At 40.0% G+C, this 107030-nt stretch overlaps 3 protein-coding genes and 1 non-coding gene across 5 annotated transcripts in view; 2 read left to right on the top strand and 2 right to left on the bottom strand.

Moving 5' to 3' along the window:
• Nucleotides 1–735: 735 nt before the first annotated feature.
• Nucleotides 736–78083, bottom strand: MGAM (maltase-glucoamylase). The gene is made up of 48 exons (XM_059712021.1): nt 77943–78083; nt 66433–66559; nt 64518–64603; nt 55832–55952; nt 54834–54943; nt 54129–54280; nt 53183–53354; nt 51438–51537; nt 49267–49379; nt 48847–48972; nt 47243–47374; nt 46977–47093; nt 45961–46074; nt 44190–44274; nt 42723–42840; nt 40802–40973; nt 39450–39566; nt 38745–38899; nt 37533–37617; nt 35888–35944; nt 35296–35420; nt 31975–32063; nt 31271–31320; nt 30701–30868; nt 27768–27920; nt 27229–27429; nt 24775–24929; nt 23500–23668; nt 23167–23263; nt 22205–22317; nt 21150–21275; nt 19759–19887; nt 19412–19522; nt 19046–19108; nt 17142–17276; nt 16091–16178; nt 15155–15293; nt 14202–14335; nt 14058–14092; nt 13848–13964; nt 9493–9641; nt 8828–8912; nt 7900–7956; nt 6809–6933; nt 5748–5836; nt 4478–4527; nt 3716–3886; nt 736–1700 (listed from the first exon to the last, which is right to left on the bottom strand). Exons 2-48 carry the CDS (start codon nt 66557–66559, stop codon nt 1623–1625), a joined length of 5460 nt encoding a protein of 1819 aa, XP_059568004.1. The 5' UTR covers nt 77943–78083; the 3' UTR covers nt 736–1622.
• On the bottom strand, nt 58108–58214 carry LOC132211663 (U6 spliceosomal RNA). Its single transcript, XR_009447548.1, has one exon. It is a non-coding gene; the product is annotated as a U6 spliceosomal RNA (small nuclear RNA).
• Nucleotides 78084–92418: 14335 nt separating the features above from the next.
• Nucleotides 92419–93426, top strand: TAS2R38 (taste 2 receptor member 38). Its single transcript, XM_059656124.1, has one exon. The coding sequence runs from the start codon at nt 92419–92421 to the stop codon at nt 93424–93426; it is 1008 nt and encodes a 335-aa protein (XP_059512107.1).
• An 11951-nt stretch (nt 93427–105377) lies between these two features.
• Nucleotides 105378–107030, top strand: part of CLEC5A (C-type lectin domain containing 5A) — a 10869-nt gene continuing 9216 nt past the window's right edge. The window contains exons 1-3 of one of the 2 annotated variants that reach the window (XM_059712019.1): nt 105378–105549; nt 106053–106153; nt 106926–106985. In XM_059712019.1, the coding sequence (XP_059568002.1) occupies nt 106072–106153; nt 106926–106985 (142 nt within the window). In that variant the 5' untranslated portion in view covers nt 105378–105549; nt 106053–106071. The remainder of the gene's footprint in view (nt 105550–106052; nt 106154–106925; nt 106986–107030) is intronic. The other variant, XM_059712020.1, reaches the window with a different exon arrangement.

Below are 107030 nucleotides of genomic sequence, written 5' to 3'. Positions count from 1 at the left end.
ACGAATTCATGCATGGGTGGTGTCCCTCGGCCTGGCTTGGGGGAAGGGACCCCGGGAGGTTGGCCGGCTGGGAGAGGTTGGCTGTGGGAGCACACTGACCACCAGGGGAAAGCTCCTGCATTGAGTGTCTGCGCCCTGGTGGTCAATGCACATTATAGCAAGTGGTTGACTGTTCATTTCAGCCATTCCGGTCATTCGGTCGCAATGGTCACTTAGGCTTTTATATATATATATATATATACATAGACTTATGCAGGCACTGACATAAGAATATACAAGCAGAATGTGGCTTCTTGGTGTTAAAAAATCATAGGGATATAAACACATTCATTTATAACACACTCATTTTCAAGTCACACTAAAAGTAAATATCCCTTTTGAACATTAATATATAATTTTTTCATTCCAAATTTGAACCATCTAATGTTTTAACCAATAGTGTTGCAACTTCTGTTTCGTCAGAATTGATATTTTACCACATATAGCAGCTGCTATGATGATTAAAACAACAATAATCCAAGTACCCTCTTCCACAGCCTAAATCTTATAAAAAGATATGCCACAGGTGTAAGGAAAAGGGTGGATACTCCTAAAGCTAATCATTCTGTTGGTGGATAGGACTATAGGGACTGCTGCCAAAGAGAACAAGACCAGTTTACAAAGGTATGCTGAACAAGACATAGCCTTAATCTGAACTGATATCACCATGATCAAAATATCACAAAATTCAAAATCTCTTGTAAATATGCTTGTTTTATTTGGCTCTGGCATGGAAGTTGCATGCACATGTGTAAATTGTGGTTATATACATTAGGCACAGAATAGAGAAGAAAGATTTACATTTTAAAGTACACCACTGCAAAAATAAGTTATTTTTTACATTCAAACTCCTTCCTTAAGTTTTGCCTGCTTAAATTCCATCTTCACCCCTACTCCCATATGTTAAGTGTTTCCCTTAACCCTTCTTCTTGCTTTCAAATGAGTTGGTTCTTCCTTTCTCCTCCCATTGAGACTACTTTCCTGATATTTTAATATTGTCTTCTCATTTGTCATGATCACTTTTATCACAATCTGTTTCCACTCATCTTTCCTGTTTACCTTTCCTTGTGTTTGCCTTTTCTTCCCCTTCTATCCTGCTGTCAACATAATGCTCCCTTTTCCCTGTAACCAACCAACAGATGTCCTTTATGAGTTCTGGCTTTCTGGATATTTTCTTGGAGTGTTAGCTCCAGGGCCTGAAACTGTCCTGGCAAGCTTTTTCTTGTCTACTTGGCAGGAGAGTGGGATCTATTTCCTGGTTACACACATATACACATACACACACACACACACACACACACACACACACACACTTCACCATGGACCCAGTTCAGCTTCAGTAAATGTTAAATGATGAATAATAGATACCATACTAATCACATAGAGACATTCAGATAATCCATTGATTTTCAACACCTCCCTACTGCCTTTCCCACAGGGTTAAGGCACAGACAAAACATATAACAAAATTAATAAAAGATTTTACCCATAGTGGGCATGAACCAATTAGCAACACACAATAATTTTATAAGCATGAAGTATAAGTAGTTTCAAAGGGATTCTCAGGTTCTTGCTCTTAAAATTCACAGAGAGCTTTTCCATGTCAATGAAGTGAAATTATGTAGGCTGATGCTTCTGCTGGTCACATCAATTTTTAACACCTGTTGGGAACCAAGGAAAAGTATTGGGCATTAGATGATTGAAACATCCTGCAAACAAATCAGAGATGAGCCAATGGTCTACACAACACACTGAAACTTTCACAATTCATTGCCTAGTTTGCAGACTGATCTCAAATTTTCAGATGACGAGGGTCTTTCATAATTCCTTATAAGACAAAGATCATTCAGTGATAGTGACAAGACAACAAGCCTCAAAATAATGCAGTATGCAGCCATTGTAGAGACACAATCCCACAGACAAATTGGAGAAAATGTCCTCATATCTATTCATTTGGAGTATTGATTTCCTCAGAGCACCCCTTTTATTTCCTCCTTCTGCTAGTCCCTCACAGTGCCTGGATGACTATCAGTGAGAGTCCAATATTCCAACTTTTTTTCTAGGCAAATATTGTCCATAAAGTTTCACCATATGTGCAGTCCATGAGTTGGTCAGCAACAAAAACGGGTAAAGTCCTTTATGAGCTCTTGGTAAAGTTTGGGGAAATTGGTTGATAAGAAAACCACAAATATGAGGAAATAAAAAAAAATACAAAACTGAAGGAAAACTTTTGTTGCAGGTCTTGTAATCAGAGAGGATTATGGAAGAAAAATAGTTCAGGAGAAAGCAAAGAGTAAGCACACAAGGAAAGATTCTATTTGCCATGAAGAGAGATGTTAGAACCACTTCATCAATCCCAAGGCACAGTGTTTTCACATATTTAATATTCATGAAATCATAATGTGTCTTGCAATCAACAGCCTTAGCATCACTGTGAGCCAACCAGCACTCATGACAATTGTTATTATCTGTGAAAACATGAACGTCTTTGCTATTACTGGCATTATGAATGGATAAACTGCAAACCACTTAAGGATCATTTTAGGAAGGAATATGAATCCTGGCTGACAGTAAGATCAAGAAAGTGCTAAGATAAACACTTGTATAAACATGTTAGTGGCTTGGAAGGAAATCTCATAGACAATAGTGGAAGAGTTTTATGATATTCTATATCACCAGCACCTGGGATAGTAGCTGGGAAATGTCTTAACCCATTAGTGTCATGTAATTATTTTTTAAATAATAAATAAAATACTAAGAGATTTAAATATTTAAATAACAAAAGGAAAATTATATGATATACATTGGTTAAGGCATTTCTAATATTTCTGCAAGTTCAGGATCTACCTCCTTCTAAGTCACTTTGATGGCAGAATAATCAATGTCCATGTATCACTACCCAACACTTCCCCATTATTATCACTTAACATATTTAAATGATAAAAACCTATGTCTAAAAGAGTTTTACAAAACTATAAGTTCAAAATAGGATTTTCAGTATCATATTTTTGTCCCTTATTTTTGTCTTAATGGCACATGAAATAATGGGGTAACTTGTAACTAATGGTATCTTACAACTGATAAAATATGGTAGTTGAGGCTATCAAGTAGATCTCTGAGGCAGAAATGAGGAATAAAACACAGGGTTTTACATAGCTTTGCAGACAAGGAGACATGCATGGAAAGTAAGGACTACTCAGAGGGAAGGTGGGTGGGTGGGAAGAGATCAACCAAATAACTTGTATGCATATATGCCTAACCCATGGACACAGACAATAGAATGGTGAAGGCCTGGTGGGTGGGGCAGGTGGGGGAAGGGGCAGACTAGAAGAGGTCAATGGGGGAAAAAGGGAACATATGTAATACTTTCAACAATAAAGATTTTTAAAATAATAAATAAATAAACAAACAAATAAATAAATAAATTCCTTGAAAAAGGTGAAGGGATTAAGCAAAAATAAAATAAAAAATAAAAGTAAGGACACAGACCCTCAATCCCAAATAATAAAGGTTGATTTCCCCTCCATCACTATACTGTCCATGTTGACACACTTAAAACAGAGGGATTGGTGCAAAGCTTTGCAGGAGAGGGTGTCATTAGCAAGAAAGAGGCAGGCAGTTCACAATGCATCTCAGGGTTGGGAAATACCATTCAGACCTTTCACTGGTCACACACCTCTAATGTAGGGTTGTAGGTGAAGGTGGGTGTTATATCCATGCCATTCACAGAGATGCTGACACTGGAAATGGAGGTACTGCCCACTCCCCAGATTTCAATGTAGCCCAGATTCAAAGGGTTTGTATCCGTGATGTATTTGTTGAAAATTACATGACTCTTCATTGTATTCTGTCAAATTAGAGATTAAAAAAATAAATAAATAAAGCAAAATTTGTTCAAAATTTTCCCCACCTCTTTTTAGGCACAAATGCAGGTCATGAGGTAAGACAACTTCATAGTTACCACCTTGTGTCCTTGTAGTGGAGACCATGATTTCAGGACTTTATCACCTGTTTCAACTATCATCTAAATTTTCTTTGACTAAAAAGCACCTGCAGGGTCTCCAGAATTGCCCTGAAGTCCAAGGAGATAAAGGGTCTCAGCTATCAGGAACCTTACTTTCTATATGTAGAGAAGTCAGAAAATGTGCAGAACATTCCAAGACAATATAAGGACAAGGACTAGATAACATCGAAATAGCTTGTCCATCTCTGCCTCACTAAACTGGAATAAGTTACTAACAAAACATAAATGGGTCTAGTCACAGAAAACTTCCGGTAGCATACTAAATCTATCTGAAGTCTGGAGAAAGGAAAGGATGCAAATTAGCAAGGTAGGCAGTGAAGGAATTCTAGGTGGTACTTTATGCCCTTATGATCTCCAGCATCTTACGAAGCCAGTAGAATGCTAGTGCCCCTTCATAGTATCAGTCACACTCACCTGACTGGCAGAAAAGCGGGCCAGGTAATAGAGTCCCTTTTCATAGGTGTCTGCAAGCAAACAAGGTAAACATGATCTGGAGTTATGCTTAGAATTCTCATTGCCTACTTGTCTTTTTTTTTTCTTTACTGATTTCCATTTTGTGATTTAAGACGTATGTATAGAGATTAGTCAGACTCTTGCCCCCACCCTCAATTTGCACAGGATGTTTGAGATGGGTGTGTGTAGACACGGCTGTCTGGCAGACGCACTTCATGTGATGTGGATTCCCTTTAATCCACTTGTCTCCCTTGTTATCTACCACTCCCAACATCTTCCTGGTCACCTCAGAACTTCCCGATTCTTTCTGCTAGAAGCACACATATGTGAACATACATGATGTAGACACCTATCACAATCACCAAGAATGGTTTCTTGGTCAATTTGTCTTAAGAGATATCAGGCAATTTTTTAACCGTAAACTCCAGAGAACAAAGAAACCCAAAGAAAAGCCTCCAGTGAAGGTGGCCTTATCAGAGCCTTGTTACAGGTATTCCCATCCTACTTCCTACCCTGTGGCTTTCTCACTTGTCCCATGTACCCGTCTCTTTCCAATTTGCTTACTGCTCACTCGATCAGAGGGCCTTGGCTAGCCTCTAGAATTGTGCTGTCCAAGGTAGCCTCTGACAAAATGTAGCTCTTTAAATTACAATTAATTAAAATTAAATAAAATTAAAAGTTTAGTTCCTCAAATATAGTTGTCACATTTCAAATTCTTAGTAGCCACCTATGCCTAATGGCTATCACTGTGGGCAACAGAGTTATAGAACATTTCCATCACTGCAAAAAGTTAGATTAGACAGCACTGGCCTAGAAATAGCTAATGGTAATTAAACCATCCTCCTGAAAGTTCACCAATTCCTGTAACTCCTAATGAAAAATTCCCTCAAATAAATAGCACAGCTGATAGAGGTATTGTCACTCTTACTGGGACAATAAACCATGCAATTAGGGAATGTGCTTTTGGACATACACCATACAGAAGTATATTTCAATTGGTTCAAAGAAATTTTCGCTTTGGCTCGGACAGTGGATAATGGTGAGAGATTCCCAGCTAAACTTCATTTACATGCAGCATAAGGATCAAGCACACTATGTACTACTTCAAACAGCCACATATATAAAAAAAAATGAAAAATTGCTTTAACATGAAAAATGAAAAGCAGGCCTATAATATATCCAGGAGCCCAGTCAATGGTACAGACATGAATCTGAGGCAACCCTTACTCACCAATGCTTTGCCCATCATCCCAGAAGAGCCAACCTTCAGCAGCTCCCTGATCGTCCAAGGCAACTTTGAAGCCTAGAAATTTCTGGCGGCTGTAGTGAAGTGGGAGGGAGGCATTAGTTAAAAACCAAGCCACAGTCTCAAACCAAGAGTATTCAAGAAACAAAGGAAGTCCTTCATGCTATAAAGACTGAGAGTTAGATTTCAAGATGCTCGTGACCTACTTCTAGTTTTGTCTCCATTTGCTCTATGACTTCATACCAGGAATGAATGAATTAATGAATGAAGCAAGGGGAGTTTTCCTTTAAGGTTCTATAAGCGCCACCAGACACTACAAGCAAACTCATTAGATTCCTTCCCTCCCCCATTGTGAGGAGGGATCTGATGTTGTGATCTTTCTTCTTTTATGACCTAACTTCCTAAATATGTATATAGTGAGTTTTGTCTTTAGTTCATTCCATTTTTAACTAAACTTTTGGACTTAAATTCATAGGGCTCTAAGAATTTTAGCTTGACATCAGACAGACATAGATTTTAGTCCATCTTCAACTACTTACTAACACTGTGACTCTGAATTAATCAATGCCTGCCCCCCAGGTCTCAATGAAGCCTCTTTGCTTTTCTATAAAATGAGGATAATAACAGTACTTACACGATAAGTGTTTATTTTTAACTTTTTTAAAGAAAAAAATTGAAATTTCCATACTATTTCAGTTCTAGGTACACAGCAAGTTTTCATTGCTGTTAGCTATTATTTATTATATAGGCTTAGGTCTAGAATTTTTAAATCCGTGTATGATGAGGAATCTCACCCTCAGGCATCAGCTGCATTATGGCTTACACAATTTTCCAGCAATAGTTTCTTCCATTTCAATTATCACTAATTAGACCTAGCATTTAACCCACTTAGATTTAAAATAGTTGTTGATAATTGTTCAAAGAGCAGAGAGTCTGAAAAAAACAAACCAACTAACAAAAATGTTTAGTACAATTGCTTTTGGACCCAAGAGTACTGCTTACAGTGGACTCCACCAAGATCTGAGCTAACTGGCCCCATCGCTCACCTTAAGCGGGTGTTCTGTGCAGGCTCTTGCCAGGGCAGGATATAGCCCCCACGGACATGAAGATTAATGTGGTCAAGAGGGGCTGGCAAAGTCTTCCACGCTCCCCTTGCTTTAATGTCCACACCCTGAGGGCCAGAAGAAGGTCGGAGATGACGAAGGAGACAACACACCTCTGAACAGTGCATTTACCAGACATCCACTCTTCCAAACTTGCTACCTATTCATAATCCTTCCACACATACCTGTTATACATTTTCCCACATTCACCCAGTATGGTGATTATGAAAGGGAAGGAGGTGAGGGGGGAATGAGAGGTAAAAGGGGTCAAATATATGGTGACAGAAGATTTGACTTTGTGTGGTGGGCATACAATTCAATATACAATTATGGAATTGCACACTTGAAACATATAATTTTTTACCTGGTGTCACCCTATACATTTAACAATAAAAATGTTGCCCTGAAGTGGCTCCAGAAGACCCTATTTTTCCAGATGAGTTTCTGGGCTCAGACGAGCCTAGAAACATTCTACAACAGAGAATGTGTTCACCCTGCATTTCCAAATGCAACTGCATTGCTCCAGTGCACAAGGGTAGGGCCCTTCCTTCTGGGTGCATTTTACACTCGCTTTCCTTGGGGAATTACATTTAACAACTCCTCTTTGAGCATCTATGCCGGAGAAGGAGACATGGAATAAACAGAGAGAAAAAGGCCCCTGCACTTATGAACTTTTCCACAGGCAGAAAATTAAACAAAAACTATAGTTGACAGAATAATTTCCTGTGTTTACTAGTGTGACCACCATTGTGAATAGTGGTGGTAAAAGGAAAGATAAAAACTAACACATTAAGAACACCCACAAAGGCCAGGGAATAAGTGAGATACTTCATGTGGTATTTCACAATTCTGTGAAGGAAGTGATTCTCCTGACTTGGAGGTGAGAAAACGGAGGCTACAAGGTTAAAGGTGACCTGTGCAAGATTAACATCAGGGGAGTTACAGAGCCACAATGTGAGCGGAGGTCTGTCAGATTCTAAAGCCTGTGCACACTCCCATTTTCCCGGGCTGTATAAACAATCAGAAAAACTTACCGTGTAGTAATCATACCAGCGGGCTCTAGGGAAGTATGCAGTGACATTTCTGGCATTCTAAAATCAAACACAAATAAGTCATGGGCAGTGGGCTCAGTTATCTAAGGCAGACTAACCAACTTGGTCAAAATAACAGTGATGGCCTTTGACCCACACCCTTCATCTCTCTAGAGGACAGGACTGTGGGGAAGCCTCCTTCTCTCCCTACTTCAAATGGGAGATTTGCCTGCCCTGTGCTTGTGGCTTCTGTAAAGTCCTTCGGGATCCAGGATTTTGGAGAAGAATTATTATCTGCTTACAGACTTAACCCACATACACCCTCTTGAAAGAAACAAAGTTGGGTCTGGGGCAGAAGAAAACTTTGTAGCTTTACATGCCAATACTTCAGAGATTCTGATTAGTGCACTAAGTTTTGAAGAAGATGCAATTAACTGATGCTTTGATCAGAAGCCTAATCATCAACAGTAAAGGTAAGGAAATGGCTTTTGCTACTTGAAGACCTCCTATAGAAGGAAGGGAAGGCATAGCCCTCAACGGTAAGATTATACACTTTTTTTCAAATGATCCTTATGAAAAGTTTTGCTTTAATGGTGACAGAGGACTGTAATGAATCTTTACAGTATTGCTCCCACCTGATCACACTCCTTACTTCAGTTAATGAAGAAATTAGTATATCTTCAAATATATCATAAGGTTTCCTCCTTCTCTATTTGTCCTATGAATCAGAATCTGTTAAGATGATTTTAAAGACGAGGGAGCTGAGGACCAGAACCCCTAAGTGATGGACTTCAACTCAGAGAAAGAGGAAGAGACAGGTAGAATAAGAAGCCACTGCTCAGGACCCCCACCAAATCAGGCCTCTTCTCCTCCCCCCATTCACCAGGCTTCGTAACTGGGACCTCTGCTCATCAGAGGCCTCCATACTTACAGGAACCAGGACGGGGCTGACCAGGAAGGCTGGGCCCAGCAGGAACTGTTCATCTATCTTCCAGGTCACCCGGTCTGACACAAACCTGGAAAGACAAACCAAGGTACCATAATCAGGGTGCCAATAGGGCTCCAGGCCAAGGCCTTGAAGAAACTCCTCAAGTTCAGACCCAGGTCAGAAATCCAGCTTCTCTACCTTAAATTACTTTTTCTACCTTAATCAGATATATATTCACTTTCTGCATATTATCTTCTTCAAACTCCAGACATGATTAGACTTAAACATGTTCTCACCTATAGATATCTCCATGTTTCTTAACCATGGCACATCCTAAATGCAAGAATGGCCTTCAACACTCAAATCTCCCCCTGGGATGCCTATGCTCTGAGCTTCTATAAAAGATAGGTAGGTCTACATATGCTTAATCTAGAAAGAAATTATTCTGTGTTGTATCATTTTGAAAAAATAAATTAAATTCAATAGTCTCTTATTAAAGATCCAGGGTATCAGTGACACCGTGCTAGATAACATATTCAGGTGCCTAGAAAGCTTATGGCAAAAGGCAATCATGTCTTTAATTTAATTTGGAAGAACTGTTTTCTTCAACTGACACCACAAAGAATAAAATTAGCCCTTAGTCATCGGGATTCCAGCTAAACACTCACTCATGGAGAAGAGGCCGCACGACAGTACTGCCCTCTGTGTGGGCCTGGTGCATCAGGGTGTAAAGATATGGCAAGAGGGTATATCTGGTCTGCAGGACACTTTTGGAGATTTTCACAAATGCATCATTCCAGGATACAGGGTCTTGTCTCTAAAGGACAAAAGGAGGAATTTTAGAGCTCACTGTAGGGGAGCTGGGGTACTTGAGGTCACTGAACGTTTATTACAGATGAAAATCACAATTAACTAAATCAAAGGTGATTATAGATAAGACACTCAGAATATTAGACTGAAAGAGGTCACTGAAGCTCTCCTAGGACAGCTGATAAAATTTTCCCATAAGACACTCTTTTTGGAGATATATTTGCTACAACACTGCCTAAACAAAAAGAATAATCTAAAGAACACTGGAGAAGATGGTTCATTGAACCATAAGGATCTTTTCATGTACCTATTGGCCATTTGATGTCTTCTTCGGAAAAATGTCTATTTAGTTCCCCTGCCCATTTTTAAAATCAGATTACTTGGTTGTTTTTTTTGTTGAGTTGTGTGAGTGCCTTACATAGTTTGGACATTAACCCCTTACCAGATATGTGATTTTCAAATATTTTCTCCAATTCTGTAGGTTGCCTTTTCTTTTTTTAAAATTGTTCCTTTGGCTGTGCAGCAGTTTTTAAGTTTTATGTTGACCCATTTATTTATTTGTGTTGATTGTTCTTTTGGAGTCCCATCAAAAAAAAACATTTCCAAGGCCAATGTCAAGAAACATTTTCCCCATGTTTTCTTTTAGGAGTTATATGGTTTCAAGTTTTATGACTAAGTCATTAAACCATTCTGAGTTAATTATGTGAATGATACAAGATAGGGAACCAATTTCTCAACACCATTTATTGATGACACTATCCTTTATTAGTGAGTATTCTTGGCTCCCTGGTAAAATATTAGCTGATAGCTTAAGCAAGGTTTTATTTCTGGGCTCTAGATTCTGTTGTATTGATCTGTGTTTCTATTTTTAAGCCAATACCATACTATTTTGATTACTACAGTTTTGTAATATAATTCGGTATCAGCAAGCATGATGCCTCCAAATTTATTCTTCTTTCTCAGATTGCTTTGGCTATTAGGGGTCTTTTTTGTTTGAAAAGTATTTTAAGTTCTTTTTTGATATCTGTGAAAAATTCCATTGGAATTTTGATAGGGATTGCACTAAATCTATAGATGGTTTTGGGTAGTACAGACATTTTAAGAATATTAATTATTCTGATCCATGAATGTGAGATCTTTCCATTTGTTTTTGTCTTCTTCAACTTCTTTAATAAATAACTTGTAGTTTTCAGTATACAAATCTTTCACCTCATTGGTTAAATGTATTCCTATGTATTGCTTATTGCTTCTTGATGCTCTTGTGAATGGGATGGTTTTATTTCTTTTCATGTGTTTTATTATTAGTGTATAGAAATGCAAAAGTCATTTCTGTATGTTGATTGTGTATTCTGCAACTTTACTGTATTGACAATTTAATAGTTTTTTGGTAACATCTTTCGTATGCTCTCTATATAAAAGATCATATAAGCTGTAAACAGAGACAATTTACTTCTTTTCTGATTTGAATGCCTTTTGTTTCTTTTTCTCATCTGATTGTTCTGGCTAGGACTTGCAGTATGATGTTGAATAGAAATAGTGAGAGTGGGAACCATTGTCTTGTTCATGATCTTATAGAAAAAGCTTTTAAACTTTCACTACTGAGTATGATGTAAACTGTGGGCTTGTCTTCATTATGTTGAAGTACATTCCTCTTATAACCAATTTTTTGAGAGTTTTTATCATGAAAGGATATTGTATTTTGTCAAATGGTGTTTTTTTTCTATAACTATTGAAATAATCATATGATTTTTATCTTCATCCTATTAATGTGGTATATCACATTTATTGATTTGTATATGTGGAACCATCTTTATGTCCATAGGTTAAACCCTACTTGAGCATGTTGTGTGAATCTTTCAATGTGCTGTGAAATTTGGTGTGCTAATTTCTGGATCTATATTCATCAGGGATATTGGTCTGTAGTTTTCTTGTAGTGCCCTTATCTGGCTTTAGTAACAAGGCAATTCTGATCCTCTACAATGTGTTTGGGAGTATGAAATCCTCTTCAGTTTTGGGAAAGAGTTTGAGAAAGATTGGCATTAATTCTTCTTTAAATGTTTGATAGAATTCTCCAGGGAAAACATCTGGCTTTTCTTTGTTGGGAGATTTTTATTGCTGATTCAATCTACTTACTCATTATTGGTCTGTTCAGGTTCTCTATTTCTTCATGATTCAGTCTTAGTAGGTTGTATTTTAATAATTTTTGCCCCACGCTGTGCGTTTCCAGGAATTTATACATTTCTTCTAAGTTGCCCAACTTGTTGGCATATAGTCTCTTATAATCCTTGGTATTTCTGTGACATCTGTTGTAATGTCCCTTTTTCATTTATAATTTTAGTTATTTGAGACTTCTTAATTTTTTTCATAGGAATTCCAGCTAATGGTTTGTCAATTTTATTTCTTTTCAAAGAAACAGCTCTTAGTTTTGCTGTTCTTTTCTATTACTTTTTTGGTGTCTATTTCATTTATTTCTGTCCTGATCTTTGCTATTTCCTTTCTTCTGCTAATTTTGTTCTTTTTCTACTCATTTGAGGTACAAAGTTAGGTTGTTTACTTGAGATCTTTCTTTTTTCTGAATGATTCTCTCTTAGAACTGCTTTTGTTACAGCTCATAAGTTTTAGTATGTGTTTTTCCATTTTCATTTGTTTCCAAATATTTTGTATTTATCTTATGATTTCTCTTTTCACCCATTGGTTGTCTAATTTGCACATATTTGTCAATTTTCCAGTATTTTTTCTGTTATTGATTTATAGTTTCCAAAGAAGACATTCAAATGGCCAACAGGTAAAAAAAAAAAAAAAAAAAAAATCTTCCTTTTCTCTACAAATAAACTTAAGCTCCTACTTATAAAAAAAAACAAAACAAACAAACAAAAAAAACACAAATGGCCAACAGGTAGGTGGATGAAAAGATGCCCAACATCACTAATCATCAGGAAAACACAAATCAAAATCATAATGAAATATCAACTCACACATGTTAGAATGGTTATTATCAAAAAGACAAAAGAAACCCAGTGTTGGTGAGGATGTGGAGAAAAGGAAACAGTTTGTGCACTGTTGGTGGGAATTTAAACTGGTACAGCTACTACGGAAAATAGCATGGCAGTTCCTCAGAAAATTAAAAAAAGACTACCACATAATCCAACTATATGAAATTTGTCTCTTGAAGAGATATCTGCACTCCCATGTTCATTGCTGTGCCATTCAAGATAGCCAAGACATGAAAATAACCTAGATGACCATTGATGGATGAGCGGATAAAGAAGATGTGATAGCCGAAACCGGTTTGGCTCAGTGGATAGAGCGTCGGCCTGCGGACTGAAAGGTCCCAGGTTCGATTCCGGTCAAGGGCATGTACCTGGGTTGCGGGCACATCCCCAGCGGGAGATGTGCAGGAGGCAGCTGATGGATGTTTCTCTCTCATCGATGTTTCTAACTTTCTATCTCTCTCCCTTCCTCTCTGTGAAAAATCAATAAAATATATTAAAAAAAAAGAAGATGTGATATGTACACAATGGAATATTATCCAGCCACAAGAAAAAAGGATATCCTGCCATTTGCAGCAACATGAATGGATCTTTATGGCATAATGCTAAGTGAAATAAGTCAGACACAGAAAGACAACTACTGTGTGATAACACTTATCTAAAATATAGGAATCTAAAAGGGAATCTTAATAAGTAGAACTCACAGAAACAGAGTAGAATGGTGGTAATCAGAGGCTGGGTGTTGGGGAAAATAGAGAGACATCAGTCAAAGGGTAAAAATTTCCAGTTATAAAATAAATACAGGGTGGGGCAAAAGGAGATTTATAGTTGTTCATATGGAAAATAATACAATAATTATTAAATCATAATACAAGAATAAACTTTGTGTTTTGCATACTCACAACTGTAAACCAACTTTTGCCCCCTGCTGCATTTTCTGGGGATTTAATGTACAGCATGATGAATACAGTTAAAAATACTGTCTTATATATTTGAAAGTTGCTAAGAGAGTAGATGTTAAATGTCATCATTACAAAAAAGAAATGGAAAGTATCTGAAGTGATGAAGGTGCTAACTAACCCAAGTGTACTAATCATTTCACAATATATACGTGTATTAAAAAAAGAAAAGAAACAAGAGGGTTTAACGGGTTTATAGATATCAGTGGGGAATATGACCAACTCAAAATTGGACCTGTGTTCCTAGTGATACCCTCATCCTACCCTTGTCCCGATGGTGTTGTGGTTCCTTGAAAAGGGGTAAAAGGCTCCCAGTTGCATCCAGCGAGCACACATCTCATATTCAGCATCTCGAAAGAACCCACAGATATCTGCTCCTGTCTGAGACAAGAGGGAATAAAATGCTCCTGTTGATGATTTCTGAACGACGTCATCACCTTCTTGGGGATTAGGGGTGACCCAAAGGGCACTTACATAGGATATGCCAAAGAGGCTGAACTCCATCATGCCTGCAAGGAGAACCACAGCTGTGTCAGACACACCATTCCCGAACCGCTTCCTACCCACTTCTCAGAGAATCCTTTAGCAAGGATCCCACCTCCCCTCCCCACCACACACCAATGATAGACTTCTTCAGCTGGTCCCATGCAGCCGTGTTGTCTCCCAGCCAGTGTCCTGCCCAGCGGCCAGAAGAGGGGAATGTGGAGCGGGTAATGACGATCCCTCTTTCTCCTGTCACCTCTTGCACAGCTCTGGTTGGAGAGGAACAAGGAGATGATTGAGATCAGAACAGGGGAAGAAAGGCCACAAACCTTCTCCTCCTAGAACTTCTGACCCAAGGCCATGGTGACAACATGTTTCCTGTTACTGGAGGAAATAGGGAAATCTGAGCTACAGTGAAGTTCCCATTGACCAATCCCAGGTGGATGGAGAGAATAACACATATACCTTTAGAGTATTTACACTGTTTTACAAAGGACTTCACTATGCAATAAACTCACTGGATCACCTAAAAACAATAAGTAATCACCGAATCTTACTATTTATTTACTCGGTACTTAGTTTTCTATATTTTGGGAAGAAGAAGGTGAATTCCTTTATAAAGCTTTCCTTAGAATAATTCTTATTATTCAGGGACTGAGCTCACAAAATTGGACAAGGCTAATTCAATAGAACACTAGTTGTCTATCCCAACATGAATGACCCCCCAAGAAAATCCCAAAAGAGGTAAGTGACTTTTGAAATAAAGGAACTATCCGATCCTCTACACTCTCTTTGCTTCTTATATCTCATGTTGTTACAGCATCAGCTGCACTGTGTGATAATGGCCTATGTCATCTCCACTAGGACTGTCATCTCTCACTGGCGGGACCAGCCCTTATTTAAAACTGTCCTGTTAACTATGATCACAGGGCCTGGCTCCATGCTCATGAATATTTGTCCAAAAAGTAAGAATGGCTACATAGTAGTAATTAAAATTGTTTTAACCCCATTGGAAGAGGAAATGAGAGGAAAAGTCACTGGCTGCCCCTGCGGGTTGTGCCAGTTAGAGAAGGAAGATGACGACTCACTCGTATGTGGGTCTGGTCTGGGACCACCCGTACAGGCTGTGCACATCGTAGTGCCGCACCCGGGAGCCGTCAGGCAGGATCTGCTCGCTGTCCATGCACAGGGTCTTGCTGCTGAGACCCCTGTCCCTGGACTCCAAATCTAAGGAGAAAGAGCTAGTGATGGAAAAGCCACCTCTGATCCTGTTTATCACTGACTTCTCTTCAAGGGACTGAGCTCTCCATCTGCATGGGGCCCTCTCCATCCCAGAGGCACAGGAACGTGCTCAGCTCTGGGACCTTCAATGGTGCCCACAGGCCATTCAACATCAAGTCTTCTGGAGGGGTCTCCAGGAGGAAGCCAAGGGCATGGGGAAGAACAGAGTTGTCAAACACTATGGGGCAGCCTCCAACCTAGGCTTTTAACACGGTAATTCTTTCATGTCATTCTTATCTTAATTCTATGAAAAGGATATCATTATCCTTCTTTTACAGTTTAAAAAACTGAGGCTGGGAAACATCAAGGAATCTGTTGAAGGTCATACAACTCACAGAGAGAATAATTTCTGGGGCCAAGATATGAACACAGGTGTAATACCAAAGTCCATCAACTCCATGATAAGGGGAAGCCACTATTTTCCACCCACCAGTAGCATAACAAATTCTCATGGAGGAATTAACTTGAGCCTGAAGAAGCTGTAGCTGTAGGATCCTTTGGAGACATAACTACTGTTAAGTGTTTTCTGAACAAACTCAAAAAGTTCATTCAGTGGGGTCAGTAACTTGCACACACCCAACTGGGTAAAGTGATTGAAGTGTGTCTGTTGCTGGCTCCCCCAAACCAAAGCACCACTGAGATATGCCCTGAGCAGTCAGGATAAGCCCCTGGCTGCTGAGTTCTTGCAGGGGTCACTCCTTGTGGCCATGGCTCTGCCAGTAGAGGAGGCCCAGGGTCCTTACGTGGCATATAGGGAGGGCGGTTCAGAGAGGCATTCTTGCAACCTGGAGGAACTGCCCCATTCACAAAGCTTGATGGTTCATTCATATCCTAGAAAAGTCAAACAGATATATTTTACTTTACAAAACAGTTACTTTCTGGCCCTGCCAGTGTGGCTCAGTGGTTGAACGTCAACCCATGAACCAGGAGGTTGCAGTTCAATTCACGATCAAGGCACATGCCCAGGTTGCAAGCTCAATCCCCAGTACAGTGGGTGGGGGAGGGGAGGCGGGGGGAACGGGGTGTCTGTGCAGGAGGCAGCTGATTGATGATTCTCTTTCATTATTGATGTTTTATATCTCTCTCCCTCTCCCTTCCTTTCTGAAATCAATAAAAACATATTTAAAAAAAAAAATAAATAAATAAATAAAAACATATTTTTAAAAATAGTTACATGCTATCCACGCAGAGGGAAAGAAGTAGTGAATAAATCATTCACCATCCAGTAATCATTAAATCCAGCTGAGAATTGACTAGAACGATCAATTAAGCCCTACAAAAGGACTGGCTAGCAGTGGTTCTCAGCCTTGGCTGCACATTAGAATCACCTGGGAATCGTTTTAAAATCCTGATTTCTGGGCCTCATCCTCCAGAAACTCTGTTTCTTTGTTATGGGGTGGGGCCACAACATTAGTAACAAAGAAACAGAATTTCCGGAGGATGGGGCCCAGAAATCAGGATTTTAAAACGATTCCCAGGTGATTCTAATGTGCAGCCAAGGTTGAGAGAATCACTGGGCTAGAGGATTAAAAAAAAAAAAAATTCTCCCTCAGGGTGTGAAGCAAGTTGCAGTTCTAAGAAATTCCTAGTAATGACCTTGGGATTTTACAGCAGGAACGTGCGGCAAGGTACACGGTCTGAGGACTATCAGGATGTTCCTTAGTGGAGGAACTATAGTCTGATACATCCAAAGCTCTCTAGGGTGATCATTATCCTTCTTGATTTGATTAAAGGTCAGTGATACATACACTTAGACACACCCCTATCCAAATGTACACAGACACAAACACTCACAATCCACATGCCATCGAACTTCAAACTCTTGTTTGGATCCCGTGGATTGGTGTGTAGTTCTTTCAACTCCCTCTTCCACCAGGTGGCAGTTGAATTACGGAAAAAATCTGGGAAGGCCGCGTAAGCTCGGTATAGCTATAAAAATTAAATACAATTTACTTGTCCCAAACATATTAGACAGCAAACAGGCATTTACTAAGAGTTTAACTCATGCACAGCCTTGTACTACATGGTGACAGATAATCCAAACAGAGCCTAAGTAATGTTCTTTGCTTATTTCAAATATAATAAAAGCATAATATGCTAATTAGACCAGACAGCTGAATGACCTTCTGGACGTCCTTCCAGACGACCTTCCGGATGATCTTCTGGACAAAGCCGGGGCTGCCAGCCACCGCGGCTGCGAGGGCCAAGCTCTGGGCACAAGTTTCAAGTACAATAGTACAGGGGAAATTTTAGCACAATTCGGCCCCTCCTTAGCATTTGGAAAGCATCCATAGACTGATTTCCTCTCCATATCAACAGGAACAGTAGCAATCAACCCCTGGACTCACTATGTCATTTATTAGATGCCCAACCCTCAACTTTTGTCCTGCAATTTCCTAACTGTTTCTCAAATACAAAGCATGAGCCAGGGAGAGCCTGCAGCCCGAAAGGGGCAGACATCAGGTGCTTTGTCAACAGGTTGGAAAGAAACATCCAGTTGTGTCTCATTCCCACTAAGGAAAAGGGGTGAGAGGCAAGATTGCATTTTATTACATTAGCTCCGTGGTCGGCAAACTACGGCTCGAGAGCCACATGCAGCTTTTTGGCCCCTTGAGTATGGCTCTTCCTAAGCCTTAGGAGTACCCTAATTAAGTTAATAACAATGTACCTACCTATATAGTTTAAGTTTAAAAAATTTGGCTCTCAAAAGAAATTTCAATCGTTGTACTGTTGATATTTGGCTCTGTTGACTAATGAGTTTGCCGACTACTGCATTAGACCATCTAACTAGTATGCACCTGTGTTTTCTCTAGCTTCAGAATCACTTGAAAACAGCTCTTGTGTGTCAAGTAAATTGGGAGCATTTAGGAAAAAGATGCACCTTCCCCTTACTTTCCTCAAATAATAAAAGTTATGTTTTCATCTTAACCTGGAAAGTAGACCCAAGGTTTAACTCCTTAACTATACTGTAAGATCTTTGAGAGCAATGACCTTGTTTTATTTTCTTCTGATTGATCTTTGTATTCTCCCATAGTGATTAGCTTAGAACATAAAATAAATGCTCAGTGCCTAATTGTGAATTCACACCACTTAGTAGCAGCAAATAGTCATACATTTTTATATAGGCCAGGTTGCTTGTTATAGAACTTTATGGTCCTTTGTATGTCTCAGTAAATAGGTTCCTCTATGTTCACCAGTGCATTTTAAGAGTTAACAAGCTCAGTAATGCTAGTAGTAAGGGTAGGGGGAGCAACAGAAAGACTTGGTCATGGGACTTCCAGCTTTTATACACAATGGACAAGAGGCAAGTAGGAACCCATATGTCTAGATATAAGGCAAAAAAAAAAAAAAAGGAACACACAGAAAAAAACAGAAACAGATCAGTATACAGGATCACAGAAATGTGAAAGGGTAGTGAGCCACTTTATTGAGAGGCTGGGAGAGGGAGGCAGGCCAGCAATGTCTTTTTGTGGAAAATAGCGGTAGAAACATGGAACCAGTAGAGAATCTTTCACGAAGAACAGAGAACTCCAGCTCAGGCAGGTTGGAAAACATGGTAGGCAGGCAGGGTGAGAGAGGATTAGAATAAAGATTAATACCAGCCATGTCTGAGTCATTTCTAAAACAAATAAACTGATTAAAAGATAGACCTTCCTGGCAACCCTGACTTCACCCAATATCCACAAAGGACCCTTTACCTCCACTTGACTGTCCCAGTCTAGAGAGCTGTTTATAACGATATTGGGCAAATCAGGCCAGACCTGTGGAGAGAAAAATGTTCAAAAGCAATGCAGGAGATAACTTCTCTTATATAGCATTTCCTAAGAAATGATAAACCATGGTTCTATAGGTGATAATACTTGGATTTTTCACATAGGCTTGATTTAGAGAGAAGTGCATCTCAGTGCATATACATTCCTTAAAAATTCCTTAACTGTGTTGACAGATATTGATTGACAAAATGAGAACTTCCAACCTCAAAGCCAAATGGAAAAGGTTAAACAACAGGCACAAACATATTAACAGTGACCCACCCTTCACCTGGGTCACTGTGAAAATCATACCTTTCCCCAGACAATGTCTCCACCGTTTGGAGCCTTGATGAAGACGTCATCCTTCAAACCGCGATCGAATGCAGGATATTCCTGTGTCTCATTTCCAGAAATGGCTGGGTCCTACAATCAACACACAGGTCAGGAGAGAAAAACAAAGCCAGAGGATGACTGGGGACAGAAAAGAGAAAAACTCCTCCATAGGGAAGGCACTACTTTCCACCTGAACTGTAGAGCTTCTCTTTGACCCTCAACTTCTCTGCACATAACATGGAAAGAAACACAGTATGTGTAAAGTTTTCTCCACCAAAGCTTATTCACGCTCCCAAAAGACTCCTCCCATTCACAGAGGGACGAACCAGAATGAGGATGACTCGCATCCCATCGGCCTTCATGCGATTAATCAGAGCTGGAAACCCAACAAACTTGGGGCTGAGGGTGAAGTCCAGCTGCCGCTCCATGTAGTCGATGTCCGAGTACTGCACGTCCTGGGGGACACACAAGGGAACTCAGTGGCTGCAGGTTCCAGACGAGAACAGACCACCCCTAACACAACCAGTAGGGAATTTCAGATGGCGTTTTTTGGATTCTTTCAAATCCCAGTTTTGTCATTTGTCAGGTAGTAGGGTCTGGGAAATCTACTTAACCTTCTAATTTTTCTTTGTAAAATAAAAAGAAAATTAAATTAGCAAAATATAGGATAATAATGCCTATCCAGCAGGGCTGTTTTTGAGAATAAATGAAAACAATGGATGAGGGAGTGCCTTGTATATGACCAATATAAGGAGTGATTGTTGCTACCTCCCCCAAAAGCTGCCCTGGTATTATTTGTGGTTCCGATTCAGAGAAAATAACATAATGTCAATTACCCAGTAGGAATACAACATGGATGGTGAATCTACCAAAAACAAAACCTGTAATTGCTTTGGATATCTAATCCTGGGGGTTTTTAAACACAGCTTTCTCATTAAGAATGAAATAGTGCATGCTGCACTTCCTATGACTAGAAACAACTGTAAACAATAAAAAATAAATAGGATACAATTAAATACAGGGGTTGGCAAAAGTAGGTTTATAATTATTTGTATGAATAATACCATAATTAATAAATAATAATACAAGAATAAACCCTGTGTTTCATAGACTCACAACTGTAAACCTACTTTTGATGACCACTGTATGTAATTGGCTCATGGAACCAATTATATAATTATAGGACCCTTCTTGTCCTGAAATGAAAGAGTTTTATTCCACATGTATTTCCTCTGGAAGTCAGTTCCAACGTCCCTACATTCAACCGAGGATTAACTCAAAGCTGAGGGAACACTGTGCTCCAGCCCGGCATAGTGATGGAATAGTGATTCTATCTGCACACACAATGATCTGACTGAATTTGGGCTGAGTTTTTAAAGTTAAACAATACTACTATTGGGGGGATTCTTTTATTCTTATGGAACCAAGGATGTTTTTGACTAAATATTTTGAATTCATATAACAGAAATGGAAGCATGATCTAGCAAAAAGCTGGCCCTATGTCCTCCTCCTCTAGCAAATCACTGTGGCTCTAAGGTGAGGACCATGACCCCCACCTGTATTACTGTGTTGGGGTGAGGCTCAGTGTGATGTATGAGAAAGCATCTTGTAACTTTACAGAATCCTGAAAAAATAAGGCAAATGAATCCAGATACAGACACAACTGGGGCTGGCTGTGAGGACCCAGAACAAGTACACCAAGAGACTGAGAACGTACATAGGGGATCTGGGCAGCCACCATCTCATCATACAAGCTGGCAATCTCAGAGTCGTTCTGGTATCCATAGCGACACAGCTGAAATCCCAAGGACCAGTAAGGAACCATCACTGGCCGACCGATCAACTAAAAACAGACAGAAAATATTAGTTTTTAAGAAGACTCTGAATTGAAGTTGTACACAAAGTAATAAGAATATTTTTCCAGTGCTCCAAGTTAGACGATCAACAAATTCAAATCCAGAGAGAAACTGAGAAGAGGCACAACCACTGGGATACCTTGGAGAAAGCCTCCTGCTAGACTGGACCTCCCTGCCCAGGAATTTTGGAAAATCTCATCTTACTCTGATTCCTAGGGGCAGTCTAGCTTACTGGTTAAGAACACATAATCCATAGGCAAAATGCCTAGGTCATCATACCGGTTCCAAACCCCGCTGACTATGTGACCCTGGACAAATGTTAAATAACCTCTTGTGCATCAGTTTCTTCACTTTTAAACTGGGGATAATAATAGTATTTGCTTCAGTGTTTTCTTTTTTTTGTGAGCTGAGGACTGAATGAGGTAATATGTCAATGTAAACTGTTCTGACACATATCAGTGACATACAGTTAGTTTTATAAATGTTTGTTGCTGCTGCCAAAACAACTGTCATTACTACTATGACCACCTTCACCACCACTACACTACCATCACCATCACATCACCACCATCATAAACACCATCACTCGCAACCACCATCACCACCACCTGTACACTACCATCATCATCACATCACTATCGTCATCATCAGATCACCAACATCATCACCCTCACTACCACTATTGCCACCTCCCCAACCATCCCTAGTACTATTAATTCTACTGCTCTGAAATGCTTTGAGAGGCTATGAATTTAATGATTATTGGGATGTATATATTTTTATTTATTTTATAATCTATCTGTCTCCCAGTAAGACCAATAAACCCAATTATCTGAGAACTATACTAGTGAATGTAGGTTTTGGAACACAAAATATACTGTTTAAATTCTTGGTAACCCATTGAATTCCCTCCTACCTCAGTGTACTGCTGAGTGACAAGCTCTGGAGTTGGCCCCAAAACCACATAAAAGTCCAGAATTCCTCCTGTGGTACGGTATGTCAAGGCAGGCAGGGGTTGGAACGTCACATCTGAAAATGTAGGAAAATACAAGTCAATCTGAAAATCTTCCATGTGACGAACTATCCCCTGAAATGCATAACTTCTCCCTTTTCCAATGCCTCTGTATTGTGAGAAAGTACTTTGTACTGTACCTACACAGAACTGAAGAAGTTAAGCGAAAGTCTACAGGATCCTATCTCTGGATTTTTTTCTCTTTGGTGTTCTTTGATATCTTATTATACGTTTTGTCATTCTGCTCTTTTTAATTATTATAATTTTATTTTAGAATAGTTTATGACTTATAAGTTGCAAAAATAGTACCAAGTATTCCCATATAGGCTTTCCCCAGTTCCCCCCAATAATAATATCTTACATAACCATTGTACATTGTCAAAACCAGGAAACTGACATAGACATAATATTATTAACTCAGGTATAGACCTTATTCAGATTTCACCACTGTTTACATGCACGCTTTCCCCTCCACCTCCTGCTTTCCCCACCTCTTTCCAATATACAATAAAAATTTTCTTCACATCTTCATACCCCCAGAGAGAGTGCTCTGCCCATAGCGTCTTCACTAATTCAATTATACAGATAGCTTCCACTAGCTGATCTCTAGGATAATTGGGACTTGCTTACTGTTGCTATCCCTTCTTACATGACTTTTTGCCAAATAAGAGTTTAGTTAATTCTTGTTAACACACATTACTGAGCGGAAAATAAACAGAAAGGCTAAGTAGAAAGGCTAAGAGGAAACAAAACTGGCCACATGATAACGATTTTGACTTTGGCAGGCAGCTAGGTCAAACACATTCTAAACTTCTTCAAGAATGATTGGTTCACAAAAATAAGGTGAGATGCTGGCATCATCTTACCCATGGCATTGCTGTTTAGCAGAAGCACTCCATGGGCACTTCCATCCTCCTCCAGTCCCATGTAGTAGGGTTGGACACCATAGGAATTCTTCTTGTACTGGAAGAATCATATGAAAAAGTGGGAAGAGGCGGCTAAAAAAGAAACTCAACAAAAATTGATTGGTAAGGTGTGTCTAGTCTTCTCTGAAATAAAATGTATAAGAAACAAAGGAGCCTGGAATTGGTTCATTTGCCTAAAAACAGATGTGACCACCCAAGTCGAGTCTGGGAAGATGAAACACGAAGTGTACATATGTGGGTGGAGAGACCCAGATTCCAAAACTCTGCCCTTACCCCCGGGGGTTCGTCTCGGGAAAACATCCCCCATGTGTGCCAATTCAAGTCTCTCGGATAGGTTGTGTGCTCATTTTCTCCAAAGCCATAAAGATACTTGGAGGAAAGGCGAGTGGAGATGCGGATGAACATGTCATTGAAGGTGAAGCCAAGAAGCTGAGAGTCCCAACTGCAACACAAAAGAGTATATTTGGGAAAGAAACAGGCTGTTCTATTGGTTTCAAGCAGCTAATTTTTCAAGGAAAACCAAACTCTTGATTCCCTCCTCTCCCACCCAGAATCCTGTTAATCACCCAAACCAAACCAAACCAAACCAAACCAAACCTACTTGATTAAAATAATCATAGATGCCTTTGCTAAAAGCTCAGGAGCAAGCTTCATTCTTTATTTTCCTCTATTACTACCTCCCTTCAGTTCTTCTTTCAGAATGCCCATCTAATAGCATTCTCCAACTCAGTTGCTATGGTTCCATACCAACCCCAGCTTCCACTCCTGCTCCCTACAGACCACATTTGCTACAAAGCATCTAGAGTGAATTTTTTCAAAGTATCTCACATCACATCACTCCCCCATTTACAATTCTTCAGTGATTTCCATTACAAAATTTTATGAAGTCTAATATGAAACCCACCTAAACTCCAGCTTCATCTCCCATCACTTACCTCCCTACCTACTAAATTGCTCCAACTCTATATTGGATATTCCCGCCCACCCGCCCCCAATATGCCAAGTTTACTCCTTTTTCATGGCCTGTGTACTCTCCAGCCCATCTGTCTAAATTGTTCTTCACCCCTCAGATTTCCACATGGGTGGCTCCTTTTCCTCACCCAGGTCCTTTTTCCAATATCATCTCCTTGGAGAGATCCACTCTGAGCACAGTACCCAAAGCAGTAACCTTCTACAACCCTCAATCATCCTGTTCTTTTCCTACATAGCAGTTGTCACTATCTAAACCACCTTATTTATATTTTAACTTGAGTTATCTTTGTGATTTACTTATTTTTTGTCATAAAAAGAGAGACCTTATCTTCTATAACCACAAAAGATAAAGGCACTCCATAAACATTTGTTGAATGAATGCCTAAGTGCATGCAACTGCCTCTGTAATTATTCCCAGAGGGCTTTCTCATAAGAACAGACCCAAAGGAAATAACTTATTCATGAAACTGGAAATGGGTAGTGTGGTGCTTTGAGCAGGATATCTCCAAGGACAATGGACAGAGCAATGAATGTGCAGGTATCCATCAATTTCAAATCAGACTAGGAGCCACTTACATCACGGTGCCTGTACTCCTGCGTTGAATTTCAATCCCAAATGGATTCTTCTTAATGAAGACATTATAGAGTTGATTCTCAGGGGTGCTGGTTGGAACTGTGGGTATGTTGAGAGGGACTGGGACTTCATACCGATTGTTGTTGGGATCATATATCTAGTGACAGAGAAAACTGATTTTAGGTAACTATGGCGCCCTTAAAGCCCATAACCTTAGCAAAACCTTGATGACCTTGACAAAGAGTATGAATGCTATGTTTTTTTGTCTTTAAGCTCATAATACTCTGGATTTTATTAACATATGAAAGAACAATGCTAGATTTAACTTTTTTTTTTGTCTGTCATATCTTACTTAAGGCTTCTATTGCAATAACACATTCACTTTGACATTGGTGCTATCCTGGAAAATCAGTCTAGAATCAATGTGGTTTATGATTATATTTTTTATTAGTTTATGTGTAGGGGTATGAGTCTATGTGAATACTTGAAAACTTTTCTGAATTGAACTGCCCCTAAAAAATATAAACTCGCCCTGACCAGTTTGGCTCAGTGGATAGAGCATCGGCCTGCGGACTAAAGGGTCTCGGGTTCTATTCCGGTCAAGGGCATGTACCTTGGTTGCGGGCACATCCCCAGTAGGGAGTGTGCAAGAGGCAGCTGAATTGATGTTTCTCTCTCATCAATGTTTCTAACTCTCTATCACTTTCTTTCTCCCTTCCTCTCTGTAAAAAATCAATACTTGGTTAAATAAAACAGATAGCCTCACTAAAAATTGATTCACTGAGTATCTAATATATTCCTGCTTATACTGTACTAGATACTAGGAATAACTAAACTGCATAAGACACATTATTGTTTTTAAGAAATTCACATGCTAAGCCAGTAAGAGAAAGACCATTATCACATGATCTCACTTATATGATATGGGATCTAATGAACAAAATAAACTGACGAACAAAATAGATCCAGAGACATGGAACAGAGTGAAGAATCTCAGAGGGAAAGGGGGAGGAAGAGATTAAATACTTTGAACTTATATACATATATGCATAACCACGGATGCAGACAATAGTGTGGTGAAGGCCTGGGGTGGGGGCGGGCAGGAAGGAATGAAGGGAGTCAATGGGGTAAAAAAGGGGGATATCTGTAATACTTTCAACAATAAAGATAAATTTGAAAAAAGAAAGAAATTCACATGCTAATGGGAGGTAAAAGAGATGTACCCACAACACTTGGGTGATAATATGCTAATGTAGAGCTTTGCGGAAGTGTTGTGACACTGAAGGGAAGGAAATACCTAACACTTCCAGCGAGACTGAGTGGATTTCACAGAGTGGATTTCACAGAGAAAATACAGACTGAGTCTTAAAAGCTTTATAGCCATTAACTCAGCACATAAAGGGGATCAAGTCATTTCTGGTAGAGAAATAAGTGCAAAGGCACTGAGTATTAAAGCAAGGTCAGAAAGAGGCAAATATTTTGGAGAGAGTTACTGTGTGATCAGGAAGTAGACCGGCAAAGAGTTAAAGCTGGAAACCTAAGCAAGTTCATTTATTTCAAACCCATTGGGTGCCTATCAAATGCCACCAGGTCTATGGTGAGGACAGGAATATAAAAGCCTTGTCCTTATATTATAAGATGTACAAGAACTCAGAGTCCAGGTTGATATTAGATTGTGAACAACCTGTCAGGTGAAGCCTAATGTTTTTCATTTATTCTCTCAATGAACACCTAAGTGCTGACTACCTACTGGGCTCGGTGTTAGATTTCAGAAACACAAAGATAAAAGGACATTTCCTGTCTTTCAGACACTCACAATTCAATATAGAAATATACATAAAATAGTCCATCACTAGTCCTTAGATGTAATAAATCATAGAAAAGAGAGATCACTTCATTTTCATGTCTATTTCACAGGAATCCCAAACTCAATATCCAAAACTGAACTCATCATCTGATTTTGCCCAAGCTCAAACCTTTTCAGAGTTTCCACTACGGTTAATATTGCCATACTCCATATAGAGATGCAGGCTAGCAAAATGGCAATCATTCTTGGTTCTTCCCTCTTGTCATTACCTACTTGCAATTATCACCAGAACCTGTAACACTACCTTCTCATCTCTCAAAGATGTCCACTGTTCCCCATCTCCTTCCTGTACTATGACCAAGCTCCAGCCCTCATCTGGATTACCTAACTGGTAACCTCCTAGTTTGTCTCTCCTTTTCATTCTTGTCCTTTCAGTAAACAGAACAATCTTTTCAAAATGCAAATTAGAACAGGTCTCCCTGTGCCATCACTGGTTTCTCACTGCTCTTAGGATAATGACCTAGTATAAGATAGCATGGTTAACCTAGAAGAGTGAACTTATTTTAGCGTTCTGTAACCTTGACTAGCAAAAACTGATGGAACTGAAAAGTGCTAGTCAGTACTTGATAGACAGACTGTGAACACGTACCTTAAACTGCAGCATGTCATTCTTGTGGTAGGTCACATTCACACGGAGGGTGTTCACGGGTGTTGAGGGCAAAGCGTTGGCGTAAAGAGAAGACTTTAAGGAGATGACAGCTGTGGCCCCATGTGAGTTATACTGAATATCATCAACAGAATATAGATCATTGGTGAAATAGCAAAAAGGGACTCCTGGGGAAGTGGTTGCCTGAGAAGTAAAGCCAAAGTCAGCTCAGCATGTGGTTCTGGGATTATCAATACAAAGGGGCTGGAAAAGGTAATTTACAGGGAGATACAGCCAGACTATGTGCTCTTTGGTTGTGACACAAGTTTAAATTCCTGGTCTCCATGTAAAATATTTTTTTAAAAATAATTTTCACTCCTATCCCTACCTACTCTTCATATCCAGATAAAAACCCAGTTTCCTTTGGAAGTCCTTTCTTTCTGTGGATTTTAAGTAATCACATAGGTACTGGTGCTATGCTCATGAAATTGTAGGTTAAATGTAGAGAAATTTAATTATGATAACACCATCAGCATTTTTACCTCCCAGGCACAGCCACGGGCAATGCACTTTGCTTCAGAAGCACCATCCTCATCAGGATAACAGTCTATTTTTTCTACATCCTCCATCACCAGGTTCCATTCCACAGTGTATGCTTCTCCCAGGACAAGATCAAGTCCTGTGATAAGGGCAACCTGTGGGAATAGGGACGTGACAAGGAAATTTACCCTCAGGACATAGGCCTTGCAAAATCTGAAACTTCTTTGGGGAGAGGAATAGAAATCATACCAGACTGAATAATCCAAGTGACATACCACTGGAGCCTCTATGGAGAGAACTATATGGGGAGTGGGAGCAGGAACCACCCAATGGCAACAGGGCAGATGTCACAACTCTATGTCAATCTTGTATATAACATTTTGAAAAGAATTTGATAAAATAAAATCTTCTGTAATCACTCCTTTCTTTCCTTCCCTCACCTGCTTCCTCTTCCTTGTTTTGTCAGGAAGGCTTGCTTCTGCACTTCCCCTTGTAGCATAACACACACAAGCACAAGTGTCATTCCAAACTTAGTTTATCTTCTTGCCCTCTTTCCCCCAAACCAGTGTCCCCCCGTGGTCTAGACTGATGGCAAGAACAAAGGAATAAGAATAACATGGCCTGCGTTCTCATCTCCATTCTGCTGTGGAAACTTAGACAAAGTATTTCAATTCCTTGGGTCTGTTTCATCAATTGCAAAATTGGTGAATTGGCAAAATCATTCTATTTCCTTCTATTTCTAACACCGCAACCTCTTCATTTCTGCAGGCCAAAGCCTCAAAACTTGAAAACTTTTAAAAATCCCACTTTTTAATTCAAATATCTAACATTTTTCTATATACTGTTATATTGTCTCTTCTTTAGCAATTTCCTTAGAGAAAGTTCACATTTGTCTAGAGCTATAAAATTACATTCTAAGGATTATCATCCTTCTTCCAGTCTCTTCTCAGTCTAAATTCATCTTGCACTTCCCTGGACTACGAATCCCATCCCCCTCCATGACAATTCTCTTAAACATTGAGTTGAGGGTCAATAAGTGACCCTTTGACATTAGATCAGATCCTTCTCGTTTTGGCACTAAGACCTTCCAAAATCTGACCATAAGTTATCTGTCCAAACTGATCTCCTTCCAAAAGTGAATTCTACCTGTTCTAGTTATATAATATGCACAGACTAATGAAAGGCTAACCTCTTACTAATACAAGGCCATCCTTAGATTGGCTCATTCTGACATCCCAACCTTGAATGTTTTATCCTCACAAATGCTCATCTGTGGAATAAACTGCTAGTTGCCTGCACTACATAAAAGTTATCCTCTTATTATTTCAGTTTAGAATACTAAAGTTCCCACTTAAGAATTAAAGCTGTGGCCATTAATAGGTAAATTTTGAGCCAAGCTTTTGTTTCTTGATTTAAGGGACTGCTTCTTTCTTTCCTGCTTCCTCTTTTTATTCATACTAAAGCAAGGCCATAGTGACTGGAATTAAGCAGGAGGCACTTCCAATCATAAGAGAAGAAAAAAATATCAACCCTGACAACCTTGAGCCACTGAATCAATGCCAGCAACTGACCTCTTTCTAAAGTTCTTACTGCATAAGGGAAAAAATCCAACTTGTTTAAACCACCATTTGACTGAGTCTCCTGACACTTGCAGCCAAATGAATCTCTAGCTGATGCATCGTCTTTCAAAGTCCAGCTCCAGCCCTATATTCTGCAAGGACTTTGTTCAATATTCCATTAAGCTTTGAACACTGACTTAGAATAAGTTAACACTTTGCATATGTTGGTTTGGGTTGCCTGTCCCCGTCCCAATAGTTTCATATGTATATATTGTGTCTCCTCACAAATCAAATTGAAACAGTTAAAGAGCCCCTTTGGCCTTATAGTAATTCATCTATTTAACAAACATGTATTGAATTTGTTTTCATATGTGAATCTGTCAAATGGCTTGCACGTTTCTGTACTCACCAACAAAAACGTAATACTACTTCTAACTTTATGATGCATGCATCCTCAATGGATATTATCAGGACAAAATGTCAAATGTCACTGATATATCATTATAATAGAAAACTAAATTTACTTATTTTCTTAAGTTTGGAAGGTCCCTCAGAAACATGCTAACCCAGTAGCTCCCAATCCCAGATCATACCTGTAGTAAGAAGTATTTGAGGAAAGGGTCCCTCATAATCTATAGTAATAAAAGTGTAATATGCTAATTAGACTGGACATCCTTCCAGACAAAGCTGCGCCGGCGGGGGCCAAGGCAGAGGCGGCAGAGGCCCCCAGCCGCCATCGCAGCAGGGGCCAAGCCCCTTGCACGAATTTTGTGCATCGAGCCTCTAGTGTTAAAATATCAGAGGAACTGATTACAACTACTCAGGAGCATCATATCTTATCACAACTGATGAAAAGTTATTTTATTATTATCATCTAACCAAATAAGTAGCCATTAATTACCTAGACTTGTCAAATTCTTTGACTTAAAATTTTTTCTAAAAATGTATGTTGTAGTGAGAATTTATACTAATATATCTCAATACAGTTAAAAAAAAAACCACTCTTTTCAAATTTTTCATTAATGGAGACCCCCTCCCTTCTTTACCTTTCTAGCATCAGCCAACAGCTTTCAGATCTACTTTTCCTCTGTTTCTGTTACCCACACTTCTTCTGTCCCAGAGAGAACAGAAGACTGGGGCCAGTGGAGGAATAAGGATGAACAGACTATTTGCCTTTATCCCAGTTTCCCAGCAACTCCCTCATTCATTCTAGTGCTAGCCCACTCCTCATTTTTTTTTCTCTCCTAACCCTCTGACTTTTCACTCCAGGCCTCAGTGTACTTTGGTCCTTTAGGACCCATGCAACCTTGGTAAGAAGGAACACCATGAGCTGTGAAGAATTCTTGATAAACTGTCTCAACCAAAGGGATTTTTACCTGTCGGTTAGGATCATACGTGACTTTAGGAGAAACCTGAGTTGGTACACCATTGTGTTTCACTACAATGTTGTTAGGTTTTTGGGTCCCAAGGATTTTAATCTCTTTAAATACTAAATTATTAGGGTCTTTGTAGGTTGACTGCAAAATCTTCACATCCAAGCGGTTCTGCAAAACAATTAAGCACAAAGATCTAACTATAAAACACAGTTTCTCAAGTCACTCAAATATTCCATCCTAGATCAGATACCCAAAATGGGTTTGAATGTCTCTTAGCTATCTCTACTCATCTGTGCTTAATTAGTACAAATGTATTTTGATACTCCCTGAGGAGGAAGAAAGAAAGAGAGCTTTTTAATAATTACTATTAAAAAACTGACTGCTTTGATTTATTCATTTCATTGCCTCCTTCTAACTAACATGATTGATTCAGTTATTAGGAGAATGTGCTCACCTATACCATAAATGCATATGAAGCTACAAGTATAATTACACACATACACAAACACACATGAGTCTTGTGGACCAACAAAAGCCCACACTTAAGATTCACAAAAATATGCTACTTACTTGGGTGACAGAAAACTCACATAAGATATAAACATTATTGGCCACAGTATCTGAAAGTGAGAGAAAGACGAGTCAGATTCTGATCTGCCCACCACAGGAGAACAGTTTTTACTCTGGCTGACTTTGAAGCTACATCTTGAGAAGGACAAGATTATAGACAGAGTCTCCAAGGCCAAGCCACTGTTTTCCCTTTTCCTTTCTCCTTTAACCTTGAAAAGGTTCCCTTTCATGTGCTTCCAAGGAATATTCCTTAAGTGAGTCTATTTGCTAAGCTCAAGCCTCAAGAGTCGTTAGTATATTTATTGGAGACAGAAAAATGTGCTAAGAAACTAGATATAGACACATAGCTAGATTTTCACTGCCTTTTCACTGGTTATGTTTTTCATACGATCAACATTTGTTCAGTAGTATTTTGGGGGAAGATGTCCACATTAAATGGCAGGGATGGTGTTAAAAACATCTTTCAGGTTCCCATTGACAATAAAATGAGAGCCTATGACTACTGCTGGCCAATGGGAGAATTCTACAAGGTAGAAATGTGTTTTTCCTCCATCAGTGGTCCACCTACCATAAGCAGTGCTACTAAAACAAAACTCTTCTCTCCAGTGATGAATGCTACTGTGCCTGGTGAGATATCTCCCCCAGCTGAATGACCAGAGGGGTAGCTCAAAGATGCAGGTTCATAAATAGTGACATTGGCTCACCTTTCGTTTCCCCATCATCCCAGAAAAGTTCGCCTCTTGCTTCTTTTTTGTCATCTAGGGCAATGATAAGGCCAAGAGGGTTCCGTCGACTGTAGGAGAAGATATTTATTTAAGAGACCAAGACTTAAAACTCAAAGAATTTTGTCAGATAAACTGAGGATGACGATCAGATTCAGATGGAAAAGGATCCTAGCATCAGACTGCTCTGCTTTTCTTCAGGCACAAAGACAAAATCAACAGGTGCATCCCTCTCTAGAATCATTGCCCCAAACATTAGCAATAAACACCTCTGGTAGGAGGCAAAAAATTTAAGCACCAGAATCACACAGTAACTGCAATAAAAACTACCAATGCAAGTATTATTTAGAATACAAACTATTAAAAAACACAGCAATCCTAGACAATAACTGGTTCAGCCTAATCACTTAAGAGATGTTACATGCAGAAGAAGTATTAATTGTGCCTGGGGGATACATTTTTTCCCTGCTAGAGAACCATTTTGACTCAGAAAGCAATAAAACACAATAAGGTCTATCTATAAAACAACACCTTTCCTAATTTTATTATTTATTATTAGTTTGTTTTGAGAGTAAAAGAAAACATTCCAATTATCTGCTTTATAATTACAAATAAGAAACACAGAACACTACTCAGTAAGTTGGTGAAATAGATGGACATAATCTACCTCCCAATTTTCTGATCATGTTGCATCCCTCACTGACCTCACAGTCTATTGTATTCTGAGTCTATTGTATTGACTCAGCCTTCCACTATGCCCTATGCAAGCTGGATCCCATTATCAACAAAATCACCTGCTTCCATCTAACATGCATATGTTGAGTAGTTTTCATTTGCTAGGAAGTCTAAGGGATACAAAGATGAACAGACACTGTTGAGTGTTTCCTTCCACGACTCGCGTGGAGTAGGGTTCAGTATCTGAAAGAGGAGCCGCACAACAAATGAGAGAAAAAGACACGAGATAATTTTGCAATATTGGGGGACCAGGCGACAAGTCCCGAAGGACTTCCTCTCTGTGCTCAGGCCTCACCAAGCTTTTATTGATCTGGGATGCACCCATAGCATAGCCCTAGGCAGGTGACCCCCCAGTAACAAGCAGACTAGCCCATCAGCAAGGATTTACATAATAATAAATGGGGGAGTAGTTTCAGCTACCACTGTCTGGACAAACAGAGGTGGAGCCTAGCTCTGACCTTTGGGAGGGCTTCAAAGGCACCCAGCCTTCGGGGGGTTCTCTGTCTATGCTTATCAGATAGTGAAGGCAATAAACAGTTCCCCACAAGACACTCCATTGATGACCTTAAATATTGTAGGAAATATTAAATGTATTCACCAAAACAATCAAAGCAGAAAGTAAAGTGTGACACTAAAGTTAAAATACTTATAGGAGCCCAGAATGACACTTTTAGCAGTGTGGTGGATTAGATATTCTAGAGGATACCAGACATTCTGAAGGACCCACCCACTAAAATACTGCTTGATCCTAGATAAAATACAACCCATGGTCCCTACAGGGAGCTAATGTGATCCAGGCCAGCAGTCCTGGTTTGCAATCAAAGAGAAAGCAAGTCATCTCTAGAAGAATGAGACCCACATTTGGAATTTTAAGATCACCACATTTGAAAAACAAAAACAACTAATCATACAAGATAATATGCCAGCATAAAAGAAATTGGCAAAAACAACTATTGATTTTGATTCCACTAATGACTTTAAATAATTGTATTTTCAGGTAAAAAGTATAAAATAACTATGATTGGCATAATTAACAATATTAAGGAGGAAAGGAAAAAAAATCAGCTAAACACCAAAAAAGTATAACATATGACCAGAAAGTTGGAAGTGGCAGCATTCCCTTTGCTGGAAGAGTTGGGAAACATTTCCTGCAGATAAAATCTGAGTTTAATTTGAAGGATTATTAAGAACACACCAGACAAAGAATGTTAGAATCTTGAGAATATCATGCTAAGTGAAATAAGTCAGATGGGAAAAGTCAAGAATTGTATGATTTCATTCAAATGTGGGATATAAAACTGAAAGCAACAAGTGAACACACAAGACAAACAAACAACAACTCATAGACACAGACAACACTATAGTGGTTCCCAGAGGAAAGGGTGTGGGAGAGGTTATGAAGGGTAGAGGGGGTCGAGTGTATGGTGATGGAAAATTTGACTTGAGGTTGTGAGCACACAATACAATATACAGATGATGTATCAAAGAGTGGTACACGTAAAACCTATATAATTTTATTAACCAATGTCACCCAATAAATTTAATTTGAAAAAAAAGAACATACCAGGCAAAGAATGTTGGAAAAGATAATAAGTGCTTAAGCCCAAATGCAGGAAAATAGAAGGGTATGTTTGGAGAATAGCAAGATTTTCAGGATGGTGGTCTACAGTTATGTGCTAATGTGCACCCAGAGGCACAATTATTAAGTAACTTGGAACCGGATTGTGACTAGCCTTGAATGCCCTACTAATGAAAGAATTTGCTCTAAGCAGGGGAGCAACCGGTTGAGATCTTCACTTTGGAAATATCAATTAAAACCTACAGAATGACTGGCTAGAGGATTTTTAAAAAGATATTCTCTCTCAAGGGGGTTTAGGAAGATTAGGGTTTAAGGCAGCAGTTCTCAACCTGTGGGTTGCGATCCCTTTGGTGGTCGAACGATCCTTTCACAGGGGTCGCCTAAGACCATCCTGCATATCAGATATTTACATTATGATTCATAACAGTAGCAACATTACAGTTATGAAGTAGCAACGAAAATAATTTTATGGTTGGGTCACAACATGAGGAACTGTATTTAAAGGGCCAGATGGTTGAGAACTACTGGTTTAAGGCAGGGGTGGGCAAACTTTTTGACTCGAGGGCCACAATGGGTTCTTAAACTGGACCGGAGGGCCGGAACAAAAGCATGGATGGAGTGTTTGTGTGAACTAATATAAATTCAAAGTAAACATCATTACATAAAAGGGTACGGTCTTATTTTTCAATAGTTTTATTCATTTCAAATGGGCCGGATCCGGCCCGCGGGCCATAGTTTGCCCACGGCTGGTTTAAGGTCTTTCAAAATCTATCTGGATGCAGTTTTAAATCACAGCTTCCTCAGAAGAGGCCTAGGGGCAGAGTTTAATGACCAATCACACATACATACACCACACACACTAGAGCATCTTCCTCCCCACTCCCCACCCTCAACATGATGTGTCAGCATCTCCTGCATGGGAACAGATGGGCACAGAAATGACCAGCTTTGTCAGCCTGCCCCTCAAAGGAAACTCAGTCATGCTGTACCTGGCAACAGTGGTTGTGGCTGGCTGTTGGGTGGGGAAGATGTAGCCTCCTCGAAGGTGAAGTCCAATTTTGTCTCCAGGAAGTTGCATTTCCACTTTCTGCTTCCTCCATCTTAGTTGGCTCCCCTGAAGCATGAAGACAAATCAATCACATTGCCATGATGGGACATTCATCTCCAGCTTTCATCCCTGTGCTGAATTATCTTGGCTCTCTCCTTTACCACCTAGCTGAATTACTGTCTAGTTGGACAATCAAACAAGAGAAGGGGAAAAGTCAAAAACAACAGGTTTTGTCATTAATTGGGTTTTGGAGGCACGTGTATGCCACGTTGAGGCTATTTGATATATATTATATGAATGAGTAGTTCTAACTCATGACCAAGCTCAAATTGTCCATTGGCCCCTCCAGCATTTGCCCATGAGACATTCTACTTGAGTCTTTATCGGATTTCATCATGACTGACATTAAGTCACTTAGGCTCATTTCATTGACTCGGCTGAAATTACAGAAGACATTACAGAAACACTCCTTTCTTGTCTACACAGCTGCAGCTGTGGTCTTGAAAAGTTTAAGAAAAGTGAGTGCTACTTACAGTCTCATAATCATACCAGACAGCATCAGGCACATAGGCCATCACTTTTTCTGCACCCTGAAATGAAAACAAAATATACTTCTTCATGGCCCAGCCTCTGAAAGGGATCAAATACATTTCCTAGCATTCCCTAGGGAACTTCTTTACCATATATCGAGAGTGCATAAATGACATTTCTTGGCCTTGTTATGGAATCATGCCTTTCTTCTAATGGGAATAATAAAGGCAATAACTGAGCAACAACAAGAAAAAATCCTAAGTGGAACCACATTAAGAATAATGACAATATTGAAACATGTTGTGGTAAAAATTCCAGCTTTACATTGGTTATCTCATTCACACTTCACAACAGTCCCCAGTGATGGGGATTATTATTATCTCACTTTACAGCTAAGGAACTGGCATGATGACATACCTAGATCACATTGGTACTAAGTGGCGCAGGCAACAATCTCACATTCATCAGCCTAACTTTATTTTTTTAATTTATCTTTATTTTTGGAATTATTACAGACTAGGGGCCCAGTGCATGAAATTCGGGGGGGTGTGTGGGGGGGAGTGTCCCTCAGCCCAGCCTGCCCCCTCTCACATACTGGGAGCCCTCAGGCGTTGATCCCCATCACCCTCCAATTGCAGGATCGGCCCCTTGCCCAGGCCTGACGCCTCTGGCCTAGGCGTCCGGCCCAGGCAGCGGGGACCTGCAGTGGCAGCGGGGGGGGGGGGGGGGGGGGGGGTGCCGCGATCACGCGGGCTCCGCCCCTGCCCCTGCAGGACGCCTCTGGCTGAGGCGTCCGGCCTGGGCAGCGGGGACCCGCAGCTGCAGCGGCCCCACGATAATGGGCTTCGCTTTAGACCCAGGCAAGGGACCCCTAGCTCCCGGGACTGCCAGCTTCGACCATGCCCAGCTCCCATCGCTGGCTCCACCCCTACTTCCTGCTATCACTGGCCAGGGCGGAAAAGGCACCTGATTCTCCTATCATCGCTGGGGGGCAGGGCAAAGGCGGCCCCAGGGCCGCTTTTGCCCTGCCCCCCAGCTCTTAGCTCCCCCCTGGGTTTCCAATCACTGTCAGTGGCAGGGGGCTTCTTCCTGCTTTCCCTTTCGCCTCCCTGCATTGTGCCTACATATGCAAATTAACCGCCATCTTGTTGGCAGTTAACTGCCAATCTTAGTTGGCAGTTAATTTGCATATAGCCCTGATTAGCCAATGAAAAGGGTAGCTCGTATGCCAATTACCATTTTTCTCTTTTATTAGTGTTGATGTACCCCCTCTTCCCCATTGACTCCCTCCACCCTGTGCACCAGACTTTAGAGTGATCCTGGGCCATTACACCCTTCTGCCTCTACTTCACAGAACAAGTACTGATCTGCTCTGATGATCTGACAACAAATAGGACCATTCTTAAACCCAGAGTTGCCAGTAGATGCTTCTACACTGGTTGAGAACTTGGTCAGAAAAAAGATTTCTAGAGGAAAGAAAATGTGGAAGTATCAGATATACAACCTCCCCAGCACATTGTCATCAAGCCTGACTCAGCCACACATGTTGGAAATGGGTTTGGAATAAAGAGAAGAGAAATGGTTCCAAGGAGAGGGCTGCAGGAACAGAAGCTGACACCACCAGTGTGTCTCTATGGGAACACATACCTCATCCAGAACCGGAGTGATGAGGAGGCCAGGCCCCCATAGAAACTGTTGGTGCACATCCCAAGTGTTACTGTCCGCATAGAACCTGGAGATTGGAGAGATGTTTGCTGAGATGTGAGCTTCTTCCTGGAAGCTCTCCCCTCAGCCTGTCCAAAACACACAGGTTCCCTCCTAAGGCAAACTCCCCCAATTTTTCTATGATGCCTATTCAACTCCCACCTCCCAAATCCTGCAGAGAGATCTGCTTCCTCTAGCCCATGTACCCTCCTAATCTCTCCCCAGGTTAAACAGACATTCCTGTTCCGGTATCTATGCTAGGCTTAGGCAGGTTCAAGGCCGAATTCTAATTACCATATCTCCCTTATAAAGAAATAAATAAAGTAAGTTGTACATTTTAAAAGTTCAGCTGACCATCAAGAAAAAACTGGATTTGATCACAAAAAATAGAAGATAATTACAATTTTACTCTTTTTCTCTCTTATGTTAGCTGCCTTTTAACAGAGAATTCCAGGAGATGGCAAAAACTTACCCCAAATAATATATAATAATAAAAGTATAATACGCTAATTAAACCAGACATCCTTCCAGACAACCTTCTGGATGAAGCCGGAGCTATGAGGGAAGCCTGAATCCCAGGTGCCTGCCAGCTGCCAGAGGGAAGCCCGGGTCCTGGGTGTGGGAGGGAAGCCCAGGTCCGGGATGCCAGAGGGAAGCTGGTGCCAGCAACCGGGGGAAGGAAGGCCTACTCTTGTACAAATTTCATGCATCGGGCCTCTAGTGAATATATAATAAAGCAGACATGTGCTTGAGGGCCTAAAATGTCAGACACATAAGGACATTAACTGTATTTTGATAAGGAAAGCCTCTTAAGTCCTAGAGCCTGAACATAGTGCGTTACAACAGAGACCATCAAGTTCAAGCTACCAAATCCTTTAAATTAAGATTAAAAAAACTAAGGATAAAAGAACTAAAATTACTTGTCTAAAATAAAGAGCTGGTTGGTGACAGAACAAAGACCCCAGTCCCATGACATTTAGTCTAGCTTCCATCCCAAAAGAGAACAGGATGTAATACTTAAATAGTATCTAGGCAACAATAGCCTTGCAAATACCACCTGGGTTTGAATTGTTTCAATTGTCACTCTTATATATGATGATATAGTCAATGTCATCAGTTGCATTAACAAAAGGCCTTTGGGTTAGGTGGACTTACTCATGTAGAAGGGGCCTGGCCACGGTGTCCCCCCGGCTATGAGCGCGATAAAGGAGAGTGTAGAGATAGGGCAGTAGAGTGTAGCGGATGGTAAGGTAGTGCCTGGAGGAATTCAACAGCAGAGAGTTGACTCCAAAGGAGGCAGGATCCTGGGCCTGGAAGGAAGGAAGATGTTGCAGTTGTCAGCTGGCCATGCACAACAGAAGTGTCTGGAGAATTCCAGACCCCATTCATCACAACCGAGAGTTTACTTCCTAAAAGACCTGGAAGCTTGGCCTCTGATCAGTACAGTTGGGCAAAGAGAGATCATTTCACCAAGTAAGTGGCCATTCTTCACCTTGAAACTCAGCTCCCTTCACCCACTCTTTAGGGGTGCTCTCTAGAGAGACTGCCGGTTCAATAATTTTGAAGCATTTCTTCATTTGATTCTCATTACAATATGAGCAATGTTGATAAAGTATACAGAGGTTTGATAAAAACCTTCACAGACTCGCCATTTTCTTGACAGAAGCATAGAAATAGCAGAGGCCTGGCACAGGGCATTTTAATGGTGCATCATAGGTCCTGGTTGATTGCAAACAGTGGTGCAAATTAGCCTGATTGAGCACCAGGTAGGAGGATGGCTCAACACATTCCGTAGATGCCCATAGATGCAGTCCTAAGGGATGCCAAATTTATTTACATCCTATATCCTGGGAGACTTACCTTGTAGCCTTGGCCATTGTGATTCCTGGAAAATGGGTAGAAAGCTCCCAGCTGCATCCACCGCCTGCAGAGCTCCTCAGGGGCATCCAGTGCAAAGCCACATATGTCAGCACCCACCTGGAAGGACACACAGTCAGCTCAAAGGGAGTACATCCCCCTTTGCTTTCTACCAGGGACTTCAACTAAACTTTGCTAACCTCTTATTGAGAAGGCTAATATGGTGTGATTGAATTGGTTTATATCCTGTGTCCACTCTACTGCCAAGTGACTTTGAGTAACTTACTTAACCCTCCTGTGCCTCAGTTTCCTTACTTTACCAGTAAAGTAGGCACTAATTAGTTACAGAAGGTTTTACTAAGTGAAATAAGTAAAACACTTGACACACAATAGCTTCTTGATGAACAGTTACTAGAAATGTTGTTTATATTATTATTTTGACCACACTGCTATTGGAATTAATGTTCCAACACCTAAACCTGATATTGTTACTCACCAATTCAAAAATTTCCAGAGCCTCCTTTCAGCTTATCCTATTAGCTCCACAAGACCTGGCTCCAACCCATCTTTCCAGCATTACTTACCATTCTAGTCTTACACACCAACCCTCACAGACCCATCAAAATGACCTCTCCCCATGAGTCAGAAAAATTATATACACTTTTCAAAGTTAAACTCAAGTGCTATCTTTTCCATGAAGTTTCTCTTGACTCCCTTTGTTCCTTATAATCTTGTTAAGTCCTTTCTCAGGATTTCCCTTAACAGTTGACGTATATGTCCCTGTTGGCACGCTTACCCCAGCTTGTCATAATTGTTTGTTTATATATGTCTCCTCTTACTAAATTATAAACTCTTTGGGGAAAGAGAGGCATTTCTGTTACTATATGTATGTTTTTCTTTGCCCTCACCATGCACACCTAACTCAATACCTTGCATATAGTAGGAGCTCAATAAACATATATGTTGAATTTAACTAAAAGATGACAAAGCCACTTCTAAAGTGCTGGTAATGTTGTTTCCTCACCCAGGTGCTGGATACATGGATGTATTCAGTTTGTGAAATTCATCAACTGTATACTTCAGGAATGTGCACTTTCATGTGTGTATATTATACTTGAATAGAAAGAAATGTTCCAATGAGATCACTTCAAGGTTGAACTTTCTATCTTTATAAGACAATGCAAGGAAGAATGTGGTAGGATCAGAGCCATACTGTGTAGATGAAACACATACTCTCAAGATATGAAATCCCTGGGCCATGGAGGGTAAGGAGGGAGTCTTATGATTTGAAAACCTTCTAAAATGAGGCTTTCTGGAAATTGAGGTTCGTAAGAGAACTTGGGATGTGAACTCACCATTGGGATACCAAAAAGATTGAACTCGAGCATGCCAGGAATGGACCATCGAAGATCATTCCAGGTGGCTGCATTGTCTCCTAACCAATGAGCTGCAAACTTGCCAGATCCCGCAAAGGTGGAACGGGTTATAATGAAGCTTCTCTTATTAGGGAACACAGTCTTGACAGCTCTAGAAAGAGATAGAGTGGGAATCAATGTGCAACCTTAGTATGTCTCAGCCCAGCAACATATACCAAGGGCCTCAGAAGTCAAAACCCCATCGGCCTCTTCTAGTTCTCTGCCAGTGGAGTTAGAGTTGCTGATGGGGCAGACTGAATTATTAAGGATATTTATGTTTTGTTTTATTTTAAGGTGTTTTCTTATGTACATCAATAACTCCATAATTTTCAAGACGTTCCAAAGCAGACTTAAAAAGGCTACTAACAATAGGCATACAAGTTTTATGGAACAAAGGCAAAATTTAACTTTATATAGTTGTGTATAAACAGGGTGGGGCAAAAGTAGGCTTACAGTTGTGAACATGCAAAACACAGATTTATTCTTGTATTATAATTTATTTGTTGTATTCTTTCCTATACAGACAACTGTAGACGTACTTTTACCCCGTCCTAATCATTGATCTTTCACAGGGTGTGATTTTAGACATACACACAAATGGGACTTAAATTCTTTTTTAAGTAGAAACACTTTGGTCACAATCTACATAATAAAAGCCTAAGCGACCTTTATGGCGGAACAACCAGAATGACCGGTTGCTATGATGCGCACTGACCACCAGGGGGCAGATGCTCAATGCAGGAGCTGCCCCCTGGTGGTCAGTGTGCTCCCACAAGGGGAGCACCACTCAGCCAGAAGTTAGGCTGACGGTTGGTGAGTGCAGCCGTGGTGGCGGGAGCCTCTCTCACCTCCACAGCAGGGCTAAGGAGCAGCAAGCCAAGCAGTAAGGAGCAGCGAGCCGAGCAGTAAGGAGCAGAGAGCAGGTGGACAGTAAGGAGTGAGGGGTCCCAGACTGCAAGAGGGCATAGGCCAGGCTGAGGGCCCTGTGCCATTTTGTGCACCGGGCCTCTTGTTTCATAATAAGAAAAGACATTTTAAAATTATGTATCTATGTGAATATTTTTATAAGTAAATATAAAGATACTAGAGGCCCACTGCACAAAATTCATGCAAGGGGCTTGGCCTTCACAGCCACAGCAGCTTGCCTCAGCCCTTGCAGCCAGCCCTGGCTTCATCTGGAAGGTCATTTGGCTATCCAATCTAATTGGCATATTACACTTTTATTATTATAGGTATCATCTATATTTTTAAAATAAGAAATCTGTTATATTCTTAAAAACATTTGCTTTACAATGTTTTTAACAACTTTCAAGAAGGCTAAAATCACACCATGACTTTGCTAATGAATGAATGTGGTTTTGGTCTGGCCTCCTTCTGTCATAGTTGCAGTAAAGAGTAAATTCTCAATACCTTTTCTTCACTATAGAATTTGAGTCCACACACAAAGGCAGACACAGCACAGAAGGCAGAGCCAGCATCTAAGACCCCAAAGCACATGGAGTCTTAATTACCTAACCCTCCACCCTCCAGACAAGACAGTGTGGCAGAGAGGAAAATACGTGGACCTAGATTCATGCATAAATGTGCTTAAATTTTGCTTTTACAATGTATTAGCTGTTTGAACTTAGTCAAGTTACTTCTCTTTTTTCCTTCCAACTTTTCATTTATTCATGCATTCTTCTATTTCATACTTTCCATGAATATTTATGGGACTCCTTCTTCCCTAGGTAGTTTCTTCATTCATTCAGTAATAATAACCATACTTATCTTGCAAAGTTCTTAAAAGCAAACCACTGGCACCTGGTATCTAGCAAGATCAAGAATGTGCTATGTTTGATGTCCATAGCAACAGTATCCTTACTCTGCTGTAGCAATCGCCATAGAGTAGCCATACAGGTTGTGGACATCATACTGCTTGCCCCAGTGCTGTACTGCATCCATGCAGAGAGACTTGCAGAACAGGTACCCATCCAGGACTCCTGGGAGAAAAAAGGGTCAGAGAGTGAGTGCCTACACTGCACATTCCCTATTCTTCGACTGTCATAAAAGCTGACATCGTTCTCACCAGGCAAGCATTTACTGTGGCCATCCTGCAAATGATCACACAGATTCCTCACTATCAAAGGGGTAGTTACTCTGATGTATAAAGAAATTGTGTTGGCTCATACACATCCTCCCACTTGGGTGCTCATGTGACTAGAGGCAGGCATTTGGAACAAGATGATTCAGTTAGACTTGAGATTCAATCTGAATTATTCAAACTCAGCTAAGTTAAATGGTTCAAAAATATAAATACCGGATGAAAGTATAAATTAATTTCTCAACCCATCTCTCCATTGACTAGATATTATAAAGAACGATTGCCCAATCTCTCTTTCATTCATCTATTCCTTTCTGCTCTGATTGTGCCACTCTGGTTCAGATCCAAATGACCTTTCGATTTTAACTATTGCAAAAGGTTCCTAATGGCTTATTGACTTCTGACCTATTGATTTTCTAATCCACATTATATATTAATGCCAGGTTAATACTTCTAAAACCATTTGACTATTATATACTTCCTTTTATTAAAACATAAGCAGATTCCCTCACAAAAAGAATAAAGTGTAAACTGTTTAGCCTCCTATCCAAGTCCTTCAACATTTGATTCTGACCCATCTGCTCCAATTTCCTACTTTCCCACCAGACTGGAAGTCTTCATAAGATGCTATAATTCTAGAAATTCATTCCTTTCTTAATCAAGACACTTTTTGTCTGGAAGCCTCTACAATAAATGCTGGGATTTCAAGGCCACACCCTGTTCAAAGTTAGTGGTGTTCAAAGTTCAATCAGAGCTCATTTGTATCATATTCAATGACTTAGACTTTGACCTCCTAAGCCATTCATTCTGGCTTCCTTTTCTCCTATGGTTCAGGTGTGTTCTTCACACTCTTGATATCACTACACTTGAGCCTTATCTGAAGACCAAGCCTGATTATCTGGTTTCCCTGTGGTAAGTCCTGACCTTTGGGAGTGGACTCTAGAGCAACATCGACTAACCACTAGCCTCTAGCTTCTGCACCCCAACTTCTCTAGACCTTCCCCTAGAAACAGGTCAGACTATAGGTAGAATGAATAGATTTCCCCTTTTTGAATTGATGCCTCCTTTAGAAAAGCATGAAGTGTTTTTATTTTCTTTCTTAGTTTTTCTTATATATTACCCACATTCTCCTTTCTATATGCACTCACATGTACAAACTCTCTTGCCAAGTTGTCCATATATATCCTTATGAAATTAAAATACCAAATATGCATTGCCACTTTAATTAGACTAACTACTAAGACTTACTGGGAATGAATGGAGGATAATTTAGATTGCTTGTGGAACATCCTGAAAGTGAACCATCAACAAAGTTGGACAGCTCATTCATATCCTAGAAGACAGAGGTTAAAAGTTATGTCTTTTTTTGAGGAATCAAAAAAATGATCCCAGATATTTCTTTTTTAAAGAGGTTCTTATATACATGGAGAAAAATAGATATTCCTATCTTCTCTATACATTGAAGGTTTCATGGAGATGGTCCTTATAAATCCCTTTAAAATTATAGCTGTCTATAATCACAGAAAATAAAAAATTTCCAAACCCATTAGGTGAAAAAAGATCTTAATTTATACAGTACCATATGTAAACTTATATATTCTCTGTGTATCCAAATACAGCTATGAATACACACATAACAAATATACATATATAAAAAGACAATCATAAGCAAAGAGAGTGAGAGAGCAAACATGTGCCAATGGATGTGCAAGTGAGGGGTCTGGAAGATCGATACCAAAATATGCCTTTGGTCAATATCATTTTAGAGGGTTTTGCTTTCATCTTTGTAGCTCTCTATATTGTTTGAATTTTCTACATTTCTCTTATAAAAAGAAAAAATCTTCAACTCTAGCGGTCTCCAAATTTTGCTGAACATCTGTAGTTTTACATTTGTTTTTATTTGACAATATTTAAGACATTTGCCCTTACTGCAGCCACAGTTTTGTCATACACCTGGTACTCTGGCTCTGATAAATTTATCCAATATCTCCAAAAGAAAAGGTCCTGAATTGATAATTCAACAATTTATGTACTTGTGACAATACAAAGAGTATGATCTATTTCTACTACAGTTCATTCATTTGTAAAAGAAGTGCTGACTTGGGGAAAAAACAACAACAGTTTACTTCTAATCCTAATGATCTGATTTTGATTCTAAGCTACACATTTTGATAAGATTATTGGAATAGAAAAATAGGGAATTTGAACATCAAGAAGTTAAAAAGCATGACCACAAAAGAAATACACAACTTTAACATAGACAATGAAGACACTGACATTATTAAATATTGTGCTTGCCTTGGTTCAGTCACCAAATCAAATGGAGACTGCATCCAAGAAACCAAGAGAAAGCTGAGACTCAAAAGGACAGCAATGGAAGAATTAGGAAAGGTCATCATGAGCAAGGATGTGGCATTACAAACCAAAGGTAAAAGTACGCACACCTTTGTATTCCCTATTACTATGAATGGATGAGAAAGTTGGACATTGGAGAAGGCTGATAAGAAAAGAATTGATTCAGCTGAAATACGGTGCTGAAGGAGAGCTCTGTGGATACTGTAGACCATCAGAAAGATGAATAAGGAGGTCCTAGAGCAAATTAAGCCTGAAACATTACTGGAGGCAAGAGTGACAGAACAGAAGCTGTCCTGTTTCTAACATATCATGAGAAGGCAGGATTCTTTGCTAAACATATTAATGCTGGGGGAAAATAGAAGGCAAAAGGAAAAGAGGGAGACCAAGTATGAGATGGACTGCCTCATAAAAAAAGAAGCCTTTGGCATGAGTCTGCAGGAGCTGAGCAGAGCTCTTGAGGACAGGACACTGTGGACTTCAGTCATTCATAGGGTCTCTAGAAGTCAGAGCCAACTCAATAGTGTGAAACACACACAAAATAGGGAATGATTAGAATTACTGCCATACTGGCTTTCCTCTCCTTCTCTCCCCTCTATGCTCCATGATTCAGTTATATAGATATCTGAATATTAGCCACCAAATAATCAAAACATTAAGAACTCACAATCCAGATTCCATCAAACTCCACTTGATTGTGGAAAAGCTTAAATTCATTTGACCACCAAACAGCACACTTGGGGTTGGTGTAATCAGGAAACACAGTTTTTCCAGGCCAGACCTGCAGGAGAATAAAAAAATAAACAAAGAAGAAAACATTGATCGGAGTAAATGACGTGAATATAGAGTAAAAGAGAGTATTTTGAAAAATAAATTCCTAATATGATCAAGGCACCAGAAGCGCTCGGGCACAGGTTCTTCTCAGGAATGTGAAGCACTCCAAATACCTAGAATAAGTGTCAGGAGGACTCAAACACAGTCACGTGATAAAAACTCATTTTTTAAAAAATTGGTTAAGTCCTTGCTAATCTTCAACTCTGGTTCACCCTTCCTTCTCACTTTCTCTACTCCCACTTCTAGGAATGATAAATGAGGAGGAGGACTATATATATTTCAACTGGTCCATTACAAATAGTGGATTCTAGCCATCAATTACTTTTCTCTAGCCCTTTCCTATCCACTTCCCCTCAGACACTATGTATGCAGGACTTCGAAGGTATTAGAAATGAACCAACTTAATCAATAAAGAAATTTTAAGAAAAAGAAATGAACCAGTAGGTAAAAATTTCATGGAAAACAATGACAATAAAACAAAGTACTTGTCAAATACCACAGAGAAATCAAGTAAGAAAAGGGATGAAACAATTCCATTGGATTTTCCAATTATTGGAATAACTGGTACCATTTGCCAGAGCAGTAGCAGAAAAGTGATGGGGGAAGGAAGACTGCAGTCAGCTGATGAGTGAATGGGGGTGAGGAAGTGCATATTTATATGGGGGCTATTGTTTAAAGGGACTTGACTGTGAAGGGAATATAAGAGCTAGGATGGCTGGTAAGTATTTGGGGATGAAGGAACAAGGAAAGTTTAGTCCTAACATTTATAAGACATCTGAAAACATGAACCAAAACAATTACACACACACACAGCCCCTCTGCCAGCCCCCACCTTCCCCACTAAGTTACCTCCCCAATGAGTGGAGTCACTCCATCTGAAGCATTGATCCATATCTTCATATCTAAACCCCTGTCATACGGGCCATAGGGATTACTTGAGGAAGAGTTGATGGAGATAGCTGGATCCTAAGAAGGAGAAAAATACAATGAAGAATCGAGCTTTAAACTAGAGGCACTTAAAGGGGGCTGGGAATTGGGGACAAAGGAGGGGGAGCTGGTGTAATGACAAGAAAGAGCAAGTGCCAGGTTTGGGGGTAAATGAGGATGGCACATACCACAATGATGACCAGTTTTTGTCCGTTATTGTGCAAATCCTTAGCAAAATCAGGAAAGCCTTTATAATCGACTGGATTATAAGTGAAGTCCTTCCTTGCATCCATATAATCAATATCAGCATGCTGAACATCCTGAAAGAACAACACAAAGTACTCCTCCATTTAGTTCCTGGGAACTTCCCTGTTAAATAAGTCAGTTCAATTATCATTGTTATTATTCAGGAGACACACAGACTCTGTGCTGGGCTCTAAACAGGGTACATAATCAGTCCCTGGTGTCTAAGTGGTTCTTTTTCCAATGGTGATTTCAAAACAAATGGCACATTGTTTCCCTAAGGCCTGGAATCAGGTTAACCACATCATCCTACCTTGTTGCTTGGCCATTGGGATTAAAAAACAATCTAAGAAACAAATCACAACCATGACAACAAATCACTGATGCTATGGAAAACATAGCCAGGCCCTAAATTCTACCCCATTCACAAGATAATGGGGGCAGGGGCTGTCTTCTCCCTCATTTCACCACCCCACATTTTGTTGTGTGCTGCTCTACTTCAAGTCTTTTTTTAGTGATTATCCTTCCCCAATTGAACCTGTATGAAAATAGTGGGACCCAGAAAGAAATTGACTCTTGCTCTAGGACAGTGATGGCGAACCTAAGACACGCGTGTCAGAGGTGACACGCGAACTCATTTCTGTGGTTGATTTTACTTTGTTAAATGGCATTTAAATATATAAAATAAATATCAAAAATATAAATCTTTGTTTTACTATGGTTGCAAATATCAAAAAAATTTCTATATGTGACATGGCACCAGAGTTAAGTTAGGGTTTTTCAAAATGCTGACATGCCGAGCTCAAAAGGTTCGCCATCACTGCTCTAGGATCTAGGTGTTGCCCTCCAAGGGGCTGGGGAAGGGAGAGAAGAGGATTATTCCAGAGACTATTGAGCTTTTCCCTTTGTTTCGCTTGTAAAATTTCACTTCGAATTATACAACAGGCACATTCAAATTTATTCAGAACATAAAAATATTTGATTACATGTATATACTATCTCTTTTTGCTCACTTAAACTAGGGGGAAAAAAGCCTTGAGAACTAAATGCATTATGTAAATAAAATGCATTATATGAAATGTAGTTAATATAGTAAGTATAAGAAAATTTTACTAATAAAAAATGTCATAAGAAAAAAATAGAGACAAAAACAGATTGCCTCCTAACCCCATAATCATGGTCTCTAAGTAATATTTCCTACTGAAAAGAACCAGTCCTTGAAGGAATGTCTGGCCCAACAAAAAAATAGTCTACCACTCTAGCTCTAACTGGTTTTGTCCAGTGGATAGAGTGTCAGCCAGGAACACATGGCTGGGTTTGGGGTTTGACCCCCAGTAGGGGGTGTGCGGGAGGCAGCCGATCAATAATTTTCTCTCATCATTGATGTTTCTATCTCTCTCTCCTTCTCCCTTCCTCTCTGAAAACCAATAAAATTTTTACATTATATATATATATATTTTTTAAACTCAGGTGGAGAAATTATAAACAATTATTCTTATTTCCCAAGGGAACTCTTTTATTTTGGAGGAATTTTTAAAACCTTACTTACATAAGGGAGCTGTGCTGCCCGGTTTCTCTCCACAACTTCCTTCATGTTATCTAGGGTTCCATAGTCATAACGACTGAGTTGAAATCCAAGTGCCCAGTATGCAGGTAGGACTGGTCGTCCAATGAGCTAAAAGATATTTGAAATAAAAATTAGGAAATGTTCTATTTTTAATAAAAGCCTCTACTAAGCGTTGGTTTAGGGGCACAAAACATACTCCATTTTCCAACACACTTTTTCATTAATGTTGGATATTAGTCTACTTTCCCAGCGCCTTTATAATCATCGAGAGTAGGGTCAATTTGTAATAGATTTACAATAGCTATTTATAAGCAGATTTTCATGAGTCACACTTGCATAGTAAACTTGCTTTTCTTTGTGCTATTTAGGACTTTCCCAGTCGTCATCATGATATAATTTTACCTCTAGATATTCCTGGACCACTTCTTCTGGAGTATTTCCCAAGAACACATAGAAGTCCAGAATGCCCCCAATGGTGCGGTAAGTGATGGCTGGTGTGGGCTGGAGGGCAACCTCTTGATAGATTAAAAATGAAGAAAATAAAAATTAGAATTTATTTTTGATAATTACAAAGCTTTAGATCAGAGGATAGTGGCCATCTGAATATTAATAAAGTGATCCTAAGATTTTGTATACAAAGGAACAAACTGACAATCAAAGTCCACCCTGGCAGCACATGGGAGTCTAAGCACTGGTTCTGTGACAGATTTAGATAATTGGTGACTGGAGTGTCAAATGTAAATATCTGATGTGCAGGATGTATTTTCATTGTTACAAAGTGAACATAATTAAAGCATAGTGATTGATCACAAAAACAATATGTAATTATATATGTGTTTTCCGATGGTCTTAGGCGACCCCTGTGAAAGGGTCGTTCGACCCCCAAAGGGGTCGCGACCCACAGGTTGAGAACCGCTGTCCTAAGGGCTTGTTTATCTTCCTGAAAAGTCATTTGCTTTCCCATAGGTGCTTTTCATCCCTCCCAGCTCCTCTAAGAAGTAATTTTTTTTTTATCATAAATGCCTTTATCCCCCTCACCTTTACCTATTAGGATGATATTTCAGCTCCAAATTGTAACACTCCCTTGAGCTGCTCTCCACTGAGCACGCTTATGCATATGCATGTTGCATGTGTAAATAAACTCCGTCCTTTCTCTTATTAACCTGTCCTTTGTCAGTTTCATTCACAGGCCCCCAAATATTAAACTTAAGGGGATAGAGAAACTCTTTTTCTTTGACATTCATAACTATATAACATGCTGTTCCTACTCTGCATCCACCATTATTGCAGGAATATAACCCACTGAGGCAGTAGCCTCAATGAATCTCACACCAAGCAAAAGCCAATCTAGAAACAAAGTCAGATATGATGCTGTAAATTCACAGTCCCTCAAAGCACCAATCACAAATCCCAGAAGTGAGTCTCCCTATACCTTGTTTTGCATTTAGAGATAAAAGACCTCAAAATCTACTGAAATGTACTCTGCAGCCATGGGAGCAACTCACACAGAGTATCTAGGGTCCTGTGTTCCTTCCCTTATTATCTGGTTCCTTTCAACTACCTGACACTGTATAATCCTTGTACTATCTCAATCTGTTCTTAGAATACTAGGTATCTCAGAATCATCTAAAATTCTATTAGGTATCTTATAACAATCTTAGATCACCTGGAGAGATTCTCAGATGATCTGTAGTGAAGGATCAGATCCTGATTTTTAAATTTCCAATTCTTTTTAAACTGATACTTTTATAAAATAACATGAAAATGAATTACTAGGAAATGGTGTATGCATGCACTTGGATGCTACAACAATGTTTACTCTTGATTTTTATACTCATCTTACTGTAGAACTGACACAATCTGTGAACCATCTGTGGGCCACGCTCTGAGTGTCATGGATCTAGTCCATTGACCCTCAGTTGAAAAGAGGTTTGGGATCAATATCCTGTGCCCACCATCAACCCTGGGAGAGTCTGATACATCTCTACTCCTGTGCTGATTGATTCATTGCCACTAGAATCCATTGTTACTTTTGCAGGCAGAAAAAGAGAATCATCGATCTAATCTAAAATCTTCAACTACTTTCTAGAATCCTATAATGTTACACTCTTTGGTCTTAATCTGATCTTGCTCCACATGACCCTTGCCACTCCTTTATCTTGCTACCCTTGGAGTGTCTGAATGTGACATTCACTGCTCGGTTGTAGCCCCCTAGTTAGGCCCAGTTACTTCATCATCAGGCCAAGAGCAACTGGCTATTTCCCACCTGAGCTTATATCAACCCCTCTTCTGGATGAAGTCTAAAGGAGAACAGCAAAATGATAGAAAGTGTCTCTGAATAGGTTATAGTTTGCTGTCTTAACTCTATAATAGAAAAATATTCCAACAGAGGCAAACACATTCAGGAAGGTCATAAGCTAGGAGGGAAACCCCTACTCATCACATACAAGGCCTTCAGCTATGGCTCAACCATTCCTAAAGGGCTCCATTCCCTTCATCATCACGCTGTAAAAAAGGGACTGAAGATCCCTCTGATCCTTTCTTTTTTCATGACTATTCCTTTAGTCCTTTACCCATGGCATTGCTGTTCATCAGAAACACTCCAAAGGACGATCCACTAGCATCCTCAAGGCATAGGAAGAATGTCTGTGCACCATACAAGTTATTTCCATCCTGCAGAAAGATAATTCAAAACCACAAATTTACAATCTAGTAGTCTAAACTCCACTTGGCCAGAAATGAGTTAGGAAATCAGTGTTAATCATGTGAGTAATTGACAGGGAACTCATGATTAAAGAAGGCATAACTAAACTTTGAAAATATAAGGTGGATATTTAGTTGATGCTAACCAGTAAAGAAGTGTTCACATATTGAATAAGCCACCTATGACCATTTATCTAAAAGGAATGTGAGAGCATGTGATATCTGGAGTTCTGAAAAGCTCTCCTCTCAAAGAGGTTTGCCTTTCCTGACCTAACCCCCCCCCCCACCCCCGCCCCCGCCGAAAAAGCTCCATTAAGCCTTAATAAGAATCGGGCGCCTTTCTAATGTGCAACTAGAGCTCTTCTTGAGATACCGGGTCTTCTAGTCTTTACAACAGTAGAGTTTAGAAATTGAGCTGGTCTTCCATACGTTCGACTAGTACAGTAGTTCTCAACCTGAGCTGTATCCCCGCCCAAGTAAAACAGAATCCCTGAGGATGGAAGCAAGCACTGATGGTCTGTTAAATCTCCCCAGGTGATTCCAACGTGTAGTCATGTTTGAGAATCACTACTCTAGAACAGAATTTTTCAGAATTTGGTGTGCATACAAATCATATAAGAATCTTAGTTACATGTGGATTCTAAGTCAGTAGATGGAAGAGGGAGCTGAGAGCCCACATTTCTCACACAGTGGTGCCCATGCTACACATTTCAAGTAGCAAGGATCCGGGGCTCCTTGTTAAAGAACTATCATCAGCCATTTCCAGCTATTAAATTTTATTGCTGTTACTTACAAACTTTTTTTTTACATTGGGGTTTATTTGGCTTTTCTGAGTCCCCATTTCCTAGTCTGTTAAATGGAGTAAATTATACTTATTTTTTCAAAGTTCTTTTGGTAAATAGTAATAATGCATAAAAATAATCAATAAATTATTCTATGATCTCTTTTCATCCAGCCACTAGTTCCACTTAGTCAGGAAAGTAGCTGAACAAGACCTGTATTGTTGAGCCTAGAAAATACCTCTGCTTTGTCAAAACAAAAAAGCAAAAGAAATAATAAATTATCAACAATAACAATAAAATAACAATAACAATAAAATTTGACTCTTTCACTGCCCCAAACATTCTTAACACAAAGAATGATTAATATAATATTTTTAGGTGATATTTTATCCTGTTTTGCTGACAAACATGGTTAGTTGGTGATTTATAAAGGTCAACCTAAAATATAGAGATCATAATATTGTGCAGAGTCAATATCAGTAAATGTTTTCTCTAGAACTAGTTAGTTTGAAAGAAAGATATAAATAAAAATAGTTGTCAATAACTTTCTATGTAGCAGACACTCTTCTAGAGATTCTCTATATAGCAATTCATTTAATTTCCATCGCAACCCTATGGTAAATATATTGCCCCCATTTTATATATGAAAAACTGAAGACACAAAGAGGTAACTTGCCCAGAACCACGTAACTGGTGACTGGCAGTGCCAGAATTCAGACCCAGACAGCCTCATCTTAGCATCTTATACTTAGTCATTACACTGTATGCTGGTGGGTGACCTTCAGGAATGAGACTATAATATTCAGTGAAGAGGGTCCATCCTGTGACCTTACCCCATTTGGAGTTGTATCTCTGGCGAATATGGGCCAGGTCTTCCAATTCATATCATGGCGGTACTGTCCGTGCACTTGTTCTCCCAGTCCATACACATTGGCACTGGGCAGTCGGATGGAGAGCTGCAGGAACTGATCAGCAAACAGGAGAGGCCCAATGCTTGAGTCAAACCTAGACACAGACAGAAAACACAGGGACAGGTGGGCAAGTGGGGTGGAGAGAACACAACTGATTAGAAAAGTGGTCCATGTCAATGACTCAATACCCCCTACTTAACAGGCCCCATTTGTCCTCCTGTGACATTTTTCCTTGGACACCTAGAGATCAGGACTTCCTGGGGGCAGGTACCATGTGGTACATTTCTTAGATTTGTCCCATAGACACCCTACCACATGACCTGAATTATACCAGATGTTCCATAAACAGTTACTAGTGGATGAACATGACTAGATAAAAAAGGGAGGGTGGGAGAAAAAGGACACAGCCTAGTGACTGGTCTACAATAAATGCTTAGTGCTGAAACCAGTTTGGCTCAGTGGATAGAGCGTCGGCCTGCGGACTGTAAGGTCCCAGGTTCGATTCCGGTCAAGGGCATGTACCTGGGTTGCGCACATCCCCAGTGGGGGGTGTGCAGGAGGCAGCTGATCGATGTTTCTCTCTCATCAATGTTTCTAACTCTCTCTCCCTTTCTCTCTGTAAGAAATCAATAAAATATATTTTTTTAAAAAGCTTAGTAATGACAAAAAACAAACAAAACAAAAAACATGGAGGGATGGGGAAAGAGGAAGGTAGGCAAAGAAAAAGTATATTCATTTGGAGGTGGAGAGTTTGGCCTCCAACAGGATGCTTACAACCTCTAAAAATATTGAAATGAATCCTTCCTCAGGCTTGCAAAGCTCCCTTCCCCTTCCTTCTCTGTTCCCCAGATAGGTTTTCCAAACTTACAGGATTAAATTGTTGCTTTTTCTGATCACTTTGATGCTAAATGGCTGTTTGGAGACCTTAACTTCATAGGTCTGGGAAGGAGCAGCATTTCCTTTGAAGGCTTGGACATGTTCATGCGGCACTTCATACCTGTCACTCTTTTGGTCAGTTAACTATCCAGAGAGATGAAGGAAAAGAAAGCCAAAATAATAACTTGTCTGTATTCTCAAAATAGAAGCATCCCTGCCACACCAGTGCTTCCCACTATCTGTGCTCATGGTACTGGAACTCAGGCACTGACCCAAATGGCATTATGTCTAAGGTGCATGTATACATTATATTATCAAATTCTGATGTTGAATACTTGGGCCTAAGCTAGTCCTTAGGTAGAAATATACACTCCAACTCTGAAGAGATGGACTATCTCTAGAATTTTCAAAGAAGTGATCATGTTTTTCCCTCCCTACTACATTTCACATGGTATTAAGGGCAAACAAATGAAAAACAAAGTTCACCAGTAAACTCTAATGTATATACTAGTATGAAGTTATCTCATTGAAGGAAGGCTATAGATGCCTTTGACATATAGGTGCTAAGTATGAATAATGACAGTAGAGGAAAAATACCTCCATTAGCAAAATTTTCTATTTTGTAATAACTGCAGTCATGGGTAGGAAATAAGAACCTCTCAAAACAGATTATTTTTAAAAATAAACAAACCACAACCTTAAAGTGGAAACGATTGGAGGTCTGATATTCCGCTGTGAGAAGGACATTGTTGACATCATTTCCAAACAGGGATGGAGAAGGCATCCTTTTCAACTGGGCTGTGAATCCTAATATAGAGAAGAAAAAGGTTTACAAAGCTGGCTGTGCACATTTACAAAAATAGACATAAAAAATAACATTTGTGTCAAAAAGCCTGGTGAAAAGCCTTTATTTCCCCATCATGTGCTCATACAATCTGAAGCTAGGTACCGTCATTACCTTATCCAAAAACCATGCCTCGCTTCTACAAAATTTGATTGGAAACCTCCCCCCAAAAGGCCAAACTCTCATTCTACCAGCCCACAATCTGTATGTATACAATATTCCTCCTTGGTTATTCTCCTGTTACATTACAGGTGCTCATGTACATTGATGCCATCTCCCTAGTTACCTAAGCCAGATGAGAGTGGAGACCTTAGAAAAGCCTGACAGGCCAAGAGTGTCTGGCTAGGGAACATGCTCCTTCCTTTATGCTAAGAATCTCCCCAAAGTAGTCTCCCCTGGCTGGTCATTAGTGTGCTCTATATTTTAGGGTGGGAGGGAAAAGAGGGGATATTTAGTCCATGCACACTGACATTGGCTAACTTTCCAAATATGTTGAAAAAATTGGAATTACTTTCACATCATTAAAATCACATTAAGTAGTCTCAGATTACTGAGTTCAAATCCCCCTCTTTAAATGTTAGAAACAGGGACCAAAGAAGTGATGATGTTTACGAAGAAGTTACATGAAGGGAGAGTCGGAAACAGAGTATGTCTCTGAAGTCCCAAGACGGAGTGATTTTTCCTTGATGCCAAAATAAATTCTAGTCCTTGTTTAAGAGCAGCGCCCAGCTTCAGTCACATGCATGAGTGTGGCCCTGCAGAGCAAACTGCATCTCGCCGAGGCTCTCCTCTGGAGCCAACAGAGCCAGTTTCCAGAGAGTCTGGAGCTCCCGCCTCCTGGTCTGGCTTACCTGCATTTGTCTTCACAAGGTCACCCTCCACCTGGTAGCCATGACTCTTAGAATAGTAGCACCAGGGCACACTGATGGGCCCCTGAGGTTTCCAGCAGCAGCCACGCTGTTCACAGGTGGCCTGCAATAAGAGATTTAGTCACAGTAACTCCATTTGTTACTAGAACGGTCGTTTACAAACACAATTTGCACTTGTGATACCATTCACTTCGTTTTACAAATAAGGGAACTGATATTTAGAGAAACTGTGTTATGTCCCAGGCCATGCAGAACTTGTACTCAAAACCAATCTTTCCTTCAAATGTTCTTCCTAGTTACTGCTATTATATAACAATATAGGGACCACAATGCAGTCCACATCTGCCATCACAATGAAACTGATAAATTTAAATATTCTAAACTACAATATAGGTACATCACAATAACCCAAACTTTCAACTGGAGTTTCATATACATAGGTTTGGTCTTTAAAACACAAAGCCTTGATAATCAACTTTATTCAAAAGCTTTAAGATCAATTTTGCTTTGACTTTTAAATGTGTGAGGTTATATATGTGACATTTATTTAGTTAGTTAGTCTCTCCACTCATCCCAAGGCGGAGAAAAATTGTTCCTTGAAACCTGAATCGATTCCAATTCTTATTTAAGAAAGTTTCCTGCCTTATACCACAGTTAATGACTGAATCAAGTGGAGACTAAAATGAACACAATCCCTTTCTCATCTCAACTAATTCTGGAGAAGCAACTAGGTTACATAGGGAAAAGTACAAAGAAACCTCTCATCTTGAATGTGGCTAGTAGACCGAGTGATTTGTATATAGAATGTGGCAAAAACAACAGAGTAAATTAGAGCACAGAAAAGTGGCCAACAGTCACATAAATGAGCTTGAGAAGGATCACCCCACAATCACAGCCAACACCATGACGGCAGTCTTCTGAAAGACTTTGAGCCAAAAGCACCCAGCTGGACAAAGGCCAGATTTCTGACCACAGAAACTGTGAGAAATAATGTTGGTTGTGTTAGGCCATTAAGTTTTGGACCATTTGTCTCACAGCAATAGCTAATGAATACAAATACAGCCTGCTACATTATTTTACAGATGAAGAACCTGAGGCCCCCGAGGGAGAGGTTCACAGAGGTGACGTGACCTGCCAGAGGAGGCTCAGTTAGCTGTTGAGAAGACTAGGACCAAACCTTCATTCTCTCTGACCATTTCCTTTTTTCTATGGCCTGGGGTGAGAATCTGCTGAACACATTTTCAGGAGGATATAGCTTAGCTATATAAACACTTAGTGTAATCAAATGTTAATTTTTATGCCAATAGCCATATTAAGGATGGAAAAATGATGCCCATCTGTGGTTTATATTGCTGTGGGGTCAGGTGTCACTGTGAACTCAACTTCAACTAGCAGTTTTTGCTTTTTTCTTTAAAACCCCACTCAGATGAAACTTCAGTATAACAGGAAAAGAGAAGGTGTTGAAATGGGTGCTGAACACAATGGTTCCTGTATGCTCCCCAGAACTCAACGATTTCTTCATTAAAGTGGAAAGGGCAAAGACCAAAGAGTGGCCAACTTGAATACACAGGTCCCGTAGTGGAGCTGAACAGCTACGAGGAGAAGTGGGAAGAGAAGCAGAGCATATCTCATATAAACAACAGAGTAAACAGTATGTGAAACCCAGGAAAATACTTGTAGAAAGAAGCTTTAAAACATGACAACCTGAATTGGACAGAAGGCACACAGAAGAAGGAGACCCACGCCACAAATATGCCCCTTTAAGTGGGACATGAGAATTAAAATTTGAGAGAAAAATTTAAATGTAAGGCAAGAAAAGATGTATATGAGGGTAGGAAGTAGGGAGCAGTAGATTAACAAAAAAAGAAGAAAGAAAAAAATGGAAAACACAAAATAAGACCTAGAAAAAAATGTATTTCAATTACCATGTCTTAAATACTTAATTAAAAAGATAAATACTTTGAAGATAATAAAAAGTCTGATTGCATTTAAATTAGTTAAGTTGCTGAAAGGAGGCACACTCAAAATTTAAGCTCACCAAAGCACTAAGATAAAAGTGTTTGGTTAAACAGATATGTGAGAAGAATGCTAAACAAAGGCTAGTGTAACTAGAGTAATATCAGACAAATAGACTTCAAGTAAAAATTCATTATTAAAGAGACACTACTTGATGGTAAAAGGTTCAATTGACCAGGAAATTTGATATGTAAATAATAATAAGGACTCAAAATATTTACGGGGGAATTTTTTTTTTTTTTTTTAATATGGAACGCTTCACGAATTTGCATGTCATCCTTGGGCAGGGACCATGCTAATCTTCTCTGTATCATTCCAATTTTAGTATATGTGCTGCCAAAGCAAGCACTTACAGAAAAGTTTTAAAGACTGACAAGGTACAATTGAAAACGATGGTATACATGATGAGATATTTTTATTTATTTTTTATTTTTTTTTTATTATTTTTTTTAAAAATATATTTTATTGATTTTTTACAGAGAGGAAGGGAGAGAGATAGAGAGTTAGAAACATAGATGAGAGAGAAACATCCATCAGCTGCCTCCTGCACATCTCCTACTGGGGATGTACCCGCAACCCACGTACATGCCCTTGACCGGAATCGAACCTGGGACCTTTCAGTCCGCAGGCCGACGCTCTATCCACTGAGCCAAACCGGTTTCGGCGATGAGATATTTTTAAAGAGCTCCCTTAGTAACTGATAAAGTAGACAAAAAGTAAAGATATTTTACTTTTCACATAATGAACTTATAGGCTCCTGCACAAACACAAAGAGAGGAACTGAGTTGCTCTCACAGGTGGAAGCCAGATCCTGAAGACAATTTAAGATGTAATCAATCTCTGCTCCACCCATGTCCAAGACTCCTCCAACCCCAGTGCTTCTTACACTTAAAGGAGAGGAGAAGAAACAAACAAGTATTGTATGCCAAAGTCAGGCATGAAAGAAAAAGGAAAACTAGAGCCCAGTCTAATCCATGGACATAAATGCAAAAGCTTAGAAAAAAAGACCCTCAGCTTTTTCAGAAATCAACAACATAGTCAATACTGACAGAGTAGTATTCTTTCCAGAGATACGAGGATCCTTTAATATTAAAAAAATCCACTTGTGTGTCCCTCACAATAACTTATTAAAGGAAGTAAACCATATAATCATTTAAATGCATCCGTTGTTCATGATGAAATTCTTAGCAAATTGGGAACAAACAGTAACTTCCTTAGCTAACTAGTGAGTATCTACCAAATGGTGAAATGTCAGAAACATTCCCTTTAAAATCAGAAGAAGAAAAAAACCTAGATGACCTGTGTTTATGAATTCCTGTAACTAAAACTATATTAGAGGTCCTAACAATACAATAGGACAACAAAGAAAACTTTTTATAAGACTGAAAATATGAAACCAAATTATCATTATTTTCAGACATAATATCTAGATAGAAATCCAAAAAAAGTTATAGAAATAAGTTGAAAATAAATTAATTACTATTTTATATTATACTAGAGGCCCGGTGCATGAATCCATGCACCTGTGGGGTCCCTTGGCCTGGCCGGAGATTTGGGCCGATTGGGGACGTTTCACCCAGTCTCAATCGGGGCGGGAAGGGACTGCAGGAGGGCTCCAGGGTATGTCCTGCCTGTCTCACCCAGTCTCACCCAGTCCCAATCGGCTAATCCCAGCAGCAAGCTAACCTACCGGTTGGAGCGTCTGCCCCCTGGTGGTCATTGTGCATCATAGTGACTGGTAGAACAGTCGAACGAACTATCGAATGAACAGTTGGACACTTAGCATATTATGCTTTTATTACATAGGATCCTTTATTTTCTTCGTAGTTTTGTAATTCTTTTCTGAATGCAAGGGGCAAAAGGTTAACAGTTGCCACTATAGAGATGGGTGAGGCTACAGGAAGAGCAGGTTTCGGTATGTGCACAAGTGTGGGAGATCAAAAGTTCAATTTTGACATGTTTGTTTTGAGGTACTTATCAGACATCCAAGTGGAGATGCTGAATTGGCAGTTGCATAGATAAATGTGGAATTCAGGAAAGTGATTTAGGGTAGAGGCATTCCTCTGATATGTAGGCACATAGGGGTTACCACTGATAAACATGACACTGGATGAAATCATCAAAGGACTGAGTGTGGATAGACAAGATATTTATAAAATTTAGTTGTCATATAGAAGAGGAGGAATCATGAATTGGTTCAAAAGGTAAAAATTCCAAGTTATAAAATAAAAAAAGTCATAGGGATGTAATATACAGCATGGTGACTATAGTTATAAAATTAAGTATTGCATATTTGAAAGTAGATCTTAAAAGTAGATCTCATCACAGCAAAAAAACAAATTTTGTAACTATGTATAGTGGCAGATGTTAACTAGACTTAGTGTGTTGATCATTTTGCCATATATACAAATATTTAAATCATCACTTTGTACACCTGAACCTAATTTAATGTTCTCTCAGTTGTACCTCAGTTTAGGAGAAAGAGGAAGAGAGAGGGGGGAGGCGAAGGAGAGAAAGAGAGAGAGAGAGAGAGAGAGAGAGAGAGAGAGAGAGAGAGAGAGAGAGAGAGAAACAGTAGTGGCTGGTATCCTACAAAGAAAGGGTGTTGCCCTAAAAATGAGGCTCATGTAAAGACTTGGGCACTACCAGCAGCTATAATTGAGCTGAGAATTTCTTCTCCTGTTCAGGTTTAAGCTATCCATACTTTAGTTCTTTTTCGATCATCCATCTTGCTTCAAGGTATGGTGTTCATAAATTATGTTTCTATGGAGTGATGGCTAATGCTGGTGACTCACTCAGGCCCAGTCTCCTAGCACCTGTCTTAGACAACACAATGAAGTGTTTGAATGTGACCCAATAGAGAACAGGTGCTCAAATTAGGTAGAAATATAATAAAAGTAAGACATTCAAGACAGCAGTTTCAATCAGGCATATAATGGAATAAATGAGGATAAATGGGATTCAGAAGAGAGGCTGGGAGGCTACTGGAACAATCCAAGCATGTGGTCACAATGGCCTAGTGTGAGCACAGTGAGAATGGAAGTCAAGTGCTTGTTCTGGACAACATTGTTAAGAAAAATGTTCTAAACTAACTAAAATACATGAAACACTGGTCAAAGGGATAAAGGAGAGAGCCAGGCAAAAGTTCTTCTGTTTCTGCCCCAGAGACTAGAAGCACAATAGAACTACTAACCGAAATCTCATAGGTGAGAAGGGAGAGCAGATTTGGTGAGGAGGGCAATACCTCACAGCATTTATTAAAAACTCGTATAATAAAACACCAAAGAAACATTACTGAAGCAGCAAAGACATCTGATGTTTACCAATAGCCAGGAACAAGATGGGGCGGGGAAGGAGAGGGAACAGACTTAGGATGCATTGGTCCTCTAGGCTGGCTTCTGAGCAACCTGTTTCCTAATACACAGTGACAGAAGCAAGTAAATGGGGATGGATCAACTTCTTGCAAACCTAGTGTGTCAAACATCCTGTTTAGGTACAACATACCTGGACCACAACTTCCCATTCCTACTGACAAAGCAGCATGTTAAAGGACCTCTATCGTCTCTGTCTCTCTCTCTGTCTCTGTCTCTGTCTCTCTCTCTCTCTCTCTCTCTCTCTCTCTCATCCTTCATCTCTCTCTCTCTCTCAACCTCTCTCTCTCTCTATCTCTCTATCAACCTCTCTCTCTCTCTCTCTCTCTCTCTCTCTCTCTCTCTCCCTCTCTCTCTCTCATCAACTCTCTCTAAAAAAAATCAATGGAAAAAATATCCTCAGGTGAGGATTAACAAAAAATAAAAATAAAGGACCTCTATCATCAAGCTCCAATCTACCTTTCAGTCTTAAACATTAGCTTCTCTCTGGTATCCACCCTATATCTTGGTCACATGGGACCATTCACTATGTCATATATATGCCCCACAATTTCCTCTTCTGTCACTCAATTTACACCATCTCTTGTATCTTGAAATCACTTAACATCCCTCCCATCTCTGTCAAAATCCTATGTATATCTAATTCCAAAATTTTACCTTCTCCTTGATAATAATCTCTTCTGTTTTCTGATCCCAAGAGTATTTTTTTTCTCAGATCGTATGAATTTTTGTTTCATTTCCCAGTCATTTACTTACTTAGCTTATCTCCTCTACTAGAATCTATGACAAGAAATATATATATACTAGAGGCCTGGTTCACGAAATTCGTGCATGCGTAGGGTCCCTAGGCCTGGCCGGCAATCAGGGTCAAACAGGATCCCCCCCTCCCCACCTCCCTGCCTCCTCCTTCCCTCACTCCCTCAGTACCCTGCTGACTACCCGCCATGTTCTGTGCCGCCCCCTGGTGATCATTGCATGTCATAGCGAGCGACTGAACTCCCATTCTTCCGGTTGAACTCCTGAGGGGACACTTTGCATATTAGCCTTTTAGATAGATAGATGATAGATAGATAGATAGATAGATAGATAGATAGATAGATAGATCGCTTAAGTGAACATAGCTATAACCCCAAATATTAAACTTTGTGGCATTTGGCCCCATACTGAAGTGGTTTTGTTTTTGTTTTTCTTTCTCCTTTGTATCTTCTTTTTCCTTTGTTTCTAAGCCTTTTAGTCTCTCCTTGTTTCTCATTACATGATTCCACTCAGCCTCTAATGGCTACTCCAAGCTGCTGTGTATGAAAAACCAACCTCTGATACCTGACTCTGAAGGTCTTCCAAATTCTAAATCCATCTTTTATATTCAGCCTCATTTCTCTTACTCCAAGCAGGCAAGTCTCTACACTAATCCAAGAGAAGGTCAGGTTAAGACGCCAGGTGAAGGAAGGGGAGTGAACACCACAGTAGTCTTGGTAAAGTAAACTGGTCTAACCAGGATGACAGCTACTGTAGCAGGCTTGCTGCCCTTCTGTGCCTGGATAGCTGGTCTAGGCACTGCTTTATCCTGTCCTGGGGATTTCCTGATTATTAACTCTATATCAGATTGGATCTCTCTTGCCTTCAACACAGCCTCTGGGCTTCCTAACTCATTTTGTTCCATCACTCTGCTCCAATCTGCAGTTCATAGTCATTTTCTCTACTCCAATTTATCTGGCTCTGTTTGCCTTATCAACCTTAACTTCCAGCTTCCTCAGAGGCCCAGCCCATCTAATCCTATGGCTTATCCCTAATCTGTTTGTTCTCTCTTTGCTGCCTTAGTTCTCTCTGACTCAGCACATATGACATTTCAGTCAATACCAAAGGCTCAAGTTGTAACAGTTTCCATACTTCCCATCTATGTGACTTTGTCCGTGTTATGGGCTGAATTGTATCCCCAGAAAATAAATGTTGAAGTCCTAATAGTCAGTACCTGAGAATGTGACCTTATTTGCAAATAGGATTGTTGCAGATGTAATCAGTTAATATGAGACCATACAGGAAAAGAGTGGGCCCCTAATCCAATATGACCAGTGCCCTTAAAAATGGGAAATTTGGATGTATTTTCAGAAAGAGAGAGAGAGAGAGAGAGAGAGAGAGAGAGAGAGAGAGAGAGAGAGAGAGAGAGAATGAGAGAGAGAGAGAGAGAATGCCATGTAACGATGGAGGCAGACATTGGAGTAATGCAGTTATAAGCCAAGGAATGTCAAGAACTGACAGTCATCACCAGCAGCTAAGAGAGAGCCAAGGAACATATTCTTTCTCAGAGCCCTCAAAAGGAACCAACCCTACCCACACCTTGATTTTGGACATCTAGCCTCCAGAAGTGTTACAGGGGAAAAACAGAAAATGTCTTTTGCTGTTAGAATCTTTATTTTAGATAAGCCAAAACATTAGCTCTCAAGCACAGCACAGACTGTCCCAGCCCACTGACAACAGGATGGCTACAGAGACAAGTGAGAGAGTGCCATGTGCCCACACATCACCTGCAGCGAGTGTCCTTTGTGTCTAACACAGCTCTGTCATTTCAGTGGACTTTCACTCGGAGGCTGCATTTTGCTCTCATTCATTCTCTAAGTGAAAGGTGACTGATATGGTAGGTTTAATATATTTTATAATCATTATATTCAGCTGGACTTCAGCTCCTGATCAAGAAACCCTGCCCTAGAGCAAACATCCAGATGCCTGCACTATCTTAATCTGGTACTTATTATCTTCTTCTTTCAAAGTATGGCTCTTCACACTTTGTCCTTATTTTAAATGTTTTATGCACGTGTATGACTTTATTGTAGATCCTAGATAACCTTTTGAAATTGTGAAAGGAGGGAGACTGACAGAGAAAGGCCAAGAACAGAGGCAGTAGGCAGTAACAGACTTAGAGAAAACCAGTAACCAAGAAGTGTTGCCAGGTAAGAAACAAAACCATTACAGTATAAGTCCCAAGTCTTACTTGGGACATACTTACACTAAAATACTATTCATTGTTTATCTGAAATTCAAATTTAACTGGGCAGCCTGCACTTCTATTTGCTGAGCCTGTAAACCCAAAAGTATCTTCCAATGCTTCCTCTCCCAAAGCTGTTCTATCATACAATCATTGACAGAAGATTAATTTGCCTGAGCCTCCAAGAGCTGCATTGAAAACTCTCTGGGAGTGATAAACATAAACAAAATCCATAAAAACAAACAAAAAAGCTTTCCAGCAGCATAAACTCCTCAATGAAAACAAGACCCAGAACTCAAACCTTTGTGGGTGACTGGTCCGGGATGCAGTTTATCCGCTCCGATTCATTGACCACGGGGCACTCAGGGGGGGTAACCGTTCCAGAATCTGAGATTATCCCAAAAGCAAATATAAAATGACCATTAGAACAACTTAGCATCTCAGGCATTTGATATCCCTGTACTCCCATTATATGAATTCCACTACTGATCGGGTTTCTCTCCATGTCCTTGAAATGCATTCACTTCATAAAGCCTCACTTTGTTCCTGCTGACTGCATTCACCTCCATGCACACCTGCATCACCTTCTACCACCAAGACCCTGCCCTATGAGACAGTGCATTAAGAATAAGGAGTCTGACTCCGCTATTTGAACAGAAACTAAGTCTTCCTCTTCTAGTCCAAGGGTCAGTAAACTATGGCCCGTGGGTCAAATCAGGTCACAGCCTGATTATTCAATAAAGTATTGCTGGAACACAGTCGCACCAGTTTTTTTATGTATTGCCAATATCTGCTTTTGTGCTACAATGGCAGAATGAAATATTTGTGATAGAGACCACTTGGCCCACAGTAGTGCAAGCATGTCAAACTCACAGCCCATGGGCCACATGCCTCATTTATTTGGCCCATGTTAGCCTTTGAGTTTGACATGCTTGGTCTTGAACATTAAGCCTCTGGCCCTACACAGAAAAGTCTTCAGACTCTGCTCTGGTCCTTCACTTCCACCCCAGCGGCTGGATCACCGTAGGTTTGCACAGAGAACATGTTGTCTTGAATGTTATCACTCTAACCACAGCAACTTCAGTTCTGCTTGCTCAGTCAACAGGCAGTCCCTTCTGGGTGCCAAGCCCCAAGACCAGGTTGGTGGCATCCTATGTAAACATAAAGTCTCCTAAAGGGAGCCCACTGATCTAGAAACTGGCAGCTAGAATCTGCCCAAGGCCTTTGATTCAGATTTTTAAAATTAGTAAAATTTAAAAAGGCACATTTAACGCATTCTAGTATGAGGAAGCGAGATTTCTTTAAGACACTGCAGTAAATTAATAATGACATAAATTAATAAAGTTAAAACAATGAGGTTTTCAATTAGTTTTCATTACTCCAATTCAAAAGTGCTGGATTAAAAGAATTTCATATTTGTGCCAGTTTCTGCATAACGTTTTGAGTTCCATCTTCAATCACAGAATTTTAAGGAGTGAACAAACTTTGAGGTTATTTCATCTAACTTCCCTTGAAAGCAGAAATTGCCAGGACTGGGAATGAGATGAAGGGCCAAGATTTCCTCTAGCCACAGACGGACTGACCTTTCATGGACTGAAGGGTAAGAAATCATGAATAACAGCACAATCCATCCACTCTTGTAAAATAATACAGTTCAATAGACTTTTAAATTTTTTTATGTTTCAATTATAGTCTACATTTAACATTATTCTGTATTAGTTTCAGGTGTACAGCAAAGGGGTTAGAAAATCATGCACTTTACAATAAACTTTTAATAAAATAACTCTGGTAGTTGTTATTTTTTAAGGAACCAAACTTAGGCCTGAAATACTTTAACTTCTTATTTAACTGCCTTTCGTATAAGGGTATTATTCATTATTACTATGTCTTAACAGACCTAGACTTAGTCAATGAAATTTGGAAAATATATTTCATGTCTGTTGTGGAATCCTGCACTGTGCTAATTGGAAAATGAAAGTGTCAGAATTTAGGCCTACAGTGAGTCCCTACTGAATTGTCACAGTTTGCTTAGGTGCTCCCCAACACACACTCACACACTCACACTCACACTCACACACATTCACACACACACACACACACACACACACACACACACACTCACAGCAAAGAACACAAAGCACTCTTCCCTGTCACTTATGAGAATTTTGCTTTGTTAAGAGAACATGTGGAGGAAGAACACCAGAGTTCCTTGTTACCTTTGGATTTCAAAGACTCTTTGGCAGAAAGCACAAAGAGAGGAATAGTGATGATAAACACAATAAGCAGAAGAGCACTGAGCATAAGCTCCAACGTAGTAAAATCTTTCAGCTTCGTTCTTGCCATCTATAAAAGGAGAAAACAATTTTAGATTTGAAAAGGATTTTAAATTTCCTCTATTTATTTCATATATACAGCTAGTAAGTTTTCTTTAATGGAAAAGCCCAAATGTATTCCTAAGTAGATGAAAAAAAATCCCATGTACCCATTACATAGGACAAAATATTATCAACTCTCGGCCAATCTCATCTTCATTCCTACTTACTTCTCTCCCTAACCTTGCATTATTTTTAAGCAAATCTCAGATTTCATAACTTTTCATCTGAAAATGTTGACGCATATCTCTTAAATAAGAAATTTCACAGAAGACGAGAAAAATGATATCATACCTAAATTATTTTTAAAATAATCCCATAATCATGAACTATCTAGTCAATGTTGACATTTCCATCATTGTCTGATTTTTTAAAAAATATTTTATTGATTTCAGAGAGGGGAAGGGAGAGAGAGAGAGAGATAGAAACATCAATGGTTCATAGGTCAACTGTCAACCACTGAGCCACACTAGCTGAGCTAATAATTTTTTATAGTTTGTTTGTTGTACTCTCATAAGGATGCAAGTAAGATTTATATATTATAATTCATTTATATTTAAGTGTTTTGTAATCAATAGTGTTTGGTTTGTAGATTTTCCCACAATTTGGATTTTATCAATTGTATCCCCATGCATGCTAACATGTTTCTCTATAAACTATTAGATCTAGAGTTTTGACCATATATAGGTTTGAGTTTTTAGCAAGAATGGTGCATAGGTGGCATAGCATCTTTCAGGAGACATAAAATCTATCAGATTTTCTTTTCTTTATGTTAACAGCCACTGGTGAGCATTCCTTAGATCCATTATATCACTAGGAGTTGTGAAATAGTAGTGCTGGAATTCTATCACTCTTTATGAGAATTACTCCTCCCACACAGTCCATTACAGAAATTTCCTTCAGCACCTCCATCTTAGGACGTTGTCCTTTCTTAGGGATAGTTCTGATTCCAGACTGAGTTGTGGCCCTGACCTGCATCAGTAGCAAGTAATAGCAAGCCTCTCACTCACATCTGTCCTTCCCATGGTTTTCCCTGATATCACTGCCTTTAGCCCCTCCTTTCTCTGACCCTACTACTATCATTCTTTAAAAAGCTTGTCCTTTGCAGGTCAACATTCCATATTCTCTCTCAAACAATAACTAAAACATATCATTTGATCACTTGTGCCAAATTCCAACAGCATTTTTTTAAAAGATAACGTTTACTATCTTTGAAAGGGAAAACTTTGCATCTCCTGCCATTGGCTTATCTAAGATCTGAGAACCTCAGGAAAAGCTGTTTACCTAGGACAGTAATACCCTACATTGACTGCATTCTGTATTTGCAATGATACTGAGATAGAAGAATAGCCAAGCTTAAATTTTCCATTGTGCAGCTAACAGGACTGAGGTGCTTTAATGACACTTGCCCAAAGTTCAGGACAAGTCAGTGGGACAATTAGTGGCCCTGTCTCCCACCTTATGGATCTTCCTTATGATCTCACGGACTGTTAGGTAACGGCACATCTGTCTTTCATGTTTTGTGTGAGAATAAGAAATCATATAAAGCCATATTATAGTGCAAAAATGTGCCACTCACTGGGAAGTGAAACGGACAGCAAGTCTTAATCAATACACCACTCAGAATGAAGGGATAAAGTTCTCTTAGTGCCATAGAAGATCTTATATAGAAGAAGTAAATAAATCTATTGTCAAGTTGGGTGATGTAATGGAGTGATTTCTAAAATGAGTTTCATTGACTTGCTAGCTTCTTGTACCCCCTTAAGTTGTCTGTAGAATCAGACATAAAGAAGCATTTGAAGGAAATGGAGGGGAGAGAAGAGAGAAGTGTAAGAACAACTATGTGAATGGGGTCGTTGGTCTTGAAGCCTTACAAACTTTTAATGGCTTCATTACTTGTGATACAAAATGGTGTTATCTACAGTCAATTCTTTTTTATTTTTTGCTTTATTATATTTTAATAAATCTTTATTGTTCAGATTATTACAGATGTACTTCTTTTTTCCCCCCATAGCTCCCCTCCACCTGGTTCCCACCCCACCCCCATGCCCTTACTCCCCATCACTGTCCTTGTAGATAGGTGTAAGATTTTTGTCCAATCTCTTCCCACACCCCCCATACCCCCTTCCCCACCCGAGAATTGTCAGTCTACTCCCTTTCTATGCCCCTGATTCTATTATATTCACCAGTTTATTCTGTTCATCAGATTTTTTATTCACTTGATTTTTAGATTCACTTGTTAATAGATATGTATTTGTTGTCACTTTGTTGTTCATAATTTTTATCTTTACCTTTTTCTTCTTCTTACTCTTCTTAAAGAATACCCTTCAGCATTTCATATAACACTGGTTTGGTGGTGATGAACTCCTTTAGCTTTTCCTTATCTGTGAAGCTCTTTATCTGACCTTCAATTCTGAATGATAGCTTTGCTGGGTAGAGTAATCTTGGTTGTAGGTTCTTGCTATTCATCACTTTGAATATTTCTTGCCACTCCCTTCTGGCCTGCATAGTTTCTGTTGAGAAATCAGCTGACAATCGTATGGGTACTCCCTTGTAGGTAACTTTTTCTCTTGCTGCTTTTAAGATTCTCTTTTTGTCTTTTGCCCTTGGCATTTTAATTATGATGTGTCTTGGTGTGGTCCTCTTTGGATTCCTCTTGTTTGGGGTTCTCTGCACTTCCTGGACTTGTAAGTCCATTTCTTTCACCAGGTAGGGGAAGTTTTCTGTCATTATTTCTTCAAAAAGGTTTTCAATATCTTGCCCTCTCTCTCTTTCTGGTACCCCTATAATTCTGATGTTGGTACGCTTGAAGTTGTCCCAGAGGCTCCTTACACTATCTTCGTATTTTTGGATTCTTTTTTCTTTTTGCTTTTCCAGTTGGGTGATTTTTGTTTCTTTGTATTTCAAATCTTTGACTTGATTCTTGGGATCCTCTAGTCTACTGTTAAATCCCTATATATTATTCTTTTTTTTTTTATTGCTTAAAGTATTACAAAGGGTATTACATATGTGTCCATTCCCCCCCCCCCCCCCCCCGTATATTATTCTTTATTTCAGTCAGTGTATGGTTAATTTCTAATTGGTCCTTTTTCGTATCCTTGAGGGTCTCACTAAATTCCTCAGAGGTTTCTAGGAGATTCTTGAGTAACCTTATAACTATGGTTTTGAACTCTATATCCAATAGTTTGCTTTCCTCCATTTCCTTCATTTGTGATGTGTTTCTTTGTCTCCACATTTTGGCTGCTTCCCTGTGTAGATAGAGTGGACTTGTGTGCTAGGTGTCCTATAGGGCCCAGTGGCTCAGCCTCCCCAATCATCTGAAGTGGACACTCTTGGTGCACCCCTTTGTGGGCTGTGTGCACAGTCTTGTTGTAGTTAAGCCATGATTGCTATTGGTATCACTGGGAGGAATTGACCTCCAGGCCAATTGGCTGTGAGGACCAGCTGTTTCTACAATGGAAGAACTTCTGTGCTGGAGACACCCTTATGTGGCAGGACTTGCTTCAGTGGGGCTTTGGTGATCACTGAGTCTGCCCCTTGAGTGTGTTGCTTATGGATGTGAAGGGTTGTAATCTGGTATGGTCTCACATTGTCCACTGGGTACATTGGCTCTTGGATCTCCAAGGAGGTGCAAAGTCAGCCACTGCCTGAGGCCACCCAGCAGGAGGTATAGCGAGATCTGCAGATTCCTCCTTTTGTTTGGGGTTTGGAAGTGCCCAGATGAGGCCCAGCTATGAAGCAAGGCAGGCTGCTGCTGAGGAGCCTTGGGACTTCTTTTGGAAGCTTTGGAGCTCTCTGACCCAGCTGCAGTTTGTTAGGTTAGGCTGCGAAAGGATAGGCCATTCATATGCAAAAACCGCTGTGCACAGCTTGGGTGGGGTTGTAAATTGGGTGGGGCGGGGTCTCAGGGAATCACCAGGGCAGAGCAAACAGCAATGGCTGCCAGTCAGCCCTGCACTGGGGAGGTTCCCGCGTCTCTGTGTCTCCACGTCCCACACCCCCACACAGGAACAATGATGGCTGCGAGCACCTCTGAGAGAAAGCCACCCTCGTGTTCCTGTCCTGATGCCAGACAGTCCAGTTTCTCCCCATATGAGTCTGGGTCCCCAGAGTCTCGCCTGGAACTGGAGTTCAGAGCAATCGGGAGCTTGTATCTTCCTCCCAATTAAAAACAACAACAGTGCACCCAGTTGTTAGCCTGTTTCACCCACACCTCCACATCTCTGCACCTCCTACCGGTCTCAATGCGCTTTTTTCTTTCCTTCCAGTTGCAGAACTTCCACTCAACCAGCCCTCCTGTGGTTCTGGATGATATCTGTTCTGTCTTTTAGTTGTAGTTTTGATGTGGTTGTGAGAGGCAGTAATATAGGTGTTCACCTATGCTGCCACCTTGGTTCTCCTCTCCCCTCCACTACTATCTGAGAATCACTTTGGGAATTTTGAGTTCATCAATTTATTTAATAATATTGTATGATATTAGCCAATGGGGGGGAGTGGCCAGTGTAAATTGAGGACAATGAAATAAGAGATGAATATGAAGTAGGAGGCAGTAATAAGGAAAAATAAAATAACATATTTGGAAAGAGTAGTGGGGGAATGATTGTTCCTTTGTGAAAGTTTTCAACCCCATCAAAGCACCCCTCCCAACACCTCCAGTATTTCAATGCACCCTCTCTACTCCTGGCTCAGTTGTGACCAAGAATAAGTTTTCCTAAGGCTTTTTCCCCATTGATGTATCTACTTCCATAATTTACAACACCTCTCTTCTCTCTCAAATTGTGAGTTTCCAGGGTATTAGAGTTATACCTGCATATTTCTCTTAATTTTCTTCCTAATTACCTATTAACAGTATCTCAATACTTATTGACTGATAATATTTTATTTACCAATTAAACATTTACAAAATACCTACCTACTTCCTAATTATGGTATCCATGAAAGTATTTTAGAGAATAAAATGATGATGCCTGCCTTAAGTGAGCTTAAAGTCCAATACTATTATTTCCTTCTACCCAATAAAAGTGACATAAGTCAGAAAGAGTACTCTTCCTTGAGAACTAGATGACCTGAATTTTATTCCTCATTTTGCCAGATGACCTTGAGAAATTTATTTAAGGTTTCTGGTCCTCAGCTTTCTCATTTTCAAATTAAAGAGGTTGAACTGGAAGATCTATAGAATTCATATTAAAAGCTGGTATGAGTGAATCACACAAATTGCTTCCTTTTTTACTCCTCCAAGTCACAAAAGATTCCTGTGCCAAACATTTCATTACTATTTTCCTTCATCATATTCCCATGTTCTCCTTCTCAAAACATTGAACATGCTACCTACAGCATGAGAAGACCTGAACCGTCCCATTTCTTGCTGCAATGGCCAAAAGAATGTGCTTAATACTCTAGAATTTCAGCTTTCCTATCATGAAAGGAGAATTAATAATATCTACCATTACTATTGCCTATTGTCACTTTATTGTGAAAATCAAATAAAACCACTTTAAATAATAAAGTGTTGTGTGCCATTATCTTATTATGTACCGTAGAGAAGATAGTGGGCAATGGATAAAAAACAGCATGTTCCTAAGAAACTTGTCAATCCCACATTCTGTGAGTGTGGCACTGGACCTCACTCAGCACTTTTAAAGGGCAAATGCATATTCCTGGCTGCTATCCTCATGAACCTGTTCCCATATGAGGGCTCCTATCTGCTTAAGTGCTTTATGACTGCACGTGTCAGATGATTCATGTGTTATCTGAGTCACAGAACAAAAAGTTAGGAAGAAATAGGAGGAGCCTTGAACAGTCTTGCCCATTCAAGGTCCACTTTCTCCACCAACCCACCCCCTGATCCTCTCCCAGCCTGCCTGTAAATCACATCATTACTCAAAAAAAAAAAAAAAAACAAGACACACCTGTCCTAGCCAGTTTGGCTAAGTGGATAGAGTGTCAGCCTGTGGACTGAAGGGTCCCAGGTTCAATTCTGGTCAGGGCACATACCTGATTTGTGGGCTCGGTCCCCAGTAGGGGGCATGCAGGAGGCAACCGATCAAAGATTCTCATCATTGATGTTTCTCTCTCTCTCTCCCTTCCTCTCTGAAATCAATAAATATATATATTTTAAAAAGCAAACAAACACATCTTCTCCCTTCTTCCCTCAGGCTTTAATTCAAAGCTCCCCAACCTTATTGTTTGATATTTCCTTACAGCTTCATTCTCCACCTAGTCAATGTGTCCTCACACAACCTCCACATTCTTCTCAGCCTTGCTCAGTCCTTTGCCCAAGGAGTCAATGACAAGAGGATTTATTTCTCATGCCCTGGATGAGAAATTGCTGTTTGTCAATGGAATGCCCTCTTACCATAAGGGAAATGGGGCTGAACCCTTCTCAACAACAAGGATTGCCTTGTTTTTCCTAATATCAATAACCCAATTCTGTCTAATCTTTCTTACCTGCCCTGTCCTCAGTACCTCACCTTCTTATAAGATATCCCGTAATATTAACGTTGCATGTAAAATTCCATAGAGATTAATAATCTCCCCTGTCTGGTATAATTAAATTAGGTAATGAGATAAAGAGTGATCTGATGGTCATGCAAAAAGAGGAGGTATCAGAATGCCTATCAAAGTGACCATGTCTTTTCTCTTTGGTGGTTGCTAATAGTTGTGAGATAAGTGATTATTTAATTTTTTCCTTGTGTTCGTTAACACACTGTGTTAGACACTCTGAAGAAAAGGCACCCACACATTGCTAGCCAAATGGTAAACACCATATGCTCAATGAAGATTTGGCAGAAACTGCTAAAATTATTTCCATCCACAGTTTGGAATTCCATTTACAGAAATTTAGCCCATTAACATATATGGACATGTGGGAAGCAATGCATGTACATATAAAGGTTTTCATTGTAGCAGGACATGTAATACATGTAATAGCAAAAAATTAAAAATAGTATAAATATTCATAGAGAGAAAACAGAGTAAAATGTGCAATAAAATAAAATTTAATAATACCCAAAATTGTGATGTGGTGGTTTAAAAATAAAAAAGCCCACAAATTCTTTGATACTCCTCCCTTCAAGAGGTGGAGCCAAGCCCCCTCCCCACTCACTGAGAGTGGCTGAACTTAGAGGGTCACTTCCAACAAACAGAACATGGTGGAGGGGACGGAGTGGGACTCCCGAGACTCGATTATCAAAGGCATTGCAATTTCCTCCTCCTTCTTTCTCTTGGATCACTTCCTTGCTCCTTTTCTGGGGTTATTTCTTGGAGAAGCCAGGTGCCATGTCATAATAACACTCAAGGGGCTTATGGAAAGGTCCAACAGCTAGCAAGAAACGGAGGCCTTTAGCCATCAGCCACTTGAGTGAGGCCTCTCAGAAGTGGATCTGCCAGCCCCAGTCAAGCCTTCACATGATTGCAGCCCAGGCAACATCCTGGCTGCAACCTCATAGGAGACCTGGACCCAGAACCACCTACCTAAGCTGTATTCTTAAGCCATAGAAACTGTGAGATAATAAATACTTATTGCTTCAAACTGTTAAATTTTGGGGTAATTTGTTACTCAGCAATAGATAATTAACATGGATGGGTCAATATGACTTCTGAATAATATATCAATTGCATTTAAAAGTATCTGTTTGCCTCTTATTAAAAGTCCTTTTGTATCATATATTCAAATGTGGTTACCTGCTCTATGGTGCAATCATAATTATTTCCAGCTATAAAAGAGAAACACTTCCTTAGCCTTCAAAAAAATAAATAAAGCCCTCAGCAGCATCTTCTGATTGACCTTCCTTTCCAAATTACAAGGATACAATTTAGGAAAAATCAAGATCAAGAAAAATGGCAAAATAGAATAGGAAGTCATTTAAATAGCAAGCCTTAATTGTCATCAATCTGTGAATTTCTATTTCATATAACAAACACAAATTGTGCAAATTTAATGACAATGATAATCACAGCTAATGATGTCTGTGTGACTGTGGGAAGAAATTTCTGAATTTGTTGCATGCAATCCTCATAACTCCCCAAGCTAGTTACGGCCACTAGCCCTGCTTTCAAAGGAGGGGGAATTAAGCTTCAGAAATGTCAGATCACTTGTCTGATGCCACAGAGCTGATAAGGAACAAAGCCACAACTTGAACACCTGCCCTGTGACTCCACAGCCAGACTCTTAACCATTACTCCTTGTTCTTTGCTATCATGTCCCCACTGTATACAAGCTAACATTTTTGTGAGATGTGGTTTTATCAAATAATGTCTGGATCATTAGCCAAGTACTTAGAATGTGTGGTGTACTATGCGAAGCACTTACGTGCATTATTTCACTTCATCTTCATAACCACCAGCCAGGACTGCTATTATCTCTGCTTATAAATAAGTTAAGTGAACCTGACGGAGGCTAGATCGACTAGGTCTAGACCTCAGAACCAGGCTTCAAACCAAGCAATCTAAATCCACTGCCAACTTGCACAGTGCGATGCAAATGCAGAAAATCTATATATTCATAAATAATTAGAGCTTCAATTAAGAGGAGGTAGAATAGAAAGATGCCTAAGTCCTTCCAAAGACAACCGTTTAGTTAGAAGGCTTATGGAAAGAGAAGGAAACAAAACTCCTGCAACATTTGTCTCCATCACACCTGGGGGATTTAGAAGTGGATCTGTAAGCATCTAGTATACTTCAGGTGTGGCCACAGGCCTGTTTTAAATTATCTGCAAGGCCAAGGAGAATGAGCTGCTGACACACCACATTACTCATTGGGTTATCAATGCTATGTCTTTGGTGGGATGGGAGATCTCACTGAAGTTTACTTATTCATGCATCAATTATTTATTAAGCTTCTACAATGTGACAAGCACTCTTCCAGAAATTGGTTATACAACAACAACAAACAAAAAAACAGATAAAAATTATTGTGTTCTTTTGGGTACCCAAAAGAAACAGTAAATCAAATAAATATACAACAAGCTAGCCTGTGATAAATGGTACAGAGAAAAAGAAAGTGGGGGTGGGGGAGGTGAGGAATATGTAGATGAGGGTTGCAATTTTTTAAAAATATAGTTTTTATTGATTTCAGAGAGGAAGGGAAAGGGAGAGAGAGATACAAACATCAATGATGAGAGAGACTCATTGATTGGCTGTCCCCTGAATGCCCCCTATTGGGAATCTACCCCGCAACTCAGGCATGTGCTCTGACTGGGAATCAAACCCGGGACCTCTGGGTCCATAGGACGACGCTCAATCCATTGAGCCACCATAGCCGGGCGAGGGTTGCAATTTTAATTAGACTGTCAGGGGAAATCTTATGGTAAAGGTGCAAATTATTTTTGTACATAAATTGTACAGACTCCGATAGTAATATTTTCCTCTTGGATTAAAGCAGTTATATGAATAATCGCCAAGCCTCATTTTCCTGGTACTGTTGTAACTATTTTTAGGCAAAGTAGATAGGTAACCCAGGTGGGGGCCCAGTTTATTGAAAGGGCCAGGTAAATTTATTAGGAGAAACTGGATAATGGACTGGAGAAACTGGATAATAGACTCTGGTCTTTCCTGGATTACAGCAGTATCTGATTCATGCATTTTCTAAGCCTTTCTTTTAAAAATCTTCAGTAACACAAGATAAGAGTTTTGTAGAAAAGTGATGGTTAGTTTTACAGAAACTGAGAATAACTGGCAAAGAGGACCCCAGCAAGTCATGGCTAGTTCTCCAAAACCCGGGGTACAATTTACTTGGTTGGCCCATTGTCTCCGGCTACTTAGAGAATAGGAGGGAAAGAGTGGCTAGCTAAGGGCCTTCTTTTTCCAAGTCTGGTCACATCCAAGTGCAGGGATCTGAAAGCTAGCTCTGAACCTACATAGCTGTAGGACCTTGGAAAAACTGCTTAAGCCCCTAGGGCCTCAGTTTCTCCTTCTGCGCCGCAAAGGGCATCATCTCTAGAAGACAGCTGTGACCTCCTGTGACCCCAGCACCAGGTGTGCCAGGGCTTATCTTCCTCATCACATTCAGCGGTTGCCTGCTGCGCCCATTTTAAATGAACATTGTATTCTTCTAACTCCATCTGCCCATTAGTGTTCCATGCTGATGGAGCAGTTTGTAAAGTTAGTGCCTTTATCAGCTCACCGAAGCTCATTTGTGAGAGAATGCCAGAAAAAAAATCACTGGCATCTTGGGTAAGTGTGAGTGAAATAATGATGAGCTATCTTAAAAGTAGGGGTAGGGGACAGGATGTCCTTCCATTTCATTCCGTCCCTGATAGCACCTTGGCCGGACCCAGCACAACAAACCAAAGGCCCTGCCCTCTCTCGCCCTCCCAGCCCACCACACATACACTCACTGACACAGGACACCAGACAGCTTGGAGATCAGGAGGTCCCTTCAGTTCAGATCCTACACCAGGAACCTAATGGGAGCCTATTCTAGTGAGACCTATGGCTTTGACCTGGGCCTCCCTCTTTTTCCCCAATAGTAATTCTTCCTCCCCTACTCAGTGGCCAATTAGAAGTGCCCACATGTGTCTAGCTAGACTCTGTCAACTAATTTTAAAGTTTATATCAGAGAGGGATCAGCAATAACCCATTACCTTCCCACAGTCCCCTCGGTGCTGCTGTTCCGTTTCATACATGCCTGCCAGTCCAGATACTGCCTCTTACACTCATGCCCTCCTTCTACATGAAATCTCTCACATTCCCCACTGCACACTGCACACCAGTGGGTGCAAACATCCCAATATTTCACATGCATACCCTTGGGCTCTTCCCTATAGCAATCCTTTATTTGAGCAATAAAGGCACAAAACTCACAGGGACATAGATTTCTCAAGTTCCTGACTGTGATGAATTCGCCAATTGCCACTCCTCAATCACAATCCTACATCCTTATAAAAGGAACTTCCCAAGTGCTCTAATCTAACTCCCAAATTTTAACTGCTTTCCCTCACTTCCCCCACCATCTGCCCAATCAGAAAGAATTTCTAACAGCTACCTCCCCCCCACCCCCCGAATATTAAACCATTCATCACAACACACACACACACACACACACACACACAAAACAAAACAACAATAAAAATCCAACACAGGTTTAGCTAAAACAGAGCTTGTAGACTCAGCCTGGGTCCAGAGGAACACACTCATACAGGGGTGCACGCATGCAGACACGGACACCCCCAAGAAAAAAGATGAGTGAGTTGAATTCTGTTTTACGTATCTGTGTGTGTAATTTTGAGACTTGTGGTGTATTTTTTGATCAATGTTTAACAAATTAACAAGGGCATTTTGACTAAAGCAGATCAACGCGAGTCCACACACACACATACACATCTACAGCCACAGTGAGCAGTTTACCAACGTACCTCGTCACCGCCCAGCGCAGCTCCTGCTCCGTCTGAAGGGTGACCTGGCAATAACCGCAGAGGCGCACACAGTCCACGGAGAGCAACCTCAGCCCTGGTAACTGGTCACTGTGCTGGTTAATGGGTTTCAGATGCAAATGACTGCACAGCTTTCATTCCCGGGATCAGATTTACTAGTTAATTAGTAATCATAGTCCAGCCCTGGGAGAACATCCCTGAGGGCTTGGAGTGAGCTGTGGCCACCTGACTCCCCTCCAGCCCTCTGGGCACTGAATGCTATTCAGCTGGGAGGGCACTCCATGTGCCTCCTGAAAGAGCACAGACTGACTCAATGTGCAGACAGATGATAAAAGGCAAAATATAAATGACACCGGTGTCCTAATGAGCCCCCCCTCCCTCCATCCCCGCCCCCCCCCCCCCCGTCTCTCAGGGACCCCTAAGCTCCCAGAAACCCAGTGACACTGAGTCATGCAATCAGCTGATTTGTGGTTTAAAGGAAATACTTTCGAAAATGTTTGAAAACAGTGTCTTTTTTCCTTGCCTCTGTGGAGGTGTCTTTTGGCTTTGCTCTGCGTGGAGGACTGTTGGCAGCCTGGTGGAGGCTGGTGGAGAGGCCCACTCCGCAGCAAAGCCCACCTGGGCCGTTCATTCGGTATTACCGCAAAGGCTCAGCAAGTCTAGCTCCTTATTTCACAGATGAGGAAGCCAGGACCCAAGAATTTCGTGAGGTTTGCATGAGTGTAGAGACTAAAAGGTCCAATCTCAAGTGAGGCGGAGCTGAATTCAAAGGCCAGTCCTGCTTACCAGCTGGGGCAGCAGAGCCAAAGAAGCAGCAGTTTCCTCAAGTTCATGACCATAAAAATCGTTACCTATCCAGTTACATCGTAAAGATTAAACAAAATAATGCAAGTGAAAGACTTGGTTTTACATAATAACTACTCAGTAAGTGTCAGTGATAATAATAGTTATTGTTAGGCATCTGCCACAGCTGTGAATGGACTCCCACCCCAAGGCACCTCAACTATGACACTATTTCCTTCTCTGCTAAGTCAGTATTCCCCAGGCGGTAGGTACTCATCAATGTCTCATAAAGAAAACCTCTCTAGCACCTTCATTGTGCAGGGCTCAGTACTACCCACACCTGTGATGCTGCCTGGCTGAAGCAGGTTAAAAGTTTAGCCCCTGGCTTTAAAAGAGAGATGATTCAGGCCGGACCAGCGAACAAGGTATGCGGTGCCTAAAGTGAGTGGTTTGCTGTCCTGGTGACCCGGCCTTCCCTGGGCGGGAGGATGACCCCGGCAAATGTGAGAATCAGTAATGTGATGACAAAGCCGCCCGTCCCCATTCCTTACTCAGATCTCATGATCCCATATCTGGGTCATGCATCGCTGCTTCTCCACTTCTACCCCTGGGAACACAACAATAGCCTCTCACTAAACATCAGTCAATTCAACATATAGTTATTATATGTGTACTATACACAAGGTGCTATCCGAATAGCAATAATAGTAACATTTCTGAAATGCTTACTAGGGCCTGTGCATTATGTTAAGTGATTCACACACAAGGTTCCATTTCCTCCTCATAACCACACTATGAGGTACACTGAGAGAAATTTTCCCAAGGTTATCCTATATAATAAGAGGCTAATATGCAAATTGACTGAACAGCAGAACAATCAGTTGCTATGACGCGCACTGACCACCAGGGAGCAAATGCTCAATGCAGGAGCTGCCCCCTGGTGGTCAGTTCACTCCCACAGGGGGAGCACTGCTCAGCCAGAAGCTGGGCTCAAGGTTGGTGAGTGCAGCAGCAGTGATAAGAGCCTCTCCCACCTCCCAGCAGTGCTAAGGATGTCCGACTGCTGGCTTAGGCCCGCTCCCCGTTGGAAGCCATCAATCGGACATTCCCTGAAGGCTCCTGGACTACAAGAGGGCACTGACTGGGCTGAGGGACCCCCTCCACCACCACCCCCGGAGTGCACGAATCTCATGCACTGGGCCTCTACTGTAATTAATAAGAGGTGAAACCAGAATGCAAACCCAGGCAGTCTGCTCAAGCATGAACTTGAACACAAAAACACAAATGTGAGTGATACCTCTGAAATAGGAACTTTTAGGAGTGAAAAAGGCAAGTTTAGGGAATTTTTTAAATTAAGGGGGTCCATGAAAAAAACACAGCATTGCAAAAGGTTACATTTCCATAAGACAAGGAGCAGGGAGCCAGCAGAAGTTACATTTCCATAAGACAAGGGAACGGGGAGTAGCCAAAGGTCTATATTTACAAAATAAAGAAGGAGGGCCTCACATGTCCCATGTGACATTTGACCTTTGAGCTCAGAAGTTGCTATAGTGACTAAATCAAAGGGGAATGGTGGCCAATCAGAGGGGATATCGAGGCACAAAAACTGCAGTCTTTATAAACCGGGAAAAAGGAACTTGGTGGGACTCTTTCCCCCTCCCCACATGGGAGTCTGTGCTGTGAGATTCTTTCCCCTTCCCCATGTGGGAGTCTGTACTTATTCTTCAATAAATTTCCACCTTTGCTATACCATCTTCCATCCATGGATTCATTCTTTGATTCTAACGGACAAAGAATCCAGGGAAGCCATCCTTCCCAGGGGAACACCACGTGTTCCAGTCCAAAAATCCCATATCACCTTGACATCCTCACCCCAAGGGAATGTAAGAAGTCACATAACTGCGATACAACAGAAAGACAGCACTGACAAATGCTATTGGAAAAATGACACACACAGTGGGGAGGGACAGAAAAGAAAGCCTAGATAGATGGGAATGAAAAAGGAAGGGGGACAGGAAAGACAATGTGGGCCAAGGGATCAGCATAAATAAAGCACAGAGGCAAGGAAGATCAATTTGTGTTGATGTTTCTCCTTTTCTGAACTACGGGGGTGATAGTATATCCCAGAACACATTGTTCTATTTGATAGGTAGGCATACCCCAAAGTGCTCAAAGGGATGCTAACTGCTCCTCAAGTCCCTGCCAGCTGAGTTCTCCCAACTCTTCCCAAAGCTGGACTCCTTGAGAAGCCTATTCTGCCCAGTGAGTGGGCCGAGAAGGGACAGTGTGTGTTCTCATCCTCCTGGCACTGAATAAAATCCATTTAGGAAATAAGTACTCATCCGTCTGGACTTCACTAGCAATAGGCTGTGGGTGGGTTCGATGACCCTAAAAGTCTATTCATCTGAAACAGTTGACTATGACATTGAAATCAAGATAAATCAATTTTTTTTTTTTGCATAGTGTTTCACTGTTAAATTTTCAGATGGTGATTTAGTAGTTCCCCGAGTTTGAAATGAAACTCGCCTGAACTTTGCTATGCAAGTCTCTACTTGCTACAGGCCTTGGGCAGTCATTTAGATTTTCTGTAGCTCAGCCGTTTTCTCTGTGTATTAGATGTGATCATATGCACATCATAGTCAGTTTTCCAGTCCTGTCCCAACCTGTCTTTTCTAAAACTAAGTCAAACAAAATCTAGCAAGCAATGTCATTAGCTTAATTTCTGTTAAGAATTATTTCTCCAGTTCATCAACTCCCAGAAACAGCCGCACTAGCTTGAGCTGGAGGAGGGGGTCTCTTCCATCCATGGACAACTGATAGACAAGCAGAGAGCATCAGAGCTTCCTACACTGAGCTGATTCCACAGGCCAAGGAAGGAAAGCCAGGCCCCGCCCATCACTTGGTTCTTTGTGGCAATTCAGCGCACTCTCTCTCTCCCTCTCCACACACACTACATTACTCTCACCACACACATCATCGATACCGCTTCCTGTCACAAATCACCTCTAACAGTTTCCATAAAGCCTACAAACTTTAAATTGTACCTCTTTCCTTCTATTGCATCCACGTTGGTTTTTCTTCCAAATATAAGCCCTTCACATCAGAGGCTACCTGGAAAGGGAGAAATGGAGTTGCTTGGGGCAGGAGTAATTTTTCTGCCCAGAAATGTCCAGAGGAAGGTAGGCATAGAAACTACTTACATTGATCATTGCAACATTTCCTTCTCTTGTGAAATATCTACCTGGTATGATTCAGCAGTTTTACACTGCCTTCTATCCTTCCCTACCGGTACCTCCATAGACAGAAACACATGGGCACACATGTGAGTCCAAGGAGAGAGTTATTAGCAATAATACATTACCTGGTATCACATGTTGGTAATAAAACTCAACATTTGTAGAACACCTTGCAGTTTTTAGAGCATTTTAATCTACATCAGCTCTTTAATCACAACCCTATGTGACAGAGCAGGTATTTTCAATCCCCATGTATAAACAAGGAAACAGAAACTAAGAACAATGACTTGCTAAAGGTCATTCAAATAACAGCAGAGTCAAACTTATACTAATTTAATTTTAATCTAGTAATCTAATGTGCATGAAGCCTGAAGTCAGTAAATCCAGAAATTGCTTTATCAGCCTAATATTTGTTCATTTATTTTAAAAATTCAAAGTTCACCCTCCACTATGTCTCCCAAAGTGGAAACCCTCTGATTCTGTCAGTTATCAAATTCTACCATCCTCACCTCACAGATGGCTACTTCCCTTTAAGCCCAACTTGTGTCCTAGAGATTCCCATCATTTCCTCCATGGCTCCCCTCCCCCACACCCAGAGAACACCTGCCCACTCCCGTAAGGGAGCCCAGCATAACCTAACCCACTGGGCACAGGAGACTGAACGAGTACTGGACAGTTGACTCAATCTGGATTCTCCCTCCCCAAAATTAGGATTTGGGACCAAGAGTCTGAATCATGCCACATTGGGCACCAAGTCTATGGGATCACGTCATAGTATTGAGAGACAGAAATCAAAGAATTTCACTGAAAATACTTGTTTTCCCAGCAGAGAATGGAACAGACATGTAGAAATTAGCAGAAACAAGAGACCATTCAAACCCAAAGAAGGAAAGTCAGAGAGCCTATTTGCCAGTATTTTTTCTATTTCTGGAAGGCCAGTGTACAACTGAATTTCATGTAATTCTTGAAATTCCTGCTTCTTGACCGAAATACTACCTCTGCTATTACTATCACCATCACTTCTACTACTAACCATCACCACCACCTCTACCACCACCACCACCATCATCGTCTTCATCATCATCCTTTCTATCACCCAATTTCTGTGAGTTTCTCTGCCTCCTAACCATGCTAGCCCTGCTCTGATAGGCTCTCATTGTCTCCCTTTGTCCAGTGGAAATATCTTCACCAAAAATCTCTAACCACTCCAGCAGAACCTACAAGCAACACATATCCTCCTGTGATCTTTGTTTTGCTGACTTTTACAGTCACTTGCAATCGTAGGACCTTCAAATCCCCACAAAGTCTCTGAATTATTTGGCATCCCCTTAGAATTGTATGTTTTAGGTCAGGACACATTAACCTAGGACAGTGATGGTGAACCTATGACACACGTGTCAGAGGTGACACGCGAACTCATTTTTTTGGTTGATTTTTCTTTGTTAAATGGCATTTTAATATATAAAATAAATATCAAAAATATAAATCTTTGTTTTACTGTGGTTGCAAATATCAAAAAATTCCTATATGTGACACGGCACCAGAGTTAAGTTAGGGTTTTTCAAAATGCTGACACGCCGAGCTCAAAAGGTTCGCCATCACTGACCTAGGGCTATATGGTGACTCACTGAGAGGTACATAATACATCTTCTTGGGAGTTCAATTTAAACCAAAATTCATTGGAGAAGAGCAAGTAATTTGAATCAATATTTGGAATTATGAGAAATGTAGCAATATAATGTAATAGCATGCAAATTTGCATGAGTTTTTTTTCAACATAAAAACCTAAGATTTACAGAAATTTCCCTATGTAATGAGCCTCTGGTAAGTATGTTTCTCCTGATCTCCCACCTCAGGGGGAAAATATGAAAGAAACATCATAGGAAATGTCTTCAAGGCACTGACAATGTCTTACAGCAGTGGTTCTCAACCTTCTGGCCCTTTAAATACAGTTCCTCATGTTGTGACCCAACCATAAAATTATTTTCGTTGTTACTTCATAACGGTAATGTTGCTACTGTTATGAATTGTAATGTAAATATCTGATATGCAGGATGGTCTTAGGTGACCCCTGTGAAAGGGTCGTTTGACAGCCAAAGGGGTCGCGACCCACAGGTTGAGAACCGCTGTCTTACAGCCACACATAGACTCTATTATGGTAGCTCTCTTCTGTGGCTCAGCCTCTCCCCCCAACCTACTCTCTGTCTATTCTGCTTTCTGTGAATCACCATGTCCACACTATTTCCCCTGTCTCTGCTAGATAGAGAGCTTCAAAGTGCCAATCCTGCACCATGTTCTCTTGCTTTTTTATGTTAGAGAGAAACAGAACAGGACTGGTTATTGTTCAATGTCTTCCAGCTCTATCAGCTTTTACTTAAAACCTCCTCTTCTTTAATTCATGTTAATAAACAAAATGAAGTTTAAGAAGAGGTCCAGAGCTCCCCGTAAAGGAATCTCTACCTACAGGTCCTTGCTGAGGAAAGTAATCCGATGGATGCCCCTAGTCCCAAGATTCCATGTTGGTTCTAAAGCTGACTATACCGGAGATGGGCACCTAATGCAAAGACAGCCAATCCTTAAATTGGCCTGCATTTTACGAAGCAGCTTGCTCTGTGACCACTAGATGACTCGATTCCATTTCTGAATGTCAGTCACAGGAGATCAATTAGTCATTGATGAATCAGCAGGGTCAATTAGTAGCAACAGCAAAATCTAAGGATGCAGAGACAGAACGAAGAGCTGTGTGAGATAATCTTTAACCTCATCTCCCCATATGAGTACCACTAAGCCTACCTCCTTTTGACTATTATGAGTGGACAAAATATGTTTTAAAACACAGGAAGCAGAGACAACCTTCCTTTTGTTTTCATTCCTGCACTTTCTGTTTCCTGCCTCTTTGTGATAGGCAAGCCTAGACAGAGACCAGGCTGACCTTCTCCCCACCCCACTTCCTGGCGTCATGCTTAGAAGGGCAAATGGATTCAGGCCCTTCTTACCAGCAAGTTATCAGTTAGCAACTGCATTCAGCTTCCAGTATTAGTGGCCCAAGCACTGTGACTTCAAGACATAAAAAAGATTACCTTTCAACCATAATGAGCAGCCTGGAACACAGAGTTGCTGGTGTGGTTTCAAGTACCCAAAAGATGTCAGGGCGAGAGCTTTGAAATTCTCTCGATTTTCCCTCATGGGTGAAGCTCCAGCATAACATCTGAGTTTGGGCACAGAAAGAAGAAAAGGCAAGAGGGGCTTTCTGAGAAATCCGCCCAATAACTTCTTGAGTCTCATTGGCCATGCTGATCTGAAAGAAAGATAAGAGATGAGTTTAGTATTAGCTTAGAATACTGATTTACCGAACAATGCAGTTCTGTTAGTAATGAAAAGGAGAGAATGATATTGTGTAGGCAATTAGCAACATCTCCCATGAACAGAATGGCAAGTCGGATGTGTAGACTCTGCCTACATCCACTGAATGTTCCAACCCAACTTATTTGGGTGCTGCTTTAGCTTTTAATAAAATAATACCCTACACTCCAGTTCACTGCTGCTCTCTTCAGGTAACAGGAGTGATTGACAGAGCTGGATTGGGAAACTCCTGGGACTTTTTTCTCCGCATCCTCACCAACACTTGTTTTCATCTGTCTTTTTTATAACAGCCACTCTATCATGTGTGAGGTGGTACCACTCGACAGTTTCCCCCTGCCCCCACCTTGAGGTATATAACACATCTTTGCACTCTTTAGTTCCTCTAATACCCTTTTGTTTACCAGTGTGTCTTCAGTGCTCATCACAACATCTGATATATTATGTTCTTGATAAATTTCATCTAATATATTCATTGGATATATTTAAGCAAGTCATTGGAAGCACTTAAGCAAGGCATCCTAAAGGAATGAGGTTTGATATTACTAGTAACAGTGCTTTTGTGTCAAGCTAACCAATAGCAATTTTTAAAAACCAGTCCGAAGAATTCATTTCCAAAATTCAAAAAATAAATGGCAGCAAAAGTCCAAACACATATATTTTATGCAATTTTTAACACCCATTTATTTGCAAAATTCAAATGACCTCAACGTTTTATCACATCTGATGAGGTGTTTGTTCCTGCCACTGCTCTTAGCACTGCATTAATTGAGCTGTTCTTAGCTTCGTGAAAGGAGCAGTTTTCAAAAAACAGCCAGATGGTAAATACCATCCACACAGGTTTTTTATATAATTGCGAACACCGTGTGTACATAAATTAAATGGAGGGGGATACCTATGAGGGTTTTTGCTACTTCTCTCTAAAAGAACTATTGAGTGTTGAAAGATTATGGTGAGATTTGCTATTCACAATAAATCACTTAGATCAATGATTTTATTGATTCTTTACATAAAAGGTTATAATCTTTACATAAGTGTTTTTAACTTTGTGTTTACATATCTTCGCTTGTGCAACAGAGCCAGTGTTTTACATCTGGGTTCTTTAGGAAAGCAAACCCTTTCCTAAACTCCTTTGGTACAATGCTGCCACCTGGCGTGGTAAGAGAAAGGGAAATGCTTCAATTGAAAGTACAGAACTCTGTGTCATTATTTAGCATTCTAAAAAAAATGAATGATAAAAATGAGGGGGCTACAAATGTGATGAGTTAAATACAATTTCAATGCTATCTGATCATATACAATGAAGGGCTTATGAATATCTGTATATAAATATCTCATAATACTCCTCTTGCCAATGTTTTAATAAAACATTTTAGTAATTACTGATTTAAGTTACATTACTTATATTTTTAAAATATATTTTTATTGGGTTTTTTTTAGAAAGAGAGGAAGGGAGAGCGATAGAGAGAGAAACAGCCAATCGCTGCCTCCTGTACTCCCCCTACTGGGGATCGAGCCCACAACCCAGGCATGTGCCCTGACCAGAATCAAACCATAACCTCCTGGTTCACGGGTTGGCACTTAACCGCTGAGCCATGCCACAGTCACATTACTTATAAATAAAAGTAAGGAGCTTTAATTAACAGCAAACATAATAAACAGAAACAGACTGGTAAATACAGAGAACAGCCTGATGGTTGCCAGAGGGAAGAGGGGTTGGAGGACTGGGTGAAAAGGGTGAAGGGATTGGTATTGAGAAGTACAGATTGGTACTTACAAAATAGTCATGGAGATGTTAAGTACAGCACAGGAATATAGTCAATAATATGATAACTGTGTGTGGTGCCAGTAGGGTACTGGAAATATCAGGAGGAACACTTTGTAAAGTATGACTGTCTAACCACTATCCTGTACACTTGAAACTAATACAAAATCATATTGAATGTAAACTGTAATATAAAAGTTTTTTTAATTTAATTTTTTAAAATATATATTTTTTTAATTTCAGAGAGTAAGGAAGAGGGAGAGATAGAAACATCAATGATGAGAGAGAATTACTGATTGGCTGCCTTCTGCACGCCCCGCACTGGGGATCGAGCCCACAACCCGGGCATGTGCCCTTGACTGAAATTGAACCTGGGACCCCTTAGTCCGAAGGTCGACGCACTATCCACTGAGCAAAACTGGCTAGGGCTTAAATTTTTTTTTTTAATTAAATCTTTATTGTTCAGATTATTACATTTGTTCCTTTCCCCCCCCCCCCATAACTCCCCTCCTCCCAGTTCCCGCCCCACCCTCCGCCCTCACTCCCCACCCACTGTCCTCATCCATAGGTGCACGATTTTTGTCCAGTCTCTTCCCACATCTCCCACACCCCTTTCCCCCCCAAGAATAGTCAGTCCATTCCCTTTCTATGTCCCTGATTCTATTATAATCAACAGTTCATTCTGTTCATCAGATTATTTATTCACTTGATTCTTAGATTCACTTGTTGATAGATGCATATTTGTTGTTCATAATTTGTATCTTTACCTTTTTCTTCCTCTTCCTCTTATTAAAGGATACCTTTCAGCATTTCATATAATCCTGGTTTGGTGGTGATGAACTCCTTTAGCTTTTCCTTATCTGTGAAGCTCTTTATCTGACCTTCAATTCTGAATGATAGCTTTGCTGGATAAAGTAATCTTGGTTGTAGGTTCTTGGTATTCATCACTTTGAATATTTCTTGCCACTCCCTTCTGGCCTGCAAAGTTTCTGTTGAGAAATCAGCTGACAGTCGTATGGGTATTCCCTTGTAGGTAACTGAGTTTCTTTCTCTTGCTGTTTTTAAGATTCTCTCTTTATCTTTTGCTCTTGGCATTTTAATTATGATGTGTCTTGGTGTGGTCCTCTTTGGATTCCTTTTGTTTGGGGTTCTCCGCGCTTCTTGGACCTGTAAGTCCATTTCTTTCACCAGGTGGGGGAAGTTTTCTGTCATTATTTCTTCAAATAGGTTTTCAATATCTTGCTCTCTCTCATCTTCTGGCACCCCTATAATTCTGATGTTGGTACGCTTGAAGCTGTCCCAGAGGCTCCTTACACTATCCTCGCATTTTTGGATTCTTTTTTCATTTTGCTTTTCCGGTTGGATGTTTTTTGCTTCCTCGCATTTCAAATCTTTGACTTGATTCTTGCGCTCCTCTGGTCTGCTGTCGGGCGTCTGTATAATATTCGTTATTTCAGTCTGTGTGTGCTTAATTTCTAGTTGGTTCCCCAATATAAGATCGAGGGTCTTATTAGTTTTCGTGTAGATCTCATTAAGTTTATCGGCAGCTTCTAAACAGTTCTTGAGAGACCTTAAAAGTGTGGTTCTGAACTCTATTTCTTCCATTGACAATTTTGTCCTGTTTCTTTGTCTCTGCATTTTGTTATGCTTCCTTGGTGCACCCCCTAGTGGTCTTTGTTCGCAGTCTTATAGATAAATCTTGATTGTTGTAGCTAATTCCAGGGAGGGTTTGACCTCCAGGCCAAGTGGCTATGAGAATCAGCTGTGTCAGCAGTGAGAGAACTTCTGTCCTCTAGGGAGGTGCTAATCTAGCCTTTGCCTGAGGCTATCCGGCAAATGCTTCTGCGCTGGGCTTGGGCGGGGCAGGTCGCACAGGATCAACAGGGTGGGCCAGAGAGAGCAGTTATGGCGGCTCTCAGTCCTGTCCCAAGGGGCTCTGCCTCTCTGAGTCCCAGCACCCGCTGCAAAGCTCGGAGAGAAAGCTGCACTCGCTCTGACCGAAGCCAGACAGTCTCGCTTCTCCCGTTTGAGTCTGGGTCCCTAAAGACTCGCCCGGATCTGGTGCTCAGAGTCTGCGACTCCCTCCCGATTGAAACAACAACCGCGCCCTCCGCCGCCAGCCCGCTCCGCGCACTCCGCACTTCAAAATTTGACTTCAGCACTGCGCCTCCTCTGAGTGTCCGTGTGCGTTTCTCTTTCCTCCTAGTTGTAGGACTTCCACTCAGCCAGCGTTCCTGTGGTTTTGGGTGATGTCCCTTCCGTTTTTTGGTTTCACTTTTGAAGTAGTTGTTCAAAGCAGCAAACTCCCGCGTTAACTTATGCCGCCATCTTGGTTCTCCCTAGGGCTTAAATTTAATTGTTTAAAAAGTAAACATAAAAAATAAAGTATCTACAGAAACAAATGAGGCAACTCAGATAACTCTCAGATTAAAGGAATATGCAGGAAAAAGGACAGGAATAATAATTAACATTTATTATTTTTTCATGCATAAACATAATGTATTTACTTATGCTTCTTCAATATCTATTAATAAACTATAATTTTTCAAGGATTTCTTAAATATGCCCTAACCGGTTTGGCTCAGTGGATAGAGTATCGGCCTGCGGACTCAAAGGTCCCAGGTTCGATTCCGGTCTAAGGGCACGTATGTTGGTTGCCGGCACATCCCCAGTAGGGAGTGTGCAGGAGGCAGCTGATCGATGTTTCTCTCTCATCGATGTTTCTAACTCTCTATCCCTCTCCCTTCCTCTCTGTAAAAAATCAATAAAATATATTTTTTTAAAGAAGAATTTCTTAAATATTTTCTGTTAGATTTATTCTTCAATATCATATATTGTTTTATTATAGACTAGAGGCCCGGTGCATGAGTTCATGAAGCAGTGGGGTCCCTCAGCCTGACCTGCGGGATCGGGCCAAAACTGGCTCTCTGACATCCCCCAAGGGGTCCCAGATTGCGAGAGGGCACAGGCCAGGGCAAGGGACCCTACAGATGCATGATCAGAGCTGGGGAGAGATAGGGGAGGTTGGCCAGTCAGGGAGGGACTGCAGGAGGGCTCCAGGGCATGTCCAGCCCGTCTCGCTCAGTCCCGTTTGGCCAGACCCCAGAGCGTCTGTCCGCTGCTGGTCAGTGCACATCATAGCAAGCGGTTAAAAGGCCTTAGCATATCATTAGCATATTATGCTTTGATTGATTGAACAGACAACCCTTCGCATATTAGGCTTTTATTATATAGGATTATAAATTTTGGGTTTTTCTTAATAACATTGCATATATTTAGCATGTACAACATAATGTTTTGATATACATAGTAAAATGATTACTACAATCAAGCTGATTAACATATCCATTTCCTCAGTGAGGTGTGTGTGTGGGGGGGGGGGGGGGCGTGTGGTAAAAGCCCCTGAGATCTATTCTCTTAGCAAATTTCCAGTATTTGATACAGTATTAACTATAGCCATTATATTGCACATTCGATCTCTAGAATTTGTTCATCCCACATAATTACAACTTTTACCCTTTGACCAACATCACCCCATCTCCCTAACCTCCCCAGAAGTAAGAAAGTGCCATCTCTTAGAGGAAACAGACAACAGACCATTTAGCTTTTCCCTTTATCTTCATTCATTCCACAAAATACATGAGTGAGTGAGTGAAGCATGAAAGACAAAAAATAAAAGAACTAAAAAAGTTAAGATACCTGTAAGAAGAAAAAAAAAGTAAAAAAGAAGCACCAGATCAGGGAGGAATGTTATAAAACAACATTCAGCCTCTAAATGATCAGTTATTCAGTCTTATTGAGTAACCAGTCAGATTTTCCCCCAGAGCTTGCAGAAGTGAACATGAAATCAGTCCATATTCCTTTAGAAATTGAGGAGAATTAGAGATACTGGAGAGACAGATCCTGCCAAATATTTGGAAATGTTACCTAGGGAAGAAAGCTAGAAATTGCAGCCACGTATGTTAGAATATAATCCTTAGGAATGTTAAAATGTCCTAGATGTAATCTTTGAGAGTGTTGTAGGCTACCAATGCTTCATTAGTGAAAATTTCATTCATTTAAAAAATATTTATTGAGTAGCTTCTCTGTGCTTTCATGAAGTTTACATGTTTTAGGGGCATGGGTTTAGGCAATAAATAATTAAATATATGCCAAAATATTCAGCAGATGAAGTATGACAGGAAGCACTCAAGATCTGGGTGAAGAATACCATTCATAGGATGTTCAGGGAAGGTCTTTCTTCTAAGGTGACTTTTGAGAAGACATTTGGAGGAGAAAATGAGACACTGGAGTATGTAGAGGAAAAACATTCAGTGAAAATGAATGGTCCTGAGGTGGGACGGTGTTTGATGAGTTCGCAGAGCATGAAAGAGGCCCATTTGAAGTGAAGGATGAAGCAAGGACCTCAGATGACATCTGAGAAGAGACAGAGGCCCTGATTATGTACATGGGACCCATGGATCATTGTAGGGATTTAGCTTTTATGATGAGAAAGATGGGAGGCTCTGAAAGGTTTGAACACAGCAATGGCATGGTCTTAGTTATATTTTCATAGGATCACTATTGTTTCTTTGGGGTCAGGGAGTGGGCTTGGAAGCAGAGTGAGCAATAATGCAAGCCAGATTTCCCCTCTACTCCCTCCCTTCATGGCAAGGTGGTCTTGTTCATGGTAATACTCCTCTTGCCAAGCACAGTGCTTGGCATAATAATGACGGCTAAATGAATCTCTGACAATGGCAGTCACACCAGGCATACACCGGCGCCTGGGAGGAACTGTGCACTTGTCCACATTAAAAACAAAGTCTATGATTAAAGTCATGCCTCAGAGGTGACAGAAGGCATGCAAATGGAAAGAGGCACCCTATCCAACCATAGTTCATTGAGATATATGCTTTGCCTGCTGCCAGTTCCCTTGAAACTCATAAGCAAATTTTACTCTCTTCTCACCCATGCAGGTCCAGATGGGCATGCAAAACTGGGCTTGGGTAACTGAGAATGTCTTGTTTGCATCCATGATGCTGTGCCATGGCTCCCTGGGAAGGCTGTTGCACAGAAACACCAGGGTTTCTTAAAAGCTTCTGCATCACCAAAGAGATACAAGCATCATTCTTCTACTCGTATGATGAGCTTTTGTGTGTATCCAAGAGATACTCTATAGCAGCAATTTCTCTCTCAGTTTCCTGCCAGAACTTTCTATGCATTCACTTTGGCATGGATCTAGAGCAAGAGCTAAATGCCTGGTTCAGTATATAGACTTACTTTCCTCTACTGGGTGGTATGTGAGTCTTAGGTTAGCCAACTAAGAAGAGACATCATGTTGACTCTGACTCCCATCATAACTGTGTCCTATGAAGTCAAGACTGTGTTTCTGGTCCTTTCAGTCCTGGAGTTTGCAGTGGGGATTCTGGTCAATGTCTTCATTTTCTTGGTGTATTTTTGGGATGTGGTGAGGAGGCAGCCCCTGAGCACCTGTGATCTTGTCCTGCTGAGTCTCAGCCTCACCCGGCTTTTCCTGCATGGACTGCTGTTTCTGGATGCCATTCATCTTACTCACTCCCAGCAGAGGAACGACCTGCTGAGCTTCAGATTCCAAACCATCATCATGCTCTGGATGATCACAAACCAAGCCGGCCTCTGGCTCACCACCTGCCTCAGCCTCCTCTACTGCTCTAAGATCGTCCGTTTCTCTCATGCCTTCCTGCTCTGCTTGGCCAGCTGGATCTCCAGGAAGATTTCTAGGATACTCCTGTGTACTCTCCTTTTCACCAGTGTATGCACTATCATCTGTTCTTGGGACTTTTTTAGTAGATCTCACTTCACAATCACAGCTGTGCTATTCATGAGTAATAATTCAGAATTCAATTTGCAAATTGCAAACCTCAAGTTCTTTCATTCCTTCCTCTTCTGCAGCGTGGGGTCCATCCCACCTTTCTTGTGTTTTCTGGTGTCTTCTGGGTTGCTGATTGTCTCCCTGTGCCGCCACATGAGGACAATGAGGGCCAAAACCATGGACTCCTGTGACCCCAGCCTGGAGGCCCACATCAAAGCACTCAAATTCCTCATCTCCTTTCTCTGCCTCTTTGTGGTGTCATTATGCACTGCCCTCCTCTCAGTGCCTTTACTGGTGCTGTGGCACAACAAGATCGGGGCCATGGTCTGTGTGGGGATAATGGCAGCCTGTCCCTCAGGGCATGCAGCCATCCTGATCTCAGGCAATGCCAAGCTGCGGAGAGCTGCGGACAGCATTCTACTGTGGGTTCAGAGCAGCCGAAGGGTAATGGCAGACCACAAGGCAGATCCCAGGACACCAGGTCTATGTTGAGTGGACATGAAATGGGTCCTTCACGAATGCACCTCCAGTTGTTCAGAAGCCTATTTCAACTTCTTCTGCAAACCATAACTGAGAAGTCTCTCCTCTCTACATCAATGAACTCACCCAAAGCAAAGAAGAATAAAATAATAAAGCTCTACATATGGCCTAGGCAAGTAGAATGACATTGTTTCCCTAGGTTTGTTTTGATAAAATGAATAAAATAGAAAGGTGAGGTGCTCAGTGTGAATGCTTTGTATACTATAGCTTATCAGTGCATGATATGAGCCAAACCATGAGAAATCAGGTCTTCTGAAATAATATCTAAATCCCAAGATAGCATGGTTAGCTTTTCACATGACTGTGAACCCTATTTCTTAAAGCAGGTGCTAATATAGTGTTTGAAAATATTCACCACTATGGCAATTACAGAATCCTCCTCAAACTCCAAAGTTTTTATGGAAACATGAGAACAAGTATGTCACCACTTCACTTTAAGAGGTAGTTCATTAAAACTTCTACAGGAATCAAAGGATGGGGTCATTTTGTCTGAAAATACATTGACTCAGAAATGTACATTCAACCTGCTGCAGGGCAGACATCTACTCAGTAGGCACCCGGGACACCAGCACTTTGTGTGTGCCTCTGACTCTGCTCCATTGGCCCATGAAGAAAGTACTTTGGTTCCAAACATTGGTCAGTCTACTGGGGAAGCTGCCAAAATAGCCTAGCTAAAAGGTATGCTTCTAGCAATTCAGCATTCTCTATCTGCCTGCACAGGAACCCAGCCCACAAGACTTTCCTCATATCAGATCCTAAAAGGCTCGGAAGAGAAAAGGGGTCGCAGACATAGATCTTCACAGACTTCAAAGACATAGCAGGACATCCACAGAGTCTCCTACTTCTTCTTTTTTAAAAGAAATTATTTTTTATTGATTTCAGAGAGGAAGGGAGAGGGGGAGAGAGAGATAGAAACATCAAAGATGAGAGAGAATCATTGACCAGCGGCCTCCTGCACACCCCACACTGGGGATCGAGCCCACAACCTGGGCATATGACCTTAACCAGAATCGAACCTGGGACCCTTCAGTCCACAGGCCAATGCTCTATCCACTGAGCCAAACCAACTAGGGCAAGGCTTGTACTTCTGCTAGCTGTAGGCACTGCTATGGAATGCTTCCTTCTCTCAGGCACCTGATCTTGATAAATCCAATTCCTCCTCTGTTTTCCCAAATATACTTTGCATCCCCAGCAACTTCAACTTTCCTTGGTGGACACCAAAGTTGTCCAAAGTTTCCCTTAAAGGCAGTAGTCCCCACTCTTGGCTGTACAGTAAAACCTCCTGGGAAGCTTTTTAAAAATCTCAATGCATGCACAGGTGACATACTAGGTCAATGAAATGGAATCTCCGGGCATCATTTGTAACGCTCCCCAGGTGATTCCAGGGTACAGCCAATGTTGAGAACCTCTGTTCTAGATGCCCTTTGTCATGACCTGGATGGTGTGGCCTTTTAAATTCCACTTCCCCTAGGATATTTGGAGGAATATGATCATAAAGGAAAAAATTAGAGGACATCCGTGTAGAGTTTTCCCTCTTTTTGCATAAGTGCTCTCTGGACAGGTCTCCATGATATTTTACTGATTTCTGTGGCTTTATGTTTAACATTATATTTTGATACAATTTCAAATTTTTAGAAAAGTTGAAAGAATTCTTCTAGACCTTCCACCCACATTTACCCATTATTGACATTTTGCTCCATTTTTCTTTCTTCTTCCTCTCAACCCCATCCTGATAACTCTAGTTCCAACCCAATTATATGTGATTTGCTTCATTCTTTTTTTACATATTTTAATTTCTTCCTCTAATATGAGAAGTATCTTCCATTTATGCTCAATATATTTGCGTATTTGCTTACAACCAGAATACATAAAAAAGTGGTTTCAGAATTGCTATCCTGTATAACACTGCAAAAAGCAAAAAGACTAAACTTCAACATTTATTTACAGCAGTTTTTCCATTTTTACGTAAAATTTACATATAGCAAAATATACAGATGTTAAATGTATAACTTGGTGAGGTTTGATAATATATACACTCATTTAACCAACACCCCAAATAAGATATGCAAATTTTTTTAAAATATTTTTATTGATTTTTTACAGAGAAGAAGGGAGAGGGATAGAGAGTTAGAAACATGGATGAGAGAGAAACATCGATCAGTTGCCTCCTGCACACCCTCACCAGGGATGTGCCCGCAACCAAGGTACATGCCCTTGACCGGAATAGAACCTGGGACCCTTCAGTCCGCAGGCCAATGCTCTATCCACTGAGTCAAACCCGTTGCAGTGGTTCTCAACCTTCCTAATGCTGTGACCCTTTAATACAGTTCCTCATGTTGTGGTGACCCCAACCATAAAATTATTTTCGTTGCTACTTCATAACTGTAATTTTGCTACTGTTATGAATCATAATGTAAATATCTGATATGCAGGATGTATTTTAAGGGGTTGCGACCCACAGGTTGAGAACCGCTGGAGGGCAAGATACGCAAAATTTCCATCAGCACAGAAAGTTCCAGAATTCCTCTTCCAGTCAATCACCATCCACTCAATAGGGGCAACCACTAAACTGATTTCTTTCCATAGATTAGTTTTGCCTGTTCTTATATAGAATCATACAGTGAATACTTTTGTTTTTGCTACTTTCACCCAAGAAATGTTTTTGAGATTCATCCTTAATAGTATGTGAGTCACACTTGTTTATCCACTCATTAATGATGAACATCTATATTGCTTAGAGTTTGGGGCTATTATGAATAATTTTTTAATAAACATTCTTGAATCCATCTTTTTGTGGCTATAGTTTCGATTTCTCTTAGATAAATACCCAGGAGTGGAATTCCTGTGTCATAAAGTTGACGTTCATTTAACTTTACAAATAACTGCTAAAGAGTTTTCCAAAGTGATTCTAGCATGTTATGCTCCCATTAACGTGCAAAGAAGTTGTTTACATCCTTATCAACATTCGGTATTGTCAGCATTTTGAAATTTTGGCCTTTCCAATTCTAGCGGAGGTGAATGCTATCTCATTGTGGTTTTAATTTGTATTTCCCTGAGAACCAATGATATGGAGCACCTTTTCATGTACTTCTTGACCATTTGTATATCTTCTATTATAAAGTAGCTATTTGATGTTTGAACTTTTTTATATTGAGTTGTTTTTTATGTATTTATTTGTAGAAGTTTATTGATTAATAGCGCGTGTGTGTGTGTGTGTGCATGCTTATTCTGGATACGTGTCTTTTATCTGACAGATTATGTATTGTGAATAGTTTAACCCAAACTACGATTTGCCTTTTTTATTTTCTTAATTGTGTCTTTTGGTGAGCAGAAATTTTGAGTTTTGATAAAACCCAATTTATCATATTTTTCCTTAGTGCATTTTGTGTCCTCTCTATGAAATATTTGCCTGCCTCTAAAATGCAAAAATAATCTACTAAGATTTCCTCTAGAATTTTAATAGTGTTCACTTTTATGTTACATTTATAATTCATTTGTAATTAATTTTTCTATATAATGTTAAGTTGGATTGAACTGTATTTTTCCATATGTCTATCCAGTTATTCCAATACCATTTTTTGAAGATTTCTCTTCCTCATTGAATTGATTTGACACCTTTGTCAAAAATCATCTGACTGTATATTATGAATCTCTTTCTGGTCTCTATATTATGTTCCATTGGTATATCCATCTCCCCTTTCACCAAAATCTCACTTTCTTGATTACTGTAGATTAATGTTAAATATTGAAACCAAATAGTGTGAGTTTTCCAAATTTATGTTTTCCAAAATTGTTTTGCCTTATCTGAATTCAAAAATTTGGGACCAATTTGTTTATTTTTTTTAATGCCTGTTAAAATTCTAATCATGTTGAATCTAGATGTCAACTTAGGGAGACTTGACTTCTTAAAAATACTCAGTCTGACAATCTATGAATATGATATATCTCTTCATTTATTTACATCTTTAATTTCTTTCAATAATACTTTATAGCTTTTAGTGTAGAGTGCTTACATATCTCTTGATAAAATTATCCTAAATATTTAATACTTTATAATGTTATTGCATATGAAATTTTTATTTTTCAATTATTTGCTGCTAGTATATAAAAATAGCATTTATTTTTATATATTAATCATGCGTCTTGTTACTTTCCCAAATTAATGTATTAGTTCTAGTAGTTGTTTGTAGGTTCTCCAAAATGTTATACTAAAACAATTGTGTCATCAACAAATAAAGACAATTTTTTTCTTTCTGCCCAATCTTTATGCCCTTTATATATTTTATTTAACTTATTTCATTGGCTGTGATCTTCAATACAATATTGATTGGAAGTATGCATCCTTGCCTCAGTCCTGATTTTAGAGGAAAAACATTCACTTTAAATATAATGTTAGCTATGTTTAAATATTATACTTACATACCTAATATAATCTTGATCCCTTATAGATCTCCTTTGTCAGATTAAGAAAGGCTATTTTTTAAAATATATTTTTATTGATTTCAGAGAGGAAGTGAGAGGGAGAGAGAGATAGAAACATCAATGATGAGAATCATTGATTGGCTGCCTACTTCACGCCCCCCTACTGGGGATCGTGCAACCCTGGCATGTACCAAATAGAACCAGGACCCTTCAGTCCGCAGGCCAACACTCTATCCACTGAGCCAAGCCAGCTAGGGCTAAGAAAGGCTATTTTTATTGCTAGTGTGCTGAGAATGTTTATCATTAATGGGGATTGAATTTTATTAAAACCTTTTTCTGTATATATTGAGATAATTCTATGTCTCTTCTCTATTTTGTTAACTGATTTACATTGAATAATTCTTGAATGTTAAATAAATCTTGCATTCCTGGATAAACCCCTATTTAGTCAAAATGTATTATTATTATTTTTACTAGAGGCCCAGTGCACTAGAGAAATTCATGCACTGGGGGCAGGGGGAGGGGGTCCCTCAGCCTGGTCTGCACCCTCTCACAGTCCGGGACCCCTCACTCCTTACCACCCACCTGCAGCGGAGGCAGGAGAGGCTCCTGCCACCACTACTGCGAGCAGTGCTCCACCTGTGGGAGCACACTGATCACCAGGGGACAGCTCCTGCATTGAGCATCTGCCCATCATAGCAACTGGTTGTTCCACCATTCGGTCATTTTGCATATTAGGGTTTTATTATATAGGATATATTGGTCTATTTGACTTGCAATTGTAAAGAATTTTTGCATACATATTCAGAAGTACTACTAACTTCTATTTTAAAAAAATATTCTTGTCAAGTTTAGTATCAGGATTATTCTGGCCTCACAACACAAGTAGAAAATTATTCCATTGTCTTAATTTTCTTTAAGACTTTGTATAAAATTAGTATTAATCCTTCCCTAGATGTTTGATAGCATTAATTAGAGAAATCATTTAAACTAGGAATTTCTTGTTTTTTAAATTTTATAATTGCAATTTGTTTAATAGATATAGTATTATTAATATTTTATATTTATCCTTGTGTTTGGTAAGTGAGCATAAATTTAATCATAATATCTTTTTTATCATTTTTAACATTTGTAGTATTTGTTTTGCTAGACCCTCTTTCATTCCCAATTTTGATAACTTTTGTTCTCTTTTTAATTCATCATTCTACCTAGAGATTTATCAATTTATTGATATTTCCAAACTTATTTCCTTCTACTTACTTTCTATTATTTATTATGTCCTTCCTTCTACTTTCTCAGGTTTAATTTGTCCCCCTTATATAGCTTCTTAAGGCAGAAAATCAGATAATTAAATTTTTTTTCTGTCCTAATATAAACACTTTGAGCTTTAAATTTCCTGCTAAGCATTTTCCCATAGCCCACATATTTCAATATACTATATTCCCCTACCTTTATTGAGATATAATTGACATAACATCTGTAAGTTAAGATGTGCAATGTGATGATTTGATACACATGTATATTGTGAAGTGTTTACCATAACAAGATTAGTTAACACATCCTTTGCCTTACATAATTACCATTTTGTTGGTGGTGGTTGTTATGGTAAGAATATTAAAACTCTACTCTCATGGCAACCTTCAAATATACAATACAGTATTATTAATTATAGACATCATGCTGTATGTTAGATCCCTAAAATGTATTCACCTTATAACTGAGAGTTTGTACCCTTTGACCAACATCTCTCTATTTCCCTTACCTTCCAGACCCTGGCAACCACCATTCCACTTTCTGTTTCTATGAGTCCAGTGATTTTTAGATTTCAAATATAAGTGATATCATACAGAATTTGTCTTTCTCTATCTGACTTATTTCACTTTGCACAATGCCCTCAGGGTCCATCCATGTTGTCTCAAATGGCTGGGTTTCCTTCCTTTTTTAAGTCTGAATAATATATAACACATTTTCTTAACTCATTTATCTGTTGATAGACACTTCTGTTGTTTGCAATTCTTGGCTATTGTGAATAATGCTGCAATGAATATAGAGGAAGTATAGATAGCTCTTCAAAATAGTTATTTTATCTTATTCAGATATATACGAAGAAGTCAGGTTGCCGAATCATATGATAATTCTATTTTTAAATTTTTTTAAATGTCCTTCATACTGTTTCCCATAGTATCTCTACCAATTTACATTCCCACCAATAGTGCACAAAGGTTCCACATCATCACCAGCATTGATATCTCTTGTCTTTTTTTATAGTAGCCATTCTAACAGGTATGAGATAATATTTCATTGTGGTTTTGATTTGCATTTCCTTGATAGATAGTGATGCTGAGGACCTTTTCATGTACTTGTCAGCCTTGTCTGTCTTCTTTGGAAAAATGTATGTCTTCTTTGGAAAAATGCCTATTCAAGTCCTCTTCCAATTTTTTAATCAGGTTGTTTGGTATGTGTTTTTTATTGTTGTTTTATTTTGTTTTGTTTCTGTTATAAAGTTGTATGAGTTACTTACATATTTTGGATTAAACCCTGATCAGATATATAGTTTACAAATATTTTCTCCCAAACTCAAGAGTTGAGGGTTGTTATTGCTAATTGTTATAACAGAACCTTAAATAGGGAAGTTACATGATCAGAGCAGTGATTCTATAAAGATTTGTCTGATGGTGTTTTCTAATACTGATTTGCAGGGGAGAAGGCAAAGGGTTGGAGCCATTTTCACTCCAGCTGCAATGAAAGATTTTGACTTGGATGGGGTAGTGAGAATGGCAAAAGTATAAAAGAGCTTTTGTAAAACATCAACTAGTGTCTTGAAGTGGTGGTTGATAGAAAAGGAAGAATCAAGGATGTTTTTAGTTTGTGAGTGTGTTGTAATATAATACAATCATTAACAAAAATAAAGAAGTTAAGAAAGGAAGTTGGATTGAGTTTGAGTAAAATGATAAGTAAATGTGGTTTGGAACTTAATGTAACTGGGTTGACATCATGTAACCTAGTTGGAAAACACCAACCAGTTCTTGAAAATAAAGAATTTGAATTCAGATTAAAGGATAGGACTAGAAATAAACTTGCGATAAATAAAAGAGAATGTAGCCTGAAAGTGAGGGACGGAAAAAATATTCCATACAAATGGAAATAAACAAACAAAAAGGCTGGGGTAGCAATATTTATATCTGACAAAATAGACTTCCAAACAAAGGCCATAACAAGAGAGAAAAGAAGATCACTATATAATACTAAAGGGATGAATTCTACATAACCCTAGTAAACATATATGCACCCAATATAGGAGTGTGTATATATATATATATATATATATATATATATATATATATATATATATATATTATGAACTTTAAGGGAGAATAAACAGCAGTATAGTCATATTAGGGTACTTTAATATCCCACTGCTATCATTGGATAGGTCTTCCAGACAAAACTATCAATAAGGAAAGAGTGATCTTGAATAACACACTAGATCAGATGGATTTAATTGATATTTACAGAACATTTCATCCCAAAACAGAAGAATATACATTCTTCTCAAGTGTACATGGAACATTCTCAAAGATAGACCACATGTTAGGACACAAAACAAGTCTATACAAATTCAAGAAGCTTGATATAATACCAAGCATCTTCTCAAATCACAATGACATGAAACTAAAAACCAACTATAATAAAAACATCCCCAAACATTCAAACACATGGAGGCTAAATAGAATGTTATTAAACAATGAATGGGTTACCAGTGAAATCAAGGAAGAAATAAAAATTACCCAGTAACAAATGAAAATGAACACACAACAACCCAAATCTACAGGGCAGAGCAAACGCAGTCCTGAGAGGGAAGTTCATAGCATTATAGGCTTACCTCAAGAAGCAAGAAAAAAATATCAAAGAAACAATCTAGCCCTACACCTAAAAGAACCAGGGAGGAGGGCAGGGGCGGTGGAAGCCCAGAGTAAGTAAAAGGAAGGAAATAATAAAGATCAGAGTGGAATAGATGCGGAAATAGCATTCAATAAATCCAGTGCCCATTTATGACAAATGCTCTCAGCAAAGTGGGAATATGGGGATCATCCCTCAACATAACAAAGCCATATATGGCAAACCTACAGCCAACATCATACTTAGTGGGCAAAAACTAAAAGCATTTCCCTTAAGATCAGGAACAAGACAGGAATGTTCATTTTCACCACTCTTATTCAACACAGTACTAGAAGTCCTAACTACAGCAATCAGACAAGAAGAAAAAATAAAAGGCATTCAAATTGGAAAGGAGAAATAAAACTGCCATTATTTGCAGGTGGCATGATTTTATGCATAAAAAACCCTAAAGACTCCACCAAAAAAAACTGCTAGACTTAAATGAATTTGGCAAAGTAGCAGGACATAAAATTAATATCCAAAAATCAGTGGCATTTTTATGCACCAATAATAAACTATCATATAAACTAAAAAAAAAAATTCCATTTACTATTACAACAAAAATAAGGTACCTAGGAATAAACTTAATCAAGGAGGTAAAGACCTGTATTTGAAAAACTATGGGACATTGGAGAAAGAAATAGAGGAAGATACAAACATGTAGAAGCATATACTGTGTTTATGGATTGGAAGAATTGGTAGAATTAACATCATTAAAATGCCCATACTACCCAAAGAAACTATAGATTTCATGTAATTCCTATTAAAATACCAATGGCATATTTCACAGATCTAGAACAAATATACCAAAAATTTATATGGAACCACAAAAGACCTCGAGTAGCCCCCGCACTCAAGAAAGTAGAACAAAGTTGGAGGGATCATAATACTGGATATCAAACTATATTACAAAACCATTGTAATCAAAACAGCGTGGTACTGGCACAAGAACAGGAATATAGATCAATGGAACAGAACAGAGGGCCCAGAAATCAACCCAACACTTTATGGTCAATTAATATTTGACAGAGGAAGCAAGAGCATATAATGGAGTAAAAACAGTCTTTTCAATAAATGGTGTTGGAAAAATTAGACAGTTACATACAAAAAAAAGAAACTAGGCTACCAACTTACACCATACACAAGAATAAACTCACAACATATACAAGACTTAAATATAAGTCACAAAATCATAAAAATTCTAGAAGAAAATAGGCAATAAAATCTCAGACCTCTTGAGTAGCAATATTTTTACCAGTATATGTCCTAGGGCAAGGGTAACAAAGGAAAAAAAAGCTTCTGCACAGCAAAAGAAACCATCAACAAAATGAAAAAGGAACCCACTGGCCCTCACTGGTTTGGCTCAGTGGATAGAACATCGGCCTGCAGACTGAAAGGTCCCAGGTTCGATTCCGGTCAAGGGCATGTACCTTGGTTGCGGGCACATCCCCAGTGGGGAGTGTGCAGGAGGCAGCTGATTGATGTTTCTCTCTCATCCATGTTTCTAACTCTCTATCCCCCTCCCTTCTTCTCTGTAAAAAACCAATAAAATATTTTTTAAAAAAGAAAGAAAAAGGAACCCACTGTATGGGAGAACATATCTGCCAAGAATACATCTGATAAGGGCTTAATTTCCATAATATATAAAAACTTATCAACTCAACACCAGAAAAACAAAAAATCCAATTTTAAAGTGGGCAAAGCCTTGGATGGTTTTGCTCAGTGGTTAGAATGTTAGCCCATGAACCAAAGGGTCTCCAGTTCAATTCCCAGTCAAGGGCATGTACCTTGATCAGGCTTGATCCCCAGCCCTGGTCAGGGGCATGTGCAGGAGGCAACCAATAAGTGTGTCTCTTCTCTCTCTCTCTCTCTCTCTCTCTCTCTCTCTCTCTCCCTCTCCTCCCTCCCTCCCTTTCACTCTCTCTAAAAATCAATGGGAAAATATCCTCTGGTGATGCTTTAAGAAAAAAAAAAATGGGCAAAGGAAGGACCTAAATAGATACTTCTCTAAAGAATACATACAGATGGGCAATAGACATATGAAAAAATGCTAAACATCACTAATCATCAGAGAGATGCTAATTAAAACTACAATGAGGTATCACCTCATACCTGCTAGAATGGCTGTCATCAATAAACCAACAAATAACAAGTGCTGGCAAGGATGCAAAGAAAAGGAAACCCGCCCTAACCGGTTTGGCTCAGTGGATAGAGCGTTGGCCTGCGGCCTGAAGGGTCCCAGGTTCGATTCCAGTCAAGGGCATGTACCTTGGTTGCGGGCACATCCCCAGTAGGGGGTGTGCAGGAGGCAGCTGATCGATGTTTCTCTCTCATCGATGTTTCTGACTCTCTATCCCTCTCCCTTCCTCTCTGTAAAAAATCAATAAAAATATATTAAAAAAAAAAAAAAAGGAAAAGGAAACCCTAGTGTCCTGCTGGTAAGAATGCAAAATGGTGCAGCCACTATGGAAAACAGTATGGAGTTTCTTCAGAAAATTAAAAATGGAACTGCCTTTTGACCCAGTGATCCCACTTCTGGGAATATATCCTAGGAATCTTGAAACACCAATCCGAAAGAATATGTGCACCCCTAAGTTCCTACAAGCATTATTTATAATAGCCCAAGTGCTCATCAGTAGATGAGTGGATAAAAAAGCTGTGGTACATTTACACAATAGAATACTATGGAGCCATAAAAAAAGAAGGAACTCATACCCTTTGCAACAGCATGGGTGGACCTGGAGATTATTATGCAGTCAGAGAAAGACAAATATTACCTGATCTCACTTATACATGGAATCTAATGAACAAAGTAAACTAATGAATAAAATAGGTCCATAGGCGTGGATGCAGGGAACAGACTGACAGATCTCAGAGGGGTGGGAGGTGGGGGAAATGGAATGAGATTAACCAAATAACTTAAATGCATAGACCGTGGACATAGACAATAGTGTGGTGAAGGCCTCGGTTGGGGTAGGGGGTGAGTGGTGGGGGGCAAAGGTAGGGTTAATGGGAGACATCTGTATTAGTGTCAACAATAAAAAATAAATTCAAATAATAATAATAATACTGAATAGTCACCATCCTCATATGGCACATGGTTTAGAATGTGAGTGGCTGGGGCCTGAGAGGGGACTGAGCAAAGCTGGATGACAGTGAATGGAGCAAATATGACACATGAGGACCTGCTCACTAATATCAGTGACTTCAGATGGATTTCTTTACTTAAAATTTTCACTTAGACCTAATTTCAGACTTGCAAAAATGTGGCAAGGGAAGTACAAATGGTTTCCAGATACCCTCCACCCAGAATCCCTATTTGGTAAGATTTTACTACATTTGCTTTCCACTATATTTCAAGAAGATTCAGACACAGAAAAAGGGTGAATCTGTGTTGAAGTATTTTGTTTTCCGAATTCTCCTAAAAATGTTCCCCTGTATCAGAACCCCTCTGGCAGGAACCTTCCTATCACAAAGGCTATAGACTTCCTTCCCCTCCTTGCCCCACCCTCTCCCTTTGCCAAGAGCGCAGAAGGGGAAGGAGTGTGCACTTGGGGATGCTGCCAAGACAGAGAGACTGTGTGAAGAAGGAAGGAGTCGCCTGAGCAGAAGGAGTGTATTCTCAAGAGAAAGGGCTCTGTCCACCACACCACGCATAAGACCACCAGGAAGATCCCCACTGCAAACCAATCCAACCTTACAGGGAGAGAGCAGGTAAGTCTATGTCCTCTCTGCAGATTGTTGGCTCTTCCCCAGTTCCAAGACCTTCAGGGACACCTGTCCTATCTGTCAGTTCCTGACATAGTCTTTGAAAGACTGAGGCTTCTGACAGCTGAAGTCAGGATGGCCAAGACTACTAACTAAGGTGCTAGGGAGCAAGAATCATTTCAAGGCTAAGGGTTTTCAAAGTCCAGAAAAGAATTTAGTTCATTAGACAGAATTTAGGAGGCCACACATGGGAACAGGGCTGAGGCCCAGAGCTGAGGGATGGATGGGTGAAGGAGAGGTAGTGTGCCAAGTTCAAAGGCTCCCAACCAGCACAAAATCCTATCCATCTTTGGGCCTGTGCTGGGTCTCCTCCTTGTACCTGTCAAAGGCATGCCTGCCTTCAAACCCCCCTCTCAAGGGTGCTCTGAGAAAGGCACTGGCATATGTCCTAGTGGAGAGAAGTCTTGTCCCCAGACACTGATGGGGGTACTGTGCTCTAATCCCCACAGGCCTCTTCATCTCATCATCATGAACTGGTGGTGCATGATCATCTCTGGGCTTATCGTGGTGGTGCTTAAAGTTGCCGGAGTGACCTTATTTCTGCTTTATTGTGAGTATTTGAGCAACCTCTTACCCCAACTCCATGTTGTCTTGTTCTTGGATCTTTTCTCAGAATGAGTGGTTAAATGTATAGATTAAGTGCCCAAGTCTTTCCACCTGAGAGCAACTGACAATACCCTTCTCACTTCCCAAAACACACAATGGGCCAGGTTCCTTGCTCTACCTTGGAGACATAGAATGGACTCCAAACCCCACACAAAGCTTTCATCCTAGAGCATTAGTTGGGTAATCTGAGCTGAAATACTCAGCAGTGCTTGCTATTGTTGCTAAAATCTGAAAATTCAGCAGCAGTTCATCCTATTGTTGGAGCTGAAATATAAGATAATGGGTTTTTCGAAGGGAGGCATTTCCTTCTGTGTACACAGAAATGAATTCATCTAAATGCTTAGAAAGAAAAGCCTCCTATCAAGGAATTTTACTGCAATTGCAGCAAGTAGACTCTTCTCCAGCCCCAGAAGTCAGTAAGGAAAATAAATGAGGAAGGAAATGTAGTTTAGGAGGCCATGGTTGGGTAAGAAGTATCTTCCTTATGACCCAATCCAAAGGTACAACTTGTATCACATCAAAGAGCAGGAAGAAAATACAAATATAAATAAGTGAATGCATTCACAAAAAACTTATACATACATGTCTTTGTGGACCAGAGTCAGACAGTTCTATATTTTCCATTAAAAGTCACAGTGACCTAGCAGCCCCTGTGGGGATGTTTGTTATATTCATCCCACAGTTGGGGCTGAGCCAATAGCTGATTTTCTTTGCAGTCCCACAGATTTTTGGCCAATGTAATGACAGCTGCAGTCCCACAGGGAGCTATGGAACAGGTAACATGCATGACAATAATCTCTTCTCCATCTCGTTCTAATATG

The sequence above is a fragment of the Myotis daubentonii genome, chromosome 10, assembly GCF_963259705.1.
Source record: "Myotis daubentonii chromosome 10, mMyoDau2.1, whole genome shotgun sequence".
In the NCBI taxonomy this organism is placed as follows: Eukaryota; Metazoa; Chordata; class Mammalia; order Chiroptera; family Vespertilionidae; genus Myotis; species Myotis daubentonii.
This window is presented reverse-complemented; position numbering and strand designations above follow the sequence as displayed.

Excerpts from the sequence above, each read along its gene's own strand:
- MGAM (XM_059712021.1), bottom strand. The coding sequence starts at position 66,559 with ATGGCAAGAACGAAGCTGAAAGATTTTACTACGTTGGAGCTTATGCTC. Across the intron at positions 54,281-54,833 it reads CCAATCGTTTCCACTTTAAG|TTAACTGACCAAAAGAGTGA; the intron begins GTTGTGGTTTGT and ends CTCTCTGGATAG. Across the intron at positions 31,321-31,974 it reads GGATGATGGGGAAACGAAAG|ATACTGTGGCCAATAATGTT; the intron begins GTGAGCCAATGT and ends TCTCACTTTCAG.
- TAS2R38 (XM_059656124.1), top strand. The coding sequence starts at position 92,419 with ATGTTGACTCTGACTCCCATCATAACTGTGTCCTATGAAGTCAAGACT.